Genomic DNA, 141,878 nt, shown 5'->3' on the forward strand with positions numbered 1-141,878 from the left:
ACGATAAGGTATAGTATGCTGAGTATTATATGGAAACAAAAAATTACAACAAGAACAACGAAATATAATTTAAAACTATGGATGAAACAAGTTCAACTCAAAGTCCCAACCATATTAGATTAAGGTATTAATTCAAAATGGTTAAACCAAAGCCATACGGTCTCTGTGACAAATGTTCCGAAGCTGGTAAGAATAGGAATTGATTTGTAAAGTGGTTCGTAAAATGTAATCGTCCAATTCATTGTATACCATGTTAACACATTACTTACCATGAAAGATCATTATAGTTATTAAGAAAATCAAAATACAGCAATTTTTTATATAACTATTGTGGCGTGATTCAATATCAATGATATGTTCAGTATATCAATAAATTGATTGTTAAAAAAAATAAAATTTACCTGCACATTAAATCATTGACGAAGTTTTCCTACATACTCACTGGTTTCCAACTCAAAAAAGCGAGTGGAAGACAACAAAGAAATGGTTTTAAAGAACAAAAATCCTGCTGTAAAGTTACCCAACCAGAAGTGGATAGCTCCCCCCAAAAATATCCTCAAAATTAAATGGAATGCAACTGTGGACAAAAGCCATTGCAAAGTAGGGATTGGAGTTGTTGATCTGGGCTGCAAAGTTGCGTTTGGATAGTGAGGTAATCTCATATATTCTGTGAATAGTAGTGAAAAAGTAATGATGAAATATTGAGTAGTAGTGAAAAGTATGTGAAAAGTAATAATAAAATAATGAATAGTAGTCAAGTATTTTGAGAATACTCTACTACCCAAAATCATGGCTGCAAAACTCTATGCTGATCTGGGTTATTAATGTATTATAATGGAAGAAGATGCTGTGAAAGTGATTAATGCAGTTTCAGACAAAACAGAACATTGAAGTAGTGCAGGATTGTTAACTATGGATACAAAAAAAAAATACTTGCTAATATAGAGCAATGGTCGATCCAACATGTGCCTAGGGAGATGAATCAAGTAGCCCATGTTTTAGCAAAGAGTGCTTTAGGCTTGTTAGAAGATACTCTTGTTACTGATATGATCCGTGATTGTATTCTTCCCTTCATAAAAAACAGATAACAATTTCTTGGATGCTCTGGAAAAACAAGACAGCCAATTTCTCATTTCGATAACAATCTCTTTCCAATAGGTCAACCGATAACAATTAAGTTAACATAAATTTCTTTAAAGAAACCAGGCCAATGGCCAAGAAGTTAATTGATGTTGTTATAGAAAAAAGTAAGAAAGCAAAATCTACAAGTGGTAATAATCAACATCATCAATCAAGTAAAGGCATTTTATCGTGAATGGTACAAAAAAAACACACAATTGACATATTGCAATTTCCTCTATGGTTAAATAAGAACAAGGTTACTAATGACTTTAAGTTCCAAAAATATGATACAAAAGGCCCTGTAACTTTGATTTCCTATTTTTATCCCACAATTTCTAAAAAACCAACCAAAATTATTGACAAAGTCATCAACTTAAAAACAAAAGCAAGCATACCCACAATTAGTCGATGACAAAGCATTAAACACTAAAGAATTGTAGACATAAAACTATTGACATCCTGTCGTCGCACTCGTCACACATTTCATGAACAACCAAACAGGACAAAAAGAAATACAGAAATAGAAGAACTTACTGTTGAGTTCTTCGAGCTAGCAATTGACACTGTCAAATGTAGTGTCAAGCGCCTGTGGATTGCTTCAACGAAGAGAGAGATATAAACAATTGGTAAGGTCGACCAAGTACGTAAATGCAGTTCCTACAAACAAAAAAGCCCTAAATCCAAACAAAACTAGGAACAATTCCCAAACCAAATCTGATTGAACTCAACTAATTCCAACCAATTCGTAAGCCCTAAATTTTGTAACACCAAACAAGGAACACAAATGCAAACACAGACCTAGAAACCCCCAATAGACCTCAAAAAGATCTTCATATATGGTAAGCCTCAAAATCCTCAGTCCCAAACTTCTCTCCATACAAAAAATGATAAATTAATCAACACATTGAGGGTTAGAGCACGCAAAATTTTAGAAGAGAGCGAATCAGATGGGGAGAGAACTACGTGTGTGGGGAAGACGAAATACCCGGTGGAACTAGGAGAGGAAGAGACCACGCAGGATCAGAGACAGAGAGGAGAGGGTGGTGCAGTGGCATCCCTGGTGGTGCAGTTCGAATCTGTGATGTTCTCCACTCCTACGATTTCACGAGGGCGGAACAAGGAAGTGAAGCAAATATGTGGAAGTGGGAAAACAAAATAGAGGGAAATAAACTGACGGTAGTTTTGTGATAAAAATATCAAAGAAGATAAAGAGTGTTCCAGAAAAATAATAAATTAAGGATTTGCTCCATTTACAGTTAGAAACAAATTTGACTTCATTTTTTAGAAAATTTCTAGGGAGAAGCCACTGTAATGGGTACAGCCGTTGTACACCCTATGTGGCATAAATTAAATGACAAAAATATCATATAATATTTATCTCTCAAATTCAAAATTACTGTAGACTGAGAGAGTTGAAGAGACTGACGATGAGAAAGAGAGCATAGATGAGAGAGAGAGTCGAGGAGAGAGAGAGAGTGACGATGAGAGAGACCGAGATGAGTGAGAGAGCTCGAGATGAGAGAGAGAGAGAGAGTAGAGGATAGGGAGACCGAGATGAGAGAGAGAGAGCTCGAGATGAGAGAGAGCGGAGATGAGAGAGAGAGTCGTTCTGATGAGAGAGAGCGTCGAGATGAGAGAGAGAAACGATGAGGGAGACGATGGGAGGGATGAGAGAGACGAGAGAAGCCGTCTAGTAAAAAAAAATTACATGGACCAAAAGCATCCACGTAGTGAGTACATTGTGTGTACCCACTACAGTGGATGCTATGTAGCAACTCTCTATTTTTTAATATACTATAGCAAAAACTTGGTTCAGATCTTTGCCTGATTCAATGCAGCCAATTTTCATCTATGATAGCTATTTGAAAGATTTGATTTACCTTTAGCTATTTCAATGAGAATGCTCTAATATGTCATATTGTCAAACAATTTTGCTATGCTACATTATGTTAGAGGTGGCAATATATGACACGATCCGTTAACCTGACACGAACACGACACGATAAAAGTGAGTTCAGATCAAAACGGATTGACCCGTTAAGACACGATATAACTCGTTATGACCAGTTAAAAAAGTTAAAGTTACAATTATACTATTATACCTAAAAAATAAAATTGTTGAGATTTTAATTTCGATATTTTTATTGTTTGGATTCTAATTTTGGACTTGTAGTTAGTTTTATATTTTTTATAGATATTGTGATTTTAATATTTTATATAAAATTATGCTAAACTTAACTAGATAAAATGGGTTAATTTTGGGTCTTATTCAATCTATTTACATAAACGGGTCAAAACGAGTTGACACGACACAACTCGTTATGTTAATGGATCGTGTTAGGATTTGAGATTTTGACACGATAAGCTTAACGAGTCGGGTTATGGTTGACCTATATAGTATAATATACATATCTTGACACGACATGAACACAACCCATTAACACGATTTGACACCCCTACATTATGCCGCATCAATATGTAAAATAATTGTTAATAATTATTATCACACCCTAATACTTTCGTTGGGAGCACAAGAAAAATACGTATAATATAATCGTGTGTTATGAAATATCTAAACATGACCCAGCGGATGCAAGAACACCACTGAGGTCTTATTTGGGTAATAAGATATTTTCATATATTCTTAAAATTTATCATAATTTTTTTACAAATATTACTTGAACATAAAATATTTTTTGAATTTAAATTTTCAACTTTTTTCATCTAATCATTATCCAAACACAAAATACAATATAATTTTTTCAAACTTTCAAATAAAACACAAAAAATAATATAACATTTTTAAATTTTAAAAACAATTATATTATATTACATAATTATGAAATATAAAGTATCCAAACGTATTTATATACATATACATGTATATTAAAAAAAAAACTTGGTTCCATATGCTATACGAGTAATGATACACCTACCAGTACTTTACAACTCATTTTCAAATAATCAATGAAATCATGCCATTTCATTAAAAATAAATTTGAATATTACAAAACGTCCATAAATTTCATTTAGAGTTGTAAAATGGTTGTAAAATAATTGTAAGGTTGTTATTGTCACTACTTATATATCTATACTATTATACAAGTGGCTATCAAACGGTCACTGAACGGAAAATCTGGTTTTCTGTTACCTTTCGTTAGATCCGCGTTAAAATTACTAACGCAGCTTTGAGACCCAAACACAGGCAAACGTAGCAAACGCAGCAAACCTCTCTAGAAAATTCCCTCTAGAAACCAGAACATTTCTCTCTAGAAACTCACTCGTCCGAATCCAGCTGGGGGGAAGGGAACTTCGGCTTCTTCTTCCTCTTCCTCTCCTCTCTCTGCTCGCCGGCCCTTTGTCTCTGGTGTTTTTTTTTTTCCCGGCCGAATAAAGTGGGTAGCCGTTTCGAACTTCTCCAGTGACCATTGTCCGACATGCGCACCACCGGGAGAAGCCTCACCTACCGATCTTGCGATCAACCGGATTGGGAGCCAATCTGAACGACGCGTTGCGCCGACGCGCGGTTTAAAGGAAACGTGTGGAGTTCTCAAACCATCGCAATTCATCTTCCGTCAAAGCCATGCGCGGCAGCTCAGGGCCTAGCGACTCTGGCAACATCTTGATCGGCCGAATGATTCCTTTCCAGTGTGGCGCATGTCATGCACGCACCACCGTCTATTTCCATTTTGTTTTTCTGATTCTGTTTGGTGTTGTTTGCTGGTGTTTGTTTGTTTCCAATACTGTATTTCCAGCCACCTTCGTTTCAAGTTCCTCTCTCTTTCTCTCAGCTTTGCCTCTCGGCTCTCTCTGCTTCGTTTTTTCTAAGGCACTAACTTGCTTCTCTTATTTTCTTTATTTTCTTCTTTTTTTTTTCAGTCACTTAAGGACACAAAAAGTGTGCGTTCATTATTTTTGGCTCGGGAGAATTGGATATCACTGCTCTTTCAGAGGCACATAGGTCTTGGGCATTTGTTTTTTTTTTTTTTTGTTAAAAATACTTCAAGAGTAATTCTTTTTACTGTTATATATAGATAATAATTGATCGAGGTTATGTTTTGGGCAAATCTGGAGTTTGGGATTTTAGATCAGGCTTCAGATGAACTTTTATTTTTAGCTATCCCAGTGCCAACTCTTGGATTTGTTCCTTATTGAAGAGTATTCTTATATCTCTCACAGCTTGTCTCTTTATTTTTTTGTGGTTTTTGTTTGATCTGCTCGTGATTCGATGGTTTTTGTGATCTGATTGTTTTTTGGGTTTTTGTGATCTGATTGATTTTTGGGTTTTTGTGATCTGACTTGCAATTAGTAGAAATTGGAAATTAAACTCCGAAACTGGATTGAAGATTGCATTAGTTGTTAAATTATTAGCCAAAAAACCCTCAATTGGGGCACACGGGACCCCACCTTTGGGGGAAAAAAAAAAGGCATGAAGTTTATTTCTATGTGTAACTGAATAGTGGATTTGTAATGTATTTTGTGAGATGAATTTATATCAACTGCAAGAAAAAATGTAATGTATTTGTGGTTTAATGGTGGCAGTTGGTTGTAGAATCTATATGTATATTATTACTTGCGGAGATAGTTGAAAGAGAGAGAGAAAAAGATACGAAAGAATGTTTGACCGGAAGAGAACACCAACATTAGGGCTTTCCTACTACTCATGTATTATTTAAGGTTAAGTATTAAATTACACATTCATATTTTTACTCATTGGGTTGAATCTTTATTCCTTGGATTTGATAATTCTTTCAATAAGATCATTCCATTAGATTTTTGTTGATCAATTGAACGGATATGCTCACATGGCATATCACATGGATAATAATGAATGTAGTTCCTCTACATGCCACAATTATGAGACCTGCTGTAATGTTGGTACTGATGATAGGATTTTGAATCAATGGGCATATCAGAGTAATACTGAAAAAGAGATTTAAAACTATCTCTTTGGACTTCTTTAATTTCTTCTAGTTTTTTCTTTGGGGTTTCTATTTTTCAATCTTGCGAGAATCTGTATTATAAACTAACTGGTCTGTAAGATTGTGAATATAAAAATGTGCGATTATTTTGTATGTATTTTGGAGGTTAGATACATTATGATACTGAGATTTACCTTGCCATAAAGGTTGAGTTAAGGATGCCAGTAAATTTTAGTATTACTAATTTATCTAGAACACTGGTATCTTCATATAATATGTTGGGTGTTGGGCATATCTTTCATTGATGAAGTGGTTAAGTATTTTTGGTGGCTTCTGTCAAGTCAATAGCCAAAGCATTCACTATTATTATTATTTCACATAAGAGATGGCCATACATGGAAGATTTTGGATTATGTCTTATTGAAGGCTTGTTCATGATTGGTTATTGTGTTATCAAGATCTTTTTATATTTTGCAGTAACGTCTTTGCAATCTTTTTTTTTTTCTCCTAAGTGTATTTGCATTCTTATTGATATTGGAAAATGATGTGTTTTTTTTTTAAAAAAATATATTGGAGAGGAGGTAAAATGCCTAGAAAACTTGGATACTACCAACGGCGTTTATTTTCTTGATGTTAATTCCCATGAACTTTTACAAGGCTTATATAGGTTTAAACAATCACCGAAAGTCGAGATCTGCAACAAAAACATTGAAGATTGAGCTTGCAACAGGGTGTTTTCATCTGAGACTCGAAAATTTTTAGAATCATTTGTTTTTCGTGAACCTTTTCAATGCAAAGCAAGGTAATTTGTTAATTTCCAAGAAATTCAGAAGCTTTTTTCCCTCAATTATTTGATAACTCAACGGTGGCTCTCTGAAAGTCTTTGACGCAAGCCAATTGAATAATTCAAGCCAACCAAATATCCAGTACTATTGTTTTAATAGAATATTCAGTATTAGCAAGTTTTTTGTTATAATATTGGCGTTTGTAATTGTGAGACTTTAAGGTGTTATTTGTAGATACATAAAGTCGGTTAAGTGCAATAATTGTTGTGAAAAATGTAAGATTGCATTTTTTCTATTTTGTTATGATCTTAAATAAAATGGATGGGATCTACCAGGAGCTTGAAGCACTAGCCGATCCAATGGGGCATACCTGCCAGAAGAAGGTAAAGAACTTATCTAATACCAAATTTGGTCTCTATTAGGTTTTGCTATGTATATTACGTTGAATAATCCAACATCTTACTTTGATTTATAAGAGAGAACCGAATCAGAATCAGTGAATTTGGGTTTATAATTTGATACAGGAGAAAGAATACAAAGAAGATCTTGAGGCTTTCAATGAGAAGAACAAGGAAAAAGTACAACTTGTAACCAGGTTAATGGAGGTTAGTATCAGAACTTTCTGCTTAAAATAAAAGTATACGAATCATTGTATAACCTAATTTTGCCCTTTAATAATTGTCCTTTTTAGCAACGTTTTATGATTTTGAGCAGCTGATGAGTGAAAGTGAAAGGTTGAGGATGAAGAGGCTGGAGGAGCTGAGTAAGAACATTGATTCATTATAATGAAATAGCCTTGCTGCTAATAACTGATTAGGTTTGCGTCGCTTTGCGTGACATTTATATTTTATATATGAGTGCTTTGATTTGGTATATTTTATGGTATCTTTGTTTGTTTCATTAACATTTTATGGAACACTCATATGATTTTAGGAAGGGAAATGCCCTACAAACAGGTTTCTAACTGAATGTTTTTGGATCTAACATTTTCTTCTCAGTTTTTTTCCTCTTGTGTTCATATTTGTATTCTCTTATAAGCCCTCTATAATTTGATTTTTCCTTCCATTATCTCCCAATAATGGCTTATAAGAGCCATTGGTAATTATTTAGATTCTCTCAATGGCTGTAAAAAGTAACATAACGAAGCTTTCACATTTTACAGTGACCCGTGCTGAACTGGATTCTTCCATAATTTTTTTTTTACTAGAAAACGTGCCTTGCACGTTACACTACTCATAGTGTATTATACTCCTAGTGTATATATATATGATACATTGACAACACTTTTTACAACTTTATACAATCATGTTCTAAAATGAGGGTATTTATATAAAGTAATGTTATTTTTATAAAATATTTTATAAAAATACCCATTATTTAAAATATAATCGTATAAAATATTGTAAAAGATATTGTATGTCTATTATTTTTCATATATATATATAATTTGGTTGGTGCAAGTTTTGCTCTAAATGCAATTTGCCTATAAAAAATCTTATTATTTTTAATTTTGACTACATTTCAGGAGTAATGCTGTATATAATTGTGTAAGTTTCATGCAATAGTTGTAATAAAATTATAAGTTTGTAATAACAGAATTATTTTTTCATTAAAATACTGCACAGGACTAATAAATCATTTCCCATTTTTCATATTTAATTAAAATTCTGAAAAATTCATGCTTTCTATTTGCCATCTGCGCTAAAAAATGATAATGATATCTTTACATCTCATTTATTTTTAATTTATTATTTAGTTTTTTTTTTGTTATTTGAATCTAGATTAAAAATCACAAAACATGATCTTATTGTATAATTTAAAAGAAAATAAATTTAATCAACCAACTTAATTATGTAATTTAATTAAAAATAAATTTAATTTTATAACATTATTTTGATTGATTGAATTTATTTTTTTTAATAAAATTGTAATGTTATTGAATTTTTAGTACAAATTTAAAGAGTAAGAGAAAAAAAAAATTAACTAAATAGTTAATCAGTAATAAAAGAGACAAAAACGTTTTGAAAATTGTAATCCCCATCCGGAGAAAACACAAGCCCCCATATTTTACGAAATTACACGAAACGGAACGACCTCAGAGGCCATAATGGTGTCGTTATTTTGGAGAAACCTGGGGGTAAACTTTGACGGACACACCTAAGAAGGAAAGTGCCCAACCCATAGTCCTCTCCCGACAGACCGACACCGCGACTGAAACCCCAAATCCAGCCAAATTTTGGCGGAATCCCCGCTATCTTTCGCAGTTCTCTGCCAATTCAAAAATCAAATCCAGCTCCATTCATCCGGAGCAATTAAAAAAAATCCTATAAATCTTACCCACTTCACTCACACTTCTCACTGAACAAATCAAAGCAGTCGGGGTTAGGGTTTTGAGCAAAATGAAAGCTTCCCTCAAGTTCCGGGACGACCAGAAGCCACTTTTTAGGGCCAAAGTCCCACTTAGCATCTTGGGATTGCCGTTTCAGTCAGGAATCGTCGCCGGCGAGTCGAAGGAACTCACTCTCAATCTCGGTACTTTCTTCGAATCCGGACCCTCGCTTAAGATCTCGTACCGCCCCAACGAGACGTGGAACCCGTTCTCCCTCGTTGTTAAGACCGGAATCGGGTCGTACGGCTCACCGATCTCCAGCCCGATGCTAATGAGCGCCGAGTTCAATTTGCTTGGGCGCGGGAACCCTAGCTTTATGCTCCACTTCAAGCCTCAGTTTGGGGATTTCTCGATTAAGAAGTCGCAGTCCTCGATGTTCGACAGGACGATTACGTCTCCTAACGGCCTCGTTTCAGAGGACGATGCGTCGATCGAGGTAGTGGAAGGCCCGGCAATGAACGGGGCGTTCTACGGCAAGAAAATAACGGCTCTGACTTCCGATTCGCCTTCCGGAACGATCGTCAACGTGTTATCTGGCATGGAGGTGGCAGCGAAGACGACCTTGCCTGTGAGAGGGCGCGCTATCGTGAATTTCCGGTGGGGAGTTAGGGTTCCTGCGGAGCTGAAGAGTGTGGGTAGTAATCCAACGGCAGGGATTACGTTCCAGAAGATCCCCTTCCTGGTGATGAACAAGATCGGGATGGAACACGTGGACGGCGGGGATTCGAAGAAGACAACTGCCAAATCCAGCCCGGATTTGACCCTTCCTGCGAATGCTGACGTGGCGGAGGCCTGTTTTATAGTGAAGCGGCAACTGGAGGTGTTGCAAGCCGAGAACGGGTCGTTGAAAAAAGCCGTGGAGGAACTCCGGCGAGAATTCGCTGCCGGTACGAAATCGGTATCGACTGTTGGAGAGTCGTACTCGGGGAAAAACCGAGACATGGAAAGAAATGGAATTAAATCCGATAGGCGAAACACTGAGAAGGAGGAGAAGAAGAAGGCGACGATGGGAGCCACCGGGGCTTGAATAGAAGTCCGTCCGTCCGAAACGGATGGAAAGGTCGTCGACGTGTGGGGTTAGTTAAGTAATTTAGTAGGCATGGCCCTAAAGATGCTGGTAAACTACATAGTATTTATCAATTTTGTGGACTTTTGGTTGGGAGGGAATTTCGAATATTGTTAATTTGGTAGTGTTTATTGTTTTGGTTAGAGGCAATGTCACATGTGACAAACTTTGCATATGTATATGTAAATTTTGTTTTGTTTGGCCATGTAGTTAAAAAAAAAAAGAAAAATACATAAATAAAAGAAACATGCATGGAGAGTGTGAATATGGTTAGGCTTCGACCTATGCCTATGCTGGTCCAGCGTATCCAATGCCAACCATTTCAAGTTGCAAGTTTTAAGGGAAAGGCTTTAAATTTAGACAAGGACTTGACTGCCTGTTTTTCCTCTTGCATTATTGGACTTAAAAGACTTTTCATTTTTGGAGGCATTATTGGATTTGAGACTTTTCTTTCACGCCTACTCACTTCACTTGGTGTTAAAAAATTGCCCAATCCATAAATCCAATGCACGTAAATATACCTTGCCCCGACAACTTAAAAAAACCACAACTTCAAAGGTTTTTTTTCATAACAATGTAATGGAAACAAATTTAGTAGATTATGAGGAAAACGCCTCTATTCAGACTATACAATACATCATTGAAACTCCCATTTTAAGGAATCTCATTAATTTGCTTTTTAAGCTAACACCCACAAAATGTAAAAAAGAAAAAGATAAAAAAAAAAAAAGAGAAGAATATCTTTGGATTAACTTGATAACACGAGCAAAGACTTGATTCCAATTCTTGGTTGAAATGTAGAAATGATCGGACCTAAATTCTGAGTCATTCTCATCGTCATACCTATGACCCTTTTATCGCCCTGCCTCGGCCTTTGCTGAACATTTAGCTCCTTTCGCGCACCTCTCCTCTCTCTCTCCCCTCTCTCTCTGTGCGTGACCAGGAAGAATTCAATTGAATTACTCACGGTTACAGGCCACGATGGCGTCATCCTCCGCCCACAGATCTTCAAGCACCCAATGCGCCATTCCAAAGCGATATCGTGATATTGCTGGCCCTCTCGTACACGGTACTGGGAGGTTGTCATGGCCTTGGCCCTTTGGGGGAGGGCTAGCGCTTGAACCACCACGCAGACGCTTTTGAGCGGTGCCCTCGACATGAGAGGTATGGCCAGCTCCATGGGTTGGGTGCCCTTCTCTCACCGGTTTCTCTGAAATCCTCGACTTGGCCACTGTCTTCAACTGGGTCTCTCTTTATCTGTCTGCTAATCGAATTTTGTTGGTGGGTCCTGTGTTTTTTCATCGTGTCTATTTGGCATTTCTGTGCTTTGATAGTTGGATTTTTGTTCTCTCTCTCTCTCTCTCCCTCCCTCTCCCCTTTTTAATATTGTTTCTGATTGATTGTCTTTCATTTATATGATCTATAATTGGGTTCCGCACTGTAGATGCTTTCGAGTTGGTTTGTGATCTTTTTTTTTTGGTTTAAAATCTTGATTAAGGATCGTTGATTCGTCGGCTTCGCTGCAGTTACTGAAGCCTTTTATTTCTCTAACTTGATTCGGTGGTGATGCTTTTAAGATGTTGTTTACCCATTTTATTTGTAATCGTTGATTGTGTGCTCAATTGTAGTGTTCTATTTAATTCGATGGGAAAATGGATGAAGTGCACATCAATAATGAGATGTATGAAATATTGGGTTTGCTATCTTAATTGTTGGCTTCATATCCTTCCCTTTTCAATTTGACCGTCAAATTCTTTGGCCAAGTCGGCAAGAGAACTGGATCGCATCTATATTACTTCCTAGATAATTTATTGAGAATAGATCATGGGTCTTTATGATCACGAGAACTTTTTGCACTGATGAATGATATTCTGGTTGATGGGCGTTTGATATTTGATGAAAGTAGAAGATTATCATTGTTTTTCATTATGCCTTCGGTATACTTCATAGTCTTTCTTGGCATTTTATAGGGCTTAAGGGAGAGCAAATTTGGAAATCGTCCATCCCTTTTCCTTTTCTTGATTTTTTTTTTTTTTTTTTTCATTCAGAGGGATGGGAAATCTCTAGTGTTTAATGTTGGCGTTAGGAAGCCATTCTATTTTCATCATATTGTGAAGGATGCTTAATTTACTATGCGGTACTTGCACTTGGTTGAAAACTTCAAATTACCAGCTAGCAAAACAAAATTTGTTCAAAGAAGAGTGAGATCCTTAGAATAGACGGCATGATTTGTTAGGAGTTAGAATAGAGGTTATCTATCTTTGTTTAACTAGTTCAAGACTATTGTTTGGCCTTTTTCTAAGTGCATTTGAGGGAAACGTGTTCAAGGAATACTTAGTGGAAGTAACACTGCTAGGGCCGCATCAAAAGAGTTTATCTATCTTTCTAAATAGGGAATTGCAAAGGTTTTGCTCTTGTAAAGCTATAAATCCTGTGTTTTGTTGCTTGTGAGAAAGTGGTATTATCTATCCTTCTTGTACGAACGCACGCTCTCCTTTAGTCATATGTTTTACAGTTTTAATGATCTTTGCATACAACTATAATTTAGTTCATAACATCTACTCCATTAAAATTTCACTTGTTTAATGTATAGAGACAAAAGGAGAGGGGGAGGGGGTACCACAAAATTCATTCTGAAAACATCCTAATTTCGTTTTCTGAAATGCTTAATGTTTTTTTTCCCCCTAGAATACCATTGTGACACATGCAGTCAATGTTCTCAGAACACTTTGAAACACGGAGAACAATTTGGCTCATCAATGGCAGTTTTGCAGAAGTGAGGCATTTAGGAATATATCATTTTTCATTTCTTCCTTCAGCTCTCTCCCTTTGTCTCGTTCATGGAACTCCAGACTCCAAAATTTCCGCCCTTTTTCATTTCTTCTTCAAATTATATTTTTTGTGCCGATAGGGCTTCCTTCTGGTTGGGTTTAATGTTTTGTTGCGTTTTACAGTGGTGCTTGTTGATTGATGGTAATTTGTTTAGGTTGATAATGGTGTACAGGATTGTGGGTTTGGGTGGCATGGATTGTGGTGCAGCGTTGGACAGTTTGGACGGATGGGTATGGCGGTGATGTGGATGTGGTCGTGGTTATGGGAGAGGAAAGTTGACCTATGCTTTAGGTTAGTGAGGTACCTAACTCAATGCTTTACTTGCTTCGATGTGAAATTGTGTCTCGCCGTGAGTTTGTTTTTCTGAATAAAGAACACGCCCTTTATATGTACTCTGAAGACGTGACAGTATTGAAACCAATCGAGAGCAAGATGTGAGTAATTTTCCTCCTCAAGTTCTGGATCTCCATCATCCTCCCCCTCATTCTATTTACCATTTGACAACTATCTTAGAACTACATTTCCCCAAACCAAAAATAATGTCTTTATTAATTCGTTTTTCTTGGCGCAGGTGCTGCGATATCCAAAGTTTGGAGCAGCTAGCATGTCAAAAAGAGAGCTAGTTATTATATTTAGGATTGGGGAACCCTGTCACCTCAACTCTGCGTGGGAGATACCAAAAGTCAACCTTACGAATGCTCAAAAACCAAAGCGTTCGTTATGGACATCTGGGATTGTGATCACATGCGTCAAACGATTGGAGAACAAGCAACCAGTTTACCGCAGGCCACAAGGAACCTGTCTGATTGCCGGAGTAACCCATTTTGGAATGGAGGATCTCTCCTTCTTGAATATGATGCACAGATGGTGTGGGCTCCATGGATAACGGCGATGGGACCAAGGTATTAATCCTTAACGATTATTTCTTAAATTTCGAATTTCAACTGAAATCTAAAACCGGAAAGTGATCTTCGGGTTGCTCGCCTGTGCGCAATGTTGAATTTATGATTTTGTTTATATCTGCTTTGGTTGGCAGGGCTGGAGTTGTGGTTCAAAAGTACATAGCTAGAACCCATAAAGGCCACACACACACAGATATATATATATATATATATATATATATATATATATATAATATATCCTTTTTCAGGATATTTGAAAAAGGAAGGCAAAGACAGTGCAACCAACACCATCAGAAGGCAGCCATTATACCAACAAAATCTTTTCGAGTCGTTTTTACTTACATGTTCGCCATAATATAATGTTACACGGATTCCAGGCAGGTGGGAATTTTAGCACATCAATGCAAAGATACCGCTTCTTTTCAAGTAGCTAACATATCCAAAAGACCGAAGCAAGTAACTGTTTTTCTAAGTGGGTCCAAATCCATAAAATAAAATGAATCAGACACTGCCGAAATCACCAACTTGCTCATCGTCTGCTGCAACCGAATCCCCACCACATCGGATCATTTACCTTGAAGAACACCAATCTTCAAACCCCGAGTTGTGGAGTTGGTATCCCTGATAAGTTCCAGCATAATGCTGATTTCTCCTCCTCATCCTACAGATTGCCCGTTCAGGTGTGGCTGCTCTCCATCTGCTACGAACCAAAGATATCCAAAAAAAAAAAATATATATTATATCGAGTTCCAACTCCCATATTTAAATTCATGATGACATTTAACAAATTTCTTCATCACGGTGAACAAGGTCTATCTTTTAAAATTAGGCATAAAGAAAAAGAAAGATAGGCAATAATGCACTTCAGTTGAGAGGGATTGCCGGATGGGTATACAAATATTACAAAATATTGGCGTCAGTTCTTGACAGTCAAACAAGGTTTTCCGACTCAATGATAGATACAAAAGATTTGGGTAATCTTTTCTCCATTCATATGCCATCCAGTAAATACAAAAGTTTGATGGCAAAACACGTGATCAGCTTACACCATTTTAACGATGAAAAAAATTGGGATCCAGAGGTATAGCCCTCTTTCAGGGGGCCTAAAAGCTCCTAAAAATTTTCATGTAGGCCTTTTTTTAAAAAAAAGAATTATCAATTATGCTAAAAGAGATCGCCCCTCAACATAATTTATACAGGTACAAGATCGGGCTATATTCGGCTTGAGAAAAGGAAAAATGCAATGCCTACTATCATGTACACATGCATTTATTACCACTTTCACCATCAGATGCATATGCGAGCCTAGCAATTGCATCAACAAGTGCCTGTTCGTGCTCCTGTACACATGATGGATTTAACAATCAAATGTTGCAAATGACAAGGGAATAGAAAACTAGAAAAGTGAGGAAAGGTAGCTGGATGCAGCACTTATCTTACTTTAAGCATTTTCTTTGCCTTCTCAAGTTCAGAAGGATCTGGATGACTAGCACTGAAAACTCTCTCCACCTGTTGGATATAAAATGAAAAGGACGTTGATAGAAGTATAAAGTATTAAATTAATTGGCTAAGTTCCATCATACATACCTCCTTTACCAATGTATCAGTGTTAAGCAATTCTAAATCATCAGAAACTTTCTTTCCAATGCCATTTTGTGATGGGGAAATTCTTTTCTAGATTGGCCCTTTATTGATCCCCTTCCCCTTCCAGCACCTGGAATAATGCCAGCACGGCTAAAGGGTTTCTTAACCCCACGGGGTTGCCCACTGTGACCCCCTCGATGCAGGATACCTGGATCCTCACCTTCCCATCGGATATCCTCAGGAGAGATCTGTAATTAGTAGGCTATCAGTAATTTAGGGAACCAAATGCATTCAAATAAAGATAACAACTAAAGGATGAAATTTAAGGTGCAGACTGACAGAGCAGTGGCTTCCCTGGCCAAAACAAAGGAAGGAAAATATAAGCCTCATAAAGAATGAGAAGACGGCCAGCAAAGTGGGAATTAAGGCCCGGTTTGGATATACAAAATCATCTCATCTCATCTTATCATTACAACTTTCCCAAACTCCCAGACAAAATATAATAAATAATTCAACTTTTTCAAATCTCAAAATAAAAATAATATTAAAAAATTATATCATAACAATATTTTATTCAACTTTCAACAAAACATCTCGTCTCATTTGTGAACTGTGTAACCAAACAAGGCCTTGTTAAGACCTAAAATTGTCAACCAGAGATGGCACAACTTACTGTGTTGTTGTTGAACTGGGAGAGAGGGGGGGGGGGGGGGGTGGTTTAGAGATGAGGGGCATTGGACTTACTTCTTTGAGATCAACCCATTCCCAGGTCTCATTGGCCGTATTCATATCATATACCAAAGCATGCCGACCCTGTTATTTATAAAAATCTAGTCAGCATGGCTCAAGATTTGCCAAATAAGAAACATTTAAAATGACAATCAATTTTAACATGCTGGCCATTCCCACGAACTGGGTTCTAGCCTTAAAGTATTAGGCTGTCAAATTAATTGTTCCATGGTCATATCTAAAATGTTAAAAAATAGAGTGAGGGGGAAGGGCTGAAATACACTTCACATTAGTTTTGGACAGGACATAAGCTTAACATTATTTACAATACTTGTTGGTATTTAACAAGCAGGTAACCACAAGGAAGTAAGAAGATAAAAGTTCACATTTCACCACAACCAGCATGTGAAAATAGTGTAGATAGAGTAGGCAAAAATAGATAAAACAATCAAATGCAAAACCTGAACATAAATGTGTTACTCCAGAAAAAGAAGAATCATCAATGTTTAAGAATGCTTTATGGCAGTCATACCACTAAGCTTTTTTTTTTTATGATGGTCAGCTGCTAGATTCTCATTATCCCTTTGGGAAGGAGTCTCTAGCCAAGCACCGCATTGAGGATGGTTTCTAAGTTTTGATTGGTAGATGGAGACAGGTTATGCTGAAGGAGGGTGCAATAGCTTCCAACAACCCAATGTGAGTGTGCATGCTCTCTAAGCTTCTTGAGGAGGCCAAACTTATTTCACTGGATGTACATATCTTGCTAAAGGAAAAATTCTTTTTTCTTTTTTCGAATGATGATATGGTGAATCCTTATTGGCAAGGTTGACAACCTACACATGTTCATGTACCTATTATCACTCTTCATCTCATTCATTCTCTTAGTTTACTTTTTTTTTTAAATAAAAAAAAAAGTAAAGGTACCACATTTATTAAAAATCTTTGGGGCGCAACTCAAGCACATATACAAAGAACACCTATCTTTTTTTTGGATGATGGGGAACCACCCGTGGCAGAGCCCTTAGGACCAATGTTTTGAATACCGTACCGGACGCCGTACCGGTCAAGGCACTGGAACGAAATATTTCGGTACCGGTACCGTTTCGGGATAGCGTCTCGAGATAGTTGATATATAAATAAATTATATATATAAATATATATAAAAATTATATTCCAAAATAATAGTATATATAAATAAATTATATATAAATATATATATATATAAATTATAAATAGTCTAGTCTGAATTTGAGGTTAAAAAATATACTTGTAGTTTGAAAAAAGGAAAAAAAAAAAAAAAACACAGGCCGAAATATAGGCCGGTGCAGGTTGAAATTGAGGCCGGTACGGCCGGTATTTTGGCTGGTACGAAACGGGTATTGAAAAATTTCGGCCGTACCGGCCGGTATGGTACGAAATTTAAAACACTGCTTAGGACTCACCCATGGAATCTAAACTCCCGGGAAGACTAGCACAACAAGCCACTGACATGGCCTCCCACTTGAATCGATGTTTGATCCCAGGGGGAATCGAACTTGTGAGATGGGGCTCATGCACACAAGTTCACCCTTACTAGGCCTATGCAGAAAACGTTAGGATCCGATCCAATCCGATCCGTCCGTCCGTGCGACCCGACCCGACCCGAATCGAAAAAATGGTTGAAGTATCTTGCGGGTCGAACCTGTTGAAACCGATATCCTTTTAAGTCGTATAAAAAGTTCAATGAAACTGAAGCCATAAGCTCAAAAACCCTAGCTTCCATCAAGAACAACAGCTGCGGTCTCTACGACTTCCATCACCCTACTCTACGTCGCCATCAAGAACAATGTCAACGTCGAGTCCTTACTCGAGAAATTGCACATGGGTGGTGTCGACTCCTCCACCAAGGATCACGCTCCCCCTGAAGATTCTTCTTCTTCTTCTTCCGATGGGTTTGTGATTGAAAACGAGACAGTGAGACATGACTGAGATTTCGTAGAAGGTTCTGTTGTCAGAAACATTTCAGGGGGTTCCTGTGTTTTTTACCAATGTACAACAAGAAAGAGGTGTGCTTTTTGTTTTTCTCTGTGGATTTGTTTAGGTTTTTTTTTTCCCCTACTTTCGTGTTTTTTACCATTGGGATTCTCTTTTTGGTGCTATTTGTTCTTTTCTCGGAAGATTCTAAAGCTCGATGCTTTTCTTTGCCTTGTGTTTTCATGGATGTTTGGGTCAGGTCTAGAAGTGGAATCGATTGGTTCTATTTGTATTGATATGATCGGATTGTATAAGGATAGTGGGATTTGTAAGATTTTTTTGGATTTGATCGAACTACTCTGTAAGCTGTACTCTGTAACAATGGTTGTTTCTGATTTGGGGTTCCCATTACCTCCTTCCAATCTCGGGTCGGGTTGGCCCATATCGGGTTGATCTGTTATTAAGCCGGGTCGGGTTAGGTCGGCCCCAAACATGAACCGGGTTGGTCGGGTTAGGTCGGCCCCAAACATGAACCGGGTTGGTCGGGTTGCAGCCCTAATCCGTACCACTTGGGCTACCCATGGGTGGGTAAGAACACCTATCTTAAGGGTTGGGTAGCACAAATTAGTAAAATTTACAAAAGATGCAAACTGGGTATTGTTGTGGACCATAAATTCACTCAAAATCACAAACCCTCATGGGATAGATGATTCCATGAGGACCTATTGCTAGTAAAAAATTATTGCTCTTAGCTTGCTTTCATCCTAAGGTTTTCTCCCTCTTCTCTCTTCTATCTAATTTCTTATAGTGTACCTCCTCCTCCAAGAACACAAGTCCCAAAACAAACGGGGAATAAGCCTAAAAAGTTTTAAATAAGTCATGGGAATAGCCTAAAGATAGAGTTCTGACCAATAGATTGAACTATTCTTCTATGTGTCAAAACAAATTTGCTCATATTATATCTTCAATTACAATGTAACCATTATAACTTCTTATAATTTTTTATCAACCAATATTTTTTTTTTATAAGTATAATTTTTTATCAGCCATTATAACTTCTTATAATTGCCTCGCTATGAGATAAATTTCAAAACTTTGAGCAAACCTCAGCAGCATTGTAATCTGTTATGACAGCCTCATAGAAGTTGTTGTCATCAGGCCATCTTGTCCACACTTTTCTTCCAACTAATGTATCAGGCATTGCAGCTTCAGTAGATTCATTTGCGACCAGGGCTCCGGAAGAACTGCGATTAATGAAATGTCTACTTCCAGCAGGAGCTGATGAAGGGTACTGCATTGACTTCATTGAGGGCAAACCAGGCATTGACTGAACCTGCCAAAGAAAAATGGAATATTAAGAACAAAACAAAGTTCAGGTCAAGCTAAAATATTCATTTGCACTTATACCACATAAAACGCCTATGATTAGGCTTTTTAGCACTGGATCCAAAGCAGCTCCTTGCTTTGCAGCCAAAGATGGATCAATCAAAGCCAGGAATGGCAGCAAATGATAGAGAAGGTACCGATTGGGTTGTCTTCTGTTTTTTGCGGGATGCTGAAACAGTAGGACTGGGTACAAGATCATGAACAAGCTGAGAAGCGTTGAGCCTGGGAGGTTGCTTCCCACCTGACTGTCTCCACTCCCTGATATCATGTCCAACAGAAAACATTAAATCGCAAAAGCGATAGAATCCTTGCACTTTTACAACATTATTCCCAATTGCAATGATTTCATCAAACAGCCAAACCTTATCTTACAAATGATGTCATCAGCATTAACCTTGCTCAGAAGCTCCCTGTGTTCGTCATCTGATACTCTCAACTCTTTCCTAAGTTCAGTTATCATTTCTTCTTTCTCCTGATGGATAAACATATAATGGAGCAATCAAAATTTTGGCAGAAAATGTCGACATCAAAACTAATAAAGACATCTGAAGGAAGAAAAAAGTAATACCCAAGTAATGGCATTTGACTGAGCTTTAAAAGCACGCAGGACTGAATAATATGCTTCTTGCTCAAGGTGATGTATTTCAGCCTCCATGTCACTATGTATCCTAAGGTATGGGACAGGACCTACAGCAGACCTTCCATTTCCTGTGACATGACTCCCCCTTGGAACTCTCTTTTGGTGAGATGGAGGAAGATCATCATCTGTATCTGAATGTTTTGCATTGGGAACATACGATATTTCAAAAGAATAAAATATTCCTGGAAAATTAATCTCACACCTGCTTGCACACACTGACACATGCGCATTGAAGCGTATACACACACACACTGGTTGCTTTGTTGGCATCATGCATGGTATAGAGCACCAAAGAAACTTCTTTCTACGTACAAAGTATAGTGACAGGTCTATGGCTTGTAAGTTCTGTCCCAAATTTCCTCATACAATGTATAATCCCGTTAAATTTCATCGATTTGAATATTTTCAAATTTCTATTAAGTGTTATTTTTCCAAGTTTCACATCGCATGAGACTCTTGCGCACATACTCTGCATAAATTTCTCAATCATTTGGTTAGCTATATTACAGGAGAGAGCGCAGAGGCAAGCAAAAAAAAAAAAAAAAACATATATAAAGTTTAAATCTTGAAAGATTCGTGACTTGAGACTTCTTCCGTAATTGGCTAGATATGGTCGGCAAACATGAATACGAAAAAAATATATGGTACATGTAGTAATATGGAGAACACCCTGAACAATGTTTTGCCGTCTAAACCCATATACAAAAAACTCCCAATGAGAAAAAAATTCCAAGGTTTCCACCCTAGTTCTACGCCATAAGGGAGCACGAGCATGCATATACAACTGAAAAAGTCCAAACAAAGCAACTGGAAACAATATATACTTCCACGCTATGCTCAATATCTCCTCTCAATAAATAAAAAGCAGGAACAAACTATAGCCCTAACCAAGTACCCAAACTCGAGCCCCTCACAAAAAAGGGATAAATCACAAATTAAAGCCCTAAACCCTAATTCCTTCGCTTTTCCATAAACAAGACCTCACTACAAACCAAATCACCGAAAATTGGACCATAAAGGCATAAACTACAAAGCGAATCACCAGAAATTCCCCCGTTTTCTATAGAAAGGTAAAGATTAACTCACTCACCGCTGCTATCGGAAATATCGTAGTCCATGACACGATAGGGACTTTAAATAGGGGTCGGAAAAAAGGGCTAGAAATCAAAGTAGCGTGTGGCGGGGTTCTTGAGGATGATTAATGACGCCGATGCGGAGAGCGAAGGTCGATGAGATTTTCAGGCGCTTGGTTACGAGAGAGAGAGAGAGAGAGAGAGAGAGAGATGCCGTAAGGGTGAGTTTGTAGGGAGGGGTCGAAGAGAAAAATCAGTTAGCTAGAGGGATAGGGAGGAAATAGGGCTCGAACGGAGCTACGGAGAGAGAGAGGGAAGAAGGGACTCGAGTGCAATCCTCTTCCAATATATAAATAATAAACCTTTCAAGAATCAAGATATAGATAATATATACTTACATACACATATATATAGAGTCGGATCATCCAGTTCCGCTCTAATTGGAAATTTGGAAAAACAGCGTCTTATTCAACACACATTACATGGGAAGTTGGGACCACGCACACGTCCACCACCTGCCAGTTGCCACCGTGTTCTTCAAACAGCGTATAGCACACTAATATTGCAAGAAAATTTATAAAATTAGCGTTAAACTTTATAAACAATATATTTAAATGTATCACATCAAATAAGAATAACGTTACTTAATTAAAAATTCAATTATTTTTTTAAAAGAATTACTTATTACTTCATTAGCACCTCGCCATAGATAGAGTGATTTAGTAGAGAAATCATGGATATAAATTAGCGATATATTGAATTTGAGAAATTTTATTTGAAAATATTACACTACACACTTCTATTTAACTAGCAAATAATTTGTCATTTTTATCATTTTATTTCAACATTAAAATATAAGGAAAAAAATGATAAATTACATATTGATTAAGTAGAGGTGTGTGGTGTAAGACTTTCTTGTAATTTTTATCATTTCATGTAACTAATTAAGCGTCAACGTAAAACTACATATTTCATCAATTCCTGGTCGGAGTCACCTTGACAATAAAATAGAGGTTGGAACTTGGAAGAATGGGATGCTTTGACCTAACTACAACATTATCACATGCAAGATTAAACATATTTCATCCGTTTGCTTAATTTCGTGTACCAAGTTCATATACCGAAACCCCATTCTAAACAACGGGTGCAACTCTGCAAGCCGTTGACTTGTTGAGCAGAGAAAGGGTCTGATTATTACCATGCCATCACACTTTCGTAGTTCTTAAAGAAGAGAAAAATAGAAAAAAAAGAGAGAGAATTAATGCGAGGGGAAAATCAGATGCTTTGAATGCTGTATGCTGCTGTATGTACCTGTCAACAAGGAAATAAAACAAGACATCTGAGATTGTTGGGTTGCTGCCTATACTAATGGACACCATTCATATCAATATCAAGTGCTTTAATGGAGATTCGGCCCAAGGAGATTTTGACATTATGGGGTTTCCACTTAACTCGAGGAAGACAGAAATATAGATGGGCCTGTATCTATTATTACCAATGGACCTTCAACGGCCTAAATTTTGAAGGGCTTTACTTGGAACAACCCAACGAAGAAGAGGGAAAGAAAATTGAAGGGTAATTTATAGTTATGACATGACAAGTCATATCTATTTTCATACTACAAGTTTGACTATAAAAGCACTCTTCTAAATTCAGTTGACAGTTAATGTGATTGGTACCACATCATTAATATAATAAAAATTGTTATTAGCTTGTAAAACATTTGTAGAAAAAAAAATTATATTTTTAGTGTCTGGAATAAGGATGAAAGTTGGTCGGTTCGGACTGGATTCGGATGCTTTGGTCCGGATCGGTTGGATCAGTCCAAACCGGGCAAATCCAGGACTAATATCAGTCGATCTCAATCCCGAAATAGAGGATCGAGACTTTTCAGTTTGATCCCGATCCAGGGGTTTCTCACTCCGAACCGGATCATACTGACTAAATTTAACATATATATTATATATAATAATAATTGTATAATTAATTATGTAATTTTTATTTAATTTATTATCATTGATCATATAAAATAATTTTTTATCGAGTTAGTTATATAATTCACACTAAATAATTCACTTAATTTTAATTTAGTATTTTAAATAAATTTTTTTTTTTAAAAAGAAGAAAACAAATTAGCTCTGACCAAACGGACCGTCCGATTTGGGGAAAATGATGGACTGAAAATTTCGGTCCATCACCCCCGATTCAGACCAATTTACACCTCTAGTATGTAGCATTACTCATAACAAGAAGAATATTTACAATTTGAAGTAGTACTACGTTAATATATGTAAGTTTTTTGTTTTATAGTTATTTTTGCAGTCCTAATATTTGATCAACTGATCTTTTTAATTAATTTTGCCATACATGATCTTAGATCAAGCACGTACACATTTCATCAAGCTGTTTGAATGCATGTTATAATTAAGTGTCCAAACTTAAATAGCAAAGACACATGATGTAAACTTGATTTGTTGATGAGGAAGTAGGGCTGTAAATGAACCAGTCTACTCGATAGCCCGCTCAGTACTCGCTCGGTTAAATTCGAATCGAATTCGACTTGTGAAAAAAAAAAGCTCATTCATTAAAGTAGATACTTGCTCGAATTATAAATGACACATATCCGACAAAACTCGACTCGACTCGGCTAATGTTCGTTAAGGTTCGCTCATTTATGCTCGAGTCGACTCATTAACCCGACTAGATTAAAAATCATTCATATATTGTTAAATATATACATACACATATGTATATACACACACACACATATATATATATATATAGTAACTAATAATATAAGCATATCACTTTTATAATTAAATATATAATATGTAATCTAATTACTTATGTCTATATAGTGAATATATACTTCATAGGTATATTTTATAATTTGTATAATAATTAGTAGATAAAATTTAATAATTTTATATACTAGTATATGAGAACCATATATGAAAATAGATATATGATATCATATTAAGTGTATGTATTAATAATATATGTAGGCATATAATATATTGTTATTTTAGATAAATATAAACTAGTTAGATATTAATTATTTATAAATTTTTTAAAATTTTATAATTCAATAGAGGTTCTACTTGTTAGTTGTATAAATTCAATATTAGATTTTTATTTATTTATTAATTATTAAATCTTATTAAAAAAAATACACAGTTCGAGTTCGAGCTCGAGTCGACTCGGCTCGAACTCGTTTTTAGGACGAGTTCGAGCTTGAGCTCGACTTGAGCGTTTAGCTTATCGAGCCGAGCTCGAACGAAGAATAAAAAGAATCTCGAGCTCGAATATATTGAGTCGAGCCTAGCTCGGCAAGCCAATGACCGGCTCGGCTCGGCTCGGCTCGTTTACAGCCCTATCAAGAAGGTTTGGGGGCCGGGAGGCATATAGAAAGAGAGGCGTATATGTGTGTGCATATATATATATATATATATATATATATATATGCGTACTGCATGGTTTAAAATGGCGTGGCAAATTAAGAAAGTTCGATTTCAATCATGTTCTTGTTATTGCTCTCATTCTCACGTCATTCTTTCGATCTTGCAGTACATGAGCTACATACGTACTAACCCCATGATAAGTGACTCAAAATTCTCAAGCATCACGGTATTTTTGGTTGAGTTATGCTGTATATTATATTGACGTGCACTTTTAAGTTTTATGGTATCGTATGGTGTTGATTGATAGTTTCACCATATATACGCAGTAATTAATATACAGGTATTTTTCGTTTTTACGAAATATTATATATCCTAATACATTCCTCGTTGAAGTTATAAACTGGTCGACTGATTGGGTGATCTGGTCCTGCAGGAGGGTTAATACGACAAATTAATCTTGATGAAGTTGTTGAATTCCATGTTCATACCCGTAACCCATGATCCCATCGAAACAAATGTATAGATCTTCAAGGAAAACGGCATTAGAGTTATATAATATTGTCAAGGAACCCATTGATCGATATGTGGATTTTGAAAACTAATTTATAAGCAGCTGACGAGCCAGCTAATAAAGTCTGGTTGGGTCAAAGAGCACTCCACATGCATGCTATGCAGGAGGGATCTTCATAATTAATAATCAATTCTAGGGTTTCCACTGACGACTCACACTGCAGTACGCAGCAGGATGGTAATTACCAACTTGCTGAGCGATCAGAACTTTGGCACAATTGAGCTCAGCTGAAAGCAAGTTAAAAGGGACCAAAAGAAGGACAGAAAAGCCAAAAACTTTCTGTAAAAAAGTGAAAAGGCAGTCTTTACCCAGCTATATCGAGCCATGCATGAAGTAAAAATATGTAATTAATATTATGGTCGATTCAGTTTCACGTGCTTAACCACATGACTAATTGAGATAGTTTAATCTCTGATTGCGAGTTTCAATAATCCAAGTCCGAAACAGTAATAGTCAAATCTGCATCACATGTTCCGCGGCTTCCAAGTTCCAACATAGTAAACAGTTGGATAAAGATATTCATTAAACCACTACATTAATAATAATCACAATTAACTGTACCTGCTTATAAGGAATCTAATTTTGGAGATTTCTTCGACCGGCTCTGTACCCTATTCTTCTCGAGTAGATTCGTATGGTCATTCAATCATAGAATGATGCTTGGCTTGAAGTGATCGGTTTTTAGAACTTTGTTTTGTTCTCTCTAGCAATTAGCTACTCTCATTGACCCGGCTGGCCAGTAAGTTATTCCAAAAAGATCAATCATTTTCTGACTCACTTGTAAATCAAACAAGTAAATTATAACTCAAGCCGCGTCTTTGATATTATTCTTTTTATAACTACTTCTAGAAAACCAGGCCAACACAACCTGCATGCATCCTCGATCTGCCTGAAATTAAAACCAACGTTTCGCTCGATGAAATTTTTATTTAGTATACACATGGCCAAAGTTTAATTTTCACAGACCACGTGTAGTAGGCCCATAGTACGTCTTAACATGACCCACTTAATATAATATATATATATATATATATATATATATATATATATATATATTAACCCACTTCCTCTCTTCAGTCTTAAGTCTCTTCCATGTACATTTTAAGCCATCAATGTTGCAAGATCTTATTGTCATGATCAGTATTTGAGCTGCCAGCCTCATGAAGATCTGTTGCAGACCTTTGCAGGCTGCTCTTTTCGCTTTGCTTCTAATTGAAATCCTTATGTGCTCTTCCCTGTGTCAATGCCATGAAAATCTCCCAAGATCAGAAAGATCAATCCAATCAAGGAAACAGCTAGTTTCTACGGCTTCTATATCAACAAATCAAAACAAAATCAATGGAGCTATGAAAGAGCCCAAGAAAGCTGTGGAGCCAAGCTTGAGGAAAGCGCCGCCAAGCGTCCCAAATCCTACACAGAATAAGTAGCTAGCGTTGGAGGCGTAAGATGATCGGGGAAGTACCTCAACAGTCTATGCAAGAGCTAGCTAGCGTACTTTCCTCAGTCCACATCTTCAGTTTCTATATATATATATATATATATATATATAAGAACTAGGTAGGTACGTAGTTTAACGCTAGCTATTAGGGAATATATATATATATATATATATATATATATATATATATATATATGTTGTGCTTGTGCTTGTTATGTATTGTATAAGTTTCAGCCCATTAATACAGGCGAGGCCTTATGAGTTGAATGTAGGTAAAGTGTACATAAGTACTACAGCTAGCAGATCACTAGACATGATTTTGGAAGATTTCTTGTACGTACGTGTAATGGATCGATGGAGTTGAGATCATAATTTTGACCAAGCAAATGTCAAAGATTCAATTTTGTTGCAATTGAACCGAATGTTTTTCAATCTCGATTAACTTCATTGATTCTGCGTTTTGTTACCGACTATAAAAGATAAAAAGAAAACCGGCCAGAAGCTTTCAACTATTCCAATTTGGATATGAATCGTAGTACTGCTATATGATTTGAATAACCATGCCATTTTCTTTTCCACCACTTAATTTCTTGGCAATGTCTTAATCTGTATAGGGTCACTGATCATCACTTCAAATTTGGCCAAGGCTAGATCAGAAACATAAAACCGTGAAAAATATACATTTTTCCCTGTAAACATGAGGATTGTTTTGGTGGGCCGGTACTGTTGAGATTGAAGCTGGATTGCGGTTGCGTGCACATAAAGTCGATGATCTGTTGTTGGTTAATTTAAGTCGAGACTATACTAATTTAGTGTCAATTACTTGATATTAAACCTTGAATTGGCTCAAGGATGGTCGAAGATTTGTAAGACAGTGTGGGCGGCGCGCAGGTAGCAACACACTATCCATGAGTTGGCCGGTAGGGCTATTAATATAATTTAATAATGCAATTATTGGGCTATATATGCATGCATGCATGTTGTCCGATGCTGAAAATTAAAGGGAAGAGATAAATAGCTTTTGGTGCTAAAGACATAATAATACAGATGGAAAGTAGAGATCTCTACTTTCTGGCTGCACGTTGGGTTGTCATGTCGCTTCTTGTATTGTTCGTCATGGGACCTTTTAGGTACAAAGTTCCTCGATCGTTCCAGCCCAAAATTAGTTAATTATTCTAACCCTCAAGTGCATGCTGAAACACCAAAAAAATAATAATAAATAATAACTGGGTACGAATATATAGCAATATTCTACAGTACCCGGCCTGTTGAGTGCAAGAGATTGTCTCTGAGTTCTTGCCGAAACTGCACGAGTTCAAGGGCCATTGCCGGATCCAGTTAGATGCCCCTAATGTTTTATTTGGGTGGGACTTTTTTTTTGGAGCCTATCTTCCGAAAGGCCGGTAAAAACCATTGAAAATAGAAAAAAATGGTTTCCGAAACTTTCAATTCTGTATTAATGTTTACCATTTCTCCTAAACTACCAATTAAGCAATTACAGTGTACACATTTTCTTTTCGGGTAATGATATATTTATAATTTCTATATAATTTATTTTTAATAAATCAATACAATCATATCACTCCATAAAAAATAAATTTAAATATTACAAAATTATCCTTTATTTTATTTAGAGTAGAGTACTTGCAGAATAGTTGTAAGCGAATTATTTTCATTTTCTCTTATAAAATAATAATTATCTTTAAAGAGTAACGATATATCTACAATTTTTTTACAACTATTTTTCAAACAACTAATGAAATTATGCTATTCCATTAAAAATAAATTTTAATATTACAAAATTATCCTCCATTTCACGTAGAGTTATTAAATAATTGTAATATTATAATTTTCCTTGTTATAATGTGCTAAAGAAGCCGAGTGCTGAGGCCTAAAATATTGATATTGGGGTTGGCGTGTCTCAGACGGTCACACTATTTCACTTAGATTATATTTGGATAGTGAAGTGATCTTAAATATTCTGTAAATAATAATAATAATAATAAATAGTAAAAAAATAATGATAAAATATTGATTAGTAGTAAAAAAAATAAAAAGTAGATAAAAAATAATAATAAAATAACGAATAGTAATAGAGTGCTTTTAGAAGACTTCACTATCTAAATGGAGCCAAACAAGTCTCACGTAAGCCTTTTGTAAAAATGTAGATTCCATTAAAAATAATGGTTTTTTTTTATATTTTTTAAGATATGATCTATTTTTTAATAAAAATCTGTTGGAAATTTATCTATTTAAGACTGAAATATTTTTATTTCACACATGTACGCAATAACTCGGTGTGAGAAATTTCGCGAGCGAGAGAGAGAGAATCGGACAAATCCATAATCACCTACGGAACCGAAAAGAAAATGGTATGTTATGGGCCTATGGCTTAAATAGACTACTGGATTCATTATTGCAGCGACAAAGCCCATATTTTGGTGAAAGAAGCCTATTGCCTTCTAATGATGACACTGTCGGCCCGTGGACGATGTTCTGCTATTTATGCAGTACCATATGCATGCATAAAAGGAAAACCGATGGGCTGAATCTGTAGACCAGTTATAGTGTAAAGGCCGGCCAAGAATGAATGACCGAGTTTGAAATGACAAACAGCTAGTCGTAGAAACAGTACGGCTAAGAGGTAGCCCGCCATGCAAGCTGCTTATCCGAATACGAGAATAAAATCCCAACATCCAGTTCCTGCCGGGATATATATTATATATATCCGCTTTAATTCACGTACGTAAATTAATCGGTCTATATATAAGGAAACAAGGAGACCAAAGGAACCGATATAATTGCTCTGCTAAAGCTATCTTCGTCTCTTTCTCTCTGAAATAAAAGGCAGCTAAAGAAATTTTGGAGTAAAGAAACACATGATAAAAAGAAAAAAGAAGCATCAATTGATGCATGATGCTTTAATTAGTACCCTCCACCTTTTTACGTGCCTCATGATCCCCTTGATCTACTATTCTTTCAAGACTATATGAGCTACAGATTCTTCAAAATTTGCAACTTAATTAAGTCCGAGGCCTAGCTAGCTAGTTTACATCTTATTACTCGAGCAGCAGTTTTTCTTTTTTGATAGGTAAACTCGAGCAGCAGTTAGGTACGTAATATATGATCAATCAGTCGCCATCTTGTTACAAATTCTTCTAAAATATTATGTCGTGGCTGCAATCTACCTGATGATCATCAGATAAGCTTGAGTTATCTGATCCAAGGACATAATACAGACCAGGTGTAAACTCTTTCACATTCAGTTTATTATATTATAAGGTGAAATGGAAAAGGAAAGGTCCCGAAACAGCATCAACTGTCAATTTCAATGGAGAGAACTAATAAATGATTTACAGCTAGCTCATTACAGGGATTGAAATTTGAATTTTTAAGCGGTGCAAGTAATATTGCCTGGTCCAGAATTTAATACAATTTGGTGGGGTTCAGGTAAAATTATATATTCCACAACCAATAAAAGAAGGTAGCTAAGCATGCACACAAAGAAAAGTCAAATCCTTAAGTGATCACCCTAGCCTGTGCTTGCCGACCTTGGAGCATAGTCAGTAAATAATTGATGAATGTCCAGATACGGCAAAAGTATGCCTTTGTGAGATTATGTGCGTTGAGAGTTGCCATCATTTAAATCTATGCATCCGTCAAGTGCATGTGCTTGTAGTTGGTATGATATATAGTTCATCAATATTTTTCTTTTTATAAATTGGTATACACTCTCTGATCTCTCTCTCTCTCTCTCTCTCTATATATATATAATAGATACCCTATAACGTCTTGGTCCTTTTTTATGCAATTCCAGGAGCGTGTTTTGCGTGGAAGGTTGTGGAAGAATATGCCACTCTGCTCATGTGCATGACTTCGTGAAATAGATTGGAGAAATTAATATTGTTACGCAATATAATTGGGATATTGAAAAGATATATATGTAGAGGTAAGTGTCTTGGTAGAAAAATAAGCTTTTAAAAGTCACTTTCAGCTTGTCTCGGAATTCAAAATAAGAACAATATTCTATTGACTCTCTAGGCCAATTGATGCTGGCTTACTTGTAATTATCTTTTCCGCCACATAATTGGTCTACGAACGTACCATGACAGTACTTATACGGATGATCAAGTGGGTCATGATCAGGATAAGGCTATAAGCTGCTTTAATTTCGCTTGAAAAGGGTTGGATCCCATGAACTTATTATAGTTAAAAATAGATCGATTATGGTACGTAATGATTGAAAAATTGCATGGAATTCTTGAAATGAACCTCAAATCATTTCACAAGATCAGTTTATGGCTGTTATAAACACCGATCGAGATGAAGTTTTAAGTACTACTGGCCGGGGTCCTTTGCGTTCGCCCTTCAAATCTTTTGAACTTCCTGGCCTTCTAAATAATATATATGGTTTTGACAGCCTTCTAAATCATGATCACTTCCCTATTTTAAACTTTTTTATGGCATATATATAAGGAGGATGCCAGGTAAAGAGGCCAATAAATTAGAGGGTGGACCATGGCAGTCCCCCGGCCTAGCTAACCCTAAAAAACAATAACTGAGAGATTTTTTTTTTTGTTATTTTATTAAAAAACTTATCAATAGTTGGTCTCCTAACTTAAATTCCGAGTTTGTCCCAGTATGAAACGGATTTTAAGTTCAAAGATGACAAATCAAGTTGGGCTCCACATGACTGCTACCACTATATGACAGCAGCTAACAAAAAGCTAGAGAGACCCCGGACCTACTCCAAATTTGGATCGACCAAGCTGTGATTTCCAACTAACAATGAGAGAGAGAGAGAGAGAGATCTAGAGAGAGAGGAGCTGCGTATATATTGACGCAGTCGACGCTCGGTCGCTTCCAGGCTTAGGACACCGATCAAATAATCACCAAACTTATAATCATGAGCAGCTTGCTTTGGCAAATCATGTATATAAGTTCACAAAGGTGACATGTGCTAAAGATGTATAGAATCAGCAATAAGCTAGCTAGCTCATGTATATATATCTTGAAACCAAGATTCCGTAACTTTAGAAACTTCAATTATATTGGCCGAGAAGAAATGACGAATATAATGAAGTACGGGACCGAACATTAATATCGGGGGATCCAATTAATTATGCACATAAATCTGAAAAAAAGACATATATGATATATATATTCATATATCTATATGGTACTTTGTTTTCTCTTATCAATCCTCAAACTTGAAATGACATTTTGATCCAACCAGTCGACAGTTTTATGACAATCTCCCAGCTTGAAATGGGTATATACAACTATTATAGTAAAAACGCGAAAACTATGATCATTAATGCTAGCCTGGCTGCTACCCTTCAGCCTATGACTCTTTCCAACTTAATTGAAATTGATTGTGTCCGTGTGGCGTGTACGTACCATATATGTTTGTAAGTATAGTAAGTAGATATTAATAGATTATGCAGTTTAATTGGATTCATACACTGTTGCTCTCGACAGCGAAAAATGCATGAAAAATAATTTCCTCGAAAATTTTGTTGAAAGGACTTCGCCACCGATGTATCTAGCCTTGCAGGTCCATCGTGTCACAATCATACAGAGGACAATGCTACAGCTTCCGTTGGAGCTCTACCATGTGTTTATATATATATATATTTTTAAAATTATTTTTTATATAAATTTTTTTAATATTTTTAAAAAATAAAATAAATTTAGAATATCATTAAAAACACTCCCTTAATTAGAAAAAAAATTTAAAAAAAATTTCTTAACCACGAAATAAAATAAGAAATCATAAAAAAATATTATTTATTTTATTTAATGATTAAGAAAATATTTTTTAATAATATTTTAAATATTTTTTATTTTTTTAAAATATTCAAAATTGTTAAAAAATTTATATAAAAAAACACGTAATAAAACACATGTTAAAAACCCAGCGTGAAGCTCTAGCATTATAATTTATTCTCATATAAAATTCAGTAGCAGAATTGCACAAATTCCCAGAACACCCATCATTCATGTACAATTCTCCAGACCCGAAACACATAAATCCAAGTAAAAGAAAGGACGTACGAAAAGAAGAAATTAAACCTAGCTTTAAACCTGAATCCCTCCAATCATGCACTGTACTTTCCCACCCCTACAAATTTAACATAAAAGAATGGGAAAGTAGAAAAAGTACAACAACAGATCACACCATATCTGACATGCTTCTAGCTAAGCCAGCCAGCGTGACTCTTGGAATCAGATGCTACTATTTAGCATTGATGTTATGGATGATGATCACATGCTTCTGGCCATCATTTCTTGGAATCTCCTGTATGATTCCGCCTTCTCCAGCCTAAACTTCTCGTGGCAGTCTGCTATGAACATCTCGGCTAGCTCATCGACGTCGTTAATGATATCCTTGTCACCGGTAGAATCATCTTGAACCTTTTCTTCAAGCCATTGGAGGTAACCGGAAAGCTGTGCCTCCCCGCCGTCGACTTCACCTTGCTCCGTTGAAAGAACGGAATTCCACGTCGAATCATAGTACAAATGGGTATCGGGAATTCCGTTGAAAACAGGCGCTGGTACAGGAACCACATGCGAAGAGCACCAGTTATAGTGCAGCCTAAATGACCCGAAGAATAACTTCTTGTTCTTGATCCTGTTGGCGGGGTATTTGAATTGGTTGGGCTGGCTAATTTCCTTAACAATCTCGATGAGGATGGTTTTGGCTTTGGATAGAGCTCGAATGATGCGGCACACGTGTGAAAATATGAGGGTGCGGATTAGGGTTTTGATCTTCGTGAAGCTTAAGGTAGAAGATGGCGATTTCATTGAGAAAACTGGAAGAGGGCCACCCATCTTTGTGTGAGAGTACTCCGTCTGTGTGCGGGACGATATCTTTGGGCCTTTGTTGAAATGGATTTATAAACAGCCTCGATTACCAATTCGCCCCTAGACTTTTGGGTTATTTGAGGTCGAACCAACAATATTTTATGAGGTCCCACCACCTTTTTTTTTTTTTTTTTTTTTTTTTTTTTCCCGGAGTCTCTGGGATTTAGAACTGACGATGACTTGCAATTGTGATAAGACCTGCTTATATTATTTGAATTTCGTGGCAGTCCTGTTATTAGTGTAAAACGAAGGCTGTTTTTGGAATAAGACGTAAAGTACGATGGAGATCCCACTATGACATATATGTGGATGATGTCCGTCGCCAAGACCAGGGGACTTTTAAATTAGCTGAAATGAATCGACCCGAGAACTGCGATTAAGGCTTAATTTTGGACAAAATTACAAGCCCATGGACTTTTAAATTGGTCGTACTGGTGATAATATTCATATATACTACAACTAGGATAAATATATATATATATATATATATCTAATCATTAATATATAATATATACCTAGTAATTAGAAGCTTATAACTAATATCTGCTCGACGGCCATGTACTACGTACCTACAAACTCGCATTAATTTATAACCAGGCATTTTGTTAAACATATCTAAATGTACTCGGATCAGACACCAAACTTTGTGTAAACAAACCAATTAAAATTAAGCCCCAGTAGTTTCGTCAGAATCTGCTAGCTAGCTGCTACGTACGTACGTATAACATGACCTATCTCAAGAAAAATAATGAATACATGACCATGAATCTGCCAATATTTTCAAGTGCTCAAATGGCCGCGCGCTTTGTTTGAGAAACTAGTTCAGACGACTCTACTAAAAATGAAAAAAAATAAATAAAAAAATCAGTCAACTCTAGATTGATCCCAATACCAAAGTAGGCCAGGTTTCTGCATTTCAGACTTTAGTAAAGCACAATTGACTGCTTGAACGTACGTACGTTCAGTATGAAAAACCAAAGACGATAAGGAAGAAACGTATGTAATTAATACACCAAGATAAAGAAGATCAAGAAGAACAAGAAAACAACAATGAGCTAGCTAATTAACATATATAGCTAGCCCTATATGACTGCAACTCTATCCTCCAAAATTCCTAATATTTAAATGGAAAAAAAGAAACTAAAATGGAGGGTATGGTGTAGACGACTTTTGGTTAAAATGCATGCATTAATTGACTATTCGGATCATGAAAAACAAACAAATTAAAGATCGATGAAGACGCGTCAATAAACATGATACAAAACCATAAATAACTGATAACTGACTTGAGCTTAAATGATATGTCGTTTTCTGAGAAAATTCCAAATGCTTTCCTGATCCTATATATGAGTTATGGTCGTTGATGTCCACATTAATCTAGATGATATATCTAGATGGCCGGGTTTTCACATTCAAGAATATTAATGGCACTGGAATGAGACGTACTAGAAATAAATGACTTGAATTAATGCGCTCCTTAACTGGGGTCATTGAGGCCACTTTAATTAAACTGCTTTTGTCTTTTTAGATCAAGAGCTTAAGCTGCTTTACTTGTAAGTAATATACTAATAAAAGAGAATTATGTTTCGTAAAGTTAATTTCATGTTAATTTGGCCAGGCTTTTTATTGATCAGTATATATGCGAGTTCATGCGCAGAATAAATTTTAGGGAATGATTAATTCCGCATGCAGCAACAATATTATTATGGGGATGATCTCCTCGAATCTCGATCATCATCAGAATTCGCATTAAGATCATGATCAGTGCATGCTTGATCAAATTAAGTGCCTGCCTGTTGATCAGTACTACATGAATATTTAAGCCATACTTTTTTAGCTAAATTCTGTCGATCGGGAAAATAAAATAATTCAACTAAGATGCATGGTAGCTATGAATAATCGCGTACTAAAAATCTGAAAAAAAAAAAAAAAGAGAATTAAAATATTGCTGCTGATTTTCCTGAAGCGTTACATGTACAAAGGGAAAAAGATGGATGAGTTGTGTGCTTCCCCTCCCCCGACACTAGCTAGGTAGTAATTCATGTGGAGAGAATCTGCTGATCATGAAGATTAAAAAAAAAGGGGGGGAAATCAAGCGAATGCAGTGGAAACAGTTAGTAAAACCCTTGGCCAACTTTAGTCTGTGTACCAAATTAAAGATACATTCAATCACATTGGAAGATTGGAATTCCGGCCCTTTAATATATATATTCCCTCTGCAGAATCATTTGTCACTTTCGTCATGAGGAAAAGTACCATGTAATTCAATATTGCCTCGACTTTCCATGTTCTGAGCAATTCGAAAGTTCTCTTTAATTGATTTCAATATATATATATATATATATATATATATATATATATAATATAAACACCACTGATCTTTCTGATCATCAGACTCCTGATATAACAAATAGCTAGTTGCTAGGTACACGCTTCCATAGAAAGCAGCTTACAATTTGATCATTTTCTTTGGCCCAGACATTTATCTATGAATATTTTAAAAAATGTCAATAGAAAGGCTGAATCTAGCTATCAGTAGATCATCATCTTGGTTCAACCTGCAGCATGGGGGTCCCGTAAACTATTTTGAAAATTATCAACACAATTTCCATGCTATTGTTGTTTCACTTTTAAATTTTAGCAGCAAGATTGATGATTACTTCAAGTTTAAACAAAGCTAGCTAGCTAGGGGAGTGAAAGAGAAATTAACTAATTAGTACTAGATCAACGGGCCGTATTAAGTAGTAAACATACAGTACTACTAATATGTATGTATGTACGTATAAACCCTTGGTGTACATTTTTTCTTTTCTTTTCTATTGTGAGCTTTTTTCTTTTCTTTTCTTTTGAATCAGATCAATTCAGATATGCTCCATATATACAGGGTACTGCATGGCCCAGTTATCATAGACTCTTTATCTTTTCCAGGTTTCTATTTCCTTTTTGAAACTCGGTACTATATATATTTATTAGGGTGCCACTTTCCTTCCCGTTTCTTGAGCTCATATATAGAAATTAAAGAGAAAATCAAATGTTGTATCGGAGCTATATATTTTCTTCCACCCGAATTAATTGACCCAAAAGCATGTATCTTTTTTCAAAATATATATATATATATATATATATATATATATTTACATATATATTATTAAGCCTTTTTAGTAAAGAATTAATTACGACCTGATCATGCATTAACACATACGTGCACTTAAAGAAATTGGTTACAATATGTACTCGATCGGACAGCCAGCCAAACAAGGCCAAAACTTTTTCTTCTGCTAGCCAGTGAGTCATGACACATTGAAGATGCGAACTTTTTCTTCTTTGCAATGCAAGATATTAATTATATATGGAGTGCTACTCATGAGTTCATGTTCACCCTTTTTGTGTGTTCGGGAAAATTTTACTTAAGATAGAAAAAAGATCACCATAATCATCAATATATAGCTCTAGCTGATGATCTTCATGTGAATCCACCTTCAACTATATACCAATTTCACATGGGAAAGTTAAGGAGAAATCATGCATGACATAATCCAAATCGGACATCATTTTCATCTACGGGATTTGGTACGTACGTAGTCTCATGCATATATATAAATATGTGGTTGGAGTGATGATCATTTCCGTTGCTTCAGCATATATGAGATTATTTCGTGAGCCAGCCAGCCAACAGCATTAATTAATTTAGAACAACTAATTATTAAATTATCATTAGATTACGTACAGACTACCCAAAAGACCTGTTCTCAGACTAAGTACTTGTGGTTTTATTAATGAGTAATACTCGTAATCTATTTTTTTATCATTCTCTTACCATCCTATGATGTGACAGTAGATAATTAAAGACTTTTCCAATAAATTTTTTCTTTATTAATTATGCTGTCCCGATCAATCACCTAAGCTTATAGAAATCAATTTTTTTTGGGCATTAAAGAAATTAATTCAAACGTAAAGGATCAAACAATTTGCAGTTTAGAAAATCCCCATTGTCAGGGCGATTACGACACGAGTAGACTTGGTCTTGAAAACTTTCTAGTCCGAACACTGTGATTCCGTGTGCGTGTGTGTATATATATATATATATGTCGCACTTCAAATGAAAACTAATTGATGATCTCGACACCATTCTGCCAAAAGAAGCAAAAATAAACTCAACACACAAGTTCTGCATGTCAGCCAAAAAAATTGTTCAAGCTAATGATATGTGTGTGTGTGTGATTGATAATACTGTACATGTAATGATTCTCCAAATGAAACCATCAGTGAAAAGCATATGGCCGTAGTTTGTGAAAATCAGGAGACAGCTAGCTTAAATTATGGATGTTCCCAAGCTATATAGACATATATATATATATATATATATATATATATGTGTGTGTTAGAATTCCATCCATATATAGATATATGCCTAAATTAATAAGTGCCCATATATTGTTCTCATCAGGATAAGTACTAGCACTACTGCTATGGTCTCTGCCTGTATTTTGCATTTATGCAGGGAAAACAAATAATTAGATATCATGTGCTGTCGATATATATATTAAAAGATGAGCAGATGAGAGTACTGCATGGTCACACGCGCGCAATTCATGCCAAAGACCAAAAAAGGGCAATACTTTTCAGGCAAAACCCTAAAAACAATATATTATAATGGAGTAAAAATAAGAGAGATTATATATATATATATATATATATAGGAAATTACCAAGTATTTGCATGCAGCTAGCTATCTGCCTTGACTTAATTGTAAACAAAGCAGGTACGTATATATGATGGTTCTACTGACAAGCTCTCATGTTCCCAATATATACTGAAAAATAAAAATATATATATAATTATATATAGTCAATGAGTAAACATGAAGAAAATGAATAATAATCATGATAGAGTAATTTCGAACAAATTGCTCATCCTCAACTACTACGCGAGCTCCGTCGTCCTTATATTTAAGTCAACTATACTAGCTAGCTAATATCTGACCAAATAAAAAAGCTTCAATTTTAAAGAGAGATAAACATATTATCTGGATCTTAATTTACAGCTAGCGTACGTTAATGTTGTCCATATAAAATTTTCAAATGATGTAAATCTCATAAAGAAAATCTTAATTAAAGTTTATTGCATATTAAATGTATCGTTCAATCTTAATGCATTTTTCTTACCGTTTACGTTTAATTTGTTGGTAGTTTTTTTTAAAAATTATTTGGAAAAGTGGAAAACATAACTGTGCTAGCTCCACGGGCAAGGCCGGCTCTTCCATTGGGGCAATTGGCTAAGGCCCCTAATGGAAGAAGGCCCTCAAATATATATATATATATATATATATATATATATATATCCAATAAAAAAATTTTATTAACTCAATGAAAATAGAATATAAATAAGATCAAATAGATATTATATCATTATTAATTTTTAAAAGTATCACATATAATAATTATTTTACCTATTTTCCTTCTAAGAATACACTTCTCTTTTGTCATTATTAGTTTAATATATAATTAATGTGAAAATTATAAATAGAAAAATTTAATTTTTCAGTGTTCATAAAAGGTTTTCATAAAATCCTTTGAAAAGGCAAGGGCCCATTTTTTTTCAAATGTGTAAGTTGCTTATAGAACTTTATTGACAATAATGATTATAATTGTGTCTAAAGTACTTGTAAAACTAGATTTGATAAAATTCTCTCTAAATCAAAAAATTCCTAATAAATATTAAAATCAGTTATTAATTGAAAATGTGGTATAAAATATTCTTAATCAATAATTTTACTTTACAAAATGAGAGGAATCATTTTTAAATAAAAATAAATTTATTTAATTTTACTTTAAGAAAAAAAAAGGCCTCACTCAAAATTTTAGCATTAGGCCCCGGAATGTATTGAGCTGGCCCTGTCCACGGGGCAACTTGAAATTCGAAACTAAGGCCTCGTTTGGTTACACAGATGAGGTGAGATAAGATAAAAGTTGAAAGTTAAATAAAATATTGTTAGAATATATTTTTTTAATATTATTTTTATTTTGAGATTTGAAAAAATTGAATTATTTATTATATTTTGTTTGAGAGTTTGAAAAAGTTGTAATGATTAGATGAGATCATAAGATGATTTGTATAACCAAATGAGGCCTAACTCTACTCAATGGTTGGGCCAATAGTCCATGGACCAGAATTTGGGCTTTTTAAGGCCCATTTTTTATATATGAGCCTTGTGAACTGTTTTATTATATGTTATGGGCTGCGTTTGTTATTGCTTCCAACTAATCGAGCAAAACCTCACCGGATGTTTTGATGCATGCAAAGTGCATCATGGAGATTTTTCCAAGTCTAAAAAGAAAATGTAGAGAAATTTTTCTTTCTTATGAATTTAAAAATTTATTGACCCACAACGAATATGGGATTCATGAAAGAGAGTATACTTATATCATATTTTAAAAACAAAACCAAAATTTACAATGTTGAGCCCTTTGACATAGACATGAATTACATATTTAAGTAGTACTGAAATAGGAAAAATTTGGTTGTAAACGGATTTGCGCACCAATACGTGCACTAATGCTGAGGTGGAAAGTTAGACTTTCTTGAAACGGTCTCTTTCTTTTCCTTTTTTTTAATTAACATCTGACAAAATAGTTCACATCAATATTGGTCTCCAATTGGTTCACCAATCTACTTTAGGTAGAAAAGCTCAGTGAAATATAAAAGAATATTAGAGTATTGACATTGAATTAACCAAATGCCTTTTCATCTTCAAATTGAGCAAATCTATCCATATTTGCTCCACATTGAATTAGCTAAATTGTTTTCATCCAAATTATAAGTTACAGTAAATCCATTCTTCTTTTCAAATATGAAAAGAACTATAACAAGTCTAAAAGTATTTTTTGAGCTTATTATATTATAGATATAAGATTTTTATTCATATGTGATTTTATCATCTATATACATATGAGATTATTATATTATAGATTATTAGATTGTGAAAATGAAAATGAATATGATTGTTGGAAGTTATTGAAAATTATAAAAATAAAATATAAATTACTTAAAAATATATAAATAATAAATAATAATAATATTTTATTATTATAAAAAGTGTGATGACTAATCTAATATAGACTTCAAATTTTAAATAATTAATTAAAAGTAAAAAAATTACATATTAATTAAAATTTAAAAAATAAGATGACCAATCTAATATTAATGCTTTTGTTGAGAATAAGTACCAATTTAAACCCATGCACGTTTTGGAATGTAGAAACCGCACATCAATATTCTCCAAATCTAGTCTGAGTCGATGGATGACTCAATAATAAATAAAGCACAATAAGCTGGGCTGTGGCAGTGCAACTGCCTGCAACATGCATGGCAGCCAAGCAGTAGTCCCATCATATGTACTTTGGAATTATTCTTTACTTAGTCATATAAATGGCAAATGCTTGGAATGTTCAGTCTTATGAACACACAACATGACTCCCATCAACCATCAAGTAGAGGACATAAAAAGGTGATTGGGATTACCTTCAACCATCAGCCTCTTCTTTTTAGGATAATTGTTCTGTTCATGATGTACATATATATGAGTTAGTTCGATCGGAAATGCCAATATTAATTCATGAAATAGTGCTATATGGAGAATATATAATATATAGTAGGAATAATCTGAGGTACGTACTGCTTGTGGGGATCGGATAGACAATGGGTACAGTCACTTAATGATTGATGCATGTAGCAACGACTGAGGAAATTTCTCTTAACAAATTTAATTAATTTGGATTAGGACAGCCACATGCTTTTTGGTTTGGAAAATTTTATTTATCATCATTTCTATCATCATCATCTCGACATTCTTTGATGTAAAATTAAATGATAATTAACTCATAAGTAAAATATAATAAATAATTTACAATCATTTAATATCACATAATAAAATATTACTACAAGAAAAAGGACTTTGTGACCAATTTATTACAACTAAAAGACTATTTACAACTAATTTTAGTTATAAATAATTATTTCGCTGGAATTAACTGGTCACAAATAAACAGTTTTCTTATAATAATGATGAGAGGATAGTAATAAAAGATAGATGATAAATAACATTACTCTTTATTCTTCCTCTCCCCTTTGGTTTCTTACTTTACTTAATTGATCTTTCCGTTTCAGTACCTTCCTCAAGCTTAGAAGATCGAATAGAGCAAATTAAATTCCTCCGCAAATTAATATATCAATGAATCCATACATACATACATACATGAATTGGTAGTTCTTTATTTCTAGTTTTTTTTTTTTTTTTTTTTTTGCCCATATATTCTTTCTGTAGTACTATAGTACTCTTAATTTTTTTTTAAAAAATCGCAACTTTCATATTTTTCATATCCATGTATATAAATATATATATATATATATATATATATATATATATCTACCGAAAAACCAAAATTACCTTAATTCATGATCCCAGCCAAAAGAAAGACCCACCAATAACCAGAGGGTTAGGGTTAGCGAAATTTACAAAGCATGGTTGTTTGTGCCAATGTAAGGTTAGTACCTTAGATATATGTACATGTCTTTCTCTTACTTTCCAAATTCATGAAAGTAGAGCATGCAGCTAGCTAGCAACCCCATTCGAAAGGCTGTAATTTCCTTTCATTGTTTTAAAGGTCGCGGCCTTAATTGTATGGTACGGTAATCATGTCCAACTAATTATATATAAGATCATGTAGCAAGAAACAATGCCTCTTAATTATTAATAGTCTTATCCTTGCACTAATACAATGTGGCTGCCTTTATGCGCATGCTGATCTTGATGATCATGCCTATCTGCGCGCTAGCTTGATCACATTAATTCTCCTCTCACCTCTCATTTTTTAATTAATTAATGCCCATGATCTGGTTGTAGCATGCATATTATATTTAAACAAATTGTACAATTTTCTTAATTTTAGCATAATTTTTATTTCGCCCCCAATCATTAATAATGCAAAGATTTGAGCATCAAATATTGTTTGAAAGCCGTACGTCATCATGATCATTGATCGATCTTCTATTAGCTAGCTGCACTTGTGTATGAAAACTTCATTGCATGTATTAATTCATCTATCCTAAATTGGAAAGAGCTAGGAATTTATGCCAGCATCGAATAATTAATTAAATCTATTATATATTAAGATATGATGAATAAAACCTTTTAAAAAAAGCTGTACTACTATCTACCGTAAACCTTGTTCCATTCATATTAATTAGTTATTACAAGCCATATCAAAAGCAACCAAACTTGAGATAAAACAGGACATTCTTCTATCCAACATGTCAAATTTTCTATATTTAAGGCAAACTTTGCCAACCTATGAGCAATCATATTGCCATCTCTTCAAGCAAATTGAATCTTCCAGTGCACCAACTCTTTCAAGCTACTATTCACATCTTCCACAACCTGCCCATACCATGTCCAGCACACCACATTATCTTTCACAACATTAATTATTACAAGTGCATCACTTTCAAAAACCACTTTGTCAAAACCCATCTCTTTACAAACTTCAATTGTTCTTCTCATGGCAATGGCTTCAACTAACACTGCTTTGGCTTTCATTCTCTATGGTTCACTATATGCAGCCATGACCTCCCCCTTACTGTTTCTGATGATAATCCCCAGTCCCACAACACCATTTTGCTCATCTATTGCCGCATCAAAATTAGCTTTCAACCAACCATCTTCAGGTTTCTTCCATTGTTTAATGGCAGACACAGGGCACCCACCACTTGAGTTAGCTTCCTTACTCTTCAATGCATTTCTAAAACCATCTAAGGAATGGATGGCCCCTTCAAAAACCTGTGCAATACTAGAAAAAACATTTTCAAAAATATATTTATTTCTTCTATTCCAAATACCCTTGAGAATCACTGCCACTTCCTCTAACAGTCTAGAGTTCATTTTCATACAAAGCCTATCCCATAGATCCATAAAATCCACTACCATGACACTCCACTTTTGTACACCACTCCCCTTACAGGCCCATGCATCATTCACAGCTGTGCATTGCCATAAAGCATGTAAAATTGTCTCACTTTCAGACTTACAAATTGGGCACATATCATCTTTCCCAACTTTTTTCTTAAGTAGCAAGGCTTTTGTAGGAAGAGAATTGGTGCATGCCCTCCATAAGAAGTGTTTTGTAGACCCTGAAATGTTTAAATTCCATAATTTTCTCCATCTAGCAGCTTCTTTCACCCCACTCGAACCCTCTCCTTCTTCCCTTCTCCTTATGTCCCTTGCCATGTGGTATGCACTTTTGACATTAAACTTTCCATCGTTGCTATGAATCCAGATCATCTTGTCCTCCCCTTCTCTTATGCTAATCGGTATACTACATATCATCTCAGCCTCCTTGTCTCCAAAGTGATCTCTAATCAATTTCTCATTCCACACCTTTAATTCTGGAATGATTAAATCTGAGACCTTTGCCTCAATCCCTAGAGAAGAGACCCGAGATTGAATATTGTAAGATGATGGTTTAGGTAACCACCTGTGTTTCCAGATTTTAATACTCCTTCCATTTCCCACACGCCATACTACCACCTCTTTAATAACCTTTTTTGCTGCCCACACACTTCTCCATATAAAGGATGGAGCATTGTCCACCTTTGCATCCAAAATACTGTCATTTCTATAGTATTTACTACTATACACCTGTGCTACTAGGGATGTGGGGTCATTTAAAAACCTCCAAACATGTTTACTTAACAAGGCCATGTTGAAGTCCTCCAAGCTTCTAAAACCCAACCCACCAACTTTTTTTGCCCAAGCCAAACAGTCCCAACTCTTTCAATGGATCCATTTTCTATCATTATTCTTACCCCACCAAAAATTGCCCAAGACAGCTGAAATTTCATGACATAGTCTTCTAGAAAGTTTGAAAACATTCATAGTGTAAGTGGGTACTACCTGTAAAACAACTTTGATCATAATTTCTTTTCCTGCTTTGGACAGGAAGATATTCTGCCAATTACTTATCTTTTTCCAAATCCTTTCTTTTATAATTTTGAATGTATTATACTTAGACTTACCAACTAGAGAAGGCAAGCCCAAATATCTTTCAAAGTTGCCATATGCAACAACACCTGCATCCCTCCCAATCAAATCCTTGCTTCCACAGCTTGTGCTAGAACTAAAGAACACAGATGTTTTATGTCTGTTTAGTTTCTGCCCTGAAGCATTTTCATACATATCCAGCAAAGACTTAACATTGTTCCTTCAGAAATAATGCTTCTACAGAAAATCACACAATCAAAGAGCAGATGATTGATTCTAGGATCCCATTTTGCCACTTTAACACCCCTTATCTACTTATCCATTTCAGCTTTAGTTAGTAGTGAGCTTGATCCCTCAGCACATAAAATGAATAAACAATGGGAGAGAGGATCCCCTTGTCTAAGTCCACGATTTGGTTTAATGATGTCTCCTGCACATCCATTCACCAATACAGAGTAGCTTACACTCCTAACACATCTCATAATCAGGTCCACCCACCTCACATCAAAACCTAACTTCCTTAAGACAGCTTCGAGGTAGTTCCATTCCACCTTATCATGGGCCTTCGACATGTTCAGCTTCAAAGCCATACTCCCTTACCTACCTTTCTGCCTAGTTTTCATAGTATGGAGCACCTCATATGAGATGGTCAGAGTGCAGATTCACTTGGAACCTACCGTACTATCTACGGGTAGATTTTCTTAATTAATTTGTTTGAAAATAATAATCAAATAATTTTTTAACTATATTATTTGAAAATTTTTTACATTTTAAGGACATATATATATTTGAATAGTAAATAGATAGTAATAAGATAATAATCTTATCATTATTTTTTTTTTATTCAACAATGTACGTAGCTAGCTAGCAAGCTACGCTGCCTTGTCCAAAGACAGAAAGTTGTCGATCGAGGAGAACGAATCATCCGACAAATTTTGAAATATATATAAAAATAAATTGTTCACCAATCAGCATGCATGTTGTAATTAATATATATGGGGCCGTCTCTAATCGTTTTGTTTTGTTTTTATTTTATTTATTCGATTCTTATTTATTGCTTTTGTCGAAACATCCTCGCTTGATATATATCGATGGTGGTTTTTGATTAGGCCAATATTAATTAATTAATTCCAACTTCACCAGCTACAATAAATTTAACTGCCTACATATACAATCTAGCTAAGCTGCGTATCACACGTCGATAAATCCAGCAAACCCAATTTGGGGTTTTGCACCAAGTGCCCCGTATGAAATATATATATTATAGAAAAATATTACAAGGAAGTCGTTTATATTATATATCTTTATCATTTTCTTAATATGTGGTTTATTATTTTTATTTAAATGTGTACATATTTAAATATAATAATAAAATGATAAAAATAACAAATTACATATTAATTAAGGTCTCGTTTGTATTCGAAGATGAGTTGTGAATAGTAGTGAGATGAATTGTAAATAGTAGTGAGATGAATTGTGAATAATAGTGAGATTTGTGAGTTAAACTTGATGAACAATAGTAAATAATAGTAAGATGAGTTAAGATGAATTGAAATAAATTATAAATCTAAATCGAGAATAAATGTGTGTGCCTTAAGACTTCTATAATAATCCAAAACATTGAATGCCCTTTGAATTGCATTTATGTGAGAGCCTGATAAAGTTATGTACATCTATTGGAGAAAAATTAAAAGGCATGATTATAAGTGGGAAAGGAACAACTTTGATGCCCATATATATATATATATATGGAGAGAGACATTTGAGATTCAGAAGGTGTTTGTTTCTATATATATTAGTACCTTTGAAATTTCAGCTGATTAAGACATAGAATAGGGTTCTCAAGTACTACTTCCTTATAATAATACCTTTAAAAATAAAAAATAAAAATGGGGTTGGAGAAAAGATTCGAGGACTAGTACTACTTGATCTGACAGATAAGATAATAATAATAATAATAATAATAATAATAATAATAATAATAATAATAATACCATATAGATCAAAATGTAAGTTATTAATAAATACCCATAATAATTGTATTAATTTTTATGTTACTGTTGATGATACGATTGTGTTTAAATGTTAAATTAAATTGAATTGAGTTGAGTTTAGATGATAAAATATTATTAGAATATTATTTTTTAATATTATTATTATTTTGAGATTTAAAAAAATTGAATTATTTATTATATTTTATATTAAAATTTAAAAAAATTATAATAATAAATTAAAATGAATGGATAAGAATTTAAGAAGAAACGAATAATATATCTCACCTAGTTAGAAGAGTAAGTACGTACGGGCCGTTCAAAGATTCCATGCAAATAAATATCTTTTCTTATTACCTATCAAATGCTAATAATTTGTTCGCAGCCTTAGATGACAGCTCATGCCGGGCAACCTTTTATTCTATGTAGCTTTCTTCCTTTCTTTTGTTGTTGGTTTGTTTTTTTTTTTTTTTGGTCTTATCTATTTTGTATTGGCTGTTTTTCGTTTGCATTAATTATTCAGGATTAGATTTGGATAAAAAAAGAAAAAAGAAAAGGAGATTCGATTAATTGAAAAGGAAATGTAATTTTGTATTGGTATTAATATTAGTAATTAATTTCGAGTAAATCAAAATAAGACTTGGAGGACAAAATTGGAGAAGCTGATCGAGGAAGAAGTAACAGCTAAGGAACTTTTAAATACGGAGTTTCCAAGTTTAGGAACTTTTAAATACGGAAAAGGCTAGTTTGTTTTCACAATTTATTTCATTTAATTATTATAACTTTATCAATTCTCACATAAAATAAAATAAATAATTCAATTTTTTTAAATTTTAAAATAAAAATAATATTAAAAGTATATATTCTAACAATATTGTATTCATCTTTCTATATCTCAACTTATCTCATCTGCGAAAACAAATGATAAAATATTAAAAAGGTGAGGTGAAGTGATCTGAGGTGATCTGTGAAAATAACTTTTAAATATGGAGAAGCCTCGTTTGGGTAGTGAGGTGATCTCAGATGATCTGTAAATAATAGTAAAAAAGTTATAAAAAAGTGATGATAAAATATTGAATACTAGTGAATAGTAATAAAAATTAATAAAAAGTACATGAAAAGTAATGATAAAATATTAAATAGTGGTGGAGTGATCTCAAATATAGATAATAAATAAATAAATAAATAAGAGATCTCAAACACAATCGCTTGGATTCGAAGATGAGTTGAGATGAGTTGTGAATAGTAGTAAGATGGGTTATGAATAGTAGTGAGATTTGTGAGCTAAGTTGATGAATAGTAATGATATGAATTGAGATGAATTGAGATTGATTGTGAATCCAAACCGGGATATGCATGCTGCAATTAGAAAAACGGATGTATTTACTGGTTAAGTAATGATATAACTACAACTATTTTTAAAATTATCTTCAAACAACTAGTTTCTTTTGTTTTATACCGTCTTCTTCTGTGGCTAAGTTGACTTCATCTGTATCCAATATATATAGGAATAATGGCATATATATATATATATATCATGTATATATAGCGAATTTATGCCATTAAATTATTAAGCTACTGATGCTCATAAAAATATTCTCCAAAATTTTGATGATAAATTATCAACACCATATTTTAACTTTTCGAGACCCTGCATGCCTAAAGCCATTTAATATTTTTAGATATGTCATTTCTGTCTTCTTTTTCCTTTGGTGATTGAGACACAGTTAACATTCTAATCGAATATATATATGTAAGGACAAACTGCTGTTAACTTATTTGTTTGTCTTGGAGAGATTTGTATTTTTCTAACGTTTTGGGGCTTTGGGTATGTCAGTTGATCGTTGTTGATGATCATTCCGATCCATTGTGGGAATAAATAAAGGTCTTGCATACTGCTTTTATACAAATCATATTCATATCTTATACCTGAAGTTTTTCAGAATATAAGACAGAATTTCATGCTGTACATATCAGAATTCAACACCGTTGTTGTTTATCCATCTCATCTGCATCTTCTCTTTTCCATTTTGCGTATATTTTGCGCGTGGCTTTTGCTTTCTAAAGAACATATAAAAAGAATGAAAACTGATTAGTTTTGGATGGTAGCCAGGATATGATCTGGGCAGAAATCAGCCCTGCTTGCTATTCTTGTTGGGATAGTTGGGTTGTGCAGTGCTGGTCTTCTGCAGATGAACGCAAAGAAAATAGATTGCCAAGAACCAGTTAGTCAGAACTTCGGAGTAATCACCGATTGTAACTCTGAATTTGCTAGTCTTTCTTCCCAATTATCTGGATTCAAGCAGCCTTGGCACTTGGGAACTTGTGCTCAGCCACAGACCATGGGGGGAGGATCGCAACAGCAGTATATTAGGCCTGCTAAATCATCCAGCACCATTATGAGCCGTTTTGAATCCCCAGCTTCTGCTTTTTATGCAACCGAACGCTGCATGGGATTTCCACAGTATAATCGTCAAGCTGGTGATCCCTCTTTGTGCTCCCGATTTCCAAGGACCTATGATTCACAGTTCCCTTCTTATCCATCTTCTGGGGAAGACTTCTCCATTGATTCAGCATGTCAAGCTGATTCCAACTTTGATATGAGAAACACCTTGCAGGCAATGGTGAAATCTCAGTTTTCTGGCAATCAATACAATGGATCCTCAAGCATCAATTCGCCAGGATGTAAGCTTCTTCCACATGAACAAAATAAGTTTCTTGGTGATGACACCACCTGCGGTGGGAGGAACCTTTTGCTTCCTTTGAAACGAAATCGGGACCGTATGGTATGTACTTCCTAATTTCGAACTCATACACTTGCAATTCTTTTTCGTGTAAACGCAATATTTCAAGTTTGGCATCTTTCCTAATGTATAGAAATCATCCTGATTATGGCTATATAACTTTGCAGGGTAATTACAATTCCTATAATTGCTTGTTTCCACAGCTGAGTTTCTTCTCCCCGCAAGAGAAGCAGTCTCCAAGACTTTCCCCTGAAAATATCTCTGTTACTTCTGGCAACACTGCCTCACCCGGCGCAGTACTCTCAAATAAAACAAGAATAAGGTGGACTCAAGATCTTCATGAGAAGTTCGTTTGGTGTGTTAATTACCTGGGTGGTGCTGAGAGTAAGTAGTCTGATAATTGAGAAAAGAATCATTAAAATAAGGGAAAAAATTTCATGATTCTAACCAGTTCTCTAATGATTGACAATAGGTGCAACCCCAAAGGCAATACTGAATCTGATGGGCTCAGATGGATTGACCATTTTTCACGTGAAAAGTCATCTGCAGGTATTAAAACTTTCTTTCAAGTGCTGTGGAAGCTCGTAATCTTTGTTTTAACGTCCCTTCCCAAAAAAGACTCATTATTTTTCTTTATCCCCTGTAGAAGTACCGAAATGCAAAATACATGCCAGAGTCGACAGAAGGTAATGGCTGTTACAATTCCATTTTTTTTTTTTTTTTCCTTTTCTCAAGTGATTTATTATGCTTGATTCCTGTTGAGGAATAACCTCACATTATCTATGGATAAGGTCTTAGGCATGTTTATAAGAAATGATCAATTCTCTCTTCTAGAACCAGTTTTATAAGATGAGTTAAGTCTATAAATTTCTTCATGGTATCAGAGTCTACCATAGGACGAATGAGAGTCCACACTGCTTATCCCGTGACAAGAACCAGAAAAAAATACTGACCTACACGTGAGTGAGGATGTTGAAGAATAATCTCACATTGTCTGTGGATACGGTCTTGGGCGTATTTATAATAAATGAGCAATCCTCTCTTTTAGAACCGCTTTTATGAGATAAGTTAGGTTCATAAATTTCTTCAATTCTTTTGCTCATCGCTGGCCGGACCTTTCATAATATAATCTTCGCGTTTTGTGTGAGAGTCTAAATGCAAAGGAAAGAGTCTCACTTTACTCTCAGTCATGAATTCTAATTTCTATATGGAGATTCCTTTCTTTTTAGCTATGATGATATCTGTTATTAGATCACAACCACCATGGTATTTCTAGTCATTCTCTTTATTCAAATCATCTTAGAGAACAACTCTTATGGTTATAATGATATACCCTGCTAGTGGTAGTTCTTCCCCGTCTTTTTTTCTTCACAACAATTAGCGTCGCACTAGCCATCATAAAATAGGGATCATTCGGCTTCACAAGTTTCATTTTAACATGGTCAGTTCCCTCAAAAGAACAGACCAACATCATTCAAGCAAACTGACAACACATTTAGAATCCACTAACTTATGTTTGTTTGGCTCTGCTGACTTCCATCAATCTGTTGTGCCTTCTTCTCTCAACAATGTTACATTGAACATTTTAGCCGGTTTAGTAATAAATGTGATCGGAGTTAGCCCTTTCCTGTTGCAGGAAAGTCGGAGAAAAGAAATAGTATGGGCAATGTACCCCGGCTTGATGATAAAACGTAAAGTTCATGAATTTATTGATATCTTATGGTCATTCTATTTACCTATTCTTCTTTATTGCCGTGTATATAGAACTCTAAGTCTGACACAGCATGTGAACTTTTGACTGGCAGAGACTTGCAGATCAGAGAAGCACTGCACTTGCAGTTAGATGTCCAGAGGCGTCTTCATGAACAATTAGAGGTGCGTTCGTGGGCTCTTAACAATCTTCAAAAAAAAAAAAAAAACAATCTTCAAGAATGATGATTGTGCAGGTTAATTAGAAAATTTCATTGATAAAAATACTAGGAGATGCGCTGCAAGTCTGCAACTTACATCAAGCACTTGCATTTGCCACTCAGGTTTGCAACCCATTTATCATGGGGTTTGCAGGTATATTTAATTACCGAGCTATTAGACTTCACTTTTCTGTACCAGGTTCAGCGACATTTACAGCTACGAATTGAAGAACAAGGGAGGCAGCTCAAAATGATGTTTGATCAGCAACAGAACACAAATAGTAGCCTCTTCCAGATTCACAACTTGGATACTTCCTTTGCTCAATCATCTGATGTTGAGGTTTCGATTTCTGAAGGTTCTTTAAATTCCCACTTCCCATCGAAGATAAGTTAGCTCCTCAAAGCAAGCCATATGATCTTCTGCACAAACACAGTTCAGGTCTTAAGCAGTCCATGGGGTCCTTGGAAAGGTTTGATCTTTTGCATATTGAAAATCATCAACTAGGCAGTTATGAGGTTCCTGCAAAGCTTATTTCCTACAATAGAATCAAGAATTATGCAGCAGCCTAATCAAGAAGAGCAGTGTGTTTGCGTTATCCTACAAAGAGAACTCAGCGAATACTTACACAACGTGCATACAACTGAGTCTACTCATATGCATAACGCCCTTCAGAAAAGCAATGCTCTGTATACATGATGCATCACTTGGGCATATACTCGTTGAAAAGCATTCTTCTTGTAATGCTCATTTAGAGCTTTTGTGTTAGCGAACGAATAATGTTGTAACATGTCTGTTAATGTACTTTTGTGTTGGTCGAAAGTTAGTAGAGGGAACCCATTTGGAATTGGATCTAAACACTGTAATTCCTTTGAGCTCATTATGTAGCAAGTTTTCTTTTGTAACATGAGTTGGCCCTGCCTCCCCCCCTCCCCCTTCTTTTTTCTTCCTAACAGTGCTGATTAATGGTAAAATAAAGAACAAATGGATCCATGTTTTTAATTATAAAAGTTCCAACATATTTTTGGGATAACGAAAGATTAGATCACCTCCTTCTTGAACAAATTTTTATCCCCTGGGCACCAATCGATATGATCATCCAACCTCTGTAAACTAGATAATGAAGAAAGTTGATTGATTAAAGTGAATTTAAGAAAATGTTTTACAGGCCTCATCAAGATTATGTAAACAAACAAGAAAGTTTTGTTTGGAAAAGGCTGGACAAAGTCAATCTCGTACTTGTCTTCTTCTTCTTCTTCTTCTTTTTTTTTTTTTTTGGTTGACACAGCCAAACCATGCACACCAAGAAACATGCAATCACAATATCATTCTTTATTGCTTCAGAGTGTCGTCATTCCTACACATTTTCATTATTAGTACGAATGTCGTCATTCGTCGCCATAAATTTATTAACTGTTTTTCTAAGAACACTCGATAGAAGCGTTTGGTTCCGTAAAATTATCATTCATCGGAGGAAAAAGGAAAAGAAATACAACAACGGAACAAAACCATTAATGAAAAGTTGCAAGATGTATGCCTCCTAAAAAAGGGTAATACCAAGTAGAAAAATTATAGACATAAATCTTACACTCTTGCATACTAAAAATATATGGTTTTACTCTTTTATCCTTTAAGTGGTGTACAGAGTGGGAACTTCAGAGAAAGTATATTGTAACATTTTAAGTACAAATGTGGTAACTATACGAGGGAAAAACACTTTTAATTGGAATGTAAATTGTATTGGGGTCAAAGAGAGGGGTTTGAGAGTGTAAGAAGGGCTTGCGGAGGCCTCTGACCCATCTTATTCTTTAACCTGTTTTCGATTTATTCCATGAGTAATCAATTTCCAATCAACTCCTTTCATCTTTCTTATCTTAACTGTACCAGTGGAAATTTTTATAGTTCTAATTATGTCCGGCCAAAGAAGAAAAGCTGCACAAAACAAAAACAAAAATTCAAGACCCATAAAGGTGGGTTTCTATCAAGGATGGGGGGAGGGGGAAGAGGGTCCATGAAATCAGAGAAAACCCACCTTGCCTCCTAAAATAATATGCAAAAATCTTGGTTAATTCCCCAACACCACAAACAAACCCTCCCTATCTGAAACAACCACTCATATCATACATAAGAAGAAAAAAAAAAAAAAAACAGATGTAGACCACGAAATCCTCTTGCAAGTTTCTTTCTAATGACTAGCCATGATGCATTGGTTTCAATGGGGGTAATATCCTAAAAGAGAGAGAAACTCGGGAAGATCTCACCTTGTAGATTGCTAGACATTTTCTCCCTCTTATTCTCTCTTTCATGGTTAGGGTCTTGCAGCCTGTAACTCGGTTTTGCCTTTTTTTTTTCAAGCTACAAATTACCCAAACTGCATTTTCCTTAATCCTGCCAGTACAGCTTTAAGTGTCAAGTTGTACTAGGAGTAGTATTTTCTTGTTTTGGTCGTGATGTACTACCATAAATCGACAGTACAAACTGTACTGTCAATTCGTGTTGTACAACTTATGCAGTGAATGACCATGATGAATGTACAAGGACCTAAAAGAAGACAATATTAATATATTATCAAATATAGAAATCTTCAAGATTTGAGTTAACTTATTTCTCTCTTGATTTTAGGGACTAAAAAAAAAAAGGCACTTAATGATATTCTTTGCCACACATACTCACTATGATAACACAATGACTATACTGTTTTTGGGCCTCCTGATAGATTCTTCTTTTCTTTATGTCAACGACAACTTGCGTTTTTTGTTTTTTTTTTTTTTTTAAAGTTACCTTCCATTAAAATTTGAGTTTTTTTCTCGCAATTGATGGAACAACATCGCTTAAAGAGAGTGGAGACAATATTCAGAAACAGTACTTAGGTGTTGTTATTTGAACCAAGATAAAGCAGCTACAAGCCCTGGCTGCCCATTCCTGCAGGGAACTATAAAAGTTAAGTTTTGTTAGCTCTAAATGAACATGGTAGTTTCCAAGTACGAACTCAACATTACCATGGATGACGATTTTTCCCAACTATTTTGCACTGAATCTCCATTGAACCTGGGAATAATCTGCCCTCCAGCCATGATGGGAAGATCATCAGAACAGCATAAATTTGAGCCTGCTAAATTATTTGGCATCACTTCTACTCATCCTCCGGGATCACCACCATCAGCCCTTCATGCAACCGAAAGTTACATGGGTTTTGATCAAAATGAGCATCGAGTCGGAAATTCTCCAGCTTCGTACTCACAATTTCCCGCTTCTGATTTACATATCGTATCATGTAAATCTTCCGGGTATAACTTTTTCACTGCCGAGCGAGCTGGCTCCAACTTTGACTTCAGGGACACCTTGCAATCGCTTGTGAAATCTCAGTTGTGCATAGATCAATCCAATTCTTCTTCAGAGAAATCAAATAAAATTCCGTGCAACAATATGACCAAGCTTTCTTCCCATGACGAGAACATGCTGCTTGCTGATCAGAATATTACCCTAGTCAGGAGAGAACTTCCGGTTCCTTCTGATTCAAATCAGGGTCTTAATGTGATCTCTTACCTTCCATTCCTTTTTCTTTTCTTTCCTTATATGCCTAACTACATGTCTATGGTCTGAGAATTCTTTGGATTTTGACTGTCATTTACAAACAGGTTTGCCACAGTTCATCATACACGCCAGCTCCCTCGAAAAAACGGCGAGTCAGATGGACTCAAGATCTTCACGAGAAGTTCGTCCAGAGCGTGAATCTCCTTGGTGGTGCTCAGAGTAAGTAATTTTGATATCACCTTTCGCGATTTAGAAAAGATACCTGTGATTTATTGATTATTCATTCATTAATCTAAAATCATAGAGGCAACACCTAAAGCAATACTGAAGCTGATGGACACAAATTTATTAACCATATTACATGTGAAAAGTCATTTACAGGTATAACTTCTTCCTTAAGAACGTCTGGCCATCATTTTGAATCTATGTTTGTGATATGCTTCTGCAAGTCTTATATCTGATCATTTGTTCTTTTCCACCTCGCTCTTTCATTTTTGTATTACAGAACTATCGAACTGCAAAGTACATCCCGGCATCTTCACAGGGTATATATCTTGTTCGTAATTTTTTTTTTTTTTTTTTTGGAAACGATGATCTCTATGTTTCATTCTTACCGGACGAACAATTTTCAGTTTTCCTAAGAAAATCGTATTATGAGGTCTTCATCGAAGTTTACAAAGTGTTAATATATATCCCAATTTGATCACATGCACTTCCAGCTAGCGGTCATTGCTTCTTGCATCTCTGTAGCAATTCGCGTAAAATACATGCTACTTATGCATTATACTCCCTTCTTTTAACTCGGTACGTAGGAAAGGAAGATTGTGATGAACAAACAGATTTTCCTAGGACGATACTAAGCGAAAGACTGTCTAGCCACCACCATGACAGCAAGTATCAAAGGGAGAAACGGGATCATAATTTCTTTCGGCTTGACATCTATTTTCCGGTTTACTTCAATCTATGCCAGAAGCCAAAGGCTTTCATTTGTCATCCCGATCATTGACAAATGAATGCAAAACTTATTCTATTCATACGTAGCTTGTTTTAATTTTAATTCCGACGAAGCTGAATAATATTAGGCCTAGATTTTCAGAGATCCGAGCGCAATTGAAAGAAGAACAAAGCCACTAGCACTTCATTGGTAGTAGTTGTCCAAAGAACGCTTTAATGATTGCATGGTTTATATGTTTTCGACAGAAACCATAATGGACCTGCATAATGTCAGAATATGAAACAACATACACTGTTAATGAAATAGTTCCTACTCAGTATCAGATTTCTCTTGAGTGACCCCCAGAACTGTTCTTCCGCTTTGCGCTATACCATGCGGGTTCTCTCTCTCCCTCTCTCCTTATTTATAATCTCCACTTGTTGCCTTATATTTGAAGTAATTGGTTTTAGCTAATTAACCAGAAAGCTTTGTTATAGCTGTCTGTTTCTATTCCAGAAAAATCTGAGAGAAAAAGCAGTGCAAAGGGCATACCTGAGATCCCCATGCAAATGTAAGTTCCTGATTAAGCACTTGTTAACCATACTGAGTGTCCAGATAAGATTCAAACTTGTGATGCTGCTATGGATATCATTATTTTGATATGTTGATGTCATCAAAGAAGTCGGTCTTGTTAAATATCTGCATTCGCCTATTACCTCTTTAGTTCAACAGTTTATCTGCACTCATCTCTGAGTCAAGAACTTCACTGTGTCCAGCAGCAGCATGCAAATGAAGGAGGCATTACAACTGCAACTTGAAGTTGAGAGGCATCTTCATGAACAATTAGAGGTGCAGCTAGCAAGGCCTTACGATTTTTTCTACACTTCCTTTCTCAGATGGTTCTCGTGATCAATTTGTCTCCAAAGTTCAAATTCTAATTAATTGAATCAAGTTTTTAACTTCTGCTTTTAATGAAAGTAGTCAATTAACTTCCTAATTATAAACCTCTTGATGTTAAGCCGGTTTTAACATTCCTCATTAAAATGATATATCTACCATCGTTTACTTCTCCGGATCAGCTTCAGCAAAATTTACAGTCGCTGATTGAAGAAGAAAGTAGGCAGCTCAAGATGATATTTGACCAGCACCAGAAAAGATACAAGAGCCCGTTCAAATCTCAGAACTCTCAAGTTTTGTCCCCAAATGGCCAACATACAAGTCCTGAAGATGCTCAGTTTAGTATTGGAGAAGTTTCTGGTAATACTCACTTCCCGTCCTAGATAGTGCAGAGCGCACCCCCCAACCCAGCCAAGTAGCCCTCGATGAAATGCGACGAAGACCTCGGATGATTAATCATTGTGTTGTACCAAACATGCAAATCACAATAATGCTAATTTCATCCTATTTTGTGTGATTGAATAAAGCTGTGATCACATCTGGATTTTGGAATTTGAATTTCAATCCAAAAATAGTAAAGTGTATCAAACAAAAAATATTATATATAATTAAGAAGTTTTGTTACTCATCATTTCCACACATCACGCGGTATATTTTTTTTATTTTATTCTTTTTAAATTAATTGAGTTTTTCTACTCATCATCCATATACCACACATTTGGTAAGAAAAAAAAAATAAAAAATTATGTGTAGTGTATAATGTGAAGATAATGAATAGAATTTTTCATAATTAAGTTACCAGACTCTTAAGTCGCTGTACAATGAATAAAATCTTTAGAAATTATCAAGATTAGCGCAACCAAAAAAGTTTTGTTAGAAAAAGTAATAGACTCCTAAGTTAAAATACTACAATAATTAGATATATATTTTTTCATTTAATAGTTTTTCTCTAATTATATATAATGTAATGGGGTAAATGATGTGGCTAAATATGAGCAACACTCCCTTCAAGAGAATTGAAGGTTTTTTTGGGTATTGAATATAACATTGATTTTTTTTTTTAATTGAATGACCTGATGATTAACGTAGCAAATAACAAAGCTAGGATTGCGAGCAGCGAACCCAATTTAAAAATTAAAACTCTCAAAAAGAATTTACCAAAACAAAAAAAAAAAAAAAAAAAAACCCTCTCAAAAAGAGATGTTTAGTTTATAAAAGATATTATAAAATATAAATTTTCAAACGGATTTATGATACTTATAAAATATTTTTTATTGAAAAAGTAGATGTACGATACATATATCAATTTATAAATTTATTTTTATAAAAATATCTTTATACATCTAATTTAAAAAAATAATTTTTTATAAATTTATTTTTAAAAAAAATAGGATTGTTTGGATTAAGACTTAAGAGAGCTTCCGTCCTTTTTTCGTGCACCCACAATAGATTCTGAAGTGGATCTATGCGAGGCCAGTTGTTGTTTCTCTATTGTAGCCAAGCAAGCTCTAATGTGCCGATCGCTACGGGCCTATTTTGGATTGCGATAGAAATTTTAAAAAGTGTTTAAATAGATTTAAAATCTTTTTAATAGAAAAATTAGATTTTTAGTGTGTTATATATCAAAATATTTTTAATATCAAATAAGCTAAAATGTACGTTTTAGAAAAAAATCATGATTGAATGTTTTTCCTCTGAAGTGCTTTACCAAATAATGTATAACGTAATTCGAATTTTAAAAAAATTGTTAATGGACGAAAATACTCATATAATTTTCAAATTTTCAAAGATATGGTCATAACATTTAAAAATTCAAATAATCATTATTTCTATCTCAAAAAATACTTTTTAATTTGTTTCGAAACAAATTTAACATGATCGAAAGTGTTTTAAACATATAGTTATCAAATAATAAATAATTTTTTAATAGTATAACTTATTATTTAAGTTATAAGTTATATTTCTCACCACAATCTCAAACATGCACTACACTACTTAGCCTTTTTACCCCCACAATGCCCACACATAGAAAAAAAAAATAAAGAGCAGAATAAGAGAACTGGAGTACGTGAAGAAGATAAAGCTTCTTACCTATTAAGGCTTCATATGTTTTCACATTTCTTCTTAATTCCTCTCATCTCATCAGTACAACTTTCTCAAATTCTCATGTAAAATAAAATAAAAATTTTAACTTTTTTAAATCTCGAAACAAAAATAATATTATAATATATATTATAATAATATTTTATTCAACTTTTAATTTTCATTTCAATTCATCTCATTTCATCTGGTGGCATATTATCCAAAGAAGATCTCCGCTTGTTGCTTGACCCTCTCTCTAAGCCCCAGCTCGTCCAACTTCTCTCTAAACTGTATGTTTCTTTTATACATATCCTAATCTCAATCACCCCTCCAACTCTATTTTATGCTTTCCCTGATAATTCCTGTAGTTTTTGTTTTCCGGGTTTGTTTTCAATTCCCATTCCCTCTGTTTTCTTGCCCTGAAAAATGTAAAAGAAGATCAATTTCAATGTTCGGATTATTCGAATGGTTCCATTGTGAAAGCAAGGTTGCATCCCCCTTCTTCTTTTCCTTCTTTTATTTTCGTGTCGCAGAAGTATTGAAAATACCCAGTCAATTTCGCTATTTTTGCGACCAAATGCCACCTTGGCAAAAAGGGAAGCAGTAAAGATTGTACCGTTTTTGTTTTCTCCCGTTATTTTATTTATATTTGTTTGGATTTGAATGAAAATATTTCGAAAATGCCATTTGTATGTTCTGTGTGGCAGATTGCTGTACTTGCTGTTGGTATCACGAGTGAACTACCATCTCTCCCTCCCTCCTTTCAACTCCCTCCCTCTACGTTGTTTAGTGACGTGCATGTCTTTTTCGGTTATATGCATTAACAAAGCATGATCCTTATGTATAATGAGTTTATTGTTTTCTATTCCTGTTTGATTGAATAATTTCATTAAGATCTAGATCTAGACGATTGGCAGAATATTGTAATCTTGCTCACGAGGGCTTGAGTACGTACAAATCAAGATTTAGGCGGTTTGGTTATACAAACCATCTCATTATTATAATTTTTTTAAACTTCTACACAAACTATAATAAATAATTTAACTTTTTCAAATCTTAAAATGAAAATTATATTATAATAATATTTTATTCAATTTTTAACTTTCATCTCATCTCATAATTCATCTGTGTAACCAATCAAGTTAGCCCAGAGCAAGTTCTACATTGGAGGCTTGTCTCCATATATCACTAGTATCTTCTTTTTTTTAAAGGTAGAACAAACTTCATTTATTCATAACAGAACATTACAATTTTGATCTGAGATGTATAAAATACAAGCCAACTACTGCTTTTAAGATTCCTTACTACACAAATTTTTTTGTGACTAACATAGTCTAGTCCATTGCTGTAACTCTTTACAGACAAACCGTCTAAGATACGACACTCTATCCTAAGACAGATTTAATAAACCCCATATTTTGTCATAAGACAGAATTAAACAACCCCACACTCTGTCTAAGACGCAGTAGATGACACACTTTATAGACAAAAATTCAAGAGACTATGTACTTTTTTTTTAACCTAAAACAAAGAAAATAATAGAAAACGTAAAAGATACATGGAAAAATAACGAATTACAACTTGAAAATCTGTAGATTATCATATTCAACCTTAGAGGGAAAAAAAATGCAAACATCGATACTATGGGGGCGCGTGCCACCCTGAAGTACAATGGAACGTTAGGTCTGAAGAAACCAATGGCCTTGGTCCTAGAAAAGTCGTGTGTGGCGGCAATAAAGCTCGATGGCGCGTGGACGTCATGCGCGCACTTTGGGTCGAGTTTTTGGCTCACGCGTTCCATACGACAAGATTCTTCATCCGTCTGAAGGATCGACGCCTTAGGAGTCTTGTGGTGGAGCGCGTGGTGGTAGTTGGCTCTGAAGAATAACAGATCTGCATTTCATCCTATTGTGAAAGAAAAAAACAATCAAAACTAGAAATATAAAAGAAAAATTAGAGAGAATAGGGAGGATGAAGGAAAGGAGAAGGGATGATGAAGGAAGGAAGAAAAATTAGAGATAAAAACAACCAAAGCTCCAGCCTCCCTCCTCTGGCCTAAGCTTTTTGAGGGGGGCACTGTGTAGAGAGAAAAGTATATCACTAATATCTTAGGAAGCCTATTTGTACTCGTAGTGATATATGGAGACAAGCTTACTCCTACAAATAAGATTGAGAAAGTTGACCTGTTGAATGAACAATCACGTGAGTGGATGCAACATGTTTATTGGGTATATTTTTGCCCACGAAGTTACAAGGATGAGGGTCAGAATTTCATGGCATAGATCTAATGAAAAAGAGAAATACTTTCATATTATCACACGTCATATCAAGGCTATGTTTGAGAGTTTAGACCATCTCAGATTACTTCATTATTTGTAACAGCCCGTGCTTGAGTGGATCGGAGAGATATTATCCGTCACCTAAAATTATATCTCCCAAAATCATTCCCAAGACTCCAAAACACTAAAAACATAAATTCATTTATTTTAGAATTTTGTTATGTACAAAAAAGTTTGCATACTAATCTACATATTAATGTTGTTGCTTTCATATTCTAAATTCAAATTAGTATTGTTTTCAATAAAATCTACTTTCTGATCAATCATATTGAATTAGTGCGCTATTAATGCGTAAAATTATTTACAATTAGATTTTTCATTTATTTTAACTTAGCATAAATTACTTTTTACATAGTCATCAATGCAATAAATTCCAATAACATAAATCAATGCTTCTACGATCTCCAGTATCCTCAACATAATGAACTAATAATTACTAGTCCCAATAACCAAATAACTCAAATCCAGACAACCAAATGAAACTCCTCTATTAGCAACGGTACCCTTTGTTAGAATATCATCGGTAGTCGAGATATTCTATGAGAGATGAAGCCCGTGAGGTGAACGGTGGAGCTCGGAGACACAGCGGACAGCAGTGAGCAATGCCAACTGAGAGACCGTAGGGGCGAGAGATATGGAGAGAAAGAGAGAGAGTCTGTTGAGAAGAGATTCAAGGGTGAAGAAAAATAAATTTAAACTGAAAAGGCGTGGGGGAAAGAGTGGGATCGGGGAAGAGGTAAGTTCGGAAAGAAGAAAACTGAAAGGAGGAAGAATGCCAACTCACCGAACGGCACCGTTTTGTAAATTCAGGGGTTGGGTTTTCGTCTGGGCCTGGGCCACAGGCCTGAGCTTTGCATTATTATATAAAAACAGTCAACTACTATTTACTAACTAAATATTACTATTTTATAATTTTATTATTATTTATAAATTATTTCATTATTATTCACAAATGATTTAAAATACTTTTAACATCCAAACTTTCTAATTGATATGCCATACACTTTGAGTATTATTTTATTTAAGTAGTTAACTTCTAAAATTATGTAAGATACATCGCATAAATCAGTAAGATTAAAAATAAAATATAAGATGAAAAATAATATTTTTAATATAAAAACAATTGGACTATTTACTGTAAATTTCTGATCTAGTGTGTGGAATCAATAATAATATGAGTACGAAAGGTATATGACCTGTTAGAATAATATCCAATTTTTAAAAAGAAAATGATAGGATTATTGCCTTCTTATTATTTATTTACTATTCATTTTATATATTTTTTATTATTATTTTACTTAATGGTTGAAGATGTTAAAAAATACTTAAAATAAAATAATAAAAAAATAAAAAATTTAAAATGAATTATGAATAGTAAATAGATAATAATATAATAGTAATTCTATCACTATATAACTTTTAAAATGAAGTTCTTGAGTTTGACCCCTCCTCGACCAAAAATAAATAAATAATAATAGTAGTAGTAGTAAAAGGATGTCAGCGGTGAATGGTCTGCCTAAAATCCGTTGTGGCACACTGATCCTAAAAACCATTTTCCTGAATCTATGCAATGGAGAACTAAAGTCAAGCTGCGTGTGTGAATTTGATCGATCTTTCAACGAAGTATATGGCTGTAGTCAATAAGAAGTGAGTAAACAGCAATTAGCAATAAACTCGTGGAAGATCTTGAATTTAAACTGGCAGCTGTACTGCATGACATGTCCAAAGGATTGGGTTATATATATACAGTTGTTCGTTATGAAAAAAATAAGGTAAATTATTAAAAAATAATTATTTTCATATAAATCTCTTATTTATTTAATTTTTAAAAAAAATTACACGACACTTATTATTTCTGCGTACTGACAAAATAGGGATGAAGCCAAGATATATGCTCAGACGTCTAAGATGTGACTTTGTAAAGTTAAATAAATATCAAGGTTTTATTGTGATCGAGAAAAGAAGGAAAAATGAAAATAATTTTTTTTTTTTTCTGTAAAATAATGCCTTGACATGCCACTTCGGTGATAAGAAAAATATTTCACTCAAATTCTTATTTAAATAAGTATTTCAAGTGAAAGTAAGATAAATATATTAAATGAGTCTTACAATATTTATTATTATTTGTATAAATTTCTGGAGTAGTATTAAACCCAGTAAATACTAGGTCTATTTCATCTATATATTTTTTAGAAGTTACTCAAATTTAGTCAAGTAGTTGAAGAGATTTAGATCCTTATAGATAAAGAAAAAGAAAAAATGGTTGAGTTATCCATAATTATGAATTGCAATATATAGCAATGCTTAGACAAAATAAACGTAACATCAAAGTCTTTTCAATAAAGTAAAGACTATTAGTACAACGCAATCAATTAATAATATACAGAAAAAAATATAATAAGAAGCAACTGGACATTCTCTTCTTCAATTCTCCTGCCCATTGTAATCTTTAGGTTAGGTTAACAATGTTGATTTCATCACATTGTAACTTATAATAAACCGATAATAAATACTCTAAAACATAAATCAATGATGTTTTTATCCAATTAATTATTAGTGGACAGACATGTCGTATTAAGGTATATATATCTATTATAATAGTAAATGATCTCGAATGGCTTTGAATAAAGTGCACCCAACAATCATGATTTTGATCCCAACCAATGGTCCAATTGTCTTCGATAAGCTAAGTCATACAACATATGCGTATATACATATATCTATATATAATAGATACACACACATATATATACATGGCTTCGTGATTGGTGTTTCCATTTTAAATCTAATTTTATGCATGTCGGCCAAATAAGATTTTTAATAAAAAAATTCTGATTACAGAATAAAAGGAAAATAAAAAAGATAGTGAGTTATATTCCCTTCAAATCAAACCAAAGACAAATAATGAGAAGTTAAGCTTAGTTCTGTTTGAATTTAACGTTAATCTCAACTCATGTTATTTAATTAATATAATTTTTTAAAATTATTGTATAAAATATAATTTAATTTTTTTAAAATTTTAAAATAATTATAATATTAAAAAATAATATTTTATTCAATTTTAAATTTTTTCCTCATCCTTAACTCAATTCACTGTCAAAACGAGCTTAATGGCTAATTGTGTATTTGCTTTCAAAACTCCTCTTTTAAAAGAAGATTCCCCTCTCGTGAAAGTTCCACGTAAATTCCTCCTCCTTATTTGCTCTCAAAAGTCTTTAGACGGCTTTCAAGTCAGGAATTGTCCTTTTTATTTTTCTTTTTTTTTTTTGCTGGCATAATTTCATGTAGAGTTTATCTATGGCACTATGCAATGTATGCCACCGACCATTGATAACGGACAATCACTGTTCCTTTAGCACGACATTCTTTAAATAAATAATAGAAAAGACATAATTATATATATATATATATATATATATCGAATTAATAAATAAATAAACCTAGGCGACATCCCTCCATGATCTACCCTTGCAAATAGCACCTGACGTGTTTAGTTACAAATCATTTAAAAATTCAGGATTTGTACAATTATGATTAATACAATAAGTAATTAAGTTCATATTTTTATAATTAATATATATGATATGCGAATAAGAACATCTCATTAGATTGATCAAATTTATTTTTAAAATTTAACTAATATCATATTTTTTTATATTTATTTATTCTATTTAAATTCAATCTTCACATTGAATTAATCATTCACTCTCTATATAATAATAAAATATTATTAAATTAATAATTTTATTATTTAATTTATTTGTATTACATTTTATAATTCTACCAATTTAATATTAATAATAATTATATTCTAATTAAATTAATATTAAAAAAATCATATTTTCCAATATCATTTAATGCTAATAACAAAAAATTGAGATTAAATTTATCTAAATTTCTTATTCACTAACCAAAGTAGAGAAAGAGTTACGGATGAGAAATATTCTCGCGTCTTGTTGTCATTCTCGCGTGTGTAGTTGAAGTTAGAAATTAGTATTTTAATATTTAATGAACCAATTGTGATTGTCTATATTTGACCAATCACTATAGGAGAAATCTAAATTATTTTACAGATGGTCAATCTAATGTAAAATATTTTTAATATAAATTATCTAAATTTTAACTAACCTCCTCATTTGATCAAACCAACGAGAATGCTCTAATACTATATAACTGTTATATTAAGCATTGGCAGAATTTATAATATAAGCAAAAGAAGTTTACGACGTAATATTTTAATTATAATTTATTTCGAGTATTCAAACAAAAAATAAAATAAAAATTGGAGAGCAAAAAGATAAGCTTGCTCCTTTTTTTCCACACGACGGCCACTATTTTTACTAATTTCCCAAAGGACCCCGACTCTTGAAACGAGAAAAATAGAAGTAATAATCTTTTTAGTTTTTAACTTGTAGACCATTTTCCTTCTTTTCTCCTTGCTACTCTCAAACCCTGTATGGATATGAGCATCCTCTTCAAGCCTCAATCTTTTGCGCGAACATTTTTCCAAAATCACATCTTTTGCTGATCTGGGTATTCGACAGTTGGTGCAGACAATAGCTTCCACCGCTTTTTGGCCGCAGTTACTTCACTCTGAAACCGTTCATAGGAACAAACCCAGTTGTTTCTCGCGATTTTAATGGCTTCCTGATTACCATAATCAGATTCTGAGAAATGGGTTTTTCCTTTTACACTCGTAACATCGATGTGTGTTTATGAGGTTAGCTTCATTTCTCTCTCTCTCTCTCTCTCTCTGCTAGCCAGCGATATATGTTCTATCTGAAGTTTCTGCTTTCTGAGAAGATAAATTCTTTGTTTGGTCCGCTGAGAATTCGTAGAAAAAGGAAATAAATTATTATTCTTTGTTCATAGATATCTCGTTGTTTGAGAACTGAGAAATTGAAGAACTCTACTGCCCTTAGAACAATCGGGGGCAGATTAGGCCACCATTTCATTTTCTGGAAACCGTACGTAGGATCCACTGTTTGGTTGTTTCCTTTACTCGGTTTTCTCAGCTACCAAATTCTTGAATATTATTCAACTGTTTTTCTTTGTTTTGTCAAAGTGAACTCGGCCCCCAAAACATTTAGCATCTCTCTGTTTTTGTTTCGATCGTGAAATGGATTCCTTTTCTCTAGTTGGTTTTTGACTTAATTCCTTTTTTTATCAGTAGCTTTTTTTATTTAATTCATATGGTCTGTTCAGTTGAATAGGGTTTTATAAAGAGCATCGCTTGGTTTGGGATCCTCTATTTCATTTTTCTTTTTACCCTTTGATTTTCCTGTTCACGATATATTTGTTTCCGATGGTTTCCCCTTGTATGGTGTGGATACTATTGATGCTTGAATTGGTTGCCCAAAAAGGAAAAAGAGGAGGCCAACTAAAATTAGGAATATGAATATTGTTAAATAGGACACCATAAACATAACACACACAAAATGGATTTTATAGATTTTCATCAATTTATTCCAAAAAAATACGATCATAAAACAATTGAGTTTAAGCTTGTATTTATTTTAATTTTCATATGTTGTGATGATAGGATGTATGCTTTTTAGTTTTTCTGTATTCCCTTTGTTTTTAGCAAGGTTGAGGATATCTCCTCTTCCTTAGAGGTTGTTGGAGGTTGTTGGCTTTGGCTCAGGTTTTATGTCCCAACTGATGTCATTCTCAACTTCATTTCATTCTTGGCAGGATGTAAACTTATTTGAATCCTTTTTGGCTTGTTGAATGGAGCATATGAATTTTTGTGTTATCTTTTAAAAATTGAAGTTAGTTAGTACAGTTTAACTTACGTCTTTGAGTTTATCTACTTGACCTTGCAGAAATCTTCACAAGTTGATCAAAACTTTCTTTGGGAAGTTTGTTTAATTATGGGTAGAGGTAGAGGAAAAGGGAAGAAGCAAACTTCTATTGCCACTCGTGAGGATCCTGAGAGTGGTGAAGAGGGAAAAATTCCAGCATTCAGGAGAAGAGGAAGGCCTCAAAAACCATTTAAGGATGAAGAAGAAGAAGAAGAAGAAGAAGTAGATAACGCTGAAAAGACAAAAGAAGATGGTGAGGATGCTAAAGGTAATATTTCTAGAAAAGATGTGAAAAACCAGGCTACCGTAGAGAACAGTCGGAAGAGGAAGAGATCTGCCCAGGTCAATGAAAATATAGATTCAGTTGGAATGGAAAATGGCGTTGGAACAAAATCAAGCCCTGACGATTCGCTGAAGTCTGTCGGATTTCGACAAAATGGCAGTAGGAGAAAAAACAAGCCTCGACGAGCTGCTGAAGCTGGTTTTGAGTGCAAGTGAGCTTGGATCAGCTCTAATGATGGCTGCGTACCATCACCCTCGGAGAAGTCACAGTAGTGGGGGTGCCTTGTTAACCTACATATGGTTTCCTGTAATTCCTTTGTTATGTGTTTTTCTTGTTGTTTTAGTATCTGGGCTTCTATTCCTCCTTATGAATGATTTTGATTGGGAGGTTTTTGAGCAGGTTTTACTTCCAGAATTTTGCATGAATCTAGCGCCTTTAAAAAAAGTTTCGCTACTTTACTGCTATTTGCCTTCCATTATGAGTGACCAGAAGCTTCTATTCCCCCCTGCCAGTGGATGTTTCTGTTACTACATTACTCTGAGTTTGTACCAATACCCGGTTTCGATTTCACTCTCTTTCTTTCCTTCCTCCACTGTTGGGCTTCGTGGGAAATAGAGCACAACATTTACGCAGCTTTGTATGACAAATGAGCACATTCAAGAAATCCGGTAAGTTAGTCGTAATATAAGAGTGCTCAGGTTTTCACTATATCGTAAATGCTGCAGCAGTGGAAATGAGTGCTTTGATGTGGGTCGGGGCTCAGAGAATTGAACTGAAGTGTTGGATCTGGAAAGTAAACGATAAATTTTGTGGCTTAAAACTGGCTTATTGAAGCACTGATCACAGATATGACTCTTGCAACGGATGGCTGTAACATAATATATGTTGCTGAGCCGCATATGGTAAATGAATCCCTTCTTACAACATGCGACGAGATGCGAGCGACACATGTGATGCCATAGTGATCTCACAAATACCACAAAATATATGACTGCCCTTCCCTATATATGGAGGAAACATGTAGCAGACCTTAACATGTCGTTGATAAGTTTGATGGTTGGTGCAAATCGATTTTGGTTTATTTGGAACATTCTTTCTAGTCCTTCAATAAATATGCAGTTCTTGGTTTATTTTTATCCCGAGTCCTGACAATTTAGGGATGCGAATGTCTGGCAAATTTGAATGAAATGTTATGGGTAACCTGCTTCTCAGGGTGATCACGATCCTCTCCTTGGTCTATTCTTAGTATGAGTTCAAGTAAAGCAACTGAACTGACTTGTACACGTGATTGATGTGGTACTAACACTTCCTGACTTCCATACTCGGCGAAGCATTTTGTGTGGCTTTTTAAGAAGTATGTTGGCATGTTGCTAGTACTTTCTTGGTGTTCACGCTGCTTCTTCTTCTCACTAACATACGATGTTGAGGTACTAGCAAAAAAAATATCGATCGCATCAATGCTGAAGGAGAGGTAGTTTAGATGGTTTGTTCGTCCACAATGGAGACCAGACCATTGGTTTTCCTAAGTTGAAGGTGAAATACTGTGAGGTTGTGAAGCCATAGAATTAGAATCCCCAGCCAAACCCAAGTGTTTGAGATTGGAGTCAAACTTAGATGAGGGGAATTCGTTGAAGATGCATGTAAGACAAAGGGTTGTATCCTTCCACTTTCTTGATTGAATCGTTTGCTTTTACCAAGTTTAAATCTCGCATCAGTGTATGACGTGCACAGTTTCTTCGTTCTTGATTCATTTTGTACGTTGTTGGGAAGTTAGAACCATTGATTCGTTAGATGTGCAACTGGCTTTTCATTTGCTCATTAAATTAGCTATCAGACAGGTGGGCTAGATGCACCGGATTAGGAGAATCAGGTACGCATTTCGTTTTATTTTGTTAGGTCTTTGCGGCTTTTCTTCCCTCCATTCGAGACTAGGTTGGAGCTCTAAAGAAGAGACTAGGTTAGACCCCCAATAGTGCTGGGTTTCGTAGGGAAGAGTAGTAATTGGCTGCTGCATGATCCGTAAATAGTAAAGAAATAGTTTGTAAAATAGTAACAAATAGTTTATAAATAATAATAAAGTAGTCTGTGAATATCTAAGAATATTTATGTTTTCAAACATACTTTAGCGATTACGATAAGGCAACCATGTACGAACCTTCCAATGATGGTTCAACTATGTTGGCTTTTGCTGTATCCGTGGGCCACTTCCTTCCTAGAGCTAATACTATGACGGCGAGGGCCCTGGAGAGGGAGAGGGAGAGGGACGTAAACACAAACAGCTATGTCAAATTGTATCGAGAAACCATACCCTCAAATCCCATCAGGGTGTCTGACTCAAGAATAATATAGCGTAAAGGTAGTTCTGAGTTGCGTGATGTTCGGCTGGGCCGTTTCTTCATCTCTTTGGGCTTGCGTGGATTGGAGTCCTATTTTGGCTCACTTTGCTATATCTTAAAAAAGTAAGGGTGATGCTACTGGTCAGTGGTCAGTGCAATCACCCTAATTTTTTTTCAGACTTTTTTTTAAAAAAATACACAAATCATTAGTGATGACTCTTTTAAACATTTTAGGAAAGAAAAAAAATACACGAGCAGTTAAATCTAAGGGACAAATCCAGGGAAGAAACTAGCATTTTTCAAAAAAGTAATGCTACTCTTTATTTTTTTTTTTATATATATTAATTAAACCAGTTCATATGATGCATTTTAAATAATTTCATACATCAATCAATTATATATTAAACCTAACTCATTCCTACCAAACATGCACAAACACTTCCTTTTTTTAGTAATGCCACATTTATACTCGAGAGTTCAATTCTTTTGAAATTTCAAAAAAAAAAAAAAATGTAGTATTCACTAAAAATAATTATTTTTAGTGGGTTTTCATTTTTTTTTTTTTTTTTTTTTTGGCAAAAGACTTGCGTGAACCTATATATCCACAAATAATTTTTCTTCTTGTGGTGTTGGTAGGAGGTCATTATGTCTTTATTGCGTCAATTTTACGAGATTTTGGAAAATCTAATGTAGATGTAGAATAGTATCGTGTAACAAATTATGTTGCAGTTGTTGTACTCGTTTTATGTGCTGGTCTTGCCAACCATCTTTTTTTTTTTTTTTTTTTTTTTTTTTTTTTTTTTTTTTTCTAAAAACAGTGTTCTGACTAATCTCGAGGGTACACAGGCCTTCAGTAATGAGTTTTCTGTAAGTGCACCTCAGGTAATTCAAAGAAAAAATTCTCTAGTCCAATGGTCTCTAAAGATTATTTGCACCCAAGAGAATTTGAATGAAAGCATACCCCTAACCCAAGACTTTTACCATTTGAGCCAATCTTCAAGAGTTATTGCCAACCAATAAGTATCTAAAGGGTAATGCTACTGAGACCGATGATGAATCGATGAAATATGACCAATAAGTACAAATGTACTTTTAATTTTTTTTCCCTTTATTTCAATCATTTTTTTATATATCTTTAAACATTCTTAAAAAAAGTTATCAATTCACTAATAGTCATTTATTTAATTATTAAGTAAATAAAAAATAAAAAATTCAATCGATCACTTTTATCGATAACTTTTATAGATTCAAATAGCATTTTTCATATCTAAATATTATGATATTGGTCTAGATCACGTAAATATGTGATTCTAGGAATGCACATTGCACATGCTTTAGTCTTTAACTCTTCGGCTTGGTGTTCATCCCCATAAATACTAGTATTTATGTAGCTCTAGTATTTATAGTAATCCTTTTGGACCCATCCATTAGTCGAAATAGTCTGCACAAGGAAGATACGAGGGAGGGTCACATCCTCCGATGGACCTCTAACCTACCCCAAACCCAACATCTTCATAGACTTATATAGATTTACATAATATGTCATATTGTAAAATTATTTTAATATAAAATAGATTTAACGTATCACGTAAAGTTACATTAATTTTTAATTTTTTTATGTAATCTCTTTATATATGTAATATTTCTCTTTATAAATAATTTTTAATTATATGATAAAATGAGAAACACGCGTGCAAGAAATTGTCTAATGCTAATTAGGGTTGTAAAAAAAAATTGGTGTACTGGTAGACCGGATTGAACTGGTGGATTTGGTCCGATAACGAGTTTAGTTCGGTGTGGTACCGGTTTTATTTTTCTTAAAACTGGTCAAAATCGGTTTGATTCCAGTTTTTCTTTTTCTAAAATCGGATCGGACCGAACCGGTCCGGTTCATATATATATATTATAATTTTTATATATAATATATAATTATATATTATATATATAATAGTTTTGTATCATGTGATAAATTAATAATTAATATAATATTAAATTTTAAAATCTTATATCACTATAGTCTATTGTATTAATAATTATACTAATACTATATTACTATAATATATCACAATAGTTCATAATATAATATATCACTACAGTATATAATACAATTATAATATATATTATAATATACTACAATAGATTATCACTATAGTATTATATACTATTATATATATTATATAATATAGTATGTAGTATATTAAAATTGAAAAATCAGACCGAATCGGTAAAATTAAAAGTATCAGTTTAGAAGATAACCGGTACATAATCGATTCTTGAAAATATAAAATCGATACATATTTATTCGATCTTAAATTTTATCTAAAATCAGACCAAATCAGACCTATTACCCCCTAATACTAACAAAATCCAAATTAATCAACATTTGTGCGTATTAAATCTCTACGAGTGATAGCCGCTATCGTACGCAACGCGTTACACAACATCCTGTTGAAGGAGCTTGAAATGAATGATTTGCCAAAGAAAAATTATATGCATAAGTTACTATTTATTATTTTACACTTCACATTTTATAAAAAATATTTTCACATTTTATGAAAAAAATTATAAGTATGGACTGTAAAAATGAATAGTGACTGGTATAAAAATTTTATATATCAGTCATTATTCATTATCGTACATCTCATACTCTATGAAAAATACTCAAAATCTTATAAAAAAAAATTATAAATATAAAGAGTTAAAATAAACAGTGATTAATACATTAAATTCCTCTATGCCAAAACAAACTTACCCGCATATCCCAGCAATCTAATTTGGTGCTCTAAACGACAGGTTTGGTACCTTTGGTTCTTAACTTTCTAATGTTGGGAGGGAGGGGCGCAGACTTTGACATCAGAGCCGATGTAGAACTAGAAAAAAGTGCTCCACATCACAACCTTATTTCAGACCAATTAGAGCACTAGTATTGAACTCATCAAATAAGTCTAATCTTTAAAATTTAATGATTTTAATTTTAAAATCCTGTCATTGAATTCACCATATACTCAAATGTCAAGCTTTTAACTACAGTATCTTTTCTTTTATCTTTAAATTTGAAGACTCACTATTCACACTTTATAACCATTATTTTATTTACTTAAATTTTTATTTTTTAATTTTGAGCCACAATATATTTAAGTTGAGAAATAATAATTTAAGCATCAAATTAAATTATTAATTAGCATATAGTTAGTGTAATTATAAAATATGAAAAAAATAAATTAAAAATATTATTATTAACAAAATAATATTATATTATTATTTTGATGAATTCAATTGCTAATCTAATGTGGGGTTATGGATATAGAAATTTTAGATTTATGAAAAATATATACTTTTCATCAAGTTTTAAAGATAAAAATGATGAATTCAATACTAATACTCCTAGCTCATCTCTCTTTTCTCCCAACTGATATAACACAAATTATTTTTATTGCGATTAAAATTATCTTATCGCGATTTAAAAGTTAGTCACAGAATACTCCATGAATTACATATTGTTTGAAAATAATAAGTTATTGCTATTTATAATAATTTTAATAAGTTTTAATTATATTATTAATTAGTTATTTTAAATTATAGGTCTAGATGTCACTTAAACCTCTCTCTTAAAACGTTACTCTTCTTTTAAGGTGAGGGGCCATCGTCTCTTCGAAATTTCGAATGGCCAAATATTTACCTATGAGTTCAACGAGATGAAAAATAAAAAAATGTCAATTGTGTATCGCACGTTTACGAAACACGAAGAATTTTAAATATTAATTGTGGAAATCTGAGATTAAGGAAGTTGATTAACTCCTTGGAGATTAGGCTTCGTTTGGTAAGTTAATTAATCTCAATTCATTATTATAATTTTTTCAAATCTCAATATAAAATATAATAAACAATTGAACTTTTTCAAATTTTAAAATAATAATAATATTAAAAAATAATATTCTAACAATATTTTATTATCTCAACTTAACTCAACTAAATTCAGTTTAACATTCAAATGCGTCCGGTTTGGATTCACAACTCATCTCAACTCATCTCATTACTATTCACTACTATTCATCAATTTTAACTCAACCTATCTCACTATTATTCATAATTCATCTTAATTCATCTTCGAATCCAAACGAGACTATTTTATAATTCTTTTTAACTCATTTCATCTGATCTAATTATTATAAATTTTTAAAATTTTCATATAAAATAAAATAAAAAATTTAATTTTTTTATATTTTAAAAATAAAATATTATTAAAAAATATATTTTAATAATATTTTCTTTAAGTTTTAATTTTTATTCGGCTCATACATTTTCGTGCGGAACTCGATCTTAAAAGAACTATCCGTGATAGTTCCCGTCCCTCGTTGCTTCATAAATAAAAATGAAAAATGAAAAATGAAAAATAATAATAAAGAAGTAGAGAGGAATTTATTAAGAAAGGCGACGCCGAGACACGCCAGCAGGTCATCAAGTCCCCAAAAACATGTCACATCCTTGCTTTCACATATATGATATATATATATTATTTAAAGTTTCCGAATTCCGAGGTGGTAAACGTGGACTTCAAATTTACTTTTTTTTTTTTTTTTTTTTTTTTTTTTTTTTTTTTTTTTTAAGGTCATGTGACACTCAAGTTGTCATTTATTTGCATACAGTAATTACAATGAAAAATAATAATTTTATAATATTTTATATAATAATATTTTGAAAGAAGAGATATTTTTATAAAATATTTATAAAAATAACATTATTTTATAAAAAATAAGAATAAATGTATTGAATATTAGAGGGCCTTTATGACTTTTCAATCTTTTTAGGGTGGTAGGTTAGCCCCAGGCAGGCCTTTGGTCATGCTTACTTAATCCTGGTTATGTCATCAACCAGATCTACCCTCTTTCTGCAAATTTTATATAATGATTATTGACAGTTTTTATTTTACCTTTCTCTTAAATATGACAATTTTCAAGCTTAAAATGATCCCAGGAAATTAAAATAAGTAGGTACTACTCTACAGGTTTGTTTATCGATGGAGGAGGAGGCTCCTCCCCAGCCAGCCCCTGAGGCCTGATGGATGCGAGACCCCTTTCTTTTCTTTGGGTTGCTCTATCTGTCTCAAGAAGTGATGGAAAGACAATTATTCTATGATTATTTTAATTTAATGTTTGGACGATTATGATGAATTTAACTTGAAAAATAAATAATATTTTATTCCAATAATTGTACAAAAATTATTTAATAATTATCTCCATAAATTTTTGACTTGACACTTGGAACCTCCTCCTCTCATGTACAAAAGAGGGTTCCAAAAGAGTTGTTGGGCTCAAAGAGCTCAATTCTCGTTTTTTATTTTTTCTTTTTCTATAAAGAAAATTTGAAGGTCTTTTTTTATTTAAACATCTTCAAATCAACAGAATATGGTGGTGATAAGAATAAGAATAACATGTTTATTTATTTTGATTAATTGAATTCATATATGCGTGGCGTTGATTGAGTTTGATTATAATATGTCCATTTATGATTAATTAAAGAAATAGCATCATGCTTTCCGAATCAGATACTTTAGTTTGTATTTGGTCCAAAACAGTTCGTATCTATAAATTATGTGTTTAAGGAAAAATTAAAAACATTTTTAGTTTTATAAAAACACTAAATAATAATTGAAAATAATTATCAAAAAATATATATATATTTAAAAATAATAATTATGGGGAATTTGGACACAAATTATTAGTTTTTTTTTTTAACTCAGAAGTTCAACTGCTAAATTTTTAAAATCAAGTAACTAGTAACTACTTTGTTAGATGTGTAGCTTTGCAAGTTCCGTTTTTCATTAGATAGAAAAATTATATTCTCTTTATATTATACATTATACTATTTTTTTTAATTTTTTATTTATTAAGATTCTGTTTAGATGTTGAGTTGAGCTGAATTCAATTTTTTTATAAATCGTAGTGAGTTGAGATGGTGAAATGAGTTTTATGTGATTCACCTAAAATGAGTTTAAATATATATGGATATTAAGATGAATTTAGATATATTTATGGGTGTTTAATAATTTGAGTTGAGTTTTTGAGTTGAGATGAATTTAATAATTTGAGAATTAAGTATTTGGATGTTAGACTCAACTTAAAATTAAACTGAATTGAATTGAATTTAATTGAGTCTAACAAATACCTAAATAAAAAAATATTTTTTTAATTTAACAAGAATAAAAAAAAAAAAATATATATATATATATATATATATATATATAACGTAGGATTGAGTAGAAATACACTGAAATAATAGGCAACATCAGAGACCAGCTTCTTTATATTCTCTTAAAAAAAAATGTTACTTTTGGAAAAAAATGTGCTGACACTTTTACCCCGATGCCATTATACAAAAGTAGCCATATGGAACACACAGTCAACAAGCAGCCGGTGGCTTTATTAGACATTTCCAGTCAAATGTAATCCCAATGGCAGTGATGTGCCCCTAATAAGCCCAGGCATGCTGCACAGAGAGAGAGCAGAGGGAAAAAGATCTCTAAAAACGACAGCTCGAGCGATTGTTTATAGAGCATAGCGAGCTTCGGCTCGTAAAAGCTCCTCATCAAACCCAAAGTACACACCCCTTATTAGTTTATTTGCTCTCTCTCTCTCTCTCTCTCTCTGGTGCTCTTTCCTCTATACCATTTGAGTTCTGACGGTCCCTCAGTGTACCATACGATACAACTCAATTCACCTCTGCTGGCATGGCCCAGTGTCAGGTCACTGCTTTGCTTTTCTAACCTCCCCCCTTCCCACTCTTCTTCACTCTCTTGCTTCACCTCTGATTCTTTGAACAAATCGTATCTCTCTCTCTCTCTGTTCCCTCAACCGCAGCGACACGCCTATAATAGTTTGAAACAGTGTTTTTTTTACGCTCGAAGTTGCAATGGATGGGCTTTAGAGGGTGCGAATGGAAATGGGTTCGAGCTCTCTGGCCGACTCGGGAGGCTCGTCCTCTGCTTCTCCACCCATCTCGTCCTCCGAATCCCTCAACGGCTTGAAATTCGGGCAGAAAATCTATTTTGAGGATGCAGGTCCTGGGGCTCCGACCAAACAGAGTGGTGCGACCGGGTCCTCGTCTTCCGGGTCTACCCCGCCGAAGAAGGTGAGGGGTGGTGGTGTGCTGCAGGGGGTTCAGCCACCTCGGTGTCAAGTCGAAGGGTGTAAGGCAGATCTGAGCGACGCTAAGGCTTACTATTCCAGGCACAAAGTCTGTGGCATGCATTCGAAGTCACCTAAGGTCATTGTTGCCGGCCTCGAGCAGAGGTTTTGTCAGCAGTGCAGCAGGTTTAGTCACTTTTCTTTTTCATTGCAACACTTCAGAAAAAAAAAAAATTTCGAAGCATTGGCAATACTTAAATTTGATTCCAGATTTTTATTCGTTATTCTGGTTATGATCTTTTGTGGATTTCACTTCCTGTTGCTTGTGGCTCTGGAATTTGTTTGGTTGTTTATTATTTGGTCTGGTGTTGTGTTTCTGCATGTATAGATGGCTATTTGGAGCTGTGCTTTGATTTTAAGTAACATTGTTGGTAGGTTTTGCGCCATTTTCCTCTGGATTTTTGTTTGTTCTACAAGTTTTCAGTGAGATAGAATTTTGGGTTTTTTTTGGGTTAATTGTCTATCCGTTTAAAGTGTGTTTCATTAGTTTGGGAGTTGATTCTCTTGTATACGACTGGCATTGCCTTGTTTTCTACTAAGAAAATTATTATAAAGAAAAAAAAAAATTGGGGGTTGATGTGGGCAGGCATTGTTGTTTCGTGACTGGACAGTTATGGTGGTTGTTCAGTTTTGATTTTGGAGAGTTTGCTTATTATGAGGCACCACAAAATGTAAAAATATTATATATATATATATATATATATAGTGTTCCTCATGTATACTTCCTGTGTACCTGGGCTTTGCCTATTTCTATGAATATAACTTCCTGATCACCTATAAAAAAATATGTGTGTGTATATCGACGGATGATCATTTCCATCCCAATTTCGAGAATATGTCGTCTTCTGAGCATATCACTATCAAATACTTAGGTGCAATCAAACTGCGTTCAACAGACAACTGTAGCTTGCTATATATTTCGTTGGAATGCGTAAATCTGTAAATTGATGTGCAAGTTGAAAAATCTAAACTAAGTTCTTTATTTAGAGCATTGTAATGTAGGATCATGAGCAACCCATATCAATCAGACTACTGTCGGGAAGTCATGAGAAGCTGAATGTTCTTGACTTTCTCTTCTTTGTTTGCTGTAGTTGGTAATTTAGAAATCTGTGGTGACTTGAAATGGAATAGAGATTGATCTGTGAGCGTCATCAAAGGAAGTTAATTAGTCATGTGAAGCTGAATGTTCTTGAGTTTCTCTTCTTTGTTTGCTGTAGTTGGTAATTTAGAAATCGGAGCTGAGTTGAAATGGAATAGAGATTGATCTGTGAGCATCATCAAAGGAAGTTAATTAGTCATGTGAATCTGCTAATCTTTTAAATAACTTTCTTCTGAATGCATTCCAGCTTCTCCTCTTCATGCATCGGATGACTTAATTCTATTTCTTTCTTTCTTTTCTTGTATGGTAGTTAAAGCAAGACCTAGGGTTAACTTTACATGCTTGAAAGAGCCAGGTAGGCTAGCGGTTCTTTCAAGTGCGTGCATGTACCTAGTTAAATTTTTGCTCACCCATTGTAGTTGGTGGCATTGTGTGGGGTGCACGACTGGAGGTTAGTGAATCACAGACCTGTTTACACCCCCACCCCCTAAAAGAAACAACTAAGGAATCTTTCAAATTCTTGTATGATGAATATATGTTGCCTATAGGATGCCCTGACGAGTCCAGGGAAACGAAGTGGATACAACTGAGTAATATGGCATGATATGATAGTCTCTCTTGAGGTTCAGTTCAAGCTTTTATTCCCCTTTTTTGGGGGTACCTCATCAATTGAAATTTCTGACCTCACCCAATTGTACCTGGGATGTCTTTCGCATACCGAGATTGGGCTCCTTGTGCACTTTGATGTTTGAGAGCTTGTCTCTGCATAGTCATGTGCATTGAACAGATATCATGTGAGGTTACTCAACTTTTACAGTTGCTTCTCAGGGGCAATGAAGAGCATGCCACATCATAGGGGCAAGCAATTAGCCAACCTAACCTTATTAATATTGTAATGGTTCTATTTTATATTTTTATGCCTCATTTTCTTGTATCAAATTTCTACTACTAAAGGTTTGCTTTTTTTACCAAATAATAGACAGGAATGCATCATATATCCAAACTAATAGCTACTGTATTAGTCTCTACCCAGATTTCATCAGCTTCCTGAATTTGACCAAGGAAAGAGAAGTTGTCGTAGGCGCCTTGCTGGGCATAATGAACGAAGGAGAAAGCCCCCACCTGGATCATCATTGTCCTTGCGCTATGGCCGACTTTCCTCATCTATCTTTGGTTAGACGTTATAAGTAGAATATAATTTTCAAACTCCGACTTTGCTATTTAACTGCGGACAAATATGTGGTTTTCATTTACGAGCTTAAAAACTTAAGGTTAATTGTTTGATTCTTGAAATGACAGGCAACAGCGGTAGAGGAGGTTTTCTGATGGACTTCACTGCATATCCAAGGCTTACTGGGAGGGATGCATGGCTAACTACTAGATCGTCTGAGCAGGTACCTGGAAATCAAACTACCACTTTGCCAGGGAAGTCTCTTCCACATCCATGGCAAAGAGACACTGAAAACCCTCCATCTGACCTTTATCTGCAAGGTTCAGCAAGGGAGGTCTGTTATCCTGGTCCTGGAATTGGTCCAGGAGAATGCTTCAGAGGAGTCTCTGACTCAAGCTGTGCTCTCTCTCTTCTGTCAAATCAAACATGGGTCTCCAGAAGCCAAGCATCAGGTCTTGGAGTGAAGGACTTGAATGCCGAAAGGGCACCTATGGCTCAACCAACAGCTCCTCACGGTACAGTTGTCAATCAGTTTTCAAGCAGCTCATGGGGTTTGAAGGGCAATGAGGCTGGTGGCAGTTCACATGAGATGCCCCCTGATACAGGTTTAAACCATATTTCTCAGCCTCTCAATGGTCAGTTTGCTGGTGAGCTTGAGCCCTCTCAACAGAGGAGGCAATACATGGAAATCGCGCACTCCAGGGCTTATGACTCCTCCCCTCAGCATTTGCACTGGTCACTTTGAGTGCCCGATTTGTGCTCTGGTTCGTATGGACAACTTATCCACGAAATACTTTTGAATGTTTGGCAGGTGATCGTGTCTTTTTGTTGGGATAAACCCTATGTTACTCTTGGTCTGTGGTGTTTAAAATTGCTAAAACCGAGAAGCAAGGTGTTCAGTTTTCACTACCTTGTTCGCATCTTGCTACTTCACTTTTGGAATCATCTGATAATGTTTGGTGTTGTATGAGTGGCTTAAAATGGTGGAGTTCATTGTGATATGGTCTGGTGCCTTGAGCACCAGCTGCTTTCTGGCCCGTGGCAGCAAGAATCCCATGCCTTTGCGCAGCAGCAACACACGAACTCTTTTTTCAAGTGCCATGAAACCCTTTGTACTAGTCCAGCACCTCTCCACCGAGGATAAATCCTTCATCGATAGGATGTGATAGATACATGTATTCTGAATAACGATGCCCAACAACTGGAGATTGGAGTGAGAATAGGCGAACTGAAGGCGAGATTGGTGCTATGGATTTTGTTTCAAACGGCAAATTCTTACACGCCCAATCGAAATATCTTTTTGTGAAGTCAATGGTTCCATTGGCAAATTTTGGTAGATAAGAAAACACGTTAATCTTCTATGTTAAGTTAACGTGACGTTCCACTACTCAGAAGATGGTTCCTGAAAATGATTGCGCGTATACTTTTCAAAATCAAGAAGATGATAACTGCTAATAATTGGCAGCTATAAAACTATAAGCTCACCATAATACATGAACATAACTTGTAACGAATGCTGAAGAATTTACTTTTTGGAACAAGTGTTTTGGGACTTAAAACGCCTATATTGGTTTCATTTGAAAGCTACATGAAATAGACAGTTATATTAGAAACCTGTTTGACATCTCGTTCAATTGGGAATGCAGAAGAGCTCAAATCCAGACCAGCATTTGAAGTAAGTCCGGTGGCCTATTTGCACAACTTATTCACCGCTGTAGGTGAGGTATATTAACCGGCAGAAAAATTTTCAGACTGATGGACCCTGGAATCTCTATGAACAACATTATAGTGATGTGAGACAGTGTCCCGTAGATCAGTGCATTCCAATATGCAGTAGAGAACCGGGGGAATATCATTTGTTATCGGCAAGGACTTCAATCATCTGGGATAGCAAAAGTAGACCAACATGAATTTATTAATTTCCTCAATATATAGATCAAGTTCTTCCACCTTTCTATACAATATCGTCATATTAGTTAGTGCTTGAGATCCTAAATACATGCACAACTGATCCATTGAGAGAATTCAGCACATTCTTCAACTTTTTTACCTATGGTTCTCTATCCTTTAAATGATAGAATGGTGGAAGAATTTTCAACGGTATGCCAGATCTAATCCTTGATGACAACCTTGGATAAAATCCCCCTTGAAAATCTTGTTTCCACTGCAGATCTCATCCTTGATGACAACCATGGATAACATTGCATCTTGGAAACCTTGTTTCCACTGATCTCATCGTGGCGTAGGGGAAGTGAGCTAGGAACTCCTAGTTCAGTGGTCGTCTTCATCAGTTCCAGGGCAGTTGGCCAACAGAGACTCCATTGATTCGTACTGGAAAAGTTTTTTTGGAGAAAGGGGGGGGGGGGGGGGGGGGGGGGGGGGGGGGGGTGTTAGAATTTGGAGTTTAACATCATGAACTGGCAACCCAAACAATCTTCAGCATGGCCTTTCAAGTACTACATAATTAAAGTCAACTTACCCGACATCCACAGAAAAGGCAGTACTGATGTTCATCTCTCAGTTTCATCAATATATCCAGCAAGTCCTGCATGTAGTGTACTGTGATCATCACCCACTAGAGATTTACTAAGGTAAACAAGTAATGAACTTAGAAACAAGTTATAACTGATGAAGAGAGATAAAAAATGAAAATCTTGGCCATATTAAGATGGTAGATAGCAAAACAATGTTCTTTTTTGTTGATGCAATTTTCATACCCAAACATTGTGAATGAGGTGATGCCAAGTAAGTTTCCAGTCAAATCCTAATTGTCACCTAAATCAGTCCATGGAAGAAAAGCCACCGTTTCCAAACCACAATTCATGTTAATAACCAAGCCCACTGATAAAGAATGCAAGTAATAATTCATCAAGCCAAAAAAAAAAAAAAATTGTCAACATTTGGATCCATGACAATCACTAAGACACTCCAATCTTCCACAATACAAGTCAGAATAACTATAAAAACATGATTTCAATTCCAATTATATCGTGCCAACCACTGCATTACATTCCAACACTAGAACCAAGTTACTCTATAAGCTAAAAAAGAAATGCTCCACTAGTAACCAGTTTCCATGTACCAAAATACAAAACTAGCTTAAGCAAAAATTTCAAAGTTAAAAAAAAAAAAAATTTGAAAACAACAAACCTCTTCCGTTATCTCCTCCTCTTCGTCTTCCTCGTGTTCACCCTCCTCCTCATCCTCATTCTTCTTAGGCTCCACAACTTCCTTATTCTCCAATTGATCAAGAGCAGCCTTTGCTTTTTTGAAATTAACTATGACTTTTCGAGTCCTCCACTGTAACTTCTGCCTACATCCAAACTCCACCATCAAAACCTCTTCCTTTCTCCTTTTCTTCTCAGTCACAATCTCCTCATTTTTTCTCTTTTCTTTGTGGGGGTCCTCTAGGCCAATCCCAGCTCGTGATCGCCGAATCTCAAACCCCACTGGTTCAGCCCTGCCTGACTTTTCCTTACCTAGTGCTGAACCAGGAGTGTAGCCCATTTGCTTCAGAAGCTTGAATCCGATGTTGGATTGTGGGATTGGGGCCTCCACATTTGCTAAGGTCCGCTCATCCTCTTCTTGTTGCTTTTTTTCTCTTTCGAGTCTACGCCGTTCTTGCCAGTTTAGGGTTTTGGATTGCTTCTTGGAGGATTGAACAGGTTGGGTTCTATTGATGGAGATCTGAAAAAAACAAAGGGAAATAGTAATTCTCTATAGTGTAAAATATGGGAAGAGAATGTTAGGAACGATAAGAGAAAAAGAGTAAAGCAAAAACGGAATCAATCACACACGACATAGGATTTACGTGGTTCAGTAATGTGCCTATGTCCACAGAGCTGCAGAGAACAGTGCATATATATAGTAAGAGTAGCGCTACATGTACTTACACTTTTACTTACAATACTCATTTTGTTAGTTTTCTTTTAAAATTCAAATTTTGAATTTCAAATTTCATGATTTTTAGCATATCAATAAATGACATACGGAGAAGTAAGTTTTTTGCAAGTTTTTCTCACGTATATTTAGCATTTTCCTCTATGAGTAAGCCCTAATTTGCAGCCATACAAGGGTTTAATACAATATATAGTAAACCATAATTAGCGGTTTGGGTCGGATTAAGAGCAAAACGGGTAAAAACAAAATATATTAGCCCAAGCCTCCTTGAAAATCCACCAAAGAAAAAACGCAACAAATCCTTGTCGGGTTGGGTCATCAAACTTGGCCGCACACAAACAAAACCAGGCTCCACACAAAAAAACCCAACAGAGAATAAAGAAAAAATAGAGTTGGAACCTCATATCTCCTCTACATTGAATTGCAAAAGAATAATTCAAGTCAGTGACGATGAACCTTTGTTTTCATGAAACCAAGACACAAAGAAGATTTAACTTTGATCATCAATCGTAGAGGGACCCCTTTACCATTCTGTATAAATAGGCTATTCTATTGGTTGTTGACAAACTGAAGAAACCAACTTTAGATTTCGTTCGTTGTCATTTTATCAAACTGAAGATCCGGCTAATAGAAGTCAAATTGTTGTGCAAAGCTCAATCCAACAGAAATATTCCATCTACACGCTACAAAACGATCATTCAGATCCCTGAACTAAGATTAACGATTAATTAGATATGAAGTAACCTAGCAGTTAGTTTGGTTCTTGAGAAAGTGTAGGACAGAAGAAACTCAACTTTCAATTCTTCCTCCTCGTCAATGGCATTAGCCCATAATTTCGAAAACCCATACTTGCTAAATCTACCGCCAAAATATTACAACATCAACATTTAGTTTACCCTTCTTACCATCTCCCATTTTTCTTGGCACAGAACGGAGGGTGTATATCCTATAGTATAAGCTTCCCTCAATTTATCTTTAAAAAAAAAAAAAAAAAAAAGTTTCTCTCGAGGTAAATTTAAATCCAAATCAACAAGCTCAAAAATCTCACCGGAACCAGACAAAATTAAAAAGAAAAAAGTCATCTTTTCCACATTATGATTGCTTTACGGTTTCTAATTTTACTAGAGGGATGAACTGATAAGGTTTTGTCGTTGAGTAATATGTGTAATATTGGGCAGCCATGCGCTATTTCGACACAATAGGAATGAAAAAAGTAAGTAAAAATTATAAGTTAGGCGTAATTAAAAGTACTAAAACCGTACCCTATTTCATCATTTCTTGTTCTATAGTATTTTCTTTTTCTCTTGGGAAACCAAAGATGGCATAAAACCGACCTTTTTGGATAAAGGGTTCACAGAGCTGGAGTTTTCTAGAGGGAGGAAGCGAGAGAGGTCCCCCAAATAATCTTCTTCTTCCGTTTCCGCTTCCGCTGCTGCTCCATTGGTTGTTCCGTTGTGGGTTGATTCAGCCATGTTTGAGTTTGAAGCTCGACGAGAGAGAGGAGGTGAAAATCAACGGAAACGGAGTTCGGCTTTGGGGGAGAAAACCAGATGGCCCGATACTGGGCTTTATGAAGTTGTAGCGGCCCAAGGAGACATACTTTATAGATAATCGTCACTCGTTGGCTTTCTTAGGTTGCGCTTGGATGTTGAAGTGAGTTGAGTTGAATTGAGTTGAGATAATAAAATATTATTAAAATATTATTTTTTAATATTATTATTATTTTGAGATTTGAAAAAGTTGAATTATTTATTATATTTTATGTTAGAATTTGAAAAAATTATAATGATGAATTGAGATGAGTTAAAGATCTAAACGAAGCCTTAGATGAGCCTCGACTAGTGATCGGGAAGAGCCCAATCTGCTTTTATAAATGAGCAATGGTCGTCAAACACGTAACTAGGGTGCATGATCTAAATAATGGATTCGGGAGCATGGGATTCCCACAGTAATCATAACGAGTAACGAAATTTGCTGAGGTGGATGCCAGGTCATCAAATAGAAAAAAGCTTCCAGCCGGATGGATTTGAAACCCATTTTAACACCAGCCACTAACATCGTGACACTTAAGCATTTCTAACACAATTCTCTTACACCCGGCAACACCAAACCGACTCCATATTTTCTTTTTTTAACATGACAGAGATTTCTTTGAGGGCAGATGGAGAGAGGGAGAGAAACAAATAGGGAGTCGGTTTGGTGCTGCCGGGTGCAGGAGAATTGTGTTAGAAATGCCTACATGTCACGATGTTAGTAGCTGGTGTGAAAATGGGTTTCGAACTCATCCGGCTGCTTCTCAGAAAGATATCACCGTCACCAACCCCATCGCGACGATTCTGGCTTCGCTTATTTTTGAAGACCGATAAAGGGGGATTTGGTGATGAGCGGTGATCAGATTGTATTTAAAACCCCTGCTTGGTGAGAAAATGAAGAATAATTAATTAAACATAAAGATCGTTATCCTTATAATTTTTGCTAGGAAAATATCGCCCCGGGTGAGATGTTTTTTTGTCATCTGTTTGAAGCACAATCACAAGTTTACACTTTCTGTGCACACAATCACATCGAAGCACCCACTCAAAAATTCTAGGGATCTTAATTCCACATCCATAGTGAAAGAAAGGGTATAAAAATGAATGATTTTTTTTTTTGGGGGGGAGAGAGAGAGAGAGAGAGAAGCAGCAAAATTATTCAGCATCAAAATATCTCAGTTTTTAATATTGAAACGATCAAAGGAGTGCCAATTCTGCTATCCACTTCCTTACTGAAGGTTTCATTGTTGCCAAAAGCTAAACATCCTAGTATTCAAGCCCCAAGGCCACTAGTCAAAAGGGTGTTGATCTCACCAATTATATTAACAGGCCTTCCTTCGAACATGGAGGAAAGTGCACCCTCGCACAGCTTCTTCAACTCTCTGGTTTTTGAAAGAGCCGCTTCCTGAAATGAAAACACCTTTACTCAATATTTTGGATTGCTAGATCAATTACCAGTAGTAACAAGGGGATGATAGAGGATTTGTTCCCCAATAATTGACATGCATGTATTTGAATATATTTTTCTTCAAAATGAACCAAAGCCAGAACTGATGCAATTGTAGAACGGCAGCTATTCTTAGAGTAATCAAAAAGGAATTGATGCATGAGAGTGACACAAACGCCAATTAGCTTGACTCAATTTAAAAACTTTCAAATACATATCAGAACTCTAGTTTATTAGTAAAAGCCACACTGTTACCTTGAGCATTACACTATTCCTTGGACAAAATCCTCCCTTCAAGATCATTATATCTTCATGTTATATATTTCAAAACAAAATGTGTGGGTTCTTGATATGCTACCCCTGGCTTATGACTAATCTAGGCAAGATCATGAATCGCACCAAATACAAGATTTTTCTTCAATTTTATTTACAATCAGAAAAGGAGTAAATAGTTTAGGAAATGCAAAAGAACTTTTTTTCCTGAATACAAGGCATAAAAAAAGCTTGTGCATATATACCGATTCAGGGTAAAGCAAGCTACTAAAACCAAGCATTATTCACCGAATCAAATGAGAACTCACTTGCTTTGGCCAAGAAGAGGCTAATGAATTGTGCAGTTCCATGCGTTTGGTAGCCAAGTCTATCAATCCCTCTTTTAACTTGACTTCGTGATGCTTCTTTTCCTCTAATGTAGTTACTAGTCTGTCTAAAAATCTGAAATTCAAGCTAATATCAGAGTTAATTAGCATCCAAAGTTTTTTAACATTCTAGAATGAAAGAAATGACTACTTATAGTACGATCCCAATACACCGGTATGGCAAAAAGAGGAATAAAACTATTCAAGAAACTGCTACAGTCAATCCAAATCAGGATAGTAACTTTTTCTTTGCTGAATAAATCAGGATGGTAACTGATGAAATAGATAGCCAACAAAAGCAAGCAAAAAGTAAGTCTTTATAAAAAGACGAACAAGAATTGGGGTGGGGGAAGGTACTGACAGGATGTGTTAAGACATCAAATTTTAATCCAATGATAGACCAAAAATTAACAGTATAACGCACCCATCACATCCCATAAGATAGTTCATTTAAGTACATTCTCCAGTACTTTTTCAGTTTCACGCTAGTTTTTACACTTGTAAGTACATACCATAGATAACTAATAGTCAAACACACTTTCATATGAACAGAATAAATTCAAAGTAAAAGCTCAATCAACTTAAACCATTGCTTCTGCTTTTACTATTGTGCAAACCAAGTGTGAAAAAAGTTCAGTTGTGCAAGGGACAGAGAAGATTAAAATGTCTACTGACACCTTTTAGAGTTGACGATCATGATCAAGTCCCTTGTTTTCCTATTAGTCAGCAAGGAAATGGCTGAGGAAAGATCTAATAGCATTGCCTCAATGGCATCAGGACTGTACTGCTGCAGCACAAATGGAGCAACTGCCTGGACTTGATGTTGAAAGGACAAAGTCTCTTCATTCTTTAACTCTGCCAATCTCTGATTTAGAAATGCTTTGATCTGAAAACATTAAATCAATATATAACATCTCCCGTTGAGCTATAATTGTTTTGCTCAAATTACAGCACCACCAAACTAATAAGTTCAATTAAAGCTGGATCACCATTTTCCTATAGAAGTAAGAAACTCTAAAATTTTGGAAAAACAAAAAAGAGATATTGGATTCACATGAGCCAGTAATTTATAAAAATAGGACAACCAGCAGATACCTCATACAGATCATCGAGAATCTTGTTCCTGTACTCTGTCCCTAAAAGCTTGCTCCTCTCTTCCTTCATTTGTGGTGTTTGAGACGAAAATGTTGAAACAGATGTCTGGTTGTCCAGGCCTACATTTGGCAAGCTGACGTCATCAATCACATCAACTTGAGGGGTCTCAACACTAACATCCCAAGATATCTCTGACACGGTAATGTCTGGGTGTAGACCACCTTCCTTCTTATCTAATAAGGTTTGATCAGATTCCACACCTTCATTTGGTGAAGAGTTCTGCGAAATATCACTGGCATTAATAATCTCGTAAGGACCCAAACCATTGCCATTATCATCTGTTTCTTCCATGGTACCAATATCCCAATCAATCTGAGAACTGTCAACTGAAATATCCCAGTCAATATTATCTGCAGCGACATCCACATTCCCTCTCACAAGGTCTGATCTTGATTGAGTATCAACAGAGGTAACAATCTCAGAGCCCACATATACATGCAAAGACGGGGGATGTTCACGTATGTCCCTCAAGTTAGGTAACACAATTGACAATGATTTCTGCAAACAAATTTACAATCCCAATTAATTTAAAGGCAATCCATCTAGAAATCAACATGATGCAGATAAAACCCAACTATTGCCTCACATCCTTTTCTGTGTGAGCATCTCTCACAAAGTTTGAGTAGTACTCCATAGCCTGTGATGTAGAATCACTATTTATAGCTTCCAAAATCCTGCTGAATGTGCTTGGAAGCGATTTTGCCGTCTCTAAAAGTTCTAATCTCACATCTTTTCCCTGAAAGATTTACAATTGTGAATTTTACTAGTAGTTGCAAGCAGGAACATACACCGAACCAAGTTTCAAAATATCAGTGAAGTGGCCCACTATAATAACCTGCAATCCAAGCTCTTGACAAGCCTCGACGTACTTAGCTGCTGATAGAGCTGAACTTCTTTTTATATCGGCTTCCTTGCGCTCCAGCTCCGATAGTTGTTGCTGAATCTTTTGCACCTGTTTTTTCTGATATGGTCTTCATATTTGAAAAGTGATCAACAACACAAACCACAATGGAAAAAACAAACCTCTTACAAATATTTTTTAACAACCAAGAGGACTACTGCAAATGCACAAACTTACATTTCATAGTTTACATTTTGAACCATTATTTGAGCAGCCTCCCCAAGGTAGATATGATCCTTCTCAAAAGAACGCACAATTGCCTCCCAAGAACCCTGCCCAATTCAATGATGCATGTGACTAACTTATAAATCGTTTAAAACACACATATACAGTTACACACACGCGCACAGAGAGAGAGAGAGAGAGAGAGATGTCTTACAGCAGCACCTGATAGCCGACCAAATATATTCCGGCTTTCTGGAGTTGACTTTAATAGAATATCATATAGTTTTTTGGACTCCAAGTAACCAATCCCTGAAAGCAGCATGCTACTCATCATAAAACCATGAAAAATGGTAAGAATGACCAACTTGGAACACTAGCACCTGACTCCTTACACTTCTAATTGAAACTTAAAAAAAATAACAAAAAAAAAAGCCACATGTAAACTATATCAAACTTGAACTCTGAACCTTTACATTGCAGGTATATATCAGGCAACGGTTGTAGGACTAATGTTCAATATTTCCTGAAGATCCAAGTAATAATAGCAACGGTACCAAAGTAAATGTATTGACCAGAGAGCGCTATGTTCATATGGGGAAAAAATTAACGAGCACATATAATTTACTCAAAGAAACAAAAACAATATATAATTGGAAAAATATGAACTATAAGTATTTGGACCACACCATAAGATGATGGACTGGTGCTTAGATTGTTATCTAGAATCTTGTTCTTATCGTTTTGAGTCTGCCGCACAAATCCAGTGTAGTCAACACAATTGGCAAGGAATATTTCTTTTACTACATATTGAACTAATTGCATCAAACAGAGGCTACTGGAGTCCGATATATTTCTCATAGAACGTCTTATTATGAGTTAAAAACAAATATTTGTATAGCCTTTAGGGTCAGCTGAGGCGACCCTAACACAAAACAATACTTTATTCATATCCAGTTCCATAAACCAAAACAAAATAAACATTGAAAACTGCTTCTTCAATTTCGATGTACCAAAAAAATTACAATTATTCCCACAATTCCATTACCAAAATCGCACATAAAGTTCAGTGATTAACAACCTAATAAAAAAAAAAAAAAAAAAACCTAATTTGGCAGTTGCAACTTGAAATACAAAAGGAAATAAAAATAGAAAAGCGAACCTTCGGGGTCTAGGGTTTGGATATAGGGATCGATATCCTTAGGAAGGCCCGAGAACTCCTTGGAAATCCGAGCCCTTATGGCCGCCAAGCGTTTTCGCCAATCAGCCGGAATTCGCTTCCGATCGACCAACCATTCTTCAAATAATAATGAAACTTATCAAATTTGAATCGAATATAACATCCAAACAACCAAAAAGAAAAGAGTGGCCCCAAAGAAAGGAATTGGAGGGATAGTTTAGTGTGGGTGGGAGTGCATGCTAGGTCGTTACCTCCGAGACGAGAAAATGTGATGTCGATGGGTAGGTTCCGAATGTCATCGGGAGTCTGCATTTTCCGGGAAATCGTTTTCCACAGGAATTGATAGAATTACTTTCAAGAGAGAGAGCCGAGACGGGTTTTTTTTTCGTTGATCGCCACTGCCTATAGTCACTAGTGAGGGTAATATGGTCAATTTATGGGGTTTTGTGAGGGTAAGACCGTCAAGTGAGGAACTATGGTGATGCGGTGCGAGGCTGCGAACTGCAAAGGAGTAGCAGCTGAGCTCTGAGAGCATTTCTTTAAAATTTGCGAAGCAAATCCGCATTTCTGTCAAATATTAAGAACGGTACGCTGCTGTTTTTTTTTTTTACACGCATTCGATCGTATCGCCGGTAACAGGTCTAGGGTTTGAATTAACCGATCCTTTGTTTGCTTGTTTCCAATGACTGGCGATTGGGTCTAAATTTAGATTTCTTTGTATCTCTTCCGACTAACGAAATCTACTGCTTAGTTTTGTTCCAGCGATTTCGTTTACCTTAATGCAATTCATTTGATTAGGATTTTGTTTCAAGTATTTCGCTGTTTTTTGCGTCAATTTTTTTTTCGTTGCTTTCTCGTAGAAAAGCTTGCTCATAAATACGTCCAATGTATTGGCTATGCCTTTAATTATGAATAAAACTTCTTGATTACCTATAAAAAAAATAGAAAATTTCTTGCGAAATTACAATAACATCTTTTCGTATGCATCTTAGATTCTTATTTCCAATTTCCGCTAGTCGAACGCCAGAGAGTAGATAGCCCATTTCCGCATATCATTCTCGTTCTCCTTTGCTTTGGTGCTAGTTGTTGTAAATATTATTTTCTCAAACGTTGAATTTTTTCCACATTAAGATTTTGTTGACACAAAGAGGTGAAATTCAGTTGCTTTGAGATATTAATCTGTCAAGCCGCTAAAGAAGCGTCTGATCAAATGCCCTCGGGCCTCAACCTAAAGTAAAACAGGGGCTACAACAAGATTATTTTCTGAAACAGAAAATATTTGTCTTTCAGAAAAGTGGATGATAAAACTTTTGCTCAAATGGATGCAAACCAGATATTCTAGTTTGGCCTGTTTAGTCTTAGAGTGTATTTTTTTTTTTTTTTTTATGGGAAATAGGCTTCATTCATTCATGAAAGCGAAGTTACAACTGTGACCTATATAAGGAAAATTCCAAATTACAAGCCAACTACTCACGGTTGGGGCTCCACCAGTACACAAATTCCTTTGTGACTGATATGTTCTTAACTTTTATAATTCTCTACAGACAGACCGTCTGAGAGACCACACTCTGCCTAAAGCAGAGATTTCAAACCCCACATCCAAATAGGAAAGGGCTTTCACTCTATGGACAAAATGTCCAAAAGACTATTTCTTTTCTATTTTTCCTAAACAAAAGAAAATAACAACAAACATAAAGATAGATGTGAAAATAACGGATTATACCTGTAGATCCAAATTTTCAGCTTGAAGGAAAGCAAAGTACAAGAAACAAAGAGATTGTGGTGGCGTGTGAGGAACACACACCACGTTAAGAGTGTGGTGGCCAGTCGAGTCTGAAGAAACCGAGGTCCGTGGTGTCAAGTCGCGCGTGGCGGCAGTAGAAGCTTCCTGGTGCGGTGGCGTATGGATCTCACGTGCTGCTATGACCTGCGTGTGTGGCTCACGCGCCGCTCGTTTTGACGAAAGCCTTTGGCCATCCGAAGGATCGGCAGCCTGGGAATCCTGCAGAGGGCCCGTGGTGGATGCTAGGCTTTGGAAAATAGCATATCGACGATTTGTCATACTTCGGACGAAAAAAACAACAACAAAAACTGGAAAATAAAGGGCTACACAGTCTCTGGTCTAAACCAGATGGGAGGAGGGAGGGAGGAGCCGAAGCTCCACCCCCCCCGGGTTGGGTTTTTATTGGGGGCGAGTCTTTGGAGAGAAAAAAATAAAAATAAAAAAGGGTTATGCCGGCGTTTGCGCATTAGTTGCCGCTGGAAGTCTCTCTGGAATCGTTTTCAGTCTTAAGAGTGTAAATATTGTATCTGAGGAATTAAATGTTGTATAAGCTCTGATTGTTGTATTTCTTTGAAAAATTGGTCAGAATTCAGTTAGTTGGAAGAGAATCATGGATCTGGACCCTGCAGAAGTAGGTATTTGGAGGAGGAGGATACTCCCCTGATGAAGACAATTAAGGGTGCAACAGCTGGTTTTGTTTCTGGAACTATTTTTGGGACCATTGCTGCCACATGGTATGATGTGCCTCGGGTCGAGCGAAATGTTGCTCTTCCAGGTCTAATAAGGACCCTGAAGATGATGGGTAACTATGGGATGACATTTGCTGCGATTGGGGGAGTTTACATTGGAGTTGAGCAGCTCTTGCAGAATAAAAGGATGAAGAGAGACTTTGTCAATGGAGCTGTTGGTGGTTTTGTTGCTGGGGCAACTGTTCTAGGTTTCAAAGGCAGGCAAGTATTTCTATTGCTAGTATTTTTCCCTCCATTTTTAGCTTTCGTCCGTAGCTGTAGAGAGTGTTAACATGTGATAATTGGTTTGGTTTGGTGATGGCTGACGTTAGTTTGAAAAGGTGATTGTACTTCCAAACCAAAAAAAAATAGCGACTGCATTTTGCAAAATCTACATTTATCAGTCCCTGTATTTCAGTCATCTAGTGCTGTGCTGTGCTTGGGTTTGTAGTGTGGGTACAGGAATGTGGGATGCTTTTATGCTGCTTAGTGACGTCTATCTAAACTCTTAAACCATTTTTATCTAGCTAGATCGTTTAGATACGTGATAACTATAATATTCATATGAGTGAATTCAAAGTACTCCTTTATCGTGTCAAACTGAAAGAAAACCGTACCTTCTTTCAGCCTTCAATTCAAAGTTATGCTTCTCATTAGGGGTGCTCGTTTGAGCTTAACATATCCTATGCAGGGCCAGATTCGAGCTTGATTTGACACTGGCCCCAATATGCTTGTTATCTTCATTGAGCTTTTTTGTCAATTTTACTGGTTGATGTGCTATTCATTCAGCTTATAGAGTGTGGAGATGAGGTCCCCATCCTGGGTGATTGGATCAGGATTTTTAGTTCTTAAATTATGTTACTGTGTTGGCAAAAAGATTGTTGTCATCGACAAGCATTATTGTCGGTTAACATGCTCTGCCCATTTTACAGGAAGGAGCATTAAAACAGCCATTTCTGCTGGAACAGCATTGGCAGTCACTTCTGCTGTTATTGATGCAGGAGGTCAGACCACAAGAATTGACACTGGAAAGGAGTACTACCCTTACACCACCAAGAAAAGATCCACTCTCGATTGATAAAGTTTCATTCCTGCTTTTGTAAAGAAGCCAGTGGCATCATACTGGGTAAATTCATCACTGTTTTCTCCACCGGTCATATGTCTGTTCAGAGAGATGTAATCGTACTCCCGGAAATCTCTCTGTGCTTTTTTAAAATCTCAAGGTTTTATAGCTTGAGACGGAATTGGGAGTGCAAGAAATTCGACAGGATTGAACATCTTGATCTAAGTTTTATTTGGTTTCATCTTGTGCACTTTGAGACCAACAAAAGAATAAGAATAATGATAGATACACAGCTCTATTGCATGCATGATTTTATCTTGATAAAGGTGCCATTGCATGATCGATCCAAGCACAAGAATAAGAATAATGATAGATACCCAGCTACGATATTAGAACAAAAAAAAAAAAAAAAGAATCATCCTGATCGCGATGACAATCCCATCCTGAAGTACGATCGATCCAAGCACAAGTAACTGTTTATTTAGCAAAATCAAATAACCCGTCACAAGGCAGAAATATTTAAGCCCTTACCAACAATTTGGCATGAATATTTGTTTGTGTATATATATATATATATATATATATATAAAAGTATTTGTATTACTTATGGGTACATACAAAGATGTTAAGCATCATATACTACAAATATTTGAATACAGATTACAGATAGTAAAAAGTTTCAGAACCCATCGGCTTTATCCAAGCAGCAGAAGGAAAGTGAATAAGATCAAAAAGAGTTCTCTTCACTGAAAACTACAGACGAGAAAGATTTGAGTTAACGGGAAAGTGCGGAACCAGAATCGGTGCTCGAGTTTCTGTTTCAATGAAATTCTGTCTGAGAGGCTGATTCACTGCACCATGGCCTACCCAATCGATTGACACGAGGGAAGGGCGATAAAAGCAGCAACAGATGGATGATAAGAATCCCATCCTCTCTTTCTATCTTTGATCACTCCCTCTCTGGTATTGATGCAAAAATCTGTAACCACTTTCGTATAGAGCCTAATACAGAGTTTGTGGCGATCGAACAACTCTCGCGTTCTCTGATATTCTTTTTCAGTCAATGTTTTTTGGTAAAATTGTTGATGACTGGTAGCTTTTGCATCTTTTTCAGGTTGTTTTTTCTTTAATTATATTTTCAACTGTACGTTTACCCAGCCTGCGTTTTCCCACCGTCAAGTTGAGTTGGGTACTCTTCTATCGTCTATTTACTATTCATTTACTATTTATTCACAAATAAATTATATAAAAATAATCTTATAAATTGATGTGATCTGTTAGATCTATTTTATAATAAAAATAATTTTATAATCTGACGAATTACATTAAATTATATCAATTTATGAGATTATTTTTATATAATTCTATTTCGAATTCCGAAACCTAGTACTACTCGAATACGCATCCGAACTGATCATGTTGGTGTTTCTATTTATGGGCTGAGGTTTACGGAATCTAGCGGCACTCGAAGGGCAGAGCGTTTCTAAACCTGGTACTAGTAGTACTAGGAGAGGGAGGTGCTTGCCGCCTTTCGGCTCCAACGTTCGCACTCCGCAGATCAGAATTTTCAAATGAACAAGGAAGGCTTGTGGGTTTTGGAAGGCCCAACATAGACTGAGGTGACTGGCGCCAGAGATTGAAGTAACATATCCAGTCCAGTTATGCATGCCACGTGGCACAAACCCATTGCTCCTCCTAAATTTCTTGAGCCACTGTGTCTATAATTTGTTAAGTTAGATAGCCATTGAGTGGGAGAGAGAAGCGAGGATAAAGCTCTTAGAATGGCAGGCATTGGGTTTTCTTCGGCGCTCTCTGCCACCAGGTAAAATCTCAATCTCATAGCGAGTAGACGTTAATGTATGAATACTCGCATGCATGATTTCTGGCTTCTCCATTTTTCTTTTTCGTTTTCACTTTTTATATCTCATACTTTGGTTTCAGTTTCTCCTTACAGAAGATAAAGCAATAAAGGGTTACATTTAAAGTTAATTAATGTGAATTCTTTTTCTTATGGAATGAAAAAGAACAGTAGATTGAATCTTTATCGACTTGGCCAATTCACATGAGTTCCTCATTCTTATGGACTTATTGACAAATCACAAATGGAGCATGGGAATCCAAAATTTTATTTTAGTTTCTTTAGCTTAGTTTTCCCAGACGTCAACTGAGGGTTACAGAGAAATTTGAGCTTTTTCTAGTGAGATCACCTTTGAGAAAAATTCATTTCTGATTTGTCCCCTGTGCCCCAGAGCAAATAAGGTCCAATTAGCAGTGACCTACATGGTTTCGGCCTTCAGGCCAGATTTGTTCTCGGTTGAGAGGAAACATTGTGTTTTTTCCCTTATGAGCGATTTTGCCGCATTGTTTTCACTTCTAATCACAACCATTATTCTAACACGAGTAGAGTCAGAGTCACGTTATTGATTAATTTTTTTTTTTTTTTTGGGGGGGGGGGGGGGGGGGGGTGTGAGAGAGAGGAGCGTGGAAGTTTTTGTCTGAGTCTCGGTTGTTTTGCTTTGAACGAATAACAAATTTATCTGAACTAAGATAGTTTTATTCATCTCAAGTTATTGAGGGTTTAGTTTGAATTACCATATGGGTGAGCTTGCTACGAGATACTATGTATAATGAAGCCAAAGCATTCACTTACTAAGACAATGATTGGATCTATGAGTAAGGCAGTAAGGGATCAAGCTTTTGTTTTCAGAAACTTTCAGACATCTTGGTTGGTATCCAAAACTCACAGTGGAAGGACCATGCCAGGGAAACTAAATCATCGGAAAAATTTGACCGTTAAAGCAGAAGTAAATTATGTGGATGCTGAAGAAGCAAAGAAACTAATAGCAGTCGAGGAGTATGCAATTCTGGATGTGAGGGACAAATCTCAATATGACCGAGCTCATATTAGATCATGCTCTCATGTGCCTCTTTTCATTGAAAACAAAGATGGTGATTTTGGTAAGGTTTCTTCCTATGCGTGTCTGTTCTTGTTAATACATCGTTCACTCTTTATCCTTTCTATATGCCTCAAAAAATTAGACTTTAGTATTTGGGCTCCATAATTTTTAGCTGGTAAGTTTTGGTGCAGGTACAATTATAAAGAGGACCCTTCACAACAATTTCTCAGGTTTGTTCTTTGGGCTGCCGTTCACTAAACCCAACCCTGATTTTGTGCAATCTATTAAGAGCCAATTTTCGCCTGAAAGTAAACTCTTGCTTGTTTGTCAGGAGGGACTGAGGTTAGTTTCCCAGTTGTCTAAATGTTTTACACAATTTAAGGTGGGAGTTTGCCGCAAAAAGTTTTTAATTGCTAATTAATGGAATAGTAAGACTTTAATTTAGTTTCAAAATGCATGATTGAGACATGCCCTTTGGAGAGGCCAGCCATGGATTTTGAGGCTCTCATAGTACCTTCTTTGTTCTTTCTTCGTAGGTCAGATTGAACTATTAACTGAATTGAATTGGGTTTTTATTCTTTCGTTATGGCATTCAAGCTTGGTGTGGCTCATACCAATGAACGGCTCGTTCAGATTCTTAAACCACAAACTAGCTAGCTATAGTTGATGTGTAGTGAAGAAGTATGGTAGACATTCAAATAAATTTATACTTCCATTGATGAGATGGCTTTATATCGAGTTATTTTCTGCCTAATCTAGGAACCAAACCTTTTGACAGGGTTCTGTTTCCTTTTCAATGTCAAGGTCTGTTGCTGCTGCTAATAATCTAGAGCAAGCTGGTTTTCAAAACATAGCATGCATAACATCGGGGCTTCAATCCGCGAAACCAGGTTAAAATTTTACTACTTTTACCAAACCGGGCTAATCCCGTATGTGTATGTAATGAAAGGAAACAATTTTGTTCGCAGGAACTTTTGATTCTGTCGGAACCACCGAGTTGCAGGATGCAGGCAAAGCTGGATTGGTCACTATTCAAGGAAAGATCTCGGCCGTGCTAGGAACAGTCCTTATCTGTGAGTTCTTCAAGAGTCCCTTGGGTTTACAATGCGGATGGAATGGATCTCTTCTTTTTTTTCTTTTCTTTTTTTAAATATTAATGCATCGTGCAGGTGCATATCTATTCATTACATTCTTCCCGGAGCAAGCAGAGAAACTATTCCAAATTGCACCAGTGAGCTAGTAGGGCTTCATAAAGGCCAGCCAAAAAGTTTTGCAGTTCCTCTCTTATGTTTTTAAAATAAATGATTTTGCAGTCCTTTCTGATTGATTATACGATACTAAGATTCGTATTTGAATCAAAGTGAGTTGAAATTGCATTAAACTCTGCAGATACGCGTGTAGTTGTTTTTCTTAAGTCAAATACATGCCATGCATGCATGCGTTGGTTATCATATATATGAACTTTGGAAGGTAGATAGGTTCCAAGCTTAACATGGAGATTGGAGAGTCGCAATTTGCTCTATGTAGTCAGGCATGAAATATAAGATCCGTGAGATTCAATGATAGAAACGCCAACAAAATCTTCAATAATAGAATGATCTTATTAAAGGCTAAAGCCATCTCAAATCATAAAAACAAACCCCCCCACCCCAACCCACCCACACACAAAAACACCTTTTACCTCCTTTTCAAATTCCTCGGCAAATTCACTCGGGAAATGGTAAACTCACAACAAACGGTCAAAACTTTTGAAAGCTTAAGAGAAATTCAGCATGCTACACCAAGAGAAAAACAAAAGGAAAAAAAAAAAAACTGTTACCCTTGTTAACAAAATATTACAGCCAGAATTTCCTTTTATTCAAAAATTAAATATTACAATGAGATTAGGAAATGTTTCGTGAATTCCACTCTGTGCACCACTATCAAAATGAATATATAGCTTTACCATTCTGCAGTAAATTGAGTTGATTCTCATCTGCCTCAAGTACCACCAGGAGTGGCAATGTGAACTTGGTGACGGTTGAAAAAGAAAACTAGAGAACTTACTTCTGTACCATCCCTAATTGTGCCATTTCATTATAATGATCTATCAGTCGCCTTGTAGGCAGTAAAGCTGACGGATGTTCCCCGAAGCTGTGCCAATCATAAGAGAACATGATTAAACCTCATTTAAATGATATGTGGGACTCTTCAGAACAAGAAAAAAATCTACATATTATAAGCTTATTATTTTTATTATTATTGGCAAAGACACCTATGTCACAAAAATAACAAGACTGCAGCCAACGCAATCTTGTATTCTAGAGCATCTGAAATTTTGCAAACCCAACGTTATCTATCTTCTCATTCGCATTAACTAAAGAAAAACAAACCCAAGGAAAGAGGAAAGAAAAATTGAAAGAGACAAAGATATAGACCAATTTCCATTATAGAAACTCCATAACAGAGGTATTCGAAAGTTGAGTAAGACATAAAGCTCAACGGTCCAAAATTTCCAAAAATGTAGCGAGTGATGTGATGTTTCAATATTACTTGCTCTCACAGATGTTACTTCATGACTCAAACAGAAGCAAACCATTTTAAGTTTTTTTTGCTAATTTATTTGGAATAAACATCGTAACATTAATGCTCAAACACAAGGCAACTGTAACAATCCTAATGACAATTGTGGATAGCAAGCAAGAAAAAAATCCTAAACGATTTTTCACACAAGCAGTAAAATGATTTTGAAAGCTGACTCAACCAAAGATCTAGCTCAATAAAATTATAACTTGTATAAAACGTTTTTACATTGCCAAAGAAATAAAAAGTGACTAGTAGAATTCTGTGCATGAATAGGGATGCACATGACTAGTAGAATTCTGGTCCATATGCATATAACTTTTTTTTTTTTTTATAAGTATGGTCCATATGCATATAACTTTCCAGCAGATTATAGACTCTGTGCCTCAATAAAACAAAACAGATGAAAGAGAAATCATTACCATATAACCAGTCTTTGAAATAAACATGGAGTGCAGAAGATAACTCCCGTTTCCGATTTTCCTCAAGTGGTGCTTCCCTCAATAGTTGTTTTATCTCCCCTAAATTCTTTTGCTGGAAAAATAATCATGAAGTTCAAACCAAATCAAGAGACCCTATCGTATAACAGCACTTTGGTACACAACAAGCCTGGGTAAAATAATAACATGAAGCATTTCAGTTCAGCATGGTTCAGTGGACATACATTTCTCTGCTGAGCCATCAAATAAACATCCGGTAATGGAAATGGGTTGCCTTTTGTAGACCCAGAGGATTCACCTCCAAACCAGTCCGGAATCTGTGCATCAAGGGAAAAAAAGGGATATACACAGCCAATAAGTCAAAGAAGAGGAAATCGAACCCGCAGAATCTCCCACACACCAAGAAATTCATATAATAACCAAGTCAAATACACACACAAACACACACCCCATGAGAATAAAAAAACATAAAAATAAATTATAACAAAGATCATGCCCAGAAATCTAGGTAACGGCCTTCATACACTACTTAATTACTCACAACACCACCCAACAAACATAGCACCAAAAAACACTCCTAGCAAGTTACACAAGACAAGTATAAAATATACCAAAAAATTTGTGAACTGATCAGGGTCCAGGCGCATAGCTGACTCAGCCTGCACATCAGAGACACCTGCAGGATGAGATAATGAATCGTGTGGATCAACCACTCCTAGTGTCAGGGGTTCGTCCCATCTATTAATTGTAGCCTCAACACCAACGTCATTCATGTGCTCCTCCAAATGCGCATAAAATGTATTGTATGGTGCCACCTAAAAAATTGGCGCAATGAAAAGTGTTTCTGAAAATGTTAAACAATAATAGATAAAAACACTTTAAACAATGCTGCTTAACAAAATGCTTCATAGGTTGCAGGAGGAAATTTGGGCTGGGTCCTATTCATGTTTTGAACAGTGACAGTATTTCATTTAAAATCAAATTGGCATTGGAGCTTTACGGACAACATAAGAATGACCACATAATTACTTCTTTTTTTATATAGGTAAGAATGACCACATAATTGCAGACTCAATATTTTCAAATTTGGCAATTATGATAGACTTTATGCAGAACCACACTTGAGTAACCTTCATTAATTGTATATTACCATGTAAATATAACATTATAGCCAATCTGTACTGGCTAGCAACTTCATGGGGGAATTGAAGTAAATAGTTTGAGACAACCACCTGCAGCTTATGGTTATCACCAACAATAAGTGGTCGCTGGTTTACACCCAAAAAGAACACACATTCTCTGCAGTTTGCTATGCAGATTCGCTTTGCTGCTGTAATCACATGAACTCGTTCACAATGCTCAACCCTTACAGCCTGTAAAAGCCAATCATTTACAATGCATCCATGTCAGTTTCCATTCGGATGGTGTTTTCTGTTCATAATTAATGAGTCGAAGTGAGTAAAAAATTAGTGGCACGTCTGTTGGTTACCAAGTTGATCACTTGACATAAGCATGCATTATATGCCAGGTATGTTAACAGTGAGGTAAAATGGGCGGTTCACAAAGCTACAAGTACAGACAAGCAAGATTGGTTCAACCCAGGATACCTATTGTAGGGCAAGCGACACAAGAAAACAAGTATTGAATAATGGATAACATCCTGCAGGGCAGTTTTGAGTGAAAAAAACCTTTCTACTCAATCCTCCCATCCTGGTACCGCTAACACCTGGCTGACAGATATATCTAATCTCAAAGAACCAAGGTTAAATGATCACATGATGGATAATTAAGTTGTTAGATATTTAATGCCATCTGACTTGATGGGTAACTTTAATATTAAGCATCCTTTGATGACCATCGATGCTGGTCTTTGTGAAAATTCCTTCTCTGTAACTCGACCATGTCTAACATACAAAATTAAAGCACTCACCCTATCAATATTCAATGCCATCTGACTTGATGAGTCACTTTAATATTGAGCATCCTTTGATGACCATCGATGCTGGTCTTTGTGAAAATTCCTTCTCTGTAACATGACCGTGTCTGACATACAAAATTAAAGAACTCACCCCATAATATCTAATGCCATCTGACTTGATGGGTCACTTTAATATTGAGCATTGTTTCTTGTCTCTCTTGCGCCCTCTTAGTCAAGGCTCCCTATTGAATATACTGGGCTAGGCCTATTCTTTGAGCAATATAGTTTTCTTATAAAAAAATATATATATATATTGAGCATCCTTTGATGACCATCGACGCTGGTCTTTGTGAAAATTCCTTCTCTGTAACGTGACCGAGTCTGACATACAAAATTAAAGAACTCACCCTATCATATTTTTCATAGCTACAAGTTCAGACTCCTAAAAATTCACATGTATTAAAAATACACCTGTATGGTATTTATAACATTAGTCTACCACACTCCAGCTAATTATAGGCACCAGTATATATCCTTCTTCCTTCTCAACCACTAAATCAATGTTTTAAGCAGATCATGATGATCATAATGATTTATATACACATTAGTTGCAGATCTTATATTTTCGGGAATATTTTTCAACAGTGATTAATTGATCATATGGTGCCAAAGAGAAATGACCTAATGCAAACAAGAAAGTATATACAAGAAACGAACGCAAAATGAACTAATATTCACTAGGCTTCAAAAATTCACTGTAGAAGAAAATTAAAAAAAAAAATGCTAGTTGAATTGAAAAATTAAATAATAATAATAATAATGAAGCACCAAGCAAACCATAAACATGTCGTAGTAAAATAGAATGTACTAAAATCTTGGTTTTTACCTTCCCAACTGCTCCAATAACTATAGTGGTATCAGAGCATCCATAAATGGTGGCATATCTCAAAGGTGCTAAGATGTAAATGACAGAATCATGACAATTTAGGACCTGCAATAGCATAATACCATGTTGAAAGCAGGCCAATACAGAAAACTGACTTTTAAGGAATAAGAACGTGAGTTTATATTATCACACTCAATATGTGCAGAGCATGCCAGACAACATGTTGGCTTAAACAAAACAATACAGAAAACTGGCTTCTGAGGAATAAGAACGTGAGTTTATTATCACACTCAATATGTGCAGAGCATGCCAAACAACCATGAGTGATGGAGATCTCCTTTTCGCTAACATAAGCTGCAATAAATTTTATATTAAAGCTTATTCTGATTTTTAGATATCAACTGTACTGCTTAAATCCCAAAAAGCTCAGATATCATCAGAATGAACAGTGTGGTGTTGAACTGCTACTGGCAAGAATAGAAGCTCTGCCAAGTAAATAATGCAGGAAGGCCCATAAGGTTCGTGTCATGGTCCCACTTTTTGTCCATGTAAAAAGTGATAGCCACCTAGATAAAGACACCCGAAAGTTTGGAGCTGAGAAAGATTTTTTTTTTTGTTCTAAATTATAGAGAACACTAGCCAGAAGATATCCTGATGCAGCAGAGCCCAATTGGACAGAAAAGTAATATCCTCCTTTGAAACCTAATGCCAAAGTTCTAGGCTCTTTTTTTTTTTTGATAAGTAAAAAAGTATTATTGATCAAAGAATGGGCAAAAACTCCCAATTACAAAAGCAGTTTGGAAGATGATCCCTATCTGTCAATTACAAGTATTTTGTGTGGACAGCCTCCTTAGGCAAGATTCTTACCACGGCAAAATTTCCCTCTTGAAGTCTTTCTAAGTCCCAGCCACTGTTCTAGGCTCTAACAACATTCATTGAAAAAAAAAAAAAAGACCTTCCGATCCCACACATACTGTCCAGGGCTATTAATTAGGCCCTAAGTACTACAACTATGCAAACAATGAATATTTTGAGCATTGAAAGAACTACATTATTTTTACGGATCAAGATCCTTTAGAATGCAGCATTTAAAATTCAAAGTTTTTGCCCGAACTTGAGGGCCTCCCGTGGGAGAAAAATAGACACATCAAGTATGTTCTACACCATTTATTGCTCATTTAATGCTGCCTAAAATATTTATACGGGCAGCAACAAATGTTATAGGGGCCAGTTAATGTGTCTCTCTCTCTCTCACTTGAGGGGATCTTTTTCCATTTTTTACAGGTAAAGTTGTCAGTTCTATGTATTGCATAAAAGATGATATTAAACATGCATCAAACAGAGGGAAAAAACAAACCAACAGACAACTGAAAGAAACTAATGGAAGTGCAGTTTGAAGGTTGATTCATAGGGGATCCTAAAAGTCAATCCAATCCAGCCAGGAAGCTATCCTAGTCGCATCTTCTTAATCTACGATTAGATATGATACCCAGATATCAATCTAAATGTAAATGCCAAAAAATATTAAATTATATTCATTCTCAAATTAACTTTCGGGTCTGCTCTGCAGATGTCAACAGAACCTAAAAGCAAGGATCTAACATCGAGTTTTTCTAAATTCAAAAAAAAAAATCATGAGGCAATTTCTAAGGATATTATAATTTCATTTTGTATAGTATCATAAACCAACTACGCATTAAAATTCCAGAAACTAATCAGAATGGATCTACCTCAGTCCATGTCCAGTCATCAACCATCAGATCTCATACTTTCAATCTGCTAATAGGCAATGACAAGTAACATTTTCATGCCTAAATTACACGTAAGGAAAGACAGATGTGTCCAATACAAACCTTCACAGAAGAACCTTTAAGATCAGATGCTTGCTTTACAAGTGATGATTTGGAGATCCCTTCAAGAAAACTAGAACCTCTAGCACTTGGTGAGGCCTTGATTGAAGTTGTGCAGGCATCTGCCATAGCAACATCCTGATCAGACGCACTCGCTGGGCCATTTTCTTTAAGAGAAGCTCTTTCCGAAATATGTTCTAAAGCAGAAGCTATATTTTGTAGCAGCCAATCATGAACTTGTGCTGCAGGAACGGGTACAGCAGGCATATCGGGATCTGAGTTCGCAAAAAATGGAGCATGTTGACTCAACTGAGTTCCTCCAGATCCCTTGTCATCAAATTGAATCAGAAACCCAAGGTGCTCAAATCTATCCATAGTCAAAACCTAAAACAATAGGCTTAATTAGCAAGGCCAGAGAAATGCTAACATTCACAGACATATTATAAATGCAAAGAGACAAATAACAAGAATAATTAGCAAGTGAAATCTATGACTAAAAAAAGTAAGTGAATGCCAAGTCGAATAACCTCAAATAGTTGGAGTTGGGAATCAAAAATAAAAATAACTCCAAATGTTTAATTTTTATCAGTAACAGCAAAAGTAATGGTTCCGCAACTTCCACTCAAAGCATCGAACAAACCCTACATATAAACATTTAGAAGCATGCAAATTGGCAACAAAACCTGTGGTGTTGGGCAATGCCTATTTCATACATATTAATAATGTTATTTTTACCCATTAAAAAAAACAAAACAAAACAAAACAAAACAAAAACAAAACCTATGATGTCCAAAGTGCAGCTAAGTAATGGCCCAGGTGCTTGCACCTTATGTTAAGTACAGAAAATTCAACTAAAGTATTGAGCCAGTCCATGACATTCATGTTTACGATGATATCATGAAAACTTTCTGGATAAAATGAAATAAGAAACCATGAGCTTCTTTTTTGATAAGTAAGAAGCCATGAGCTTCAAATGTGTTTTATGGGAGACCTGGGATTCAGAACTCTTGTAGCACTGAGACTCTGAGCATCGTTGATACCAATTTAGCCGGAACCAACAGCGGTATTAAGTGATAGACAGGGATCGGGTCTGGGACATGCACATAGTTTTTTTTTTTTTTTTCTAATTGGATGAAAAAAGTTAAAAAAAAATGCTAGCACTAAGTTCTTCATCTAATAGAGCATGAAATATCGTACTAAACAGAAGGAGAAAATAAAAAACAATGAAAAAGAAGTATAAAGGCTCCACCAAACTAAAAATGAAAAAGAGCAGCTGTTTACAAACCAAGGATTCTTCGCCTTCGCCTTCCCCTTCCACAGGCTCTGCTAGGAGAGAGAGGATGTTAGCCAAGTGCTTTTGTAGATATGATAACTGATGAGCCTCTTCATCAGCTTGTGATGGCATTAACCGACGGCTGTTGCTACGTACAAGCTGTCATATGCTTTTAGACAAAGTCAATAAAATTTGAAACATGACTAAATCAAAGTTTCTAGAGAAAACTTTACCGATCAAAAAAAAAAAAAGTTTCTAGAGAAAACTTAATTTTTTCTTTCAATAAGGTCTTAGTTGAAATTTCTAACAACTAATAGGAAAGCGGGGGGGGGGGGGCTAAATAGGACAAATTAAAAATTTAGGCTCTACATTCATGCACTTCCGATAAAAAATAAAAAATAATAATTGTCCACGCAGTTTGGGTTAATCATATCAATCCCCTTGGAAGAAGTCTGCGAATCAAAGGTTACACAAAACTGGAATATGATTGCAGGTCAATGAATTGTGTCGCTGCCATAGAAATTCTAGCAAATGCATCCTAAAAGTTAAGCTTGGAAAGTCCATATACAGTAATTGACAATCAGGTACTCGGGAGTTCTACTATACACGGAGTCAGGTTCAACAGACATGTCGAAAAAATAAAAAAGCACTCAAGTTTTGTTTGGGAAGAAAAATGCAATACATATAACATTTTTTATGATATGGAACCTAGCCAAGGCAGGGCCCTCTGGACCCACCCCTGGGAGTAAACCTAGGATACACGACCCCACCCACCAAGGTGGCTGAGTCCATTTTGAAATTATTTTAAGACTAATGAAGAAATAAGTTGCTTTTACGGACCAAGATGCATCAATTCAAGAAGTTCCTTTTGAATCGAATTCACAACAATAAAATTATAACTACATTTCAGAAACATTGGACAACAAGAAATATAAATATTCGATTCAAACAAGCTTGATAGAAAAGGTCGGGGAAAATAAGCTCGATGAAAAAGTTCCTACGCTGAATAGTAGGACTGTACAGGAACCGACGGGACCGACCATCGCCAACAGGAACATGCCACCGGAGTCCAAAACCGGTGGAGAATCGGTCGACCGGCAGTAGGAAATACAAGAAAGCAACGTCGGCCGGTCCGGTCTCGGTCTGAACCAAGTTCAAACCATTGAACCGGCTGATATAATATATATATATTTATATATCTTAGGTAAACGACGCCACTTAAGTGATTTAAACGGCGTCATTTTATACCTATGGTTTTTTAATATATATATATATATGAAACGATGCCGTTTGGTTTAATACACCAAACGGCACCGTTTTGGGTTAGGGCTTCATCCCTAACCCCCTATGCCACCCCTCCCCTTAGTGCATCGTTCTCTCTCTCTCTCTCTCTCTCTCCCCGATGCCATTGATCCATTTAAGATTTGTTGATGGGGTTCTTCAGTTCTTGTTCCGTTGTCGTTCCTCTCTCCCTACATCCATTTGCGTTGTTTCAAACTTTCAGGCTTTCGGCTCTCTCTCTCATCTTCAATTCATTTTAGGTTTGTTGATGGGGTTCTTGGAATGATTTTGTTGTAATGATTTTGTTGTGAGATTTGTTGATAGGGTTCTTTTAATTTTTCTAGTTTTTGTAATGATTTTGTGGTGAAATTCTTTGATGGATTTCTGAAGTGTAAATCGATGGGAATCACCATTGAACCGATGGTAACTGGCCGAAACTATGCCAGCTGGTTTTATCCCCCTTCATCGGCCAGTTTCGCTTGGTATCACCCCTGAAAAACATGTCGGTGCGGTAGGTCGGTTTTCACCCCTAGTGGATAGCAATAATTCACCAAATTACCCATTAAAAAAAATGCACCGAATTCCACTTAAAAAAAAGAAGAAGAATATAAATAAACCGAATTCCTCCCGAATAACAATGTAACACCAAGACCAATAAACCAATTGATTGCAAACTCCTCGCAATTAATTTGCATCCAAATCCACATGTATAAATAAAGTTTCTCCAGAACGTAATGAAAAGGAAATTATGCATTTCGAATTCGCACCCACATTGTAAAAGAAATTCAGAGCAATTAAGAAAATCACCTGGAGTGGCGACAATGCGGACAAGTAGCCATCGAATGCGGAGGTGGAGGGCCAGACATCGGCGACGGCGGCTGAGTCCTTGTGCGTTCTCGGGAGCAGCTTCTTGTAGGACTGGATGTAGAGGAAGAGGAGCAGATCGTGGACATCAGCGGCCACGGAGTCAATATCTTCGGGTTTAGAGCTGAAGAGCGGATCGGAGTCGGAGTGGAGGACGGAAGCGAGGGTGTCGAGGACGAGGCGGGCGTGGTCCAGGGAGATCTGGAGGGACTCGGAGAGGGAGGCAGAGTCGACCCGGCGAGTGGTGGTGTCGGAGGATGAGAGGAGGGATTGCTTAAGGGGGATTAGGGATTGGGTAGGGTCGGTGAAGACGAGCTTGGGAATTGGGAGGAGGCCATGCTCGAATGGCTCCCGCCTAGGGTGGAGAAGAGAGAGAGGGTTGGGGCTCGGTTCTTTGGCCGAATTAGACGAAGATGTTGATGTTTCAATGGGGTCGCTCATGGCGTAGACAAAGAAAGAGAATCTTTAGGGGGGAGAGAGAGAGAGAGACAGAGAGAGAGAGGGAGGGGTTGCAGATCTTTGAGGAATACAGTGAGAGAGAGAGAGGAAGGGCGGTGAGGATCAGATGTGTGGAAATTGAGGGGGAAGAGACTGCGTGGGCGTTTGTTATTGGATGATGGGAGTGGGAGCTAAACCAGAAGCCGCGAGGCCGAACTCAATGAATGCGATGTACATTGTACTAGAAGAGAAGCTTAATGTGATCATCTCTCCAGTTTATTGTTCTTCAGAAAAAGAAAAACACCGAAATTTAAAAGAATATAACTAAAATCTTACAATGTTGTTTCGGAATTGAGCATGTCAGGGACTGAAAAATCTTCGTGTACTCAACAGTCCATTTCAATCATAAAGAACCTTAAAAACGTCTGTTTATGAAAATTTATAAAATACATTTTATTTATTATCATTTTATTATGCATTAAATGATTCATAATTAATTTAAATAATAATATCTTTTATATTTTAGATGATTTTTGTATATCAATTAATTAAAATGTATCACAAGGGGTATTAAAGTAATAAAATATGCTATATCTTCCGGAAAACATTTCAATTCTAACATTCCCATCCCATATATATATACAGGAACATTGTACAGTGTTATATCAGTTAATCCGTGCTCACATTGCTCATGAAACTAAAGAATATAAAAAATAAAAGGTCCATGAGTAAAATATAGGAACCATCTAATCTAGATAAGTAAATGGAGGTTGGAGGCTGGAGCTGCATGTGTCACTCTTTAACGGGCCTGTTACTTTTTCGAGTAGGAGCAGTACCTATCCAACGAACAAAAACAAGGTGGCTTTGAGTTTGATCTCTTCTCGTGGCCATCATGCATCCTCAGAGTCAAAGCTACAGCATTTCCGTATGTGGAGCCAAACATCACAATTATGTTACTTTCAGCTGCTTTTTTCCTCCCATTGAAATGAATTTCGGACGTCCTGGAATTATCATACTATTTTTTTATTACGCTATTTATCATCCCACATTACATATTATATGTATTTAAAAAATTTTATTTTTATTAAAATTAATTGAATTATTTTACTTATTATCTATGCACTATACACTATTATAAAAAGAAATTAAAAGTGTGTGAAATACTTGTGTATGTATTTTTTTTTCTTACGTGCATGTGCGCGCGCGCTCTACTTTTTGCTTTTCTGGGAGGGGATGAGGCTTGGGAATATGCATTGACAACCAGCTCAATTGCATAAAAATAAAAAACAAAAACTCAAAAGCCATTGTGTTATTGCCATTTTCCCATACCAATATGCCCTTAAAAGCTACTGGTTATTCTGCTCAATGCAAATTTAGGATCTAATATATCATACTAATTTATGGTATTCAAGTGTTATAGGCGTAAAAGATATTTTATAAAAATAAATTTATAAATTGATATAATTTTATATAATACGTTATATCTATTTTACAGTAAAAATAACTTTATATTTTAATATATCACATCATATCACGTTAATTTATAAATTTATTTTTGCGAGATCCTTTTACAACTAAAGTAATTCTCAACCGGCTTATTTTATTCAATTAGTCTTGTCAAAACTTGTTCATTTAGGAATTCCTCCTCACCTATCCCCGTTTTTTCATTCATTTTCTGGATAGCATTGTTGTATGAAAAAATTTAATTGCAAGCGATTCTATGCATTAATATGCGTACCTATTCAATATGATTGGTCAAAAAATAAATTTTATCGAAAATAATACTAATTTAAATTTAAAATATGAAGACGACAATATTAATATGCAGATTGATATGCAAATTTATTTGTATATAACAAAACTCTTATTGATTAGGCAGCAGCCAAATATGGTCACCATTCTCTTCTCTCTTGTCAAAGAGCACTAATAATGCATTCGACAACAACAAAAAAGCTGACCCCATGTAGTGCCTTGTGTCCTTAATCCTTTTTATTATTCTTTCTTAATTCTTACCACAAAATTATCACCATGTCATGATTTACGAATACACCAACCAATAATGTATAGCATCGATCTAAACAAAACTTATGGTAAATTATCTATATATAATAATTTCGCTTTTATGCTAACTTTGTAATTCTAAATAGCAGCATGACATGTTGTTAAAGGAAGGGCTTCTAAGTTTATAACAATAGTTAACTCGTCGTCATCATATCATGCCAAATTAGTCAAGTTTCATTTATGAAAAATGATAAACACATAACACATTTTACAACATTTTATACAACAATATTTTAAAATAAGGGGTATTTTTATAAGATATCTTATAAAACTAACATCATTTTATAAAAATATCCGTATTTTATAATGTGTTGTAAAAAGTATTGTAAAAAATATTCTGTATTTATCACTACTCTTCATTTATTGTACCCGAAGTCGCTACAACATATAGCAATTTTTGCGCTGTAAATAGATTTTGGCATCCAAGCACTTTCGAAGTTAGATGGTCGGTACTAATTAGTCTCAAAAAGTTTTTAATAGCGAAACAAAAAGAGTCACAAAAATTGTGTACCATTACGGCGTTCTATATTGCCGCAAATAGTCTCAAATGTCGTCGCAAAAAAAGGCCAACCATGATTAATTATTGCCACTATAAATTTTCTCGGGAATTTTTTTTCTCATCAAAAAATGTCAATTATAATATTAATATTTGTTCTCAAATTCTTGTTTGTTGCAATTATGCCGTAGCAAATACTCATTTGCGACTACAAATTATTAATAGTTGTCAATGTTTACTTGCAGCAGTATAATCGTTGTAAATAATAATTTTTAACCATAATGTCATACATTCTATCGTGAATATTGTACAAATTTGTATGGTCGCAAATAGATATTTCCAGTGATTCTTGTTGCCACAAATAAGTGGTTGTGACAAAAAAAAAGTTATTCAAACGATTCGAGATCATCAAAAATAGTATTACAAAATCATAAAAAAATAGTATTGAACAAAAAATACATAAAAATACACATCTTACACTATATTATAATCCATAAAGCATTTACACAATGTTTTACTTTATATTTTAAGCAATTATATTATATTACAATCCAGAAATTAGCTATTACATTATTTTCTAAGTGTGCAACTTTAGACTTCTCAGGACATATCAAAGTACAAAACCTATAAGCATGCATTATCAAGTCCAACATACTTATATAAATCTCTGTGGCAAGTTCTTGCAAAAATATTCGTTATCATTCTCAAATGATTATAAAACAAAAGGTTCTAAAGATATGGTCGCAAATGAAAAGGGGAAGGAAAGAAGCATGTACATGAAATGTTAATCTAATTAAACTCAAGAAGCATAAAACACTTGATAGCATAAATATGTATACATGGCAAAAAATTAAGAACTAACAAAAAATCTCATTTACATGTACAATTGAAAGAGACCTCAGTGAAATATGCCAAAGCCACTTCACCTACAATTGGCAAGAGGGAAGAAACTACCCAGATAATGGGCCTCTGTTTGCATAGGATGGTCAAAACTCAAAATTACAAATGAATGTGTTAGTTAAATACCGTCAAAGACTACTTGCACTAGCACATGTATCACAAGAACAAGGACTTTAAGAAGGCACGTATCACAAAAGTAGAGGGGAAAAAGGTGGCTTTGCAATCACTTATCGTCAAATGCAAAAATGATAAGCACTAATAGGTGGCAAGGAAACAAAAACACCAATATCATGATAGAAAGAGAAAAATGGTATGTTTTAGTGATAGAAAACAAGTTTGAAGAAAAACACAAACACGAGGTTAAAGATTCAGCATTGTAAGAAGAACAAGCACTTTAGAAGTTGGCAATAGATGTAAATAATTGATGGTATTACCTGCTCAACATTATAGTAGGAGCAAGTCCAATTTTTGCAAGAGTTAGGAGTACGAAGTTAGTAGCTTAGATCATGCATTATAAGCACAACCCAAATTATTAGAGTTGACATTTACCCAGGGGAAAAATCAGAGGTAAAAAGTATCAAACCAATGCACGCAAAGAATAACAACAAATATAAAGCAATGTACCTGGACAACAAAGAGAATTTTAGAAAAAGTAGAAAATATAATAGAAATCAACATAAAACCATTTTGAAAATGATGACGAATCTTGAAAATTCATAATAAATTACATTATTAACAATCAAATCTTGAAAATTACATTATTATTGAGAAAAAACAATGCTAAAATACAGTTCCTTTTTTAACCCGAGACTTAGATGTTAAAATGAACACTACAAATGGGATGTGAATCTGGGAATATTCAATAGTAGAATATGGAAAAAATATCCAATCATTTGCTTACTACATTTGCAAATTGTTTCTTATAGAATGTGAATAAACACTTTTGATATAAGCATAAAGTCCAAAGAGGTGATAGAAATTTCAACTAATTAGGTATCTGGTTCCTAGAGTGGCTCTTAGATTAGACCCTAACTTTTGGCTATTTATGACATTCTACTCTCATTTTAGAAAAATCAAGTTTTTTAATAGCTCACATTAAATGAATGTGAAGACAGAGAAAGATCACAAACCCAACATGCATTTCAAGACAATTCATTCCATATTCCAAAATATACTTCTCATAAATAACTTGACCTGCCATTAAGGTGAGATGATATTATAATCACTAAAGTGCTAAATGTTCAAAATCAAAAGAAAGACTTGGAAAGCCCTGGAAAAGTCCTAAATTGTTTCGGAACAACTATATTAGACCATGACTCTAGAACACCAGAATATCATATTAACACAACCGACACACATTATGTCAACATCCAGTTGGAGATTTTACAATATCTGAATAGTAGAAATCCAAAATATTCCCTAAAATGGTAATTTAAAATAACCAATTCAAGAAAAATAGATTACAGCTTCATAGATAAGTTGAAAGTCCTAGTTTACAACATGCAATGGAATTTGTAAGGACCAGGACAATATATGCTCACTATTATGCCAAATTCCTATAATCTTGCAGTTTCAACAACCTCTACTAGGTATCCAAAATATAAAATAATAAAGAGGTTTGGAGTCTTAATAATTTAAAATCAAGAAAAACATTGAGAACCAAAGAAAATGAGTCGAAATTACAAGTTCTACAATTACAACAAAAGGTTAAGATTACGGACTTACCCCAAAATCCAGCAAAATCGAAAGCCCGAGACCATCCAAAGTATAGAGAACGAGGAATGAGACAGGCCTGGTTTCGATACGAAAATTGAAGATGATAGAGCTTTGTTGGGGAAAAACATAGGAAATGGCAAGAGAGGGAGATGAAGGAAACATATGAAGTGAGAGAGAGAAAAGAGGGAGGAAGAGAGCTCACTGTAATGGAGATTGAAGGGAGCAGAACGTGAAATACCTTAGGCTACGACGTCATGACGGTGGGGCAACCTAATCATGGAGGGGGAGATAGTGTAGTCGAGTGAGTTATAGAGACAAAGACACGCACAAATAGATAGAGAGAATGGGAGAGACAAAAGAGAGAGACTCACCAGCTAAAAGAGGTGGCGACGGCACGACAACAGGTGGATAGCGATGGGATGGGCGACATAAAACTTAGAGAAGAGAAAGAGAGTATCGGGCTCAATAGAGAAAGTGCTGGGGTTGGGGAAGAAAACGTAAGTGGAGAAATGCTTTAAGTTTTAAATGATGCTTTTGTGGTGGTTTTATATCGTCGTAAAAAGACCAATGCCACGCTGCAAAAGACTAAAATAAGGAAAATGAGATATGTTTTGTTTTTGCAATAATCATAAAAAGCCACGAAAAGACTTTGTTGTCGCCGTAAAAATAAATACAAATGTTCACTTATTCAAATCTTACCATTAGCAGCAGAAAGTTGCGACGAGATAAAATTTGTTTCAAAATATGAGTTTTAGCGTCGATTTCTCTAGGGTCAGAAATGATTTAATCGCAAAAATCCTATATTCTTGTAGTGTGTATGAAGTCTCTTCTATTAACTACGTCTAAACACTGATTAAGTTGACATCGGAAGCAATCCATTGGTACTTTTAACTTTATCGATATTTCATAGCCTTAATAATTGGGCCAATAAAGGTGACAACCACGTGCTACCATATTTTTTTTTTTTCCTTTTTCTTGTTTTGTTATTTTTAAAAAAAGACAAAAGTCAGAGATTAAGATCAGACAGTCGTGATCATGTGCATTGTTCTAAAGTCCAAAAGGATTCATTTAAAAATAAATCGGAGCTGCAAAATTAGCAATCAAAGGGATCATCAGCGTGTGGACGAATTATGAGAGGAAAAGAACAAGGTGGGATCACCACAACTAACACCCACCCTTCCAATTTGTAGTTGCAAAGTACCCATAATTGTATATCGAACCAAACATGCATTTGAAGATTCCTTCAATGAATTATGAATACTCGAAAAGACATCTCCATGCTCATGTTTCCTTTTTTCTTTTTCTTTTTTTATTACCAGAAAGATGTAAAGGATATTCACAAAATTAAGAACGTAGATTCTTCCAGTTTTTTTTTTTTTTTTAAATTAATTTCCTTTAATTGAGTTTTTAATTATTTATTTATTTTTTGCATCGTGGAGTTTTCACTTCTAGACAGTACCAAGTCTATAAAAATATTAAAAATCTGTTTTGAAGTTACTATATATATATATATATTACAATTCTCTATATTTTATTTTTATCATGCTAATGCGCTACTAGTTATTATTAATTTTTATTTGAAAAAAAAAACTAATCTTTCAAGAGTTTATTGATACCAGGATAATTTTTAATATATTTATTTATTTTAACATAATAATACTAGCAAAAGTTCCATCTATTGCGTCGAGTCCTTTTCGAAGTAAATGGAAGGCTCGTCTATGCGTGTTAACATGTCATTTATCGATTGGGATTATTCATTCAAGCTACGCAGATGTTGTCCAACGAAAGCAAAGCAAGGAATATCTGACCACGAAAGACACATGCAAAGGACAAGTCCTTCTGTCTTCGTGCATGAATATACTCTTATCACCCCTCACCTCTTCTATTTTCCATGTAACCGTGCTCGAAGAAAGCCACGTGCACCTCCGCACACAGGTTATCTGCTCTAAGAATTCTGCTGGAGGCAAGTGTCGGCCAGACGAGTGGAAAGTACGCAATTGCGCATGTTTGAAATGGAATGTACAGAGTCCAGAACCACCGGAAACGGCGAAAAGACAACTATGGTATGGAAGAACTGTAGTATTGTAAACATAATTGAAAACAGTTTATTTTTTCTGAAATAATAAAAAATATGTATTCAGTTTAATAAAAAATAATTATTTTTATCATAAATAAATTAAATAATTAATCACATATAAATATCTCGGCAAATATATTATAAAGTCGAAGTAGACTGTAGAACCAACGTTAAAGTCTTTGGATCGTTCCACAAAATAGAAAATTCAAAGACGCTCCTTCAAATAGGGAGGAGGAGTATATTAAAATCATAACCACCATGAGAGTGGATAGTGGGGTTACATCAACCTGTCCAGTTCTTTAATTATTTATTTCCAGTCCAGCTCTAATTTGTAAATGTTGGAATGTAGTTTTTAATTTTTAATTATATGTTTTGTTTGCTTGACTGCGTTACCTAACATAATTCCAAGATGATATGTAATGTTCTCCACTATATAAATAATAATAAATTTAATAATCCGCCAAAAGCCCCCAACCTGTCACACACTCAACCCTTTGGCTTTACACGATATAATCCATCATTTTTAACATCCCATAAAGTGAAGGGGTAAAATCGGCGTCCAAATACGGTAAATGACTCGACATTGTCGACAATAACAGGCCCACGTGGAAAATCAGAATTTTTTTTATAGTTTTTAAATTTACATATTTTATGCAATTCAAAAGTTGTAGATTCCACAATATTAATTTTTCAATAAATATTTTAATGGGTTTATATATTGTGCTTGAATCTGTTCAAATGGGAAAAAAAATATTTGAAATAAAAATGATATAGAAAAAGTAAATATGTTACAAAATTTATTATCAATCTAATAGTTTTTTTAATTTAATAGTTTATCCTTAAATTTCATTCGTAAATCAATAATTAAAACGCAACTTATATATCTAATCCGTATAAACAAACAACGTTCGTCGTCGCACGTGCGAGCTCCGACAGTAGCCCCATGTACGCTTGACCCGGGTCCCAATTCCAACCCCCGGCCCCTACACTACAGCAACAGTCTCTGTGTCTCTCTCTCTCACGTACACACCAATCGAACCTCTCTGTATGTCTCTCGTATATTCATCAGATCCCACAACCCCCAAAAGCAAAAGCGATCTCTCACTTGCTCTCGCTACGCTCCTCCCTTTCTCTATCTCGGCAAGTCCTCACACTTCTCTCTTTGATTTCACTGCTACCCAAAAAAGGCGAGCCGCGAGCCCTATTTCCGTTTGCTTCGGGCAGACGATGAACCACGTTTCAGCTATTGGTCTAGGGTTTCGGTAATCCTCCTCAAGGTAATACCGAGAAGCCTTTTGTTTTCTTTGAGGTCTCGTTACTAAGTACTAACCCTTTTCATTTTACCAAGCATTTTATAGGCCATGTTTGGTTGCCGAGAAAGTTCAGGAAATGCACATACTACATTTGCGAGCATGATGGTATGTCCAAAGTTGCTTTTTTCTCGGTAGTAAATAATATAAGCAACCGAGATAGATGGATAAGTTTGACTCTAATGGGTCTTTTCCTTTTCTAAGGGTCCGAATTTAATGAAAGGAGGATTCGCGCGGGCATTTTTATTTATTTATTTTCCTACGTTTTCTTTGCCGACATATTCCTGGGTGTTCTCGGCAACCCAATAATGCATTGGAATGTCTGTTTTCTCTGCACTCTGATCTAGCAGTATGATTGCACTATTCGTGGTTCGTGACTCTGTTTATTTCTGGTTTGGTTTCTAATAGGTTTCGAGTATTTAGATCTGACGTTCCTAAAGTCATTCTCGACCCTTAAATCATCAAAACATTTTCTACCAAAAGATCTGGGTTTCTCAGGGACCACTTTTGGTTTTGCTTTTGCATCAACTGTCGTTCTTAAAATATAATCTTCAGCAGCCTTCGCTTTTTCGCTTTTATTTTTCTCTCTTATCACTCTGGTGTGGTTTTGCTTCGAATATTTCAGTTTTTCTTTTTGCCCTTAAAATGGTAATTTTGGTTATTATCATATTTTTGAGTTTTCCGAATGTTTAGGTAACTTGGTTTGGTAACGGCTACTTGACTCTGTTTCTTCCGATGTTTTAGGTTTCTGGTAACCTTTGAATTAAAAGGGACGAAGATACTTCTTCTATAACGTCAAGCTCTTCAACTAGAGTCCTTTAGATTTGGGAGTCTACTTTGAAGCCAGAAGATGCAGAGGCCTCCACCAGAAGACTTTTTGTTGAAGGAGACCAATCCCCATCTCGGAGGGGGAAAGGTCACCGGTGACAAGCACACAAGCACCTATGACCTCGTTGAACAGATGCAGTATCTCTATGTGCGTGTTGTGAAGGCTAAGGACTTGCCTGCAAAAGATGCCACCGGTAGTTGTGACCCATACGTGGAGGTAAGGCTAGGAAACTACAAGGGTACGACTCGGCACTTTGAGAAGAAGTCGAATCCTGAGTGGAACCAGGTGTTTGCTTTCTCGAAAGACCGGCTTCAGGCTTCAGTGCTTGAGGTTACTGTGAAGGATCATGATTTGGTGAAGGATGATTTCATTGGTCGGGTTTTCTTTGATCTGAATGAGGTTCCAAGAAGGGTTCCCCCGGATAGTCCTTTAGCACCCCAGTGGTATAGATTGGAGGATAAGAAGGGGGATAAGGTCAAGGGGAGCTGATGCTAGCTGTTTGGATGGGTACGCAAGCCGATGAAGCATTTTCTGAAGCCTGGAATTCAGATGCAGCGGGAGTTGGGGGAACTGATGGTCTTTCTAGCATGCGATCAAAGGTATACCTCTCTCCTAAGCTTTGGTATTTGAGGGTCAATGTAATTGAAGCTCAGGACTTGCTGCCGAGTGATAAGGGTAGGTTCCCAGAAGTTTTTGTCAAGGTTAGTTTGGGAAACCAGGGTTTAAGAACCAGAGTTTCTCAAAGCAGGACTATCAATCCTATGTGGAATGAGGATTTAATGTTTGTAGCAGCAGAGCCATTTGAGGAACACTTGATTTTGAGTGTAGAAGAGAGAGTTGCACCTAACAAGGATGAAGTTCTGGGGATGTGCACAATTTATTTGCAGTATGTTGATAGGAGGTTGGATCATAGACCTGTCAACACTAGGTGGCATAATCTTGAAAAGTATGTTATTGTAGAGGGGGAGAAGAAGAAGGAAACTAAATTTTCCAGCAGGATTCATACGAGGATCTGCTTGGAAGGTGGTTATCACGTCCTGGACGAATCAACGCACTATAGCAGTGACCTTCGTCCTACGGCAAAACAGTTGTGGAAGCCCAGCATTGGGGTACTGGAACTCGGAATTCTAAATGCTCAGGGGCTGATGCCAATGAAGACAAAAGATGGTCGTGGAACAACAGATGCCTATTGTGTGGCAAAATATAGCCAGAAGTGGGTTAGGACAAGGACGATCATCGACAGCTTCACACCCAGGTGGAATGAGCAGTACACGTGGGAGGTATACGATCCTTGTACAGTCATAACAATTGGGGTGTTTGATAACTGTCACTTGCATGGTGGAGATAAGGCTGGAGGGGCCAAGGATTTAAGAATTGGGAAGGTAAGGATTCGTCTCTCCACCCTTGAAACCGATCGGGTTTATACACACTCATATCCTCTTTTGGTTCTACACCCCAATGGGGTGAAGAAGATGGGTGAAATTCATTTGGCTGTGAGGTTCACTTGCTCCTCTTTGCTTAATATGATGCACATGTATTCACATCCAATTTTGCCTAAAATGCACTATCTTCATCCATTAACCGTTATCCAGCTTGATAACTTGAGACATCAGGCAACTCAAATCGTATCAATGAGGCTGAGCCGGGCTGAGCCACCGCTGAGGAAAGAGGTGGTTGAGTATATGTTGGATGTTGGCGGGAACATGTGGAGTATGAGGAGGAGCAAAGCAAACTTTTTCAGGATTATGGGAGTTTGTGGTGGGCTAATAGCTGTGGGAAAATGGTTTGACCAGATTTGCCACTGGAAAAACCCCATCACAACTGTATTGATTCACATTTTGTTTATAATACTGGTCATGTACCCTGAGCTCATCTTACCTACAATTTTCCTCTACCTGTTCTTGATTGGGGTTTGGTATTATAGATGGAGGCCAAGACATCCTCCTCACATGGACACTCGCCTTTCTTATGCCGATTCTGCACATCCTGATGAACTTGATGAAGAATTTGATACATTTCCAACTTGTCGGCCTTCTGACATTGTAAGGATGCGATATGATCGGTTGAGAAGTATTGCTGGGAAGATTCAGACTGTAGTTGGTGACTTAGCTACTCAAGGAGAGAGGCTACAATCTCTATTGAGCTGGCGAGATCCAAGAGCAACAGCTCTGTTTGTGATTTTCTGTCTGGTTGCTGCTATTGTACTCTATGTTACACCATTCCAAGTTGTGGCCCTTGTCACAGGATTTTTTATTTTGAGACATCCAAGGTTTCGGCATAAGCTTCCTTCAGTACCGGTAAATTTCTTCAGGAGGTTGCCTGCCAGAACAGACTGCATGTTATGAGCAGAGAGTGATTGCTTTGAGTGGAATGGAACTGAGTTCCCCCTCTTTCCTGTTATAACAAGGAGAAGAAGTGAGAACAAATGTAGCTTGTCTGCTTCAACCTCTGGCAGCGGCCGTTGGGTTCTGTGTTACCTTCCTCTGGAGGTGTAGTACGTTTTGTGGATTTGTTTTAATGGATGGCATTTGTAGTATTTCTGTTTGAAGCTTGACTTTATATTAATCATGCATTGTTCACCTATAATTTTGTAGGTTGTGAATCTGGCTATTGCTGAACTATCTCTATGCTAATGATATTTGCTAGATTTTAGGATGGAATTAGCTTCTTTTTCTTTATCAAACGATTGAGAAGTATATCCTGTTTTGATGTGGAATGGTCCTGAAATATTAGTATTTTGCTCCTGACACGAGTGCTTTTTGCATAATGTGATTGTCTGTCTTTTCAATTTCTGGTCTAAATTTTCTTACTAGTTTGGTGTCATCCCGATGCATTATCTATATGATTGGCCCTTTTGAAGCTCGGGACGCTGATTTGTTAATTACGCTACTTGGATGAATGAATGTGGATATTGTTGCTCTCGAAAAGCGAGACAAACATACAATTACTTCTTTTGTCCGGATATAATATTATGCTTTATTTATTTCGAGTTGGTTTAATTTATTTGGATGAGAAAACCCATGCATCCTTCGCATTGTTCCCTTGCCCACAATTGTTGGGGTTTTGTAACTTTGTTATCTTATACGATGATGATGGCTGAGTGCACTCTAAATGCTTTTATTAAAGTGGTAATATGCGAGGGATGTGTTTTATTAAAATATAAAACCTGACCCTTAAAAAAGATATGGTTGTTAAGTATGCACAGTTCAAGTGACAATGTAGCAAAAATCAAATTACCTCTGCTCTATTATCGTACACTTAAAAAAACAGTTGGTCGATTAAAAAGTAGCCTCAACAGCGGCGCCTGTCTGGTGTTCAACACCAATTTTGTTGACTGCAGGGACCATTTTAAAGTTGGCCTTGTTTATAAGGCACTAGTACTTCCTTGTATGGACCATATTCTTGGAATCCTCATCCTCTGTCCGCTGCTGTGCCCTACTACGTAGTGGGGACCTATCTATGGTGCTGTTTCCTCTCTTTTCTCTTACCTTCTCCTTTCCTTCCCTCTGTAGACTAACAAACCTTCTTTCCTCTTAAACTGAAGTCTTAACGCAGTGGTGGCCTTCACCTACACTTCCACAACGAAATATTTTTTTGTTGGAGAGATGCTATAATTACAAAAAATATTTTATTAAAGTAAATTTATGAACTGACGTGGTTTCATGTGATACGTTAGATTTATTTATAATAAAAGTAATTTTATAACTTGACATCACATCAAACAATGTTAGTTTGTAAGTTTATTTTTGTGAAATCTTGTGATTAAAGTACTTCTCTTTCGGTTATTAAAAGCTGTTTTGTATGTTCCTTGGGGTCTAATTATTGGTTTATAAGCACGAATGGTTTCAAAGTGGAGTTCATTTGGGAGATTGTAGATGTATATATACAATACATGGTTGAGAATGGTGAGATCCACAAATTGCATAAATAAAGAAATCTCGACTTTCTTTGGAGCTTATTATCCACCCACTTTCATACCTTTTTTTTTTTTACTCGTGCGTGCGCTTTTCGGTGGATTTTCTTTTCCATCGATCTTTCCTCCTTTTAACGTGTTAGTATGAATCTTTAGAATCGAAGGCCGAACAAAAGCAAAAGCCCATCACTTTTCCTCTTTCTCACTACCAAAGTTTTGAAACATGCATACTAAAAAAGAAGCGTATGTGACGGACTCTGCTCTGTATGAAAGACATTTTAAAGTAGTCATGCCCCCAATGCCTCCCTCGTATGTCCCAAAATCGTGTTACTTTTTGTATATCTACATTCCACGTTTAAGCTACCAAATGCCTCCAAAGGAGTTTAGTATTTGTTAGGCAAGATAACATATTAAAAATTCAAATCGGACAAAGCCTAAAACTTAAAATAAAACAAAGAATCATTACGAATCACGCATACATTGATGTTGATGAACCAGAACCATCAACCCTTCCATGATACATAAATATCTAACTTTCGGGTTTGATTTCCAATCATGGCTCTTCTGGAATGATAAACACGAATATATATACAGAACTTCTCCGCTAAGAAAAGGCAGGCAAGATATTACTTATATATTTATATAAAGTAAAAGGTAAAATATTCGTTTTAATTATCCAAAAGGCCCAATCTTTCCAAAAGCTACAGTCTAAGATACCTGGAGGATATTTGGGCCCAAACCGTGGGACTGACTCCGGGCATCCACTCACTGACTGACCCCTTACATTAATTACAAACGATTTCCCACGGCCCGAGTCCAACCATCTCATTCTCAACGTTCAAATAGCCCTTGAAACCCTCGTAAGTAACCGTCGGGAGAGACAATCAAAACTAGATTGTATATCAAATCGTAAGAGCATTGACACGTCGTGGTTTCAAAACTATCATTTGAGTTCTGATATTGATATTATTAATCAGTAGAACAGTACAAACTCAGCCAAAAAGGAAAAAAGAAAAATCATAATAAAAAAATCATGCATGCATTGATCGTGTCGATGGCCATCATTCATGCCTTCTACTATATATAAATTTTTGGATTTGTTTACGTGGATACCACAAGATATCGAGATAAAGTCGAGCTATCAGCAGCATAAGTGCATATGCGGGCCCAAACCGTACGTGGGACACTCGGCCTTGCATAATTGCATTAGCTTTAAACAATGAATACCTAGATGGTAACGCACACGTAGACATCGAGTCATCGACCCCTCTTAACTCAGACCGTCCGAAATCACGTAAATAGCCCCACCATACACCTGACGATGTTACTGTCGGTCAGGTTCCAATATAAATAAATAGTATTTATTTGGTGAAGAATAAAACCCAATATATTTTCATCATTATTGCTTTCGATCATTTTGCTTAAAAAATTCAATATTGCAATATTTTTCATTAATTATTAAATGCATAATTTTGCAATATTTTTATATATGACATGAACAAGAACTTCTGCTTTCAATTTCCAACCAGAAAAATGATATAGCAAATGAGTTTTGTGATTTTATTCCTCTGAAAAAAAAATTAAACCGGGCCAATTTCAATTTTCCACATGAATGTAGATCACTTTACAGTTGGGATAGGACGTTCTAGTGTTGGTGGGCTTCCACTTTGATTGGTAACTTCAGAGATGGTCCAAGCTCCTACTGGACTTTTTGGCCCACGAAAAAAAAAGTTCGGCCTGTTTCTATTATTTTTTACTTCTTTGTCTTCTTTTCCTGGATTTGACAGAAAGATGATGTGCATTAGGTTTGAACATGGTTTATACATAAAATATTATCTTATGGACCTGAGGCCCATATGTTGCACGGTCGATGGAACAGAAAGGGGAAGAAAAAAGGAAGAAGAAGAAGAAGAAGGTGACGCTGAACTCATTGCATGAAACATTCGAATTTGACAAGAGTACAGTCCGATATCTTTCGCCTCGTCAAGCGAATCCAAGTAACAAAAAAGGCCTTGGCCCACAGTCCAGTTTGGTCCGAGTTAGGGGAATCAGATTGATTACTGGACCTGTTTGGTTTGCAAATTTTTGAGAATTTTGAAATATCTTTTCTCATTATTTACTAAACTTTGTAAAAGGAGAGAAAATTTTGATTTAGAACTTTTCTTGTGATATGTTTTTGGGTAGGATTTAGTGAAAGTTAACGATGGAGTTGAAATTTTTTTTAAGAGGAGTTTTTCCTTTTACTTTTGTAAAAGTTGTTTTTAACTTTTTAGACTTTTCCATATACAAATATATTTTGGGTACTGATTTAAAAATTCAGATCTCTCTCTCCAATGAAATCTGGAAAAAATTCTAACACCAACTGTTGAAGATTTTTATGTTGTTTCTTGAAGTGCTGAAAGGGATTTATGAGTGGGAAAACGAATTTTCAAATTTGTAGAATACACCACAGTGTTCATTGTAGAGAATATATAGTACGTGATGAATCTGATGTTTGAAAGAACAGAAACCAAAAATCAAAGAGACAACTAATTAATGTTGAACAAGTTATGTTACTAGCATGACCTATTTATTGTCGTACAGTCTCGAGTCATAAAATCCACTACAGTCACCAAAAAAGTGGCTGCAGAAATGTTCCAAGTAGTGTATTTTATTTTTTTATGTATTTTTTTAATTATCATAAATATTTTTTAAAATAATAAAAAAATTCATAACATTATTAAAAAACATTTTCTTAATCATTAAGTTACAAAAAAAAAAAAAAAAAGTCATTCGAGACACAAATTCGAAACCTAAATTAAGGACGCAAAACATTTCTAAAAATCAAATTATGTTTTTTTTTTTTTTTTCTTGAAGTGAAAGGGATTTACGAATGGGGAAACAAATTTTCAATTTTGTACAATTCACCACGATTTTCATTCTAAAGAATAGTACTGCTTGCAGTTGCTGCCCTTCCTTTAATTGGAAAAAAGAACCAAAAATCAAAGAGACAACTGATTTGACACGATTTGTTTATTGAACCTCTCTAAATAGTAAAAAGCCTAGTCAGCCACCATCGATGAGAGGCCCGGAGGCCATATATAATTTGGGTTATAACTCATAGAAACGGAAACCCAGTCTTAGAAATGGAAGTCATGATGGGCGGTGGCAAGGCCGAAACCCCCCATTGAATGAGGGTGACAGCTGACGCTTCAAACACAACCCAATTAATAGCTATACCAATATTTCCTATATTAATTATTCTATTTAACATCTTGCACATCATAAACTTTAATTTTTTAATTTTTTTTCTTTTTTTTCCGTAACAAATATTTGATATATAGATGATGAATATAATAAATTAATTAATTTAACAGGAATATAAAAAAATTAATAAATAAAATGTATGGTATGGGATGTGAGTAACATCCTTCAAAAATATATATATATATATATATATATTCTATATTTAAAAATTGTAAGGAAAGTCTCACGCCCCCTTAAAAAAATTGAACGGTCTCGATGTCTTTAGGTCTACAAGTACTTATTTTAATATTGTATATTATTTATGTGATATAATTTAATTTTAAAAATAAATTTTATTATTTTAATTATTTTAATGGTGTCATTTGAGATTCAAATATATATACCAGTGATGTTAACCTTTTTCTCCTCCACTCTTCCATGCTTGCACCCGACAAATTACTGAAGAATCCAATCTTTTCTGACAGATGCCACAGGAAGTTTATTTATCGCCAAACCAATTTTCCCATTTTTGGTTGAAATACGGTGTTTAATTGGTTTGGACCCTTCCTCCCGATGGCTCTCCATCCGTTCAAATATCATTCACTTTAGTAGGTCGTTTTGCATAACAAAATCTGCGGCCTTTTTATAGTAAAAAGATAAGCTTCACGCACGCACGCTTACCTAGGGACTTTGAAACTCTTCGAGGTGGCCGAACTGCCTTTAAGACAACGTTATGGCATGCATGTGAAGTTCTAACCTCTCATTCCTTCAATGGGCGTGCCCAGGATTTGGTCCTCCGTTACAGATATCAGTACTAATTGAACAGCCCATTCCGACCCTTCAAACAGAAAATGTCACCGGCCGGCCTGTATATGATATATATATATATATATATATATATATAGGAGCCTTGTGTTTTATGGCAATTGAAAAGTTGAACATAAGTATAATTTGGACTCAATTCTAATTAGTATTATATTAAATGCTTGGTAGTACTTCACAAATCCACGACTTGTTGAAGTACATCAAATTGTGATTTTTTTTTTTAATTGTAAAAAAGATATAATGTATGATCACATCTACTAGTTATATTAATTTGTTTATTTTAATCTCTAGTGAATCTAACACTTCTCATTTTAATAGTGAAGCTGAAAATCTGGGGTCTTTTCGGAGTTGTCGACGTTCCTGATGATTTTACTTCAACGGCCTTCTTTCCTTATCATGAGCCAATTTAAAAACAACTATATACTGATAAAGCTCTCGCATGGTATAATGCATTAATGGTGCGAACTTGTATACTAATTAAACTTAGATTAAGTACTCAATGTTGCCACCCATGTACATGATATATATATAATTTTGAAATGATTCCTTGTATCACTTCGATAATAATTCTATTAAAGAAAATTCACTATTGTTTTTCAAAGAAAGAATCTAAATTAAATAATAAATATTCCCTACCTCTTTATTAATTATTTATGAATTAAGCAAACCAAGGCATTAACGAGTTACAACAGCGAATAAAATGGATATAACTAAATAGAAATATAATATATGTATATATATATATATATATATATTATACAATGCTTACAAATTAAGTTGACCAGCTCCTAAGTTTAATTAAAAGTAAACAAAAACATTAACGAGAATTATAAAGGATTGCAGTATACAAATTATATCAAATTAATATATAGAAATATGTTCGGTTCGAGAAGGTGGAATATCCAATGACTCTAGGCGTATTAATTGGTAGTCAGTCCCTATCGCTATGAGAATAAGAGTACTTATAATAGATGAGAGAAATAAGTAAGAATCCTAACTATAAAAATTAAGAATTAGAAACATCAAGAGACTATTATACGTACAATATTATGATCGTTTCGTCTGTTTTTTTTCTTCATGATCTTCTAATTATTAATTTTTTCTGGCTTTCAGCTCTGTTAATTATATATGATAATATATAAGAGTACTCCTTTTTTATGCATGCATCAATATACTCGAAATCGTCAAGAAATTAAACAAACCACCAAGGAAACAGAAATTAATTACTGATTCCTAGACCGCTTAATTTGGGTTAAGCGCTCAGAGGTTGGTACCCATGCATGCAATAACTACATATAGATTAAGCACTGATATATATGAGACAATAACTTATAGAGCAATGCTATGTACAGTCTGTATTCGAGAACTGCATTACAAGTTTAGTTAATTTTATTTATAAAATTTTTCAAAATTACAATAATATCCTTATTAAAATAATATTTTTTTTTTCATTTAATGAAGGGTTTATACATGCAGTCCCCAAATGGGGATTGCAAATAAAATTTCTCTAACTTATAATATATTGACCATATTTGTTTAGAAAAATCTTAACAGTTCTTGTAGCATTATTAATTTTATATACATGATGTACATTTCTCACATCAAACAATGTGGTACAACTCTTTATGTCTATGCTCTCATGCTTATATATGGTATTAAAAAAACTGAATTGGTCATAAGCTTATAAATCGAGTGAACACACACACACAAATCTATATATATATTGTGAGCACAAACATAAAAGGCCATATATATGTATATATTATATATAGTCACAATGTCAACTTTGGTAATGCATTAGAAAAAAAATAGGCGCGTATAAATTTAAATTTAAACAAAAACTACGTACCTTAAAAAAAAATTAAACAAAAACTGCTTAAATATGCGAGTCAATGGCATATATATATATATATATATATATATATATACACACACACACACACGTGTATGTCAAATGATGTTTCAGTTGTGGCGCTCACAAAATTATTAGCTTAAACATACAGACTGAGCAAATCACGGATACTTTAATCGGAATTATTGTTTCATTTGGAATTAACGTCCTTTTCAGCTTGGAAATGTCGACTCAGCCAATGGGAGTTGGTGCAAACCCTAGCTACTTGAATGACAATATTAAGCAGACCAATTATAGTCCAATTATAAAATTAATTTACTTTTGTGGATGCGATCTGATATACCTAATCCAGATTATTGTTTTAACCCTTTTTTTTTGGTCATTCAGTCTCTTTTATTTGAAATGACTGAAGTTTTCTGATTCAGAAGAAATAAAATGATCATAAATACAAATGTATAGATTATATCAATCATCTATAATGAAAACTAATTTTTTGTACACAAATATGAGTAATAATACACGTATAACTCTTTTTACTACTCATTCTACAATCATGTTTTAAAATGAAAGTATTTATATAAAGTGATGTTATTTTTATAAACCATTTTATAAAAATTTATGTAAAGTGATATATATTATATAAATCGATTATTCTAATTGTTTGTGTTGGAGGTATGAGACAGGGTTCAATTAAGGTTGTGTTTGGATACTAAGGTAATCTCAGATAATTTATGAATAATAGTGATAAAATAATGAGAAAATATTGAATAATAGTAAATAGTAGTAAAATAATAATAATAATATAGTAATGAAATGATTAACCAAAACATAACCTAAGGCCTTAAAGTATGATGCATGCTTCATCTTCTTCAAAACTTTTCTTGAACATGATCAAGCCCAGCTTCGAAATGGGAGAACTGGGACCCTTGAGTTGGTGGCTCACCGGACGGCCGGGACGACACTGGTATTCAAGATCAGATGGGTGCATGGATTTCAGTGATCTCTTAAATTAAGAAAGAGTTTCAAATGCAATTGGCATATCCATTGCGGTGCTGGCATGCATGGTGAATATTAATGTTATACACTATACTCTCATTTCGTTTTTATTTAATTATGTAAGATGTGTCACATTTATTACTATTAGATGATAAAGAATTATCTAATAAATGATCATATAATAATAACAAATGCGTCACATCTTATACAATAAGATGAAGGTAAGATGATAGTGTAGTTTATAAAATTTTCCTATTATTAGTCCAATATCAATTTTTTCTAGTTCAAGTTTCTAAGCTTGAAAAAGATGACAAAAATCTTTCGTTAAAAAAATCATGCGCTATAGTACTAGCATCATAAGGTTCATTAATTTATGTTTAGATCAGGGGATCTATTAATTCATCGGGAAATTATCGTTAATTCCCTGTACGTATTTTGACATCAAAACTCATGTTGAATTAATGGCATGGAATCTCTGCCAATGCTTTTCGTTTTTGGGTTTATATCACTTCAACTTTGAAAAGGAAAATGACAAAAAAAACATTCATAGTCATAAATGTATATAGTTGAACACTATATAACTGTGTTTACATGTAAGCTGGATGATACTATAGCAAAAATGATATTTTTTTAAGACTGGGGATCCTCATGTCTCCTTTAAACATATCATTCATATTTAATGTTGTGGATCAGAAGATTCATAAGAAAAGTAATCAATACTAAAAGACCCACTTATGCAATATCTTTAATTTGCTTTTTGATCACTCTAAAATTTAGATAAAATTTTTATAAGAAATATAGTACGTACTTTTAATTACACTTCATGAACGAGGTAAAACGGGTCATGCATGGTTATTATGAACCTCATGCCCAAGAAATATTAGTCATAAATCGAACGTTAGGAGATTAAGTAAAAAAGGTTAAATTTAAGGGGAGATTAATTACTATATATTAGAAAATTAAGCATACTTTTCTTTTGATTATTTTATTTTAAAAATTAATATCACCTATTGAATTTTCTTTATAGCATATGATTAAAGTATTAAATACATACCAACAAAGCAAATAAACAAATAGATATCATTCTTAATATATATGGTCCAAAAAAACAATAAATAACAAAACTATCAATCAGAATATATAGGATGCTAATTAATTTGAGTATATTTTGGTTATTAATATCAATGTCATCTTTCAAAAAAAAAAAAAAATTAATTGAAATATTTTTTTATTTTACACCAATTACTATGTTATAGTGAAATAGAAGTAGAAATTGAAGAGGTGCCCAAATATATTTATATGTATTTCTTGCTTTTATATTATTTTCTTTGCGATTAGCATCCTCATTAATTTGGGAGTAGTTGGAAACCCGGGGTTAAAAAAATCGCAGGAAAGGTGGGGGACGGTCTTGGTGGGCCCCTACCCTGACCAGACATTGAGGCCCAACCTCTCAGCCGTCCGATTCTTTTCACTTTTGAGACTATCGGTGGTCCCACTAATAAACATACCAAAACCAAAATGGAACTCTCACGTGACACGCGTTCATGGTCAACGGTCCTACGTAGATTCCTGGTGGACAGCTGCCTCTCTGTAATTATTTTATTATAAATAATTCTATTTAAAAATCTTTATATATACCTATTTGTATATCATAATTTAACTTAAAAAATAAATTTTAAATTTTAAATTTTAAAATTAAATTATGTAATTTGAATAATAAGTGCTAAAAATTAGAAAATAATAGTTATAAATTAGCACTCTCAATAGATTAGCTAAAGTCAAACTCTACTTTTAGTTAATATGAGATGAATTTGGCTTTAACTATTCTATTCACTTCAAATACTCACATTGGAATATATATTTTTCATTATATAATAATAAAATAATATGAGATGAATTTGACTTTAACTATTTCATTCACATCAAATCCTCACATTAGATTTTTCATTTATTCATTATATAATAATAAAATAATATTAATTTAAAAAAAATTATTCTTTTAATTATTAATTTATTTAATTTTATCATATTTTACCATTCTAAATTCTAATTAAACTCATCTCAAATTCTTTATAAATGTCTTAATTAGAAATCAAATTTCTTCAAAAAGGCTACTAAACTACTAAATTGCACTACTAAACTACACTTGCATAAATCTACACTTGGAAAAAAAAGTCTACTAAACTACTAAATTGCACTTGCATAAATCTTCACTTGCATAAACTACACAACACATCCAAGTGAAACCAAAATAAGTGGAAGTGCGAAACCAAAAACAATAGTAATAATAAACAATTGATTTCATTAGAGAGAGAAACGAAGAAGGAAAAAAACAACTAGAGGGAAAATTAACAAATTTCAATAGAAAGAGAAAAAGTCAGAAGAGAGAGATGAAATAATAGTAAACAATTGATTAAAAGTTTAGATTTACTGTAGTTGAAGTCTATCTTAAATGAATTTATCTAATCCAATGTAGCATATTTTCATATCCTATTAACCATTTGAGTGATTTTATTTGAATTTGGCTAATTCATTGAGAGTGCTCTTGTAACTGCTGTCAAAACCCCATGCATGTTCATATGGCCGAGTGGGTGTTTCGACAGCCGTTACAATAACCTTCATAGCTATTATTGTCATTTCATGGCCTTCTAATTTTTTGCACCTACCGTGTATATTTTATAATAATATTTTTTTATAAACATAATAATTCTATCATAATATCAATAATATAAATTTACATATGCTATTTTTGTTCCTCAATGACAATTAATATATAATATAATTGAAGGGAATTTCTATAGTGATGGTTTAGCCAATTATGGTCATTGTATACTTCAATCTGGATAAGGTTGTTATAGGCCAGTGGCTTAAGTCACCGATCGATTCCTTGATTTCCAAGTTTGCCTTCACATGAGTTTTATTAATTAATTTGCTCTTTAACACATATATAGCAATTGTAGTTTCTTAAAGTGGTATGCATCATCATGTGTTTGAAGCGTTTCCTGATTTGGTTTGATATTTACTTAGTTTTAGTTTTCACAAGCTCATGTATAGGTCGTTTTATATTCACCATCCCACAGTATCCCACACCTTATAAGAAACACTCGTACACCTTATGAAAAACACCCTTATATCTTATGAAAAGTTATAGGTGTGAGATGTATAATATAAACATTGGCTAATTTGTAACAAAACTTAATATTATATATATCATTTCTTCGAAAATAAACACATGCAACATAATTTATAATATATATCAAAACTTTTTAGTATATTGGAGAATTATTTTGATTGGACCATCAAGTACCCCCGACTTTTAATTAATTCTTCCTCCTACCTTATACTCTCTCTCTCTCTCCCCTCAAATTACTTACGTATGCAGAGAGGATTGAAAGTAGTAATTAAACTGTAAACTGACCTAATTCTCTCCTACCTGAATCAGCACACACGCACCACACATGCATGGAGCAAATCCTAATGATAATCGTGATCCTTTAATTATAATAAGGGTTTCCTGTTGATGCGTAGTTATGAATAGGCCAGACCGTACCCACTCCACACGTGCCATAATATTATTTCTTGAATAGAGTTAATTAATCAACCTCAACGGGCTAGAAAATTTGTTCCATAAGATCATCAAGGCAGTTTTTCAGAGTATTATATACATAAAGAAAAAAAAAAAAAAGAGGACTAAAAAGTACAAATGCCTTGATTAATCATGGTTATTCAATGGTTAAAACTGAGATCTGTCCCTAGGTTTTGGTATAAAATTGCTATATATGTATGTATATATTAAGACATGATCGAGTGGCAATATTTCCTCCGATATCTAGTCCTTTTAGAATTAATCCATAGAACAGAAGAATGGGAAAAACAAGATTCCATCTTAATTAGCCTATTTATTTGTGAGATGTGTTTTCTTGTATATATGTTAATATACTTTGAATGAATTATGAGTAATGCTACATACAGTCGTGAGTGCATAAGCGTTATACAATCGTTTTGAAAAAAAGTGAATCTATTATTAAATTTTTTTTTTTTTTATGTGAGAATTGTATTTATTCACTTTTTTTAAATTGATTGTTGTACACTCACAATTACAATTATAATTTCTCATGAATTATTGATAAAAAAAATAAAGGGAGGAATAGAAAAGAAAACCAAAGAAGCGGCTAATGACTATGTTATTGGATCTACAAGGAGCCGCCGCCCCAGCAGCCCCGGCCCCTACGTGTAAGTTTGCATGAAAGCACGAATAATAAAATCTCATGCCAACGAAGGGACTTTAGTAATTTCGATTTCTTAGAACAACAGGCCGCTTGGACAAGGAAGCCATTGGCCGTTTCCAATAGACCGCCCAAGATTGTTTTTCTCAGTCGAAAAGGACGTTGTTTCTCCCTGGTCTTCTGTGGTTTCTGATCTCCTGAGAGAGAGAGAGAGAGAGAGAGAGAGAGAGAGAGAGAGAGAGTTGAATAACACATATCTTATTCTTTAGAACCGCTTTATCTGAAAATCTGGTTTTCAGAAAGTCGTCTGCTTCTGTGTGAAAGAGAGAGAGAGAGAGAGATTAGGGGGAGCAAAAATTTAATACCATTATCTTTTGTTTGTTTGTATTCAATTCAATTCCTTCTTTTCCTCTCTCTCTTTTCCTGCATCTTCCAGTCGAGCTAGCTCCCTCCACTATCCATAATCCATAACCGACTCTCCCTTCCTCTCACAATTTAATTGCTCAGATCTAAATCTTGCTCGGTAATGAAGGTGAGGAAATGGCCATCGGAGGAAAAAGTGGGTGGTGGTTTAATCATTAATGCACGGGGTTTACAGGAACTCTTGAAGTAGGCGAAGATCAAGAGCAAAAAACCAAGCTTTAGGGACTCCTTCCATGGCTTCAAATATTAAGGCCACCAGTCACCAGACCCAAGTACAACAACTACAACACCACCATAGGCAACAACATCAACCACAGCATCAGCATCAAATACAAGATCATCATCAGTTTCCTTATGGGATGATGCAACCATCTTCATCATCCTCCTTTCCTGAAAACTTCATGTAATTTTAGAATAAGAATAAAAGCAAATTAAGCCAAGAGTTCCCCTTTATCTTTATTTTCTTTCATCACCCCATAGTGCTCATGTTTTAACTCCTATTTTGATTTTTTTTTCTTTTTTTTCCCTTTAAAATTTGTATCGGCAGAAGCAAAGATTCCGGAGCTTATGATTTAGGAGAATTGGATCAAGCCCTTTTTCTTTACCTGGATGAACAAGACCCCTCTACTCTCCAAGACCAAAGACGTGAGCTCTCTCTCCCCCCTCTTCAAATTAGAAGGAATTCTTGTTTAATGCGAATCTGCTGGGGAGATTGTTTTGGGAGATTGTTTTGGGAAACAGCTGTTTGGGTCACAGGAAAAGCATGCCCAACAGATTGAAATATCGTCTCAGTACTTTCTTTGACCCAATTTTTGCAGAAAGCAAAAAAGAAGAAATACTTTCATCCCTCTCTCTCTCGTATTTTCTTTGTTTCTTGTTGTACGGAGCTTGGACCATGACTTGTAACAAACCCGCTGATGATCTGCATGTATTCGTTGCGAATCCACATGTGTACTGAAAAGGGGTACGCAGTTGGTAATTGGGTTTTCGGTGCCTTCTTCTATTTCTTTCCTCTATTTTGATGGTACAAAGCCACAAATGCATGCATGGCGATCCCAAAGACTTTCTTCCATTTATATAGCGAGCTCATATATACCTTCATGATGCCTTGTCTCCCTTTCCCCTGATCACTTGGGTCCTCCTTAATTTAGTCATTATGCCACTTTTAAAATTGACGTATATATCTTCTCTAACAAGAGTTAATTGATGTCAGGATTTATTTCTGCAGAGAACCATGGAATGAGGCCTCCAACTCTGAACATTTTTCCATCTCAGCCTATGCACGTAGAGCCACCATCAACAAAAGTATGTTAGCCTAATCCTTAATTTGTACACTTATTTTAACTTACTGAGACGTTGATCAAGCATAATTTTAAATCATTGGCTGTGGGGTTTGTTTGTATTTGGTAGGCAAGTACGGGGTTGGTTTCTCTAGCAACGAGTGGTTCCAAGAGACCATCGGAACCGTTGATGGAGTTGGCCAACGCACGCAATGACGCTCCCTCGGGGCATGAACCTGCCAAAGCGATGAAGGTATAGTCTTCATGTTATTAATTAATATAACCAAAGTCTAATAATTAACCCAAGAATAATATATTGTCCGTAGCCTTCTAGCAACTGAGATTCTGAACTACATGCAATTTTTTTATTTTAATGATCTGATTTTGTTAGTCTTGAATGTCGCATGGCAGCTGCGTGAAGGTAGCCGCAAAGGTCCAACATCAAGTTCAGAGCAGGAAGGACCCAAAACACCAGATCCAAAGGTAATTATTTGGTTCATTTCTCACTTTAGTTTAAAACTCTCGTAATTTGCTTGTCGGACAGTGTCGAACGAGTTTTACACATGTTATTATTTCTAAGCAGACTCTGAGAAGACTTGCTCAAAATAGAGAGGCGGCTAGGAAAAGCAGGCTTAGAAAAAAGGTATTTATAAATCCCCATGAAATTATAACCAGCAGTACTACTCCACAACTGTTATGTTTTTAGCATTTGAGACAACAGTAGTACTTCTAAGCATTGTTTTTAAACAATATAAATTATGAGCTCCAAACTTTTTTTTTTTTCAAATATTACAGGCATATGTTCAGCAGTTAGAATCAAGTAGGATTAAGCTCACTCAGCTAGAACAAGAACTACAACGAGCTAGGGCTCAAGTAAGGACTCTCTTTTCTTTGAGCTATTCTTGCTGCTAGATCATACCATGTAATATTTACCCAATAACTGGGTTTCGCCCAGGGCATATTTTTTGGTGGAGAATCTCTTTTAGGCGGAGAGCAGGGATTTCCACTTGCTGTTAGCAACATTAGCTCAGGTATGATTTTTTTTTTTTTCAAAAAAAAAAAAAAAAAAAAAAAAAAAAAAACTACCTGATCAAGAGTTTATATATCATTTTCGTTTCATGATCTAACCATTTTATTTTATTTTCTAGATGCTGCTGTCTTCGACATGGAGTATGCTAGGTGGCTCGAGGAACATCATCGAATCACGTGTGAGCTCCGAGCTGCAGTACAGGAGCATTTGCCAGAGAATGACCTTCGGCTCTTTGTCGACAATTTCTTAGCACATTTTGACGAGGCAATGAACCTCAAAAGCATGGTTGCCAAAACCGACGTATTCCATCTTGTCTCCGGTATGTGGAAGACTCCGGCGGAACGATGCTATCTATGGATTGGTGGATTCAAGCCATCTGAGCTCATCAAGGTACAACAGCCCAATGCCGCTTTTACAGTAATTAATGAAAAATTAGTAAAAATATGTAAGCAGGAAAGGAAATAAAACACTAGATCATATGACAAAAAGATGACAAAGAGAATGATCAGGCAAGTCCCTAAGCATGAATATTTAGGTAAGTAACTAACAGTACTAGTAGATTTATTCAGGGTTTAATATTCAGGTTCTATAATTATCAACAAAACTAACGCTGCTGGATTTCTTAAAACAAATCCCATTCTTGTTAGATGTAATCGTTGGAAATATATAATTCGATCGTTTAAATGGAAACTGATGAGGAAGGGATATGATGAGAGACTAAGTACTTCTGTAGCACGAAGGTGTAAAACGATGTTAAATGCACTGTCCAACTAGTCGGTGGCACTGTCAATTAAGGAAGGTATTGCATAATGAATAAGGATCAGGGACTGACGAAAGTTATCGAGAAGGTTTCTACTATAGGGAGGAGTTAGATGTCGTTCCAATAAAGCGATATATGTACGTTAACACAATTTCTGGTTTGGGACTGTCTTATATTTATTTCACATCGATGGGAAAAAAGGTTTCAACCCCATGCTCATGATCATCGCTGTCCTTAATTGGTTTCTAGTATATAAATAACCCCTTGTTCGAACACGAAATAAATCTTAGCCAAGAAAAGAATATTTTCCATGATGAAAATGAATGGACATTATTGTTTTACATGTTTTCATACTTTCACAACCATTAATATTGCCTCTAATAGGTTTTACTGAGACATCAAAAGTCTTACTTTGATGTGTGTACGTGCTAGATTATATTGAATCAAATTGAGCCATTAACGGAGCAACAAATAATGGGTATATGTGGGCTGCAACAATCTACACAGGAGGCTGAAGATGCTCTATCTCAAGGGCTTGAAGCTCTCAACCAGTCACTCGTAGATACCATAACCTCCGACTCATTGAGCAGCCCTCCCAACATGGCAAACTACATGGGTCAGATGGCTATAGCCATGAACAAGCTCTCGACTGTTGAAGGCTTTGTTAGACAGGTACGTTTCTTATCATCTCACCCATAACTCAAAGTTTGTACTCACTCTCTCTCTCTCTCTCTCTCTCTCTCTCTCTCTCTCCTCGTCGATTATTAAGGTTTCATCCCTGCCTAAACTCTAAATCACCGGTGGTCCCCCGGCAACATCGGTTTTCTGACTAAAGTTAGGTTTGGGGAACCAGATTAAATATACTCATCATGTTTAGGCTGGAAAACCTACCCCAGCATAAGAACTACTCCCTGTACTCTTGCGTCCATGAGGTGGCTGGTGTTTATATACATACATGGAAACTATTCATAAGACTACATGCATGCCCACCTCTCGTGAAATGTTTCGGGAACTTAACTACTCGAAAGGGAGATACTTTAGGCAGCCTACACCCGTCCTGTTGGCCATAGCCCATGTCAATATTGTTAGGACCATTAATGTGTCTCCTAATTAACTCAATAAATAGTGGGTATTATGAGTAACGTCGTATATATGCCTATATATATATATATTAATAGTATATATATATATATATGTGAATACAATTAATGTTTCCTAAGTTGAAAGTGAAATGTTTCCAAATTCAATATGTGTTGTGTAAAGAATTTATTCTCCCTGATTTCAAAATATAAAAACATGACCAAAAACCTGGCATCAAGAGCACGTGGCACTCCTGCATGCATGAAGGTGGTCCCTACAGATGTATAAATCCATACAGCTTCCATGCCAGCAGATCATGAATCGAGTTCGTAGCACCAATTGATCTGCATGACGTCATGGTCGTAACCGTTTGACTTAACGACATGCATGATGCACGTAGGCCCTTAATTTACCATAACCTGTTTTTTTGACTAACAACTCTTACGTATAGACTTATGTATGTGTGTGTGTCTATATATATATATATATATATATATGAGTATTGTTACGTATAGTCGTGGAGTACGTAAGCGTCGTGCAGTCATTTTAAAAAAATATTAGAATCTACTATTAAAAAATTAATTTCTTTTTCATGTAGATCCTGTATTTATTTATTTTTTTAAAATGATTGCGTGGCGTTTGCACACTCACGATTACAAATATCATTTCTCATATATATATATATATAAAAGCCAAATATATATATATATATATATATATATATGTACGCGCGCGCATGTGTGTGTGAACACATGATTGATCTTATTGTTCGTGGTATTAGGAATGGGTGGGCCTGAGCTAGGTTGGATTATTAAAGCATGCTTAAGCGCGGTTAAACCTTTGAAAATTAAGACCCAAATTTGGAAAAAACGACACGAGTTTGGATGGCATGGTAGAAATAATAATACGTTGAAGTGGAAATTTCGGCATGATATATATTGACCGAGGAATCCATAGGAATTGACAGTGAATTCATCAAAATTATGATCATTATCAGCAAATTATTCAAACCTCCTAGCTAGCTAGCTAGCTAGGTGCGTGTGACCTTTTAGACTTTTGTTGACCTTTCAATATGTGCCACATGTTGACTTATAGAGCTATATATCTCCTCAAACACCATACTGTCACCTTTTGAATTATGACCTAGCTATTATAGATCAGAAAGACCCTGTGCATTTGCTGCATTAATATTCACTGATGCAAAGTCGAGCTCGTGTTAAAAAAAAAAAAAAAATGTCTAGCTATCTCGCGCGTGTTTCTTAATTTGTACTAAAATATATCTCTGTCTACATTTATCAATCATTTACCAAGATAGATAGCCTTTATATATTCTTCCCTTAAAGTCAAGTTATGATACTTCCTTCTTTTATTCTTTTTTCGATAGCCATGTTTTCTATGCAATGTTATTATTTTGCAAAAATAAAAATAAAAAATAAAAAAACTTACAGGCTGACAATTTGAGGCACCAGACCATTCATCGGCTACATCAATTTCTGACAACACGTCAAGCTGCAAGGTGTTTTCTGGCAATTGCGGAGTACTTCCATCGTCTCCGAGCTCTTAGCTCCCTCTGGCTAGCACGCCCTCGACAGGAATGATAGATAGACAGAAAGAAATAAAGAAAAAAAAAAAAAAAAAAAGAACCCTAGACCCACATCATATCTTTATTATATCTAGCTCCCTTAATGGTACTCTTAATGCAGCTTTCTTTTGTCTCCATTTTCCCCTAATATAGAGATGTATAGAACCATTATACATAGACAATTTTAAATCTGAAGCAGTAGAATTCTCTCGCGTTTTGTCTTCTTGAATAAAGAATTCTTACAGCAGAATTAATTATTTCCGCTGCCATTTTTGACTGGGAAATAAAGTAAATGAAGAAGATGAAAGAAGACAAGCAGACGAACTGGAAGAAAATATATATATATTTTTTTATTTTGGTGTTTGATTATAATTTAATTTGGTTTTAATTTAAAGCCGAAGCTGGGTGTCAAAAGTTTTAAACCGAAACGCCCATTCGGCCTTCGGGTTGTTGCATGCATGCAGCATGCTGATCATGAGACAGCCGTCGTTTGAAACTGATAAACAGGCTTTGGATCAAACCGGCTTCTCTTTCTGGCCCAAACGATATACGCAAGGCCACATAAAAAGCATCTTATGCATCGGCTGTACGTGTCCAATGAAAAACACGCGTCTTTTCAGGATGGCCCAAACGACAGAACGAGAGAAATTTTGGGTCTATTCTTCCCCCACCATATTCTTTTCTCTGCCCACTCCAAGTTCAGCGATTCGGAAGACAAGAAATATGCATTTTTTTTTTTTTTTTGTAGCATGGAAAATATTCATAAATAAACTAACAAATTACAGGATACAAGTTCTAATGGGGTAGGAGTCCTTATAGTCTTTTCAAAGCCAACAAATATATCACAAAAAAAAAAAAAAAAAAAACGATCTAGAGTCAAAAGTTTAGCTTCTACCTATTTTCCATTAGGAGAGACCGCTTCAAGCAGTTTTAAAATAGTCTGATAAACAGACTATAAAACTCCAACTCAGTTGCGGAAAGGGTTGTGTACTGCATCTTGTTCGTCTGGACTAGTTGGAAGAGACTTTCACGCCCACTTTCATTTGATCCTTGGTTAGAGAAGGCGGGAATATAGAGTAACAACCGAAAACACTGTCAAGTCGCCGGTGAAGGGCCGTCATTGGCGACGGCGGCGCGTTCAGGACATGAGCCACACTTGGAGTGGAATGGTAAATCGAATCTAGAAGATTCGATTCCTCTGATCCCAATAGTGCCGCTTGTGGTAACAGAAAGTTCTATAAGGCGTAGCATCTCACATGCCACGGCATAAACCACGCGTGAGACATGGTTTATGTTTGTATTTAACCAAGTTGATAACGTTTCCTAAGCAGGAATATTATTATGTACCACCTCCATGAAATTAGTACATCACTTATAAAAGCATATTTATATATAGATTTATTAAGAAGAGGATGAGACAACTATAAAAGCATATTTATACTATTAAAATTAATATCTAATGATAGAAATAAATAGTGTGAAAAACACAGATCTCAGTTGCACCCAAAACAAATTTATTAAAAAAAAAAAAAAGGCAAAAAAGATATCAGGGGATGTTTTATAGACATGCCACTTTGATGTATACTACTTAAACGACATTCCTTTGTTTCCAAAACGACAGGCCGTTCTCAATGATGCAAAGCAGCGATGGTGGATTTGACGAATGCCGTTTTGCAATTGTATTCCCCGTCCTTTTGCTAAATACAATGTCAATGAAGATGCAATAACTCCATAACAAAAATAAATTCGTTTGTCTCAGAGACAACCGGAGCTGTCAGCCAAGGAGACGACTTCTACGGTGAACATATTATTTTCTTTTCTAAAATTGACTCAACCGTATCTCAAGTTTCTACCTTCCAAAACTTTCCAAAGAAAAAATGAGAAGAAAGAATCGATGCGATTAAGCCTCATTTGTTTTCAAAAAACATCTCATCTCATCATTACAATTTTTTTAAATTACTATACAAAATAAAATAAATAATTCAACTTTTTCAAATCTCAAAACAAAAATAATATTAAAAATATATTCTAATAATATTTTATTCAACTTTTTAATTTTAATCTCATCTCATCTTATTTCATCTCTGAAAACAAACGAGCATTTGGTAACAAGAAATTTCTGTTTTCATGCCACCACCAAATCTGTGATCGATGAATTGCATAATGCCTAAATATTGGAAACCTCACTCTCTCTCAATGCTTTCATGCGTGCACAAGGAAACTGAACACTTCATCAATTAAACCTCCTGGTCCGGCACCTAATGCTGCCAACATCACACATCCACACTTTACCAAACCAAAATCGAAAAGAACTTTCACTGATCACATTTTTTTTTTCCCTTAATTTCAATAGTCACTCACATTTTTCCTAAAACTGGTGATGTTTGTCAGATGATAGTACATAATGAAATAAATGGTAATCCACAAAACAACCCAACTCTATCATTTGGGGGGTTGTTCACAGGAATCAGCTATGATTCATTTTATAGGTTCAATGAGGAGAAGAAGATTATTACCAAGAGAATAAATGCAGTCTCTTCTTCCATGCAATGCCACTGTCATGATGGGGACTCCTTCCATTCTAATCTGTTAAGCCCGTCAACGATTGCCTTGCGGAACTCACCATTATGAAGAAGGAAGGACGAGACATGCCCACCAGTGACCCATCTCACTTCTGAACCTGTCCAAGCTTTTTGAAGCTCTAGCACTGAGTGTTTTGGGATATACCCATCATCCTGAAGCGTGATTGCAGTTTAAGAACAGAGTTAGCAAAGTAAAATCAAGAAAATAGTACTAATAAGGGGGGTGACTGCCAACTCCTTGTTGACCATAACTAGGGAAAGAAACCACAACTATAAAACTAAGTTAAAACAAATAGGCATAGAAAATATAATACTATAATGCCGAAAAATTCTCCTAAATCAAGTCTTTGGAAGGCGATACTGAGATCTGGTACTTACTGTGGCAGCAACAAATATTACAGCATCGGGATTTTTGGGAATTGGGAAGCGTGTGACATCTGTGAGAGACAGTACATTTCGCATTCGTTCTCTCACCTCCTCGAGAGTCATTGCAGCCTTGTGCGCAGCAAGATCCTCTCTCAGAGCCTCCCATGCAGTGCCATGCTTTAATATTCCTTCACAGAATGCCACAACAGCAGAGTGTGGTGAGAGAAAAGGAAGGGTTGCAACAGGTGTAGGGTGAAGTGATCCAACCATTGCAGCATGCACTCCTCCTGGATTCCATAAAAATCAAAGTTTGAGCAAAACGAGACTTATGTTAAGGTTGGAAATTTTCTGATATTTTTCCCACTGAACATATTTGTTTGTTAAAAGCCATCTAATTCAAATTTCAAAAAGAAAAATCTAACGCACAGAAGATAGAAGCTCATAGCTAAA

At 35.1% G+C, this 141,878-nt stretch overlaps 15 protein-coding genes, 2 long non-coding RNA genes and 1 pseudogene across 37 annotated transcripts in view; 11 read left to right on the forward strand and 7 right to left on the reverse strand.

The window, feature by feature from the left end:
- Positions 1–8,968: 8,968 nt before the first annotated feature.
- LOC121266540 lies at positions 8,969–10,551 on the forward strand. The gene has a single exon (XM_041170395.1). The coding sequence runs from the start codon at positions 9,229–9,231 to the stop codon at positions 10,243–10,245; it is 1,017 nt and encodes a 338-aa protein (XP_041026329.1). The 5' UTR covers positions 8,969–9,228; the 3' UTR covers positions 10,246–10,551.
- Positions 10,552–11,722: 1,171 nt separating this feature from the next.
- On the forward strand, positions 11,723–17,231 carry LOC121266541. 7 transcript variants are annotated; one of them, XM_041170398.1, is made up of 5 exons: positions 11,986–13,060; positions 13,289–13,407; positions 13,517–13,550; positions 13,688–14,018; positions 16,894–17,231. In XM_041170398.1, the coding sequence occupies exons 1-4, from the start codon at positions 12,989–12,991 to the stop codon at positions 14,000–14,002; spliced, it is 540 nt and encodes a 179-aa protein (XP_041026332.1). In that variant the 5' UTR covers positions 11,986–12,988; the 3' UTR covers positions 14,003–14,018; positions 16,894–17,231. The 7 variants fall into 7 exon arrangements, 3 of the variants coding, with proteins under 3 accessions (XP_041026332.1, XP_041026330.1, XP_041026331.1); XM_041170397.1 differs by lacking the exon at positions 16,894–17,231 and adding an exon at positions 14,153–14,279 and having other exon boundaries at positions 11,989–13,060; XM_041170396.1 differs by lacking the exon at positions 16,894–17,231 and having other exon boundaries at positions 13,688–14,128.
- Positions 11,910–22,738, forward strand: LOC121266542. The gene is made up of 3 exons (XR_005940823.1): positions 11,910–12,029; positions 12,535–12,547; positions 22,728–22,738. It is a non-coding gene; the product is annotated as an uncharacterized LOC121266542 (long non-coding RNA).
- LOC121266539 (protein EMSY-LIKE 1-like) lies at positions 14,295–21,771 on the reverse strand. The gene is given in 11 exon segments (XM_041170394.1): positions 14,295–14,718; positions 15,295–15,358; positions 15,459–15,527; positions 15,606–15,682; positions 15,685–15,850; positions 16,347–16,415; positions 19,390–19,617; positions 19,808–19,928; positions 20,033–20,142; positions 20,239–20,441; positions 21,401–21,771. Coding segments are annotated over 11 exon segments (1,179 nt in total). The 5' UTR covers positions 21,429–21,771; the 3' UTR covers positions 14,295–14,674.
- Positions 22,739–32,774: 10,036 nt separating the features above from the next.
- On the reverse strand, positions 32,775–33,677 carry LOC121263989. The gene has a single exon (XM_041167003.1). It carries the CDS (start codon positions 33,625–33,627, stop codon positions 33,061–33,063), a length of 567 nt encoding a protein of 188 aa, XP_041022937.1. The 5' UTR covers positions 33,628–33,677; the 3' UTR covers positions 32,775–33,060.
- A 14,759-nt stretch (positions 33,678–48,436) lies between these two features.
- LOC121264932 (myb family transcription factor PHL5-like) lies at positions 48,437–52,239 on the forward strand. Of its 2 annotated transcripts, XM_041168313.1 has the most exons (8): positions 48,437–48,571; positions 48,800–49,472; positions 49,598–49,814; positions 49,903–49,979; positions 50,077–50,116; positions 51,067–51,121; positions 51,236–51,305; positions 51,540–52,239. In XM_041168313.1, exons 2-8 carry the CDS (start codon positions 48,879–48,881, stop codon positions 51,732–51,734), a joined length of 1,248 nt encoding a protein of 415 aa, XP_041024247.1. In that variant the 5' UTR covers positions 48,437–48,571; positions 48,800–48,878; the 3' UTR covers positions 51,735–52,239. The 2 variants fall into 2 exon arrangements, with proteins under 2 accessions (XP_041024247.1, XP_041024246.1); XM_041168312.1 differs by lacking the exon at positions 48,437–48,571 and having other exon boundaries at positions 48,613–49,472.
- On the reverse strand, positions 51,816–52,888 carry LOC121264938. Its single transcript, XR_005940581.1, has 2 exons — positions 51,967–52,888; positions 51,816–51,876 (listed from the first exon to the last, which is right to left on the reverse strand). It is a non-coding gene; the product is annotated as an uncharacterized LOC121264938 (long non-coding RNA).
- A 1,273-nt stretch (positions 52,889–54,161) lies between these two features.
- On the forward strand, positions 54,162–57,321 carry LOC121264933 (protein PHR1-LIKE 1-like). Of its 2 annotated transcripts, none has more exons than XM_041168315.1 (7): positions 54,162–54,872; positions 54,977–55,091; positions 55,177–55,253; positions 55,378–55,417; positions 56,323–56,377; positions 56,586–56,655; positions 56,886–57,321. In XM_041168315.1, the coding sequence occupies exons 1-7, from the start codon at positions 54,300–54,302 to the stop codon at positions 57,084–57,086; spliced, it is 1,131 nt and encodes a 376-aa protein (XP_041024249.1). In that variant the 5' UTR covers positions 54,162–54,299; the 3' UTR covers positions 57,087–57,321. The 2 variants fall into 2 exon arrangements, with proteins under 2 accessions (XP_041024249.1, XP_041024248.1); XM_041168314.1 differs by having other exon boundaries at positions 54,163–54,872; positions 56,583–56,655.
- Positions 57,322–65,524: 8,203 nt separating this feature from the next.
- LOC121264937 lies at positions 65,525–67,722 on the forward strand. 2 transcript variants are annotated; one of them, XR_005940580.1, is made up of 3 exons: positions 65,525–65,844; positions 66,950–67,517; positions 67,611–67,722. XR_005940580.1 is itself a non-coding variant. In XM_041168322.1 (2 exons), exons 1-2 carry the CDS (start codon positions 65,830–65,832, stop codon positions 67,424–67,426), a joined length of 492 nt encoding a protein of 163 aa, XP_041024256.1. In that variant the 5' UTR covers positions 65,525–65,829; the 3' UTR covers positions 67,427–67,722. The 2 variants fall into 2 exon arrangements, 1 of the variants encoding a protein (XP_041024256.1); XM_041168322.1 differs by having other exon boundaries at positions 66,950–67,722.
- An 8,367-nt stretch (positions 67,723–76,089) lies between these two features.
- Positions 76,090–79,968, forward strand: LOC121264934 (squamosa promoter-binding-like protein 9). The gene is made up of 3 exons (XM_041168317.1): positions 76,090–76,857; positions 78,864–79,003; positions 79,130–79,968. The coding sequence occupies exons 1-3, from the start codon at positions 76,481–76,483 to the stop codon at positions 79,744–79,746; spliced, it is 1,134 nt and encodes a 377-aa protein (XP_041024251.1). The 5' UTR covers positions 76,090–76,480; the 3' UTR covers positions 79,747–79,968.
- A 545-nt stretch (positions 79,969–80,513) lies between these two features.
- On the reverse strand, positions 80,514–84,487 carry LOC121264935 (G patch domain-containing protein 11). 2 transcript variants are annotated; one of them, XR_005940579.1, is made up of 5 exons: positions 84,236–84,487; positions 82,152–82,688; positions 81,481–81,546; positions 81,052–81,332; positions 80,514–80,883 (listed from the first exon to the last, which is right to left on the reverse strand). XR_005940579.1 is itself a non-coding variant. In XM_041168318.1 (4 exons), exons 1-4 carry the CDS (start codon positions 84,371–84,373, stop codon positions 81,273–81,275), a joined length of 801 nt encoding a protein of 266 aa, XP_041024252.1. In that variant the 5' UTR covers positions 84,374–84,487; the 3' UTR covers positions 80,899–81,272. The 2 variants fall into 2 exon arrangements, 1 of the variants encoding a protein (XP_041024252.1); XM_041168318.1 differs by lacking the exon at positions 80,514–80,883 and having other exon boundaries at positions 80,899–81,332.
- A 790-nt stretch (positions 84,488–85,277) lies between these two features.
- On the reverse strand, positions 85,278–90,480 carry LOC121264931 (CDK5RAP3-like protein). 3 transcript variants are annotated; one of them, XM_041168310.1, is made up of 11 exons: positions 90,168–90,480; positions 89,899–90,033; positions 88,954–89,048; positions 88,752–88,846; positions 88,509–88,644; positions 88,260–88,409; positions 87,614–88,171; positions 87,196–87,404; positions 86,462–86,594; positions 85,748–85,838; positions 85,278–85,312 (listed from the first exon to the last, which is right to left on the reverse strand). In XM_041168310.1, the coding sequence occupies exons 1-11, from the start codon at positions 90,226–90,228 to the stop codon at positions 85,293–85,295; spliced, it is 1,683 nt and encodes a 560-aa protein (XP_041024244.1). In that variant the 5' UTR covers positions 90,229–90,480; the 3' UTR covers positions 85,278–85,292. The 3 variants fall into 3 exon arrangements, with proteins under 3 accessions (XP_041024244.1, XP_041024243.1, XP_041024245.1); XM_041168309.1 differs by lacking the exon at positions 85,278–85,312 and having other exon boundaries at positions 85,589–85,838; XM_041168311.1 differs by lacking the exons at positions 85,278–85,312; positions 90,168–90,480 and having other exon boundaries at positions 85,589–85,838; positions 88,954–89,062; positions 89,899–90,035.
- Positions 90,342–93,797, forward strand: LOC121264756 (outer envelope pore protein 16-3, chloroplastic/mitochondrial-like). The gene is made up of 3 exons (XM_041168058.1): positions 90,342–90,368; positions 92,297–92,645; positions 93,360–93,797. Exons 1-3 carry the CDS (start codon positions 90,342–90,344, stop codon positions 93,503–93,505), a joined length of 522 nt encoding a protein of 173 aa, XP_041023992.1. The 3' UTR covers positions 93,506–93,797.
- A 1,160-nt stretch (positions 93,798–94,957) lies between these two features.
- LOC121264936 (rhodanese-like domain-containing protein 9, chloroplastic) lies at positions 94,958–97,773 on the forward strand. 3 transcript variants are annotated; one of them, XM_041168320.1, is made up of 6 exons: positions 94,958–95,312; positions 96,169–96,448; positions 96,579–96,729; positions 97,192–97,277; positions 97,356–97,460; positions 97,557–97,773. In XM_041168320.1, the coding sequence occupies exons 2-6, from the start codon at positions 96,247–96,249 to the stop codon at positions 97,625–97,627; spliced, it is 615 nt and encodes a 204-aa protein (XP_041024254.1). In that variant the 5' UTR covers positions 94,958–95,312; positions 96,169–96,246; the 3' UTR covers positions 97,628–97,773. The 3 variants fall into 3 exon arrangements, with proteins under 3 accessions (XP_041024254.1, XP_041024255.1, XP_041024253.1); XM_041168321.1 differs by having other exon boundaries at positions 96,173–96,448; XM_041168319.1 differs by having other exon boundaries at positions 94,959–95,312; positions 96,198–96,448.
- Positions 97,774–98,113: 340 nt separating this feature from the next.
- Positions 98,114–108,133, reverse strand: LOC121264930 (TBCC domain-containing protein 1-like). The gene is made up of 9 exons (XM_041168308.1): positions 107,405–108,133; positions 105,329–105,475; positions 104,047–104,427; positions 102,194–102,298; positions 100,622–100,762; positions 100,001–100,204; positions 99,614–99,706; positions 99,372–99,483; positions 98,114–98,520 (listed from the first exon to the last, which is right to left on the reverse strand). Exons 1-9 carry the CDS (start codon positions 107,900–107,902, stop codon positions 98,477–98,479), a joined length of 1,725 nt encoding a protein of 574 aa, XP_041024242.1. The 5' UTR covers positions 107,903–108,133; the 3' UTR covers positions 98,114–98,476.
- Positions 108,134–116,156: 8,023 nt separating this feature from the next.
- LOC121264582 lies at positions 116,157–119,948 on the forward strand (annotated as a pseudogene).
- A 12,525-nt stretch (positions 119,949–132,473) lies between these two features.
- On the forward strand, positions 132,474–138,691 carry LOC121264111 (bZIP transcription factor TGA10-like). Of its 5 annotated transcripts, none has more exons than XM_041167167.1 (11): positions 132,474–133,151; positions 133,293–133,393; positions 133,962–134,053; positions 134,159–134,281; positions 134,440–134,511; positions 134,612–134,671; positions 134,824–134,901; positions 134,984–135,059; positions 135,177–135,448; positions 136,326–136,490; positions 138,347–138,691. In XM_041167167.1, exons 1-11 carry the CDS (start codon positions 132,982–132,984, stop codon positions 138,494–138,496), a joined length of 1,359 nt encoding a protein of 452 aa, XP_041023101.1. In that variant the 5' UTR covers positions 132,474–132,981; the 3' UTR covers positions 138,497–138,691. The 5 variants fall into 5 exon arrangements, with proteins under 5 accessions (XP_041023101.1, XP_041023096.1, XP_041023099.1 ...); XM_041167162.1 differs by having other exon boundaries at positions 132,480–133,151; positions 136,251–136,490; XM_041167165.1 differs by having other exon boundaries at positions 132,480–133,151; positions 133,977–134,053; positions 136,251–136,490.
- Positions 138,692–139,371: 680 nt separating this feature from the next.
- The window catches only part of LOC121266040 (protein ABHD18), a 6,642-nt gene continuing 4,135 nt past the window's right edge, over positions 139,372–141,878 (reverse strand). The window contains exons 4-6 of one of the 3 annotated variants that reach the window (XM_041169735.1): positions 141,441–141,715; positions 140,997–141,215; positions 139,372–139,803 (exon numbers count right to left, since the gene is read on the reverse strand). In XM_041169735.1, coding sequence (XP_041025669.1) covers positions 141,039–141,215; positions 141,441–141,715 — 452 coding nt within the window. In that variant the 3' untranslated portion in view covers positions 139,372–139,803; positions 140,997–141,038. Of the gene's footprint in view, positions 139,804–140,697; positions 141,216–141,440; positions 141,716–141,878 lie in introns of those variants that run through there. The other 2 variants (XM_041169734.1, XM_041169733.1) reach the window with 2 other exon arrangements.

The sequence above is a fragment of the Juglans microcarpa x Juglans regia genome, chromosome 5D (assembly GCF_004785595.1).
Source record: "Juglans microcarpa x Juglans regia isolate MS1-56 chromosome 5D, Jm3101_v1.0, whole genome shotgun sequence".
Classification (NCBI taxonomy): Eukaryota; Viridiplantae; Streptophyta; class Magnoliopsida; order Fagales; family Juglandaceae; genus Juglans; species Juglans microcarpa x Juglans regia.

Coding starts and splice junctions, on each gene's coding strand:
- LOC121266540 (XM_041170395.1), top strand. CDS start 9,229: ATGAAAGCTTCCCTCAAGTTCCGGGACGACCAGAAGCCACTTTTTAGG.
- LOC121264933 (XM_041168314.1), top strand. CDS start 54,300: ATGAACATGGTAGTTTCCAAGTACGAACTCAACATTACCATGGATGAC. Junction 55,254..55,377: donor ATGTGAAAAGTCATTTACAG/GTATAACTTCTT, acceptor TTTGTATTACAG/AACTATCGAACTGCAAAGTA. Junction 56,378..56,582: donor CCTGAGATCCCCATGCAAAT/GTAAGTTCCTGA, acceptor CACTGTGTCCAG/CAGCAGCATGCAAATGAAGG.
- LOC121264935 (XM_041168318.1), bottom strand. CDS start 84,373: ATGGCTGAATCAACCCACAACGGAACAACCAATGGAGCAGCAGCGGAA. Junction 82,689..84,235: donor TGAACCCTTTATCCAAAAAG/GTCGGTTTTATG, acceptor TGTTTTTTTCAG/ATCTCCATCAATAGAACCCA. Junction 81,333..81,480: donor GCCTTTTCTGTGGATGTCGG/GTAAGTTGACTT, acceptor AAACTTTTCCAG/TACGAATCAATGGAGTCTCT.
- LOC121263989 (XM_041167003.1), bottom strand. CDS start 33,627: ATGGGTGGCCCTCTTCCAGTTTTCTCAATGAAATCGCCATCTTCTACC.
- LOC121264932 (XM_041168313.1), top strand. CDS start 48,879: ATGAACGCAAAGAAAATAGATTGCCAAGAACCAGTTAGTCAGAACTTC. Junction 49,473..49,597: donor AACGAAATCGGGACCGTATG/GTATGTACTTCC, acceptor ATAACTTTGCAG/GGTAATTACAATTCCTATAA. Junction 49,980..50,076: donor ACGTGAAAAGTCATCTGCAG/GTATTAAAACTT, acceptor TATCCCCTGTAG/AAGTACCGAAATGCAAAATA.
- LOC121266541 (XM_041170398.1), top strand. CDS start 12,989: ATGCAGTCAATGTTCTCAGAACACTTTGAAACACGGAGAACAATTTGG. Junction 13,408..13,516: donor AAAGTTGACCTATGCTTTAG/GTTAGTGAGGTA, acceptor TGTACTCTGAAG/ACGTGACAGTATTGAAACCA. Junction 13,551..13,687: donor AAACCAATCGAGAGCAAGAT/GTGAGTAATTTT, acceptor TTCTTGGCGCAG/GTGCTGCGATATCCAAAGTT.
- LOC121264111 (XM_041167162.1), top strand. CDS start 132,982: ATGGCTTCAAATATTAAGGCCACCAGTCACCAGACCCAAGTACAACAA. Junction 134,282..134,439: donor AACCTGCCAAAGCGATGAAG/GTATAGTCTTCA, acceptor GTCGCATGGCAG/CTGCGTGAAGGTAGCCGCAA. Junction 134,512..134,611: donor CCAAAACACCAGATCCAAAG/GTAATTATTTGG, acceptor ATTTCTAAGCAG/ACTCTGAGAAGACTTGCTCA.
- LOC121264930 (XM_041168308.1), bottom strand. CDS start 107,902: ATGAGCGACCCCATTGAAACATCAACATCTTCGTCTAATTCGGCCAAA. Junction 99,484..99,613: donor TGATGGCTCAGCAGAGAAAT/GTATGTCCACTG, acceptor TTATTTTTCCAG/CAAAAGAATTTAGGGGAGAT. Junction 98,521..99,371: donor TTTCAAAGACTGGTTATATG/GTAATGATTTCT, acceptor TGATTGGCACAG/CTTCGGGGAACATCCGTCAG.
- LOC121264756 (XM_041168058.1), top strand. CDS start 90,342: ATGGTCAATTTATGGGGTTTTGTGAGG. Junction 90,369..92,296: donor ATTTATGGGGTTTTGTGAGG/GTAAGACCGTCA, acceptor GAATTCAGTTAG/TTGGAAGAGAATCATGGATC. Junction 92,646..93,359: donor AACTGTTCTAGGTTTCAAAG/GCAGGCAAGTAT, acceptor CCCATTTTACAG/GAAGGAGCATTAAAACAGCC.
- LOC121264931 (XM_041168309.1), bottom strand. CDS start 90,228: ATGCAGACTCCCGATGACATTCGGAACCTACCCATCGACATCACATTT. Junction 89,049..89,898: donor CCAAACCCTAGACCCCGAAG/GTTCGCTTTTCT, acceptor TGCTGCTTTCAG/GGATTGGTTACTTGGAGTCC. Junction 87,405..87,613: donor TTCTCGATGATCTGTATGAG/GTATCTGCTGGT, acceptor TAATGTTTTCAG/ATCAAAGCATTTCTAAATCA.
- LOC121264934 (XM_041168317.1), top strand. CDS start 76,481: ATGGAAATGGGTTCGAGCTCTCTGGCCGACTCGGGAGGCTCGTCCTCT. Junction 76,858..78,863: donor TTTTGTCAGCAGTGCAGCAG/GTTTAGTCACTT, acceptor GTCTCTACCCAG/ATTTCATCAGCTTCCTGAAT. Junction 79,004..79,129: donor ACTTTCCTCATCTATCTTTG/GTTAGACGTTAT, acceptor TTGAAATGACAG/GCAACAGCGGTAGAGGAGGT.
- LOC121264936 (XM_041168319.1), top strand. CDS start 95,272: ATGGCAGGCATTGGGTTTTCTTCGGCGCTCTCTGCCACCAG. Junction 96,449..96,578: donor AAACAAAGATGGTGATTTTG/GTAAGGTTTCTT, acceptor GTTTTGGTGCAG/GTACAATTATAAAGAGGACC. Junction 97,278..97,355: donor GCTTCAATCCGCGAAACCAG/GTTAAAATTTTA, acceptor TTTTGTTCGCAG/GAACTTTTGATTCTGTCGGA.